Raw genomic sequence first — 144,179 nt, 5'->3', positions numbered from 1 at the left:
CCTGATACAAAAGCCTGGCAGAGACACAACAAAAAAAGAGAATTTTAGACCGATATCCCTGATGAACATCGATGCAAAAATCCTCAATAAAATACTGGCAAACCAAACCAGCAGCACATCAAAAAGCTTATCCACCATGATCAAGTGGGCTTCATCCCTGGGATGCAAGGCTGGTTCAACATATGCAAATCAATAAATGCAATCCAGCATATAAACAGAAGCAATGACAAGAACCACATGATTATCTCAATAGATGCAGAAAACGCCTTTGACAAAATTCAACAACCCTTCATGCTAAAAACTCTCAATATATTAGGTATTGATGGGATGTATCTCAAAATAATAAGAGCTATCTATGACAAACCCACAGCCAATATCATACTGAATGGGCAAAAACTAGAGGCATTCCCTTTGAAAACTGGCACAAGACAGGGATGCCCTCTCTCACCACTCCTATTCAACATAGTCTTGGAGTTCTGGCCCGGGCAATCAGGCAGGAGAAGGAAATAAAGGGTATTCAATTAGGAAAAGAGGAAGTCAAATTGTCCCTGTTTGCAGATGATGTGATTGTATATCTAGAAAACCCCATTGTCTCAGCTCAAAATCTCCTTAAGCTGATAGGCAACTTCAGCAAAGTCTCAAGATAAAAAATCAATGTGCAAAAATCACGAGCATTCTTATACACCAATAACAGACAAACAGAGAGCCAAATCATGAGTGAACTCCCATTCACAATTACTTCAAAGAGAATAAAATACCTAGGAATCCAACTTACAAGGGACGTGAAGGACCTCTTCAAGGAGAACTACAAACCACTGCTCAATGAAATAAAAGAGGATACAAACAAATGGAAGAACATTCCATGCTCATGGGTAGGAAGAATCAATATTGTGAGAATGGCCATACTGCCCAAGGTAATTTATAGATTCAACGCCATCCCCATCAAGCTACCAATGACTTTCTTCACAGAATTGGAAAAAACTACTTTAAAGTTCATATGGAACCAAAAAAGAGCCTGCATTGCCAAGTCAATCCTAAGCCAAAAGAACAAAGCTGGAGGCATCACGCTACCTGACTTCAAACTATACCACAAGGCTACAGTAACCAAAACAGCATGGTACTGGTACCAAAACAGATATAGACCAATGGAACAGAACAGAGTCCTCAAAAATAATGCCACATATTTGCAACTATCTGATCTTTGACAAACCTGACAAAAACAAGAAATGGAGAAAGGATTCCCTATTTAATAAATGGTTCCAGGAAAACTGGCTAGCCACATGGAGAAATCTGAAACTGGATCCCTTCCTTACACCTTATACAAAAGTTAATTCCAGATGGATTAAAGACTTAAATGTTAGACATAAAACCATAAAATCCCTAGAAGAAAACCTAGGCAATACCATTAAGGACATAGGCATGGGCAAGGACTTCATGGCTAAACACCAAAAGCAATGGCAACAAAAGCCAAAATTGACAAATGGGATCTAATTAAACTAAAGAGCTTCTGCACAGCTAAAGAAACCACCATCAGAGTGAACAGGCAACCTACAGAATGGGAGAAAATTTTTGCAATATACTTACCTGACAAAGGGCTAATATCCAGAATCTACAATGAACTCAAACAAATTTACAAGAAAAAAAAACCCCGTCAAAAATGGGTGAAGGATATGAACAGACACTTCTCAAAAGAAGACATTTATGCAGCCAAAAGACACATGAAAAAATGCTCATCATCACTGGCCATCGGAGAAATGCAAATCAAAACCACAATGAGATGCCAACTCACACCAGTTAGAATGGCGATCATTAAAAAATCAGGAAACAACAGGTGCTGGAGAGGATGTGGAGAAATAGGAACACTTTTACACTGTTGGTGGGACTGTAAACTAGTTCAACCATTGTGGAAGTCAGTGTGGCGATTCCTCAGGGATCTAGAACTAGAAATACCATTTGACCCAGCCATCCCATTACTGGGTATATACCCAAAGGATTATAAATCATGCTGCTATAAAGACACACACACATGTATGTTTATTGTGGCACTATTCACAATAGCAAAGACTTGGAACCAACCCAAATGTCCAAAAATGATATACTGGATTAAGAAAATGTGGCACATATACACCATGGAATACTACGCAGCCATAAAAAAGGATGAGTTCATGTCCTTTGTAGGGACATGGATGAAGCTGGAAACCATCATTCTCAGCAAACTATCACAAGGACAAAAAACCAAACACTGCATGTTCTCACTCATAGGTGGGAATTGAACGATGAGGACACATGGACACAGGCAGGGGAATATCACACACCGGGGCCTGTTGTGGGGTGGGGCCGGGGGGAGGGATAGCATTAGGAGATATACCTAATGTTAAATGACGAGTTAATGGGTGCAGCACACCAACATGGCACATGTATACATATGTAACAAACCTGCACGTTGTGCACATGTACCCTAAAACTTAAAGTATAATAGAAAAAAAAACATTAAAAAAAAGAGAACAGCACAGATGTGATGATCAATAACAATGAGTGTGAATGAGACAATAGGAACCCCTGCCGGACTGTCATAGTCAGAAAATATGTGCCCCATCTAAAGGGAACAGCCACTACTCATTGGTTCCATGAGAAAATGCAGGCCCAATGTTGACAGATCCTCCCATTTCTTTTAATGAGATGTCAGTAATGCGGGTGTTTATCTCAAATTTCTTGATTTTCAATATAGGCCAACAATTCTTAAAAAAGAAACCCAAACATGTTTATCACTCTTCACATCAACATTATGCAGGACAAAATGAACATAGGCTGTCCACAAGTTGCAACCTCTAATTTAATCCATTCTTTCTTTCATTCACAAGTACTTTCTGAGCATCTATGGAGTACCAGACACTGTGCTAGAACTAAAGGATACAATTCATAAATGAAGTTCCTACCCTAGAAATATTACAATCAAATGTCAAAATAGAGATGATGTCCAAGTAATTACAGTATTGAACTATGAGTACCTCTGGGGTATGTAAGAGGAAACCCTAACCCAGACTTGAAGAGGATCAGAAATAGCTTTGACAGGTGGGGATTAGAAAGGTAGCTGTTAACTTAGTGCAACTCTGGCTGCATAACAAACCAGCCCAAAATGTAATAGTTTAAAATAACAACAATGTGTTTAGCTCATAATCTTGTGCATTAACAATTTGGGCTGGGCCCAGCTAGATAACTCTGACTTGAGACTTTCTAATCCATCAACCAACAAACAGCTGCTGGGTTGGCTGGGTGTTGTGTGGGGGCTGTGGTTTGAGATGGCCTCAGCTTGGACCGCTTGTCTCTCCTCCACATCATCTCTCATTCTCCAGCAGGCTAGGCCAGGTTTGTTCACATGGCAGCTGGACAAGCTTCCAAGAGAATGAGTGAAAACATGCAAGCCTTTTGATGCTGAGGCTCAGAACTGGCACCATGAACTTCCTCTGCATTCCCTGTTACCAAAATAAGCAAGTCCCAGAACCAGCCCTGATTCAAGGGGAGGGGAAATGGTCTCCACCTAGTGATGGGAAGTCACACCGAAAGGTGTGGTCACAGGGGTGGGTGAAGGACTGTGGCTATTTCAGTAATGTACTTCATCTGATAAGAAGGCATGACGTGTACAAGGCCTGAAGATGATTGAGACAGAACATGGAGTTTGGGACATTCCAAGTTGTTTAGGATGGCAGGAGCAGAGAAGGTAAAGGGGTTTAAGGGAAGGCATGACAAGCGTGGTCAGAAGTCAGATCATACAGGACCTACCATGTATGCAGCCCAGTGAAATAGAGAGTCTTGGGGGGATTTTTTTGTTTGTTTGTTTTATTTTTATTGCTTTCTCATTTAAAAAGACAGATTATTTTGCCTTGTCAATACAAGACAATAATTGCAAAATAAATACAATGTAAGCTTAAACATGGCATCCTAAATAAAATGCTCTGGGGGCTCATAAAGAAGATATATCTTATCTAGTTTGAAAAATTACAGAAGTTGTCATTAAAATGTAGAATTCAAACTGAACTTTGAAGGACAAAAAGGATTTTGCCAGGCAGGGTTATAGAAGTGAGGCAAAAGATGAGCATCCACCAAAGTACAAGAGTGGGAAAACCCAGAATACATGGAATAGCAGGCATTGTGGCTTGGCTAAGCCAAAGGCAGCAGTTCTCAATCTTATTCTACATTAACCTCCTGAAAGATGATATTCATACGTAACTCTCCCACATTCATACCCTGATTATGCCAGAGTTAAGACGGGCTATGGAGTTATGCACAATTGCCAGCTCTTGGACTATAATCCCACCCTCTCTCGCCCGATGGTCCATTGTGAGGCTGAGTCTGAGGTCTACTAATGCAGGCTTTTGTAGGGGAGCCATGAAGATTGCACCTGAAATAAGTTACAGAGCCTGGAGGTGCTTAAATGCCAGGCTAAGGGATTTAATGTTAGTGAAGGCAGTTAAGAGTCCCTGAACATTTTTAAGCAGGACAGTACAAATAGAGCTGCGTTTTGCCAATATTCACCTGGCAGAAGTGGGTAAGTAGAGCAGGGAGAAGCTAAGAGAGAATGCTTCTTTCCTATCCCTGAGCCACGACAGGCATGATGAATCGATCGAGGGACTTATTTCTGAGAAGCCCAAACAGATCCTCCAAATTCTTCTCAGCATAGTGTTCTAATGGCAGAGGAAGGGGTGGAGCTAAAAAGCCAAATGAAACCTAATGGCCATCCTTGGACTGAAGACAGTCAGCTCTTTAAGAGGTGAGACGTCATTTAGGTGGGAAGCAGAGCCAGGGCGGCATTTGGAAGTGGAAGTGGAAATGAAAAGGAAGAATACCTTGAGAAGTGTTGGCAAAGTGTGTCAGTATGACTTGGCACTTGTTTCATGTTGGGGGAGTGAAAGGGAGGGGCAACTAAATATCCTTCCAATTTTTTGAGCTTATGAGAGAATATGGAGCCATTACCTACAATAAGAAATGAGAAAACAAACTGATTAGGAAGGGAAGAAGAATATAGATGGAGTTTGAGTCTTTAGTATAAACTTCAGGCCTCAGATTATTAGAATGAAGGCTGAGGCTAAAGTTTGTAAGAATAAACACATAAACATGAATCTCATGAACACGGGATTTCCCCCAAGATACTCAGCAGCATTGAATGAATGCATAAGGGAGAGAAGTCAATTTCTTATTTCCCCTAAAAATACTACATTATCACTCAAGAGTCCTGGCAGAACCAAAACAACTGGAAAGGTGAAAAAGTAAATGCAAAAGAGTTTTGGGGGTTTTTTTCTGCATAAGAGACGAGTAGGAGAAATGGCTCCTGCATTGAACGCTTGACCATGGCTGCACAAGTGGAAACCACAGCATCCTACCCCATCTTTCAACCTTTGCCCTGTGTCTGGAGTGTTGACATAATAGAACATGTGAAAGACTTGATCAAATTATGAAATGTATTGTTCTGCTACCTCCTGACAGAGATAATTTGTCATGCAACAAAAGTGGGTGCCTATGTTCAGAGGAGGGGAGCTGAATTTTAAGCCTTTTCCCTTTCAAGGAGACAATAAATGATTGTGGTTTCTTGAGTATGGATTCTGGATTAAGATTTATTGAGTTCAAACCCAGCACTACCCTAATTTGAGGAAGTCACTTAATTTCTCTTTGCATCCATTCTTTCATCTGTAAAATGGGCCTAATAATAGTACTCGTCTCTTAAGGTCATTGTGAGAAGTAAACAAGAAATACATGTTAAGGTCACCCAATTATTAAATACAATTGTTCCATAATTACCTTTTTAGTATAGATGCTCTTATCAGGTGCTAATGAATAATTCTTATACATTAATATAATCCATGGAGAGTTCTCACACTTTCTAAAATAAAAATCCCTTTGGTTTAGGTTTAGCATTACTGGATGAGAATCTTTAAGGACCTGTACATGAATGAATGCCTCCTATAAAGAAAGCTCTTAGAGGCTTCCCCAATCTCTGAGAAGACATAAAGTGATCCTAGTCATAGAGTTCATCTGCTATGGGGTGCCAGTCATACCCTGTCTCCATGGATATGAGATTAGGAAGATGGATTTTGAAAAATGACCTTCCACCTTTGGGTTTGGAGAACTTCTTGTTTCTACTTCTATTAACTCAGAAAAGGTAAAGGAGCTGAAAAAATATTCAAGTATTCTTCATTTCAGCTGCAAAGATTTCCTTATAAATTTTTCCTCCTTAGGGAAGACCCCATCTCTAAAATAATAATAATAAATAAAAATAATTTAGCCAAGCATGGTGGTGCATGCCTGTGGTCCCAGCTACTAGGAAGGCTGAAGTGGGAGAATCTCTTTAGCCTGGGAGGTTGAGGCTACAATGAGCCGTGATTGCGCCACTGCACTCCAGCCTGGGCAACAAAGCAAGACTCAATTAAGAAATGTAAATTAAAGAAAAAAACTCCCACTCTTATAGTAACATAAAGATGGAGTTATATGACTGATTAAGCAGGACGAGAAGTTTGAGCACTTAGGAAAGTAGCAGCCTTCCCTGGAAAGGTGACTTACCCAGAATACTCCCCATTTGCAAACTCTTAAAGAGTTGTCTTGCTAACAAAAATTGATCTTGGATCTGTCATGATGTTCTATAACAATACAAAGCCATTTTTTCCTCCTAATTTCTTAAACCAGAACATCATGTCTTTATGAAAGAATTTCTGCAAAAATATTGGCAGTGGTGTGATGCTAAATGTTAACAACTGGCTCTTCAGGAATAAAAGCTCTAGTGTGTAACATTCACCCACCTCTATGGTATGAATACTCCTACCATAACTACTCTCAAACAATCAAGCGACATTGCTGAAAGTGAAGCTGGGAAGGTCTGCACACAATTGGTTCTGATGAGCCAATATGAGCTGTCCCCAACACACTATTGTCCCTGTACAAGCCACCTCTTAGGCCACTAATCAGGCATTTCTCGTCAACTTTCAGATGACAATGCCGCCCTTGGAGCTGGAAAAGCAATGGGGAGCAGGAATTGACACTGGATTCTCCAGGTGGTGTCAAAACCATATCCAGCCAGTGCAGACTGCTTTGTTTTGTATCATGAATAGGTTTTGAGGCTTTTCCTTATGTCGGCTGCTTTTCCCAGACCAGGCCAGTCTAAAGAGCAATCAGGAAATGTGGGTAACAATAAAAACAATATTGAAAACAGTTCCAGGAGATTCTCTGAGACTTTCAGGGGCCTCTTTCCTGGCAGAGTCCCAAAAAGCTCATGTCACACTCTTAAGTGGACATTAAAATTCTCCTTCCCGGTTACCAGTGGCATTATCTGCACTGCCCTCTGGTGGCTTCTGTGGCTGCCATAATCTGGTGAAGACTGAGCCCTGACCACCTTCTCTTCAAATGTCTTATTGTGGCTGAAGCTTTTCTCAGTAAGGTGTGTAGAGAAGCCTCACTGAATCATAGGTACAACTGTTACTGGACTCCACCTTTCTGAAGGAATTTGGGACAAATTCCCTCATACCGAATGGGAAGACAGTTGAGCAACACAACTTAGAATCAAATTGGCTTTGAGTCACATAGTCCTTTGCTGCAGGGAGCTCTGGGGTGTCAGAGTTCCCTTCTTGCTCAGATGATCCCTGACACTCAAATCTAGTGATATGGGGTGATTCCTGTTTTGGAGTCTTGATCCTGGAGGGTAGTAACCGGCCATCTCAAGTCTTCTATTTCCATTATTTCATGGGTGCCCATTTCACTCTGATGCTAGCAAAACTCCTAGTGCTTGCCACAAAGGACAGTTCAGGTTAGCTTGGTTCCTTTCCTCCCTGTCCATGATGTATTTGCACTGGAAATTGGATGTATCCTCCACTTTTCTCACCTACGTTGATTTGATCTTGCCTCTTAGCAGAGAAGCAGGCGCTTCTTTCTCTGAGGAGGACATTAAGAGACTGGCAAAGTGTCACTGCAGAGAGGCTCTGGAAAGGTGCCAATCTGGAAGAAATTCAGAGTCTGCTCCTGGCTGTTTTAACCAATGAGGCAAGATTTCCAGGTACCACCTCACATCGCAGCTCTTTTCCTTTGTCAGCAATGATAAGAATGAGGCTTGCCTTCCTCATCCTCCTACCAAGAATCTACTTCACAGGACTGTGGAGGCAACACAGAGAGGGAATGCGTAATAGTGCTGTGTGAACTACACAGTGCTGAAAAGGTATTATTTATTGGAATGATGATCCCGCAGGCAAAGTTAATTGCAAAACCCGTTTCTTCCTCTTAAGCTTTGTACACTTTCCTATTTTGGTACTCAATATGTAATGAGTGTGTGTGTCTCCATTAGATGATTTGGGGTTAGAGTCCCATCCTATTCCTCTCTGTCCCCAACACCTATGCAGAGGTTGGCATCCAGGATCCCTGGATCAACAAATGGATCAACTGAATCCCAAGAAAGTTCAAAGAGCTAACATGTTGCAGATATAGGATTTGAATTCACATCTCTTGACTCCAACTGCAGCGATCACACCACCCTGACATGTGATAGATGCTCAAAAAAATGCCTAATGAATATATTTGTGAATAAACCTTCCTCTTCTTTAATCCTTGCCTTAGGATATCTGCTCTGGTATTGTACATTGAAAGAGCAATCAGGACTTGTGGGTAATAACAAAAGCAACATTGAAAACAGTTCCAGGAGATCCTATCTTCACATCATTAGACAACTACTAAATACATCAAATAAATTAACCAGCTAGTTGACATATGAAGTGGTGTAGAGGCTGAACAAGGATACTACAGGACCTTCAAGTTGTAGGGAAAAGTAGCTGGATGCAGGACGTACAAAACCAGGAGTAGACCTGATGGCCATCTGAGGGCAGAAGCACTTGCTGTAAGACAAGGGTCATCTCACCTCAAGGATAATGCGCATCAGTGGCTTTTACGAGGTTTCACTTATGAAACCCCTAAAAGAATTTTTTAATATCATCTATGCCCTTGCACATTTTTTGGAAATGACATCTAAAACTCTTATAGGCTTAAATAGAACTTAGTTGCAAGACTTATATTATCTAATTTTCTGTATACTGTACACATATTTTAAATGTAGTTTGGCTAATACTTTGAACAGCAGAATCAACGTATTAAATTTTCAGAAAATATCCACCACAGATGCTAATTAGCCAAACCAACTTCATCATCAAATCAGGCAGTGCAATCAGAATTGCTGTTTAGAAAAAAAAAAAAAAAAGACTGCATTTTTTACTTCCAATAAAGGCATTCATACATATACTCTGTCCCCATGAGAACCTTCTCACTCCTCAACTATAATTCTAAGACAGTCAGAGACAAGGCACAGAGCCTTTGGCATGAGTTTGAAACCAGGACAAAATGAGATACTATCTGCTTCTTTTTGCTTTGCTCTTACTGAACCCTTCCTCTGAATCAGTGTGTACTGAAATCATCCATTTGTGTGACATCAGGAGATCCCTATACTCCTTGGGACTGCCCCACAGTGAGATTCCAAGTGCGTGAGAAGTTCATCTTTATTTTCTGAAGCAAGAAAACTCAGATGAATTCCTGGGCAAAAAAAAAAAAAAAAAAAGTTTGGAAAAGAGTTCAAATGGAAGTTGAGGACCTGGACACTGATTCCCTCCAATGTTGACTATTCCCAGGGGACCCTGAAAGTCTTCAGTCACCTTCACCTCCACGACTCTGCACAATGCTTTCCAGATCCTGCTCTCATGCCCCAGTTCCCCTCTTTGCAGGACTCGGTAGTATCTTCTCTCTGGCTTCATTGACCACCACAGAGGCACCTGCCCAAGTTTTTTTTTTTTTTTTTTTTTTTTTTTTTTTTTTTTGGTTGCCAGCCCCCAGCTTTCAGAGCCCAGGCTCCAAATTCCTGGTTCTTGCCACCTTTCCCTCCCCTTGGCAACGCTCAGGGAGAGCAATTTTAAAGAGGCATTAAACAGATTTGTACAAAAGTATTAATGACTAATAGCCTGCCCAAGTTTTAAGGTACTGTTTGCATCTTTCAAAAGAAACTTGTTTACCTAAAGGAGACTCCCATTGGTTGGAAATTCACGATAATATAAGAGAAGCTGTGGGCACTGGGGAGAAAATATTCTAGATGATTCCAAGACAGTTGAAGACCATCTTGAATGCTGTTCTGGGAAGCAGTCACTTGTTTGTTAGGTAGGATCTAAGCCTGACAAGCAATATTCCATATTTTCAGTCTGCAAGGGATGCTATTTCCTATAACTGGGAAAAAGTCCCCAGTGTCCTATAGTCAGTTGGTGGCTGATACTGCAGTGCTAGGATTGAGATAGAATGGGATCCAGACAAACTTTACTTAAGTCCCTGTATCCTTGGAAATTTTATCAAATCCAAGTCTTTTTGGGTAGTTCTAGTCTACTCTGAGCCTTAGATATTTTTAAATTCATAGAAAAGAGAAAGACATCCAAAGTGATGGGAAAGGCCAGTGATTCAATCTCGAAGACTCATTAAAAGAACTGGGAATCTGAAGGTTATTTCAGGGCACATTGCATACACCTGGGACTAAATTCGTCAGGTTGTAAGAAAGAAAATGACCATATTCAAGATGAAGTTTCTCTCATTCAGACATATGGTAAATTTGGAGAAGTTTGTTCTCTAAGTCTAAGGATTTGATTCTGGCCTTCCAAAATGGGCTAGGAAGATGGATTTATGCCACTTAGCTTCACCAATTCAGTAAATAACTCTTCAAATGAAATCCATATCTCTGAATGTAAATATGAAGATTCACAGAAAGAACAGCAAAAAGATATCGTTTGAATTAGACTGTAACCATGACATTCAAATGACCTGACCACACAGCACTGGAATCCAGATAGAATTAAAGAAAATCTGCCATTGCAATCGGAAACATAAATGAATATGAGGAAACTACCCTTCCACTCCCCTGCTCCCAACTACTTATTTTCATGATAAACAGCAGGTTAATAAACATCTGTTCCTTCTCAGTGTCCAAGAGATCTTGTTTGCAAACATCAACCACCATTGCTTTGTTCTCTCAGGAGAAAAGAAAACACTACCAATCAAAGCAAAGCTACATACCCAGACCTGCTGCAGCAGCTGCTTGTTCAAAACCGCCTGTCATTCCCCTGCAAGCCAGAGCGCCGGGATGCTTTGGTATCCTCTGCCCCTGCTCTTCTGAGCAGTGCTGCAGGTTAACTCTGGGAGGCTGGATGCTCTAACCAGGGAAGCCCAAGCCTCGCCAACTTAACTACTTATGTGCTGACTCATGCGCAGGGCAGGACACACCTCCGCTGAGCCTGCTGATGGACAAACCCCTGCACCATCCTTGGAAGGTCACACCTAGAGTTCCTCATTTTGCACCCTGAACAAACATAACCTAGGAGATGGTCATTCCTTTCTTCAGACTGACCTGCTTGTCCTATTTGGTTTGGAAAATAAATATTTAATTCTTTCTCTACCCTATCAACTACATACCACTGAGAGGAGACTTTACGGGACAAATCAGCACAGAGATGTAAGTTAAGACCACTTTGGATGAATGAGTTAAGCTGTGGAAGAGAAGATGCCCCCATTTTTCTAGAGAAATTACAAATATATGGAGGAAACTGATTGCACATAATCACCTTGGTACTTTGAGGAAGCAAACGAGACCGCGTTTACATTTTCCTGTTGTCCTTTCCAAGCAAAACCAAAACTCAATATTCTGCAGTATTGCCTTCATTTTAATCTACCTGGAAGTTGGTAGGGTTCCCACGGGAAAAGTTCATTCTTCTAACCCTTTGGGCTCAGATTAGCAGGTATCAAAGGTAGGGAAAAGAAAGCAGAAGTTTTTAATGTTTGATTAGATCTTTGAAGTTTGCTTCATTCTACCCATGCCAACATGCAAGAGGCTCAGAAGCCTAGAATTCCTGAAGGAAAATGGTGCTGTTTTTCCAGTTATTGGTGGATCACTTAGAATAGCACTATAGAGGCAAAAAACTTGCCTCCCAGCCTAGAGCAAATATATAGTTTTCTCTAGGCTATGACAGAGTCCACCATGGGACTTGCATGGAAGTGGAAGTTGAGTGCAAGGCAGACAGGAGTGGTACAAGTGTTTAGTTAAAAAAAAAAAAGGAATTGTTGACGGCAAGCATGAAGTAGACATGCAGCCCTGTGGGCTTTGGAGTGAGAGAGTTACTGCACAGGCTCTCGCTTCTTCCCACTGACTGGAACTGCAGTGTTGCCAGCTGAGCTTCATTAGCTACTAATTGGGCTCCAAGGCTCTGGGACTCCTTTACGTAAGGTCAAGAGCTACAGAAAAGTAAGTAAGTGAAATCCACCTGTGCACAGAACACAGCTTGTAAACTGATGTGTAATAATAGTAATAATAATCACAGTGATAACTATAACAGCAGATACAACGTTGAATGCTTATATGCCAACAAATTGGCTGCTTTACTTACATTCTGTAGCAAGGACTGTTACCTCTTCAACAAAATCTGTTTTTCCTTCTCCTTCCCAGCCTGCCCTGCCATCAGGATAGCCATATAACTGAGATCTGGACGACGGAAAGTGAGGAAAATTGAAATGCACTAATTCCATTCTTGGTCTATAAAATCTTCCCCACGTGTGATCCTCCAGGCTCCAGGCACAGACTTGGAGGGAGAGATCCACCATGACCTTGGAGATATGGGAGAAAGGAAACGAAAAGCCTCCATCAAAATGAATAACCACACGGAGGAGAGCCTCTGACCTTTGCAATTACTTTTAACTTATGGGGGGAAATGAATGCCAATCTAAAAATGTGCTTTTCAAAATTATTTTAGGGCCATGTAAGCAAAACAGTTTGGAGACCACTTGTATATAAAGACTAGAATCCTTAACTAGGTGTCTTAGTCCGTTTTCCATTGCTATAAAGGAATACCTGAGGCTGGGTAATTTACAAAGAAAAGAGGTTCATTTGGTTCAAGGTCCTGCAGGCTTTACAGGAAGCAGAGCACTAGGATCCGCTTTTGATGAGGCCTCAGGAAGCTTCCAATCATGGCAGAAGGGGAAGCAGAGCTAATATGTCACATAGTAAGAGAGGGAGCAAGAGACAGAGAGAGAGGGAAAGGATGTCATGTCCTTTTAAACAACCACGTAAATAGAGCGAAAACTCACTCATTACCGTGGAGGGCACGAAGCGATTCATGAGGAATCCGCCCCTTGACTCAGTCACCTCCCACCAGGCCTCACCTCCAACAATGGGGATCAAATTTCAACATGAGATTTGGAGGGGACAAACATCCAAAAGATATCATCAAGTATTCATATTCACTCTAACCCAACCAAACCTTTCGCTTCATATTTGACTCTGACACCTCTCCTGGTCATTCTCTCATTCCAGACACACAGGTCTCTTTATTGTTCTTGTTTTCTTTTTTTCTCCACTGCTGTCTCATCCCAACTGTATGTAGTTCAGTGGCACAATCAGAACTCACTGTAACCTCGAACTCTTGGACTCAAGCCATCCTCCTGCCTCAACCTCCCAAGCTTTATGGTTCTTGAATGTATCCGTACTTTCCTGTCTCTGCTCTAACTTTTATTCTCTCCCTAAACACTTTGCCAACAACCCTCCTCTTAACTGAATCTCATCTTGATGCTGAGGCAGTCTGAAAAACACAGCTGCTAATCCTTTGACCCTCCATCTATCAAGAGATGGGGCTTTGTGTCCTTTCCACTTCAATCTGAACAGGTTTGTGACCGTCAATACAGAATGTGAAAGTGATGTCATGTGACTGTTGAGGCTGGGTCACATATGGCCTTGCAGCTTCCTCCGTTTCCTGGAAAATTTACTCTTAGAACTCTTCACCACTTAAGAACTCTAGAAATTCTGAAGCTCCCACGCTGGAGAGACCACATAGCTTTGGTCACTGTTCCAGCTATGCTCATCCTTCCAGCCATCCTCACCAAGGTACCAGATATGTGAATGAAACAGCCGTGGACCTTTCCAAACTGGTCCGTCCACCAGATGAATACTTTGGAGTGAAGTCATCAATGCTACATCGAACAAAAGTGTCACTCAGCTGAGCTCTGCTCAGATTCCTGACTTACAAAGCCATGAGCTGTAATAAAAGGATTATTGTTTTAAGCCACTGTGTTTGAGGGAGTTTTTTTGTAGTAAGAGGTAACTAGAACACCCCTCCTTTAGGAACCAAGACAAGGGTTCATGTTTTGCAGAAGCATTTTCTGACCACTCTCTGAGTTTTCCCATCCTTTAAATTCTGGTCTTGAATGATTTTTCTTAATATAAGGAGTTGTCCTATTCCACCTGTAGTCAAGCTCCTTTTATTTTGCCATACCTGTTTGTAGCACCTTATATAATAGGCCTTTGATAAACATTTGTTGAGTGATAAGAATGGTATTCATATAACATGAGGCATATCTGTAACTGTAAGATGGAGAGGCAGAGGCTGGAAGAAGGTAGTGCTCACTAGCTGTTTTTTCTCTTTCTGGGCAACAGAATCTTGACTGTGATGGGCAGGTAGCATTTATCCAATCTGGTATTTATTCATGTATTTACTAAGTGCCTACTATTTGCCAGGCACTTTTTTTAGGCCACAGTGATAAGAGTAATGAACAAAACAATGTCCTTTTCTTGGTGCTTCCATTCTAACTGGAGGGGGATAAACAAAAAATAAAACTAAGTATAATCTGGTATGATATAAGTGCTAAGAAGATGAAAGCAAGACAATACGTAGAAAAGTTGTTTTATGTAGCATAACCAGAGAGGTCCCCCTTATAAGGTGATATCTCAATAGACACCTGAAGGAATTGGGAAGAGAGTGTTAAGGCGTGGTTCTGCCTGGGGAAAAAGCATTCCAGGAAAAAGGAGTGGTAAGCATAAAGGTCCCCAGAGAAGACTGATGGATTGAAGGAACAGAAAATGGCTAGGGTGACTTGAGCAGAGGAAAAAAAGAAGCAGCAGTAGGGTACGGGGTCAAAACGTGCAAGGTAGAGGTGCAGGGGTTGAAAGTCTGGAAAGACCTTAGAGAACAATGTGAGGACTAGATTTGCTCCCAATGAGATGGGAAGTCATTAGAGATTTCCAAGTAGGAGAGTAGAATGATCTGGCTTTAGGAAACGTATTCTGTTATATATCATCTAGATTCTGTGCAGATTACACAGTGCAGAGTGTCAAGGTTAGAAGCAATAAGTCTAATTTGGGTTTATTTGCAATATCTAAGCAAGAGACTTAGACTAGAGGGCTAGAAGTGGAGATGCCGTGAAGTGTCACACTATGAATACATTTTGAAAGATTTCCTGTTGGTTTTAAAATGTAAGAGAGAAATAGGGATCAAGAATAATTCCAAAGCTTATTGGATTCTAGTACTGACAGAAGGGCTTGACATTTTCTAACATGGGGAAGAGTGTGACAGAAGTAAGGTTGGACAAAGAGAATCAAGCCTTGGGTATCTGCAAAATGGGATTTTTAACTCAAGACCTTATAAAAATGACATACTACAATTGGTTGACAATAATCTAATATCTGTAAAGACCATAATAGACAAAGGTATTTACCAAAAAAGGTGATAGGTTTTTAGTAGTACAGAGTACACATTTTTTAATAAATTTTAATTATTATTTTTAATAATTTTAATTATTACATATTGATTTCATTGTGAATTAGAAATATACAATATACAGAGTAAGGCTAAAGCAATTTTTAATGAAGTCATTTAAAGAAGAACATTAGTTAAATAATAGTACAAGTGGTAAATAGTTTTTTATGGGGAAAAAATCATATTAGTTGTACACCAATAAATTTTGAGAAATACTGAAATACAATTTAATATCCAATTAATTCAAGTATCTGTAAAGATTAGTCTCTATCACTGAATCTTTTCTGATCCACTACAAATTCTTATTCGTCTTCAGTTGGCCAATCGCTGTCTGTGACCCCCCATCACCACCATATTTTTTTTCACACGAGGACTTCTCAGGGGCAGTGTGTCCTATCCCAAAAGCCAAAAATAGCATGTGTAGATTATTCTCACTCCATGTTTATATATGATTGCTCAAAGTTTGCTGTAATTGGAGTTCTTAGTGATTTGAATGATTTATAGACAAGAATTTGCTTTCCTCCAATAAATGCTGCACAAGGCCAGTTGCTGCCTTAACCTCTCTCTCCTTAGACAGCTAAAGGCTGCAGGCGGCTCTGTCTTCAAACTTTAGCAAGTGGCTCCATTTGGGTCTGCCCCTGTGCTGCCAGTGATTTTCAGTCTTTCAGTCTTTCAATCTTTCAGATGACTGTGTTTGGTAGGAAGAATCACCTCCTGCTTAGAGTGCAAACCAGAAAGAAATTATCTCATGAACCAGAACATGGTCCTTGCTACCTACTGCCCCCATAATACATTTAAGCCTTTTGCACTTAATCCCGAAAGACAACCCTATAAAGTAGCTACTGTTATTCTACTCATTTTATAAATAAAATAATATCTGAGGTTAAATAGCTGAGTGTCCAAAGTCATTTGGCCAGCCCAAGTGACACGACTTATTCTCTGACCCCTTAGTTTTCCAACAGCTTCAGCGGGGACAATAAGCACTTTGCAGGGTTACTTTGTCATAGTGGCCCCTTCTTCCCAACTTTCCTCACCCCAAATCCAGGAAAACTTGAGGAAAATTCAGTGATTACTATTTTAGCTAAGTATAGGGCTTTTCCCTTGCTGAATGAAGTGTGCAGACCTGTATTGACAGCGTGGCTGCATGACAGGTTTGGAGAATGGAGAGAAGCCAGGGGAGAGAAAGAATATTTGAGCAAGAGTGAAGGAGGTCTAATTTCATTTTTGTAGAAAATTGGGTTCATTTCCTCCTTAAATACTTGGTAGAATTCGCTAGTGAACCCGTCCAAGCTTCTAATTTTATTTTCTCATTTCTAATTTTTGTGACATGTGAGCTATAGTCCCACTTCCTCAAGGCCACCCTGGTGCGGGCAACATTGTATTTCTTCACCTGGAGGCCAGCTACTCAGGTATATTCAGTCTGTGAAAATTAATATCTATGTGCTTTTCTGTATATATGTAATACTTTAGTAAAATTTATAAAAACAATTTTACTCTGTAAGATTCAAAAAGAAAAGGATCTCTGATTCAAATTGGCTTAAAAATAAGGAAAATTGTTAACTCAAGAAACAGAAATTCCAAGAAGGACAGCCCCAGAGTTGGTTATTTCAGCATCCAATGATATCATTAAGGATCCAGGTCCTTTCCATGTGTCAGCCATTCTCCAGAGCTACAAAAGTTCTATGTATTACATCTAGACACAACATTGCCCAGAGGAAGTGGGTTTTCATCAGTAGGTATCTTTTCAAGAGAGAGAAAAATTTCTAGAAGCAGGTCTGGTAACTGCTTATAAAATTAAGTGTACATCTACCCTGTGAACTTTCAATCCCTCACCTGGGTATTTATGCATGAAAAATGAAAATGTATATATATATACACACACACATACATGTGTGAGCACACTGATGCACAGACACACACAAAACATATACAAAAATATAAGCTGCTTAATTCATAATATTCAAAACTTATAAACAGCCCAGATATCAATCTATTGAAGAGTAGATAAACAAACTGTGGTACATTCATTCAATGGAATACTGGTCCCTAATAAAAAAAGAATGAATTACTAAAATACAACATCAATGAATCTAAAAAATATTATGCAGCATGTGAAGAAATCCACCCACCCTCCCCTCCACACACACATATACACACAGACACACATATATAAATACATGGTGGGAAAAAATCTATGGTAGAAAACTAGTGTAAATACAGTGAATATTTACCTAAGGGAGTGGAGGAGCAGAGGGCTGGCCAGGATTGAGTGAGAAGAGATATAGGGAACTTTCTCCATATCTTGAGAAGTGTTTGAGTTACTTAGGCACATGCATTTGTCAAAACAGCAACTATACACTCAAGATTTGTGCATTTCATTATTTATAAATTCTATGTCAACAGAAAAATAGACCACGATCAAATTTTGAATTTCAGTTTATAATATGTATGCCAAAGGATTTAGGGAGAAGTGCACATGTATCTTCAGTTTACTTCAAAATGCATCCAAAAAAATACGATTAATTGATAGATGGATAAAGAGATAGACAGTTTGATATGTGGTAAAGTAAGCAGAGTAAAATACTGGGAGAAACAAGGTGTAGTTAGATGGATTATCATTGTGAAATTCTGCTCCAAAGCAGAACAGAAACCAGCAGGCTTTGCTATTGAATTTGGCTGCCTTTCCTGCTCTGACCTCTTTTTAGCAGTAGGAAGATTGCCATCAATGCCTCATCATTTTTGTCAAAAGAGAAGGGCTTGGATTTGGGCCCCCTTCATTTCCAACAAGAAAATAGATTTCCTAAGGCCTGGGTAAATTCATTGTTGTTACTGCTTTTAATTGATGATTCAGCCCTGAACATCTTGAGAATTTAAGCCAGTGTTGATAGCCCAGATCTGCAGGAAGCCAAATTGTCCCAGTTCTTGCAATGTGTTAAAGTGACATTTCAGATAGCTTCCCATCTAATTTGGGGGAATTTTTGTTTGAATTCACATTTAGTGAATGTTAATAGTGTGTGGGGGTTATGTCTGCTGAATACATTGACATTTTTCTCTCCTGGAGGAAGAATCGTTTCTCCCTTTCTTTCCATCCTCAACAACTTTTACTGTGTATTGGATGCAATCGGTACAGAGATTGTGGGACAAGACCTTCTGGCTATTTCCCTATGTTCAATTCCTCTGCCCTCCTGCGGTTGCGTGCCTCTATGCTCAGAAACCAGGAGCCCCAGGGGAAACCTTGTTAGGCAGCCACTTGCCCATAGGGGTTCAGAGTGTCCACTGTAAGCTGCATGGGAAGGAAGAGCAAGTCCTGTCGAACAATCCCTCTGGTGTCAGCTCATGGGCACAGGAATGTGTACCCAGATCCTGCACAGAGACATTTCTAAAGGGGACACGTGCCAGCAGCACTAGTTGGACATAATTCCTTTTCAAGCTGTTTGCTGTACATGTTCATCCCTAGAACCTATGGAGAAATGGAGCTAGCAAACGCCTACAAATTCATCTGCTGGCCTCTGGTATGGAGCCCATGAGGCTCATGGAAGCAGCTGTAATGTTGCCTGCTAATGTTGCCTGCTGTGAAAAGGAAGTTGGTGCCATATCCTCACCTGTTACCCTCTGCTAGGGGAGCCTGTCACAGCCAAACGCCAGCCAGAGGTCAAAAGCCTCCCTTGGCCAATAAGGCGTGTAATGAACACACTTCTCATAGGCCTGACAATGATACGACTTTGGCCAAACTCAGAGCCAGTGATTTTAGAGAAGCCTTCAAAACAAACACTTTAACAACCAAATCATGCCTGTTCCAAAAATGATTTTTGTTTCTTCATTTTAGGTTTTTTCCCCAAAAACACACTTAAATACTGAGAAGAATTTCTACACATCCCCAAAGGGAAGCCGGATATGTGCCTTTTCATGGACACAGTCTCTTCATTAAAAAGAAAATGCATAAGAGGCAGTGTGCTTTGATTGAAACCTCTTCTCATGGCGCTAAATACTACTAGAAGAAAGCAATTCAAACTCCACCAGTTCCTTCATGTCATGACACAGAGCTGGCAAGGGAAGCAGCCTTTAGGTGCCAATAAATCATGGTGGCCACATGTGTTTCTGCTTCATTGCTACCCTGTATGTATACTCACCCTCCAAGATCCCACATCACGCTATTTCAGAGTCCATCAATACTCCAGCAACCATCGTCCGTGTACATCAGGCTTGCAGAATGCTAGAGCAATTATGTTACCAAAGGTTATAAGATGTAAATATGTTTGGACAGAAGTTCAAATAAAGGTTGAGTCTGGGCTTGCCCTGGTTTCCCACCGAGTTGGCCTCGCTCTACCTGGGGCCCATCTTTCCATTAGCTGGGACTTCTTTCTTGGCTCCACAGGGGCCTCCTTTTCATTTCTCTCTTCCCCATTTTTTCTCTCTATAAAAACAGTGGTCATTTACTGAGCATTTAATCTGTACTCACAGGCCATGACTGCCCCACATTATGCTACAAGATAGATCTCTATCGATCTACAAGATAGATAACATTGTCCCAAATTTGTCAAGAAGAAAACTAAGGCTCTGAAAAGAAAATAGTCATTTTCTGTAGGGCACAATGCCTGTAAGTTAGTCATTTTCTGTAGGGCATAATGCCTGTAAACAGCAGAGTTTGGATCTGAACACACAACTGAGTTACCAGTCCATGCCCTCTTGGATACACCACACTTCATCTATCTTCTTCTGTAGTTTCTTTTTTCCCCTGGGTAATTACTCTCATTCTTCATAACACGGTAGAGTATGTATATTCATTGATCCTTTCAACTATCAAACCTTTATTCAGTGCCTCATACACAAGTTAAACAGAAAGAAGGTGCCTAGCTCATTTCCCAAGCAGAAGTATTTTCTTTGAACTTGTTATTGCCTCCCCTTATTCACTCCCCAAAGGCTTTCTGGATCCCCCAGACAAGTGGGTACCTGCACAATCCACTGCGGTCTGCAGAGTACATTTCATTCCCAAACAGCACAACAATAAATGGTAACAACTGATTTTAAGCGTTTCTAGTTGTGATGGTGTAAACTAGAGCAGCTTCTAGGATCAGGAGGCCTCTAGAAGATTAGATAACTCTATTATTGATATGATATGTTCCCTTTCAGAAACTACTCTGAATGATATGTGCCCTTTCAGAAACTACTCTGGGTTTATACAGATGTCCCTCAGATTGTAATGGGGTTATGTCCTGATAAACTCACAGTAAGTTGAAAATATTGCAAGCTGAAAATGCATTTAATATACCTAACCTCCTAAACATAGGTTAACCTAACCTACCTTAAACGTGCTCAGAACACTTACCTTAGCCTGCAGTTGGACAAAATAATCTAACCCAAAGCCCATTTTATAATAAAGTGTTGAATAGCTCATGTAATTGATTGACTACCATACTGAAAGTGAAAAACAGAATGGTTGTATGGGTACTTGAAGTGTGGTTTCTGTTGAACTCATATCACTTTCACGTCATTGTAAAGTTGAAAAGTTGTACGTCAAACTATTGTTAAGTCGGGGACCATTTGTATTTGGAAGTGACTATACCTCTCCAAGCACTACCACATCTTCACTCAAGCCCATGAGAAAAGAGTTGGACAAAGCTCTAAGTGTGAAATAAAGATGCATGCACTATCCTGGTTGAAGTTCTTGCTAGAAATAATGCAAACTAGGATTGTCTACAGGAATAACAATCACTGCTATTTCATACTCACACTGAAAAATGCTTTGGGTAACCCAAGTTATTTTAGAACCTATCTTGGGTCATCCAAGCCAAAAAAAGGCTCGTCAAAAAGAATGAGAGAAAAACAATTAACTAAATAGAGAATATTGTACACCATAACTTGACAAAGAATTATGCACCATAACATAGGCCAAGCATTCTAGACTATAGGCACCTGACATTTTCTCTTGATGTTCTGAGGTTCCTTCTAAGAAATCATATTTGTTACTAACCAATGTCCCTGATGATTCTTTATCAGGTGCTAGTTTGGGATGTATCCATGCTGCTCTCAGATAATTAGAAGAGTCAAGAGAAAGAGAGAGAAAGTATTCAGGAGTAGCTATGCAGTTTGGGCTTTGCTTTAACACTGGGATTTTGTCAAATAAACTATTTTTCTTGCTACAGGCTTATTTCTAATCATGAGGGCCACCTATACCTGGAGTCGAGGACTGCTGGAGATAAATCTCTGACAACTTCATTTTCTCTTTGTCTAAAATTTCCCAATATACTAGAAGTCTTGATAATCATGAAGTTGCCCAAAAGGGAATTTTCCATCAGACTACTGAGATGGCATTTTGGATAGTCTTTGCCCATCCTAGTCAGAATTACCCCACACACCTGGGTTACTGATTTACCTATCAAGAGAAAATGGAACTCCAAGAGGGAGTGCTAGCAGGAAGGAAACTAAAAGATTGGAAAAGTGAACTAATTTATGTAGAAAAATGATAGTGAAGGGAAGCTGAGCTTTAGGTTTATGTCAGGGATCACCTCCATGCCTCCCTTGAGGCCCGTGTTTTTAGATTATGAGATTGCCAGGCCACAGATTTCAGGGCAGAAATTCTTATGTTTATGCTTCTGCCTAAGGCTGAGTTTTAATAGACATTAGACAAACACAGAATGCAACTTCCAGGCCATTAACATGTCTTTTTGGAGAAGGCTTCTCTGCAGTCTAGAGTAGAAATAGGAATTCTATGGATGCTTCTCGAGACTCTCCTAGGAAAAGTCACTCAACAACTTTAAGAACATGCCTTGAGCACTATGCTAGGCACTGCAAAGAAACAATATTGAAGCAGAAAAATCTCATAGTGAAACTAGACACATTGAACCACTAACTCATTAGACTCCTAACTTCTCCCTCTTCATCTGGGCTTAATCTGGAAGTTTCTTTCAGGTCATTTCATAAATTCTCAATTAAAAACTTGGGTTAATGAGACATTCTGAGTAATTGAAATTTCTAATTTAAATAGGGCTTATTCAGCAAACCTTTTTTAAACAGAAAAGTCTTTCTAAAATACCTATTTTACACTTTTGGAAACAGAGCAGAGGGAAGCTTTTAATTATTTCCTTGATGACTAGAAGAGATTCCAATGTCTGAATATTAATGCTCTTCATCCAATGCTAAAGACATATACATAAACATATACAAGGCATCAAAGTTCAAGAGCAAGCCAATGGCATTTCTGAGAGAAACTGTTTTTAAGGAGGAAATAATTTCATCTATCTATTTATATTTCTCATAGTTTCTTTTCTTAAAGTCGAAATAATCTAATTTGGTAGAGTCCTCATTGATTGAGATTTCCTTTACTATCCTTTGAAAATAGCCCAGGCTGTAAGTTTTTATGAAGGCAGGCACCCTTGTCTACTTTGTTTGACACCAGCTCCCAGTGCTAACACAAAAACGTTTGCTGAATGAATGGAGGGAGGTGAAGAGAAGAGGGGATGATTAATGTATAAGCGAACGAATGAAAGATTAGCCTTGAAATTCACAGGGTTCTATGGTCAGCCTCAATCTTGGACATTCCTTATTGTCAGCCCATTTTTATTCCTTTATTACCCAAGAATGCAACTGAAGATAATTTGTGAAATCCCAAGGGCCTGTGAGGCAAACTAATACAAGGATTAGGAAAGCAAAAATCAAAGATTACAACCACTCCACCCTCCAAAAGAAAAACAGTAGAACAATCCATAGCCATAAAAAACCAATGAAGAGGTGTATTTACAAGTGCTCTACAAAATTAGCCACAAGGGGATGCTAAAGGCTACTGGTAAGGTGTCATGCTTGGAGCTGGCCAATACTTAGGGCTCCAGCACGTGATGTCAAAGATTTTTTTTTTAATAAACCCCTAACCAGATTTTAAATTTATCACCTTGAAAGAAAACCCAAAAACCACAAACCACAAAATAATGTTCTACTCTCACTATCAATCAACCTTCCATGAAAAGCCTGGTGTAATTGGGGTGTCACAGAGCCAAGAAGTAGTGCCATGTTCCAATCCATCATCACAATGGAGACCCTTATCACTCATGCAGGGACAATCCACAGAGGCCTAGTGAGAGTGAATATTTGATCCATCAAAATGCTTGACAGCCTCTGAGAAATGAATTATACATCAGTATAGCATTGACCTCAACTTATTTCCACAAAAGTTTTTTATTAAACAAAGACTAATAGAAATTGGGGCAAAAGAGAAAAATAGAAAAAAAAAGATAATACCAAGAGCACAAATACCTACACTAAAATTCGGTATAGTTGTTAAGAATGGACAATAAATTAGACTCAGTTTCCCAAACACCAAAGCAAAAAACACAACACAATCAGTATAAAATTTAATGTCCATGAAAGAGAATCAGTTGCAGAGAAGAAAATTCAGTTCTACTTCACATGAAGGCTAAGAAAAATCTCTGCCTATGTGATGTAATATAGTATGTAGTAAACATATGGACCCTCTTCAATGAGATTTTGTTGGTTTGATTCACTTAAAAGATGGATTATTATTCAATGACTATTAAAAGAGCCACACTTGATGCTCTGGCCTGATTGGGACAGTTGGTGTGGTGATGGTGGCGGTATAGAATATCTTGGAGGAAGTGACTGGAAGCTATCCTTCATAAGATTCCGTATGGGTTATAAGAATTACAACTGAGTGTCTGATAAAAATGCAGCACCTCAGCGTGATGACTTATATTTTGATTCTGTACCAGAGATACTCCATGCCAATTAAAAAGGCAGATCCATTTCTGCCTTTTCACAATTCAGAAGGAAAGATCAAAACTGACACCCAGAGATTCAAGTGCCCACAAAACACTCTGATGTATTCTGAAGTAAAAATAAAAACAACACTGCCATAGGCACCCCCAAATATCTGGCTGTTTGCAGAACTAAGAACCCCACCACAAAGGAAGCTACCTCAGAGGATGGAACTTGCCGTTTTTGACATGTTACTACACTTCAGCATATATTCATTGTTATAAGGTATATTGGGGTTCCATTTTCAACTTGCTCCCTTGAGAGGTACTATTTTTTCCCTGATAAAGTTATTTCAAGAACATGCATTTTCATAGAGCAGTATAGCTGAAACTGCCTTGTGTAAATTAATAGTTGTCCATTAGACACTTAGACTTGCATACAGCTGCATCCTGGGTCCTCTCCAGGAGAGTCACAATGCACATTAGCACATTAATGACTCCGACAAGTCTTACAGCTAAGAAACCTAAAGAATGGCCTCAAAGTTCCCATTGTAATGTTAATTAGAAGATAACTGAATGAAGCGCCTCCATTTTCCACTTCAATGCTAATTTTTTTCATGTTCTTCTGGACATCTTTTGTGTTGAGAGTTGGAAGCCATTAAAGCAGACTGATAACGACTTATAGTTCAACTGTCGTTAGGACATAAATTTGTGTACCTAGTCATTAAGGATACTCTGCCAATAACTGCTTATTATTTCCCAAATTTATTTGACCATGCAAACTGTGTCATCAAGGTCTTCTGGTTTCAGCTTCAACATTTAAAGAGCTTGGGAGTTATCACTATCATCCTTGCCATAGGAAGAAGCTGAACAAACTGCAAAACAAGTTTTTTTGGACCCATCACAGAAATGAGGTCATAGATACAACCACTGTTCCAAAATCTGGAGAGATAGTTGCATTCAGAGTCATGGCCAAGATCTGCTTACATGGAGCGGAAGCCGCTAGAGCCATAAACTAATAAGAACATCTACATGGTAACTGACAAATTACTGGAGGCTGCTCGTTGTACTTTAGCCCTTTCTAGTCTTCCCATGTGACTTAGGGAGAAAAAACCATCAGCAGGCATCAAGGCTTCAAGGAAGCAGACAAAGAATTCTGCAGTCATGGAATTTATGTGGAGTAGAGGATAAGAGGAGTGGGTTTACTACCACACTCGTGAAGGTCAAGCCTGGAGAAACAGACCCACTAAAAGACAGATTCATGACATGGTTTTAAGATGGCTGACCAGAGGCAGCTGGTACTTGCCTCCCCCACAAACAAGAACCAAAATAGTGAGTATGTAATCATACTTTGGACAGGTCACCTACAAGAGAACACTGGAATTCAACAGAGAAGTGACAGGAAACATATAAGGCAAGGGAGGAGAAGAAAGTGAGGCAGCATGCTCAGCTGGGGAACTGAAGAATCTCCCAATTGCGGTGAAAGAGAAAGCGAGTAACTCCCAGCAGTTCACATTCCCACCACAGACTCCTGCAATTCTTTCCACAGGAGAGCCCTTCAACCCACACAGGCCCTGAGACTAACATAGGGAGCTACCTGGAGATTTCTTGATGGAATTGCTCCAGAAAGGAAGCTCACACCAGGTCCCATGCCCACCCCCAGTACTAAGCAGCTATAGCAAAGCACTATTTTGAGAGCACAGTCTCCACCAGAATGCCCTGGGGCCCAGCATCCCCTGCACTTCACATCCCTGGAGCCCCATTGACATCCCACACACACAGCAGGGAGCTGCTGCTTCTGGCACTGCCAGGGCCAAAGTATGAGCCATCATGCATTGAAAAATGCCCTAAGGAAAGCCTACTCTGTTTATATGGCTGCCAACTGTGGCCAAAGAGTGTGCTCCTTAGCTGCCTGTTTATGCTTCTTCTACTGCCACTGAAAGCAACCCTCTCCTCCCCAGGAGCAGAGCCACAGCACAGCTGTTGCCATTCCAACCTAAGCATTCCTCCAAGAGCCTGGTGATTGCCCTGCCCCTGCCTACCATAGCCCATTACCACACACACCACTGGGGGCCCGAGAACAGGTGCGCTTAGCCTGGATCCACCCACCCCCATGCCCAAGCACATCTAGGGGCCTGGGATTCCCCCGCCGCATCAAACATTGTTGGTATCTAAGCATGCCTTCCAGGCTTTTGAGGATAGGCCCACTAAATCTGCTGCTAACACCACAGCTGGTATGCACCACTAAATGCCACCTAAAGGCCTGGAGACTGGCCTACCCAGCCCATTGCAGCCACCAGCACCACCAGTACAGGCTGCTTGGAAGTCAGAGGATTCTCTCACCACTGCTACTGCCATTGCCCATTCCACACCTGCTGCCCAGGCACCTGGCCCACTTCTGCAACTGCTGGCACCTGAGATGGCCACCTGTGGGGGTCCAAGAATCAGTCCCCCTGGACCCATTAACACCAGGGTCAACATATGCTGCCCTGCAAGGATAGGCATGCTTGGCTTACTGCTGCCACCACTGGGGCCTAAGCACAGGCTCAACTGCTGTCCCTGTCTCCAGCAACACTTTACCACAGCCTTCACTAACAGTATTCTAAACCACTGAGTAAATCAGACACTACTGGTGGTGTTTATAGCCAAATAAGTTATACAGAGATTATACTACTGCATATACCCAGAATCAAAGCCAAAGTGCCCTACTCAACCAATACTGTAGATACACCTTCAGGAAAAAGTCATTCCCAACTAAAAGGCAAGTGCAAACAATTTTAAGAAGTGACTGTTACACCAGATGCACAGATACCAATGTAAGGATAGAAGAAGCATAAAAAGGCAATGAAATATGACACCTCCAGAGGAACACAATAATTCTCCAGCAACAGATTCCAATAAAAAAGTATAAAATCCTAGATAAAAAATTCAAAATGATACTAAAGAAGCTCATTAAGATACAAAATAACTCAAAAAGCAAAACAAATCAGAAAAACAATTCAGTATTCAGGATATGAAAGAGAAATTTACAAAAGAGAGAGATATCATAAAAAATAACCAAACAGAAATTCTGGAACTGAGGAATTCAATTAATGAAATACAAAATTTGAAAGCTTCAACAATAGGCTAAATCAAGCAGAAGAAAACATTTCAGAACATAGAGACAGGTCTTTTCAAATAACCCAGTCAGGCAAAAATAAAGAGAAAAATTTAAAAAGAATGAACAAAGCCTATGTGACATATGGGACACCATAAAGCAACCAAAGATTCAAATTTTCAGTGTTCCAGAAGGTGAAGAACAAATGAAAGGGTTAGATAATGTCCTTAATTAAATAATAGCTGAAAACTTTCCAACTCTAGCAAGAGATTTAGACAGCCATATACAGGAAGCTCAGAGATCCCCATATAGATATTATCATTCAAAAAGGTCTTCTCCACAGCACATTATAATAAACTGTCAAAAGTCAAAGAGAGAATTCTAAAAACAGCAAGAGGAAAAGCATTTAGTCACTTATAAGGGAATCCCCATCAGAGTAACAGAGATTTCTCACCAGAAACCTTACAGTCCAGGAGAGATGGAAAATAGTCCAAGTGCTGAAAGAAAAAAATTGCCAACAAAGGATACTATACTTAGCACAGCTATCCTTCATAAATGAAGGAGAAATGAAATTTTCCCCAGACAAACATAGTGGAGGGAATTCACACCACTAGGGTGGTCCTACAAGAAATGCTTAAGTGAGTTCTACATGTGAAAACAAAAAGACAGTATCTACCATCATGAAAACACATAGAAGTATAAGACTCACTGGTAGGGCAAAGACACAAATGAGGAAGAGAAAGAGCTCAAATATTACCACTACAGAAAACCACCAAGCCACAATGATATAGAATAAGAAAGAAACAAACGATATACAAAACTACCAAAATTAATGAATAAAATGACAAGGATAAGCCCTCACACATCAAGAACAACCTCGAATGAAAATGATTAAACTTTGCAGTTAAAAGATATAGACTGGGCCGGGTGTGGTGGCTCATGCCTGTAATCCCAGCACTTTGGGAGGCCAAGATGGGCAGATCACGAGGTCAGGAGATTGAGACCATCCTGGCTAACATGGTGAAACCCTGTCTCTACTAAAAATACAAAAAATTAGCCAGGCGTGGCAGTGGGCACCTGTAGTCCCAGCTACTCGGGAGGCTGAGGCAGGAGAATGGCGTGAACCCAGCAGGCAGAGCTCGCAGTGAGCCAAGATCGCACCACTGCACTCCAGCCTGGGCCACAGAGCGAGACTCCGTCTCAAAAAAAAAAAAAAAAAAAAAAGCTATAGACTGGCTGAATGATTTAAAAAACAAGACACAACTATATGCTGCCTACAAGAAACTCATCTTAATGTAAAGACACATACAGACCAAAAGTAAAGGAATGGAAGAAGATATTCCATGCAAATAGAAACCAAAAGGCCAATCCCTTTATCATTATATAATGACCTTCTTTGTAACTATTTACCATTTTTGACAACTTAGCAAGAGGATATAACAATTCTAAACATAGGCACCCAGGACCAGAATACTTAGATATATGAAGCAAATATTATTAGATCTAAAGGAATGGAATCTAATGCAATAATAGTTGGGGACTTCACTCTCAGCATTAGACAGATCATTTAGATAGAAAATTAGCAAGGAAACTTTGGATTTAAACCACATTAAAATAAATGAACCTAAGATATTTACAGAACACTTCATTTAACAGGTATAGAATACATATTCTTCTCATCTGCATATGGAACACTCCCCAGAACAGGCCATATGTAGGACACAAAACAAGTCTCAACAAATTTTTAAACATTGAAATCCTATCAAGAATCTTTTCAGATCACAATGAAATAAGACTAGAAATTAATAACAAAAGAAACTTTGGAAATTGTACAAATACATAGAAAATAAACAACGTGCTCCTAAATGACCACTGGGTCAAGGAAGAAATTAAGGAGGAAATTTTTAAAAATTCTTGGAACAAATGAGAATTGAGACACAACATATCAAAGCTTATGAGATACAGCAAAAGCAGTGCTAACAGGGAAATGTATAGCAATAAACACCTACAGCAAAATAGCAGAAAGATTTATTTTTTATTTTTAATTTTTATTTTTTTTGAGACGGAGTCTTGCTCTGTGGCCCAGGCTGGAGTGCAGTGGCGCAATCTCGGCTCACCGCAAGCTCCGCCTCCCGGGTTCACGCCATTCTCCTGCCTCAGCCTCTCCGAGTAGCTGGGACTACAGGCGCCTGCCACCACGCCCGGCTAATTTTTTGTATTTTTAGTAGAGACGGGGTTTCACCATGGTCTCAATCTCCTGACCTCGTGATCTGCCTGCCTCGGCCTCCCAAAGTGCTGGGATTACAAGCGTGAGCCACCGCGCCTGGCGCAGAAAGATTTAAAATAAACAATCTAAGGATGCACCTCAAGAAACTACTAAAGCAAGAAGAAACCAAACCCAAGATTAGTAGTATGAAATAGATTATGAAGATCAGAGCAGATCTAAGCAAAATAGAATCCCCCCCAAAAACAAACAAAGGCAAAGATTCAATAAAACAAAAAGTTGGTTTTTTGAAAAAGCAAACAAAATCAAACCATTTGATAAACTAACCAAGAGACAAAGACCCAAATAAACGAAATCAGAAATGGAAAAAGAGACATTACAACTGACACCACAGAAATACAAAAGATCATCAGAGATTATTATGAACCACTATATACTAACAAACTAGAAAACCCAGAAGAAATGGATACATTTCTGAGCACATACAACCTATTGTGACTGAATCATTAAAAAATGAAAAACTTGAACAGATCAAAAAAGAAGTAATGAGACTGAATCAGTAATAAAAAGTCTCCCAACAAAGAAAAGCCCAGAATTGAACAGTTTCATTGTGGAATTCTACCAAATTTACCAAGGAAAATTAACAACAATCCTCTTCAAACTATTCTAAAAAATTGAAGAGGAGGGAATTCTCTCCAACTCATTCTATGAGGCCAGCATTACCTTGATACTAAAACCAGACAAGGATGCAAAAAAAAAGAAAAACTACATGCCAGTATCCTTGATGATCATTGATGCAAAAATCCTCAAAAAAATCAGCAAACTGAATCCAATAGCATATCAAAAAGATAATACACCATGATCAAGTAGAACTTATTCCACGGATGCAAAGATGGTCCAACATAGGCAAATCAATAAACAGGATACATCACAATGAAAAAAGGAAAAACAAAAACCATATGATCATCTCAATAGATGCAGAAACAGTGTTTGATACAATTCGACATCCCTTCATCATACAAAGTCTAAACACCAAGCATAGAATGAACATACCTCAACATAATAAAGGCCATATATGACAAATCCACAGCTAACATCATTCTGAATGGAGAAAAGCTTTTCCTCTAAGAACTGGAACAAGACAAGGATGCCCATTTTCTTCACTCTTATTCAACATGCTACTGGGAGTCCAAGCAATCAGGTAAAAGAAATAAAAGGCATCCAAATTGGAAAAGAGGAAGTCAATTTGTCCCTCTTTGCTGATGATATAATCTTATATCTAGAATAACCTAAAGACAACAAACTCTTAAATCTGAAAAATTCAGTACTTACAGGATACAAAATCAACATACAAAAGTCAGTAACAACTAGTTCATACCAATAATGAACTAGTTGAGAAAGAAATCAAGGAGGCAATTCCGTTTACAATATCTACAAAAAAATAAATGAAATCTCTAGGAATAAATTTATCTAAGGAGGTAAAATATCGCTACAAGAAAAACTACAAATCTCCGATGTAAGAAATTGAACAGGATACAAAAATGTGAAAAGACATCCCATGCTCATGGATCAGAAGAATTAATACCATTAAAATGATATTAACTCAAAGCAATTTGCAGATTCAATGTAATCTCTATCAAAATACCAATGTCATTTTTCACAGTAATAGAAAAAACAATCCTAAAATTCATATGAAACCAAAATAGAGCCTGAATAGTCAAAGCAATTCTGAGCAAAAAGAACAAAGCTGAAGGCATTATATTATCTTATTTCAGTATACATTACATGGATATAGTAACCAAAACAACATGATTTGGATATAATAACAGACACATAGAGTAATGTAATGAAATAGAGAATCTAGAAATAAATCCACATATTTAGAGACAGTTAATTTTCTACAAATGTGTGAAAAACATACACTGGGGAAGGGACGCCTTCAATAAGTGGTCCTGGGAAAATCGGATATCTATATGTAGAAGAATGGAACTGGACCTGTATCTTTAACTGTATACAGAAATAAGATGGATTAAAGACTTAAACATAAGATTTTATAGCTAAGACCACAAAAGCTCAGACAACAAAACCAAAAATAGACAAATGGGACTATATCAAACTAAAAGGCTCTGCATAGCAAAGGAAACAATCAACAGAGTGAAGACACCACCTGCTAAATGGGAGAAAAATATTTGCAAACTATTCATCCAACAAGAGACTAACATCCAGAATACACAAGGAACGCAGACAGCTGAACAGTAAAAAAAAAAAAAAAAAAAAAAAAAAAAAAAAAAAAAAACCATTAAAAAGTGGGCAAAGGGCATGAATTGAGATTTCTCAAAGGAGAAGACATACAATGGCCAACAGGTATATGAAAAAAAGCTCAACATTGCTAATCCTCTTACCACAGTTAGAATGACTATTACTGAAAAAGATAAAAAAAATACCATATGATCCACCAATCCCACTACTGGGTATTTATTTATCCAAAAGAAAAGAAATCAGTATATGAAAAAGATACCTGCACTTATGTGTTTATTGGAGCACTACTCACAATAGCAACAATATAGAGTCAGCCTCAGTATTCATCAATGGACAAATGTATAAAGAAGATGTGGTATATATACGCACTGGAATACTATTTGGCCACAGAAAGGAATGAAATGATGACATTTGCTGCAATGGATGGAACTGGAGATCATTATGTTAAATAAGCCAGACACCAAAATACAAATATTGCATGTTCTCACTCATTAGTGGGAGCTAAAGGAGTTGATCTTTTGAAGATAGAGAGAAAAATGGATACCAGAGGCAGAGAAGGGTAAGTGGGGTGAAGACAGTTTGGTTAATGGGTACAAACATACAGTTAGATAGAAGGAATAAATTCTAATGTTTATAGCGTGATTATGGTTAACAATAATGTATATTTCAAAATAGCTAGAAGAGAGGACTTGAAATGTTCCCAAGACACAGAAACAGTAAATACTTGAAGTGATATCCTAAATACCCTGACTTGATCATTACTCATTCTATGCATGCAGCAATATATCACATGTAGCCCATATTGTGTATCAACAAAAAAAGTCTTGAAAAACTGAGATTCAATCATATGGTTAAACTCTCCCCCATCCAACATCTAACCACCACACCAATAGAGCTCCAACAAGAAAAATAGTGGATTACAGTTAAAAGAGATACACGACACAGACCCTCTCTGAGGAGGACTACTTAGGGAAGCCCAAGTCAAAAGGCAGGGCTACAAATATAGCAGAAGAATTTGGAGCTAAGAACCAAAAGAAACTGCTGGAAATAGTCAACATTGTAACAGAAATGAAGAATGCCTTCGATGGGCTCATCATTAGAACAAACATGGCCAAAGAGAGTAGTATCAGTGAGCTTGAAGATAGGTCAATAGAAACCTATCAAACAGAAAAGAGTGGGAGGCAAACATCCAAGAACTGTGGGACAATTTCAAAATGTGTAACTTATCATAATGGGAGTATCAGAAACAAAAGAAAGGGAAAGCAGAGAAGAAAGAATAATGACTGACAACTTTTCGAAATTAATGACAGACACCAAACCACAGACCCAGGAAGCTCAGAGAACACCAAAAATAAATACCACCCCCACCAAAAAAAATCTACACCTACACATTTCATATTCAATCTGTAGAAAGGCAAAGACAAAGAGAAATTTTTGAAAGAAGTGAGAGAAAAAACGTATTACCTATAGAAGAAAAGAATAAAATTATGGCAGACTTCTTGTAAGAAACTAGGTAAGCCAGAAGAAAGTGGAGTGAAATATTTAAAATGTTGAAAGAAAAAAGCCAGCCAACCTGCCCTGCAAGAAATGGGAAGTTCTTCAGGCAAAATGAAAATGATGTTGGTTAGAAGCTTGAACTACATAAGAAAAGCTCAGAGAATAAATAAGTGAAGATGAACAAAATCTTTAATTGTTCTTAATTGATCTGTAAGGCAATTGCTTGTTCAAAGTAATAAACGTAATAATGTGTTGAGTGATTATGCCATATGGACAAGTGAAATGAATGACAGCAATGTTCTAAGGGCAGAAATGAGAAATTGGGAATGTGTTGTCAGAAAATGCCTACACTACACTTGAAGGTAGGTTTGTATTTGGAAAAAAGTTTATATTGTAAACTCTAGGGCAACCATTTAAAAATTCGTAAAAAGAATAACTGGTATGCTAAGAGATAAAATAGAATCATAAATTGTTCAAAACTAAGGGAAGACAGAAAAAGGAGGGGATGAAGACAGGACAAATGCAACAAACAGAAAAGAGTTACAAACATGATAGATATTCATTCAGTTATATCAACTATCACTTTAAATGTGAAAGGTCATTTAATTTCCTTCTGACTTGTACTGTAAACTAGGAGATGGATAAGTATTTTAAGGTGCTGATAAGCAGAATACCAAGTCAACAGCTTTGATTTGTTCAAATTGTTTCTTGACCACAGGGAGAAAAAAAAAAAAATAAAGGATGTCAATATCTACTGATATCTAGTCAATATCTAGTGATCCAAGCAGCACATTGTTTTCTAATAAATTCAGAAATCTGGTTGACTTTTTGTATATTGGTGGTCAAATTAAGGTTGGCATGCATTTCCATTGTATGAGGTATTTATTATGAGATTTATCAAATTGATCAAAATTTGGCATGTGCTTGGGATACAAATAAAACATATAGCAATTAGGAAATCAAATTTTCCTCTCACATCTTATGGTGTAAATTTCCTGCTCCTCAGTCCATAGTGAGAGTATGCTTTACCACCATAGGCATAGGTTTCTCTCACTGCAGACTCTTACTGAAGAGTTTATGAAAGCTCACAGTATTGGTGGGGGAGGGTGGAAACTTGGGTTCCAATAGGATTTTTACCAGTTACCAGTTCCATGCCCTTGGGCAAGTTATTTAATGTATCTGAGTCACTTTGGTTGGTATATCTGTAAAATGGGAATAATAATTACACTTTGTGGTTGTGTGAGGGTTAACTAATACATGTAAAATGTCTAACTTAAGTGAGCCAAAAAAAATAAATAAATAAGACATTGAGAAAACACATGTCCTTATACAGGCAATCCTTACCAAGTGTACTACGATTCTCTAGAACAAATGAGCTTTCTCCTTGTCCTTCCTGGGATTTGCACACTAGAGACCCAGAAGATCTGTCAATTCATGAATCAGTGTAGTCAGCCATGAAGAACAATCAGCAGTGGATTTCTTGATACATATGTGGCATGTAAACTCATAACAATAAATTTTTATATAATTATTTCTAGGTTTTTAGGGAAAAAAATCCTATTTTTAGCAAGTGCCAATATGTCATTTCCACTTACTCAATTTACTTTCCCTTCAATATGGCAGCAGCCAATAGTCAAAGTTAGTGAAAGGCTATAACAGTTAAATAAAGACCTATCCAAGGGTTTGGCTCTATTTGCCTAAAGAGGCCATCACATTTCCCCTGTCTGATACACAAGTTTAAAGCCCCACACAAGAAAAGGTTTACTGGTTTTAATTTCCTTTTTTTTTTTTTTCTCGGAGATAGAGTTTCACTCTTTTGCTGGGGCTGGAGTGCAGTGGCATGGTCATGGCTCACTGCAGCCTCTGTCTCCTGGCCTCAAGTGATCCTCCCACCTGTCTCCTGAGAGGCTGGGACTACAGGCATGTATCACCGTGCCGGGTTAATTTTTGTAGAAACTGGGTTTCATATTGATCAGGCTGGTCTTAATCTCCTGGGTTCAAGTGATCAGCCCACCTCGGCTTCCCAAAGTGCCGGAATTACAGGCGTGAGCCACCACACCTGGCCTCTGGTTTTTACCTTTCTAGCCTCCTTGACACATCCTTTATCAAAGACACATCTCCACTGTTGACATTTTCCTTTAGTCACCACATCAGAAATAATAATAACCTTTTTTTCTTTTTAAATAGTTATTTTCCATTACCACTGGTTATCGTAGTACTGTTACTCTATTTCTCACTTTGGATTTACTTTTCCTTTCCATCTACACTGGAGAAGCTATATTACTGCCAGGTATAGGAAAAACAACAACTTGGTTGAGAATTAGAGAATTCAAAATGTTAGTAAACATTGTTCTAAAGTTTGAGTTTCACTTACATGTGACTCTTTTTATATATTAAAAAACTGTAGAATTTACTGAAGATTAGAATATATTTTAAGGAATTCCAAGAAAAAAATATCCAGATAATTATTAAAAGTCCCATGTCAAGCAGAAACACTCCATGAAGAAATCCTGAAACTGATTTTCTATCTTGCTTTAATGGCTTCATTTATGACTTCTGTGAAGAACGTGAACACAGTAGAAATAACAGCCATTTAAGTATCAGTTTTTATTAAAAAGTGCATTTTGATTAATTTATGATCTAGGTAAACTGTAAGATACCAGCATACTCTCTGGAATAATAACTTTACAAAGATTTAAAACAAACAAAATTTTAAAAGCCTTTTTATTTCCTTCACCGTTATTGTTTTACAATACAAATATCACCTTGTGAATACACAAAAAAATCCTACGGAAGATAATTCTGCTGCACGTAAAATACAGAATGGATATATATACTTCTTCATTCTTAAAAAACTATTTTGTTCTCCACATTGGCAAGTATAGAATAGAATACTTCCCCAAACATATGTATGTTAGGAGTAAAACTTAGAGTTACATGCAGTTTCTGCACAAATATCTTTTAAAGAAATAGATCTCTTTTTTGTTGTTCACCAACAAAATTGTCATGAGAGTATGGATAACTAATTCATATCTTTCAAGTTTTAGGTAAGTGATCATTTTCAAAACTCTCTTTAAGAAAAGATATTCATGGCTGTTTTAATTGAGTAGTTAAAATCGAACTACCAAATTGACGATAAAATAATTTAAGTGGTACATGTCATTGCTACCTGATCACAATATGTGAACAGGCTCTGACTCTAATTAACAACCTCATTATTTAAGTCATCACAATTTTAAAACCATAAGCAGTCTTCTGATTCAATTTAGCTATAAATGCAAAATTTAGTAGTGTATACATCTATTTATATTTTCATGGAATACTTTATTTTAAATAAAAACATTTAAGATTGCCTACTGACCATACAATCAAGACAAGAAAGGCACTAGAAACATAGACAAATTTCTCTCCCAAGATGCACTTTTAAATTTTAACTCTCTTCTCTCTGACATGTTAAAAATCTTTAAATTTGGTTTTCATAACATCAGTTTGAAAAATAAAGTTAGGAAATACTTAGAAAATCACTTTATAACAGAATCTTTTTTTTTTTGCACTTTTTGAAACACTGTCTTTGCTGATTTTACAAAACCCAAAGTTACCAAACCTTTCTGTGTCTATCATTTTTATTTGAATATCGGTGCAACAGGTAGAAAGATTTTAGAATCAAACCCCATTCAGGTACTTAGAAACCTTCATAGAGACATTTGCTAGAAAATGGCTTACAGCCCAATCTTTGGGGCAAGAGATATGAAAAGTATGTTTTCCCAAGAAAATAATATGCTTTATTTCCAGATGTGACTGGAAAGACCAGAACTTATGATATAAAAGCTTACATTTATGCTGTTGCATCATATACAAAGGAACATGGTGGTTGCGGGTTATGTAAATCCCAAACTTATGAACAGGAAATGTGTACAGTGCGTGATAGGTTAAATTTTTCTTTATTGTTGTCCAACGCAGGTCCTTTGGAGAGAAAAAAAGATCACAGTGCTGACCAGGTAACTCAATAGGTTAAGTCAAGGTAACCATTGAAAGATAATAGGATTAGGGAGGCGTTTATTTTATGGCATCTTCTCTCATGGAGTTCTTAGCACTTCGGACAATTTGTCTTTTCCCCACTTTGTACAGCTGTTATGTGTCATTCACCAGCCGGCTGTATTTAACTTGCCTACTGAGGTGGACTACTGGCCAGGGGAAAGGCCAATGGTAAGATCGAGGTACAATTCCTTGGACATTCTTTTCAAAGTACTGAAATGGCCTGTACCACCACACCCTGGCCAGGAGGTTCATCTGGGAAGCTTCCTTTAGCACCTAGGATGACAAAGAAACATAAACACATTTCTTACAATCTTTCACTTTAAGTTCAAATACTTGTCATGCTAAAATTCCCAAAGGACTCCATACCTGCCCTGCATGTCCACCCACATATCCCAGCTTCTCTCTCTCATCACCATTCTACACTCCACACTCATCTACAAAATGAGCCACATCTCAGTAGAAAAACAACGCCAGTTCTGGGAGGGCAAGGAGAACTTATGGCTCACTCATCTCTTGCCTATAAATAAACACCTCAGTTAGCTTTTTAGGTATTCCTCTTCTATGCTAAAAATGTTAACACTTAATTAAATGTTAAGTATTAAGCTTGTGATGTGCCCAGGGTAGGGAGAAGAGGATAGGAAAGCGAATCAAGCAAGGAGGGACACAAGCTTAGAAAATATTTTTCATTTTCATGGACAATGAAAGTGTGTTCCTTATTCTAGAAGGAAGTAATTCCTTACATCATTATATTAATAAATTTTTTATTCTTAATTCTGAAGAGAATCAGTGTCACAAAAGACAATACAATCTTAGCTGATTACCACTTAAGAAAGAGAAACTTAAGACATCCACGGGTTCTTTGCACCCTGCCCAAGCCAGCAACACCAAATCAGAAACAATAGAAGCTAAAATCAAAAGGGGGGAAACTCACTTGCTGATTGGCCATAGTGTGATACCACCAGAAGAGTCTCGTGGTGATGTAATATGCCACCACCACGTCCACAGTGTAGTGGTCATGCGCTAAGAGAATACAGAAGATTCCAACTATGCTGAGAAGCCAGCAAATCCAGTGATACCACCAGAGTCGCCGAGGGGAATCTGAAAGGTGGAGAGATTTGCAATAGTCCCATTATTCAAATGACATTAAGGGCACCCAATTATGCCTCTACTAATGCTTCTGAATCCAATTACCTTGAGTCTTCCCTTCTGAAAACAGATCTAGTGAATCTAAGGGCTGTCATTTATCTGTAACCAAGGTTAGAACAGAAACAGCTTTTTATGATGTGATTATACTAGTGATAGTAATTCATATTTGGTTCTTACTTGATTCATACAGTCATAAATAGAGTTTAAAAGATGACTCTAATCAAATAAGGACAGGTTAATGCATCATGCTTCGTTTTTAAAAAGTGTCTATTGACATTTAAATTTACCTCTAGCTAATTTGGGGTTGATGCTCTACACAAAAATCAATACCTTTTGGTCCATAGAGCCTAATACAAGGACTAAGCAGTCATAATTGATTTAACTGTACTGCTTTCCAAGTTCTGCAACCATACACTAATCTGAAAGTCTTTGAGATTTTCATTTCTCAAATACAAGCAGCAAAGCATCCAGATGCCTGGGAATTCTAGTTCAAGTGCCTTCTCAAAGGTCAAATGGTGTCAGATAAATACTTGTCTGTATCCCCATTTGGGAAATTACCTGAGAAAAACATCAAAATTTCTATTAGTGCAGGCCTTTCTACCTTGGATTCTCAATTGTGGGATTCAGAGGCTCTGCAGTGTTAGGCAAAATGTTGTTTGAATATGATCTACACTCTCTATACCAGCATGAGAGGTTCAGACTTTTACTGGATTCTCAATGGGTCCAAGAACCAGTCATTCATTCAACCAATATTCATTGAGCCTCTTACATGCCAGGGACAGGCAATGCTCTAGGTACCTGGATCAATGAATAAAAAAGGCAAGGAGCCTGCCTTCATGGGAAGATCCCTTCCTAGTGGGGAAGAGAGATAAGAGACAATACTTATAATAAATAATTTACACATTATGTTAGGTGTTAAAGGCTGTGGAAAAATAATAAAGTTGAGCTGGATAAGGGGGATCAGAAGTATAGGGAGTGAAGGGCAGTTTGCAATTTTCAATGGAGCAGTTAGGGTAGGAATATTCTAGTAATATTTGTATTTGATACCTTGACAATACAAAAACAAGAAACAGCTACCATTCAGTCTCTGTGTGACTCTATTAGTATCCATATATGCCATCTAATTTTAATGTTCATAAACTTTTCCCACCCCATGAAGCAGATGTGAATATCTCATTCTAAACATGAGGAAACTAAGACTTAGGTTAAAGTTTCTTCCCAGGGTCATAGAGCTAGTAAGTGATAGTACCAAGGCCTCTGCCTCTCAATATGACACATTGCCTTATTGTCAAGATGGATAAGCCTTGACCCCATTAAAGAATTTCAGGTATCAGGCAGCAGGAGCCAGGAGTCCCTCCCCCAGGGCTGCTGACATCTGGCCTATGTGATTCCCACTGTCCACATCCAGTTACATTCCAGTCCAAAGGCTAGATTATGCCCTGACAATTCTGAATAGATCTTGCCAGAATTCACTATATCTGCTCACGTACTAAGTACGAGCATTGGAACGTCTATTCTCCCTTTTCTATCTCAGTGCCCTGAAGTGCATCTCTCTTCTCTTCCTGTATTTCCTTATCTTAGTTTTTCAAGAACAAAACTAGGCTTTGGCCCAGTCCACTACCTGTTTTCTCTACCCCATAATCCATCCTGTTATCTGTTGACTCTCTTTATTAATGTCTTGAAGTGTCTGCCACTTCTCTCCATCCCTGATGCCATCAGGCTAGTTTCCTTTGTTACTGCAGCAATCTCCTAACTTTTCTCCCGGTCTCCAGTTTGGTCCCCCATCCAGTCCATCCTGCAAGCTGCTGCAAGAGTGATTTTTCTCTCTTCAAAGACAAATGACACTGTCCCACTAGTTACAACCCTTCAATGGGCACCCGATCTCCATCAGCTGAGAGTTCAGACTCTCTTCTCATGGCTTAAGCACCCCCTGTGATCTGGTTCCCACTTACCTGTCCATTCTTATTATTTCCCCTACTCTGAATTCCAACCACCTAAACTTCCAGAGAGTATCACATGCTCCCAAGACGCCTCCAGAAGGCAAAGCATCTCCCTCCTCTGTGATACCACAGCAGCCTGGTTCTACCCATTGCTCTTCATGGAAACCCCCTGTATAATGCTTATCAGACTGTTTCTAACAATGTGATATTAAGGATAATAAAATTTTCCGTAAGTAGAGAAATGAATAAAAATGTGTGGTTCATTTCTAGCACTGTAATATTAATAGCAATTAAAGTGAATGGACCAAAATCTCATATCTCAAAAACATCATTTGAGGGTAAATAGTGGCAGAAGAATATAAATGGCATTATGCCATTTATGTATATAAATTTTAAAAACCACAAAACAATAATACACAAGTATAAAAAAATGGATGGAAATGATATAGGAAAGGAATGAAAAGGTTTTAATCATATATTAACATTTCATTTCCTTTCTAAAAGGGTTATCTGAATTAAATATGACAAAATACTAATATATATTAAATCTGAGCTATGTATGTGGTATTTATAATATTATTTTGTGATTTCTCAATAAAATATTTTAAGTACATTTCTTAAGGGAAATTTCCCATTTAGTATCTGCCTCCGCCCTGAGCCCATGGCCTTGTTGAGGACAGGGATGAGTCCGGCCCATCACTGTACCCTCAGGCATGTAGCATAGTGCCAAGTGCTGAAAAAATAGTTGCTGCATCAACACATAATCTACCATCACCCAATCGGGCTTGATACTGGATTTCTGTGTCCCTTTGAGATTTCCATCTGGCTCCTTACAGCAGCTGTATAACTGGCTCATAACACACCCTGCAGGCTGTGCTTGGAACTGCCTCCACCCCAGTACTAGAGATGACACTCCAGGACACCTTGCCCTCAGGAAGACCAGTTCTATCCTACCACATATTTCCCTGGGTGCCAGTTGCATGGCGATGAGATGAAGCTGCGACCCTCCTGAAGCCTCCAGTCTTGCTTCAGCAGATTTTCCAGAAAACGAGCTTTACCAGAGGACCAGAGTTCATGAGAAATGGCAGGTGAGGAAATTACAACGGAAGTCTTTTAGACTTACACTCTTTGATAAATAAGTAGGTGAGTGTTAGCATGACCGTGTGGCCACTGTACAGATAATCCCCACACATGTTGTGAGAGCCAGTTATAGACAAGCCACCTCCAGCAATGAGCTTCATTATTCTTCGCAGTTGGGCTTCCCAGTCTCCAAAAAGCTGGCAGAAAAAAAAGAAAAGAAGAAAAAGAAGATTCATTACAAGCCCACATGAAAATGTGCGAAGATTACTATTCATATCCAGAATTAAGCTTATATTAAGACACATAAAATCCCCACCAGGAAGTTTGCCCACTCAGCGTTTACCATTCCAAGAGTAGCCCTTGGGGTGGGGGGGTGGGGTGGTCCTACCGATGAATCATGTGGCTTCAGGACTTTCCAAAGTTAGCCCTTTTTAAAGCACATGTCAGTAGATGTTTACCCAGTTTTTCAAAAATTACAATGACAGAGAAACACTACTTCTATCTGACTGAATAATTGCTTTAGTATAACTATCATTTGGGAAAAATAAAATTTAAATCTATAGTCTAGGAAAAATTTAAAGATGTATTTTTATCATGGTTGGCCTAGAAGACAACTGTCCTACTAACTTGGCTAAAGCAGCTAAAGGTTTGGGTAGTCAAATATATGAATATTTTTGGTATGTGGACTTTCAGGGATCATGGTGAAACAAGGGATGTGCCTTTAATCTTCTCAAATTATGTAGGTAACACTGAATAATTTTCCAGATTATAAATTAATTTACCTGTCTATGATACAAGTCTGGGCTGGACACCAGAGTAATAAATAGCTTGAACAACTCATTCATTGCAACCTTTATTTGCTCGGTCAAGTAAAATGTGTGACTGTCCATATTTTATGCTTGTTAGTACTCTTTTAAATTCTGGTTGTCCAATTTAATTACCATGATCCCTTTTCAATATTTAACTTATAAGAATCTAGCTTTGGGAAACATGTTTTATTATAATTTCCTTTCAAAAAATTACCAAGACTTCTGATTAAGAATGGAAGGATGATACATCAGTAAAGTGTGAGAAATTTAAAAAAAAAAAAAGAATGGCAGACTGAGCACACCACACAGAGGATATAAATTTCCAAATCCAAAGAGATCACTGAATGCTCAACATAATGGAAGAAAACAGATCTACATATCAAGACTCAGCATCATGGGATTTTAGAATCTGGGGACTAAGAAGAGACTCTAAAGCCTCCAGAGATTAAAAACAAGCTTTATATGAAGGATCATTAGAATAAGACTTTTCAAAAGCCACACTGAAAAACGGAAAGCTTTGAGAAAATGTCTTTAGATTTTGTGGGAAAACGATTTCCCACTTAGAATTCCGTACCCAACCATATTACTACTAAGCATAAACTGAAGGATAAACTAAGGACAAATTAAAGCCTTTTTCATATATACACGATTTTAAAATATTTACCACTTATATACTCTTTTCCAGGAATCACAGAGGGTACAGTCTCCAAAACAAGGGAGTAAACATGGAGAAAAGAAGAAACAGGACTCACTACGATGCCAAAAAAGGAGAGATGAAGGACTGCGCAGTAGCTCACAAGTTTGGGCTGGAAAGCAAACAGCCAGAATGCTCTGGAGGGATGTCATCATGGAGATGAGCCCAACAGAATACCCAATGCCTCTGGCTATATCGAGAGGAGTTTCATAACTTGGGGGTGAGTAAGTGCAAAGAAAACTACTAAAGTAAAAAACCAAGGCAATTACTAACTCTACAGGAAACAAAATGTTGTGCAGAGAAGGAAAGTAATTCTAGGAAACGACATGACTTGGCCATGAATAGCATTTACAGAACTGTAATAATGTAAGCACTGCATATTGAGCTAAACGAAGGACAAAGAACTGCACAGCAAAGACAGGATAGGAAGCTTGAACGTGCGTAGTGGAGATGGGGTCGGAGGGTAGGGATCATGAAGGATGAGTCACAGGACACTCACTAAAGCTTTGCCTTCTACAGCAGAAGTCAGTAACAGAGAATGCCTATATTCAAAAATTACAGAGTAACAATATCTCATGTCACATGGAGACACAAAAGTAAACGCATTAAAAAATCTAAAAAAAAGAGTGAACGACATAGAGTTAAATACCACAAGGTTCAGCTAAAAGAGTTGAAGGAAAATAGGAAAAGGCGCTGTTGGGGTCAGGACCAGGAGACTACTGTTTTTTCACATCGAGTTGTGTAGAACCATTTTAGTGTTTAAATTGCATGCCTGCATAAACATTACAATTTTTTTTAAAGCTTCAAATTAAAAGTTTGGTCTAGTTCTGTTATAACAATGGATAAAATGTAGAAGAAAATTATGGCAAAAAAGCTTGGGTATTTCTTCATTTTACATTATTTCATAATGCCCTTCTAAAACTCCCTCTGTGTTTTAAAAATGATAAATCATATTCTCAAGGCAGCATTACCCATACTTTGTCCTCTCATTTGAGCAAGAAAATCTTTGTGGTGAAACAATGTGTTTGGGCAGAAAGGAGAAATTATGAAGTAAACCTGGCACTGAGGAAAAAGGCAAAAATTTAATGTTGTATTTCTTACAGGTACTCTTAAAGCCCCTAAGCTTCCTTTTAAAAATATCTTCCTATGTTTATCAAACTTCTGCAAAGGGAAAACCTCTTTAAGCTTAGTGAGAAATAGAAAAAGAGAAAGAAAAATTTAAATTATGTTTAAAAAAAGCAAACAAAATACAAGACAAATTACAAAACAGTTGCAGCAGAAACAAGTTAATATCTGTATTGTTTACACAGCACAGAGAAATCAAGTAAAATAAGACCAACTTGGGAAACAAAACTTATCAAAGGACAAGGGATGTGACCACATAGAGGCATAAACTCTGTCAAACAAATATAAATAAAAATGAACATAACAGGAGCTATTTTTCCCATGTTGAATTAGCAAAGCTTAAAAGAAAAAAGAGTGAGCTAATGGTGAGGCAAGCACAAGGACAGCGAGGCTTGTTTAAATGGAGGGGATGGGGGGAAGCAGTGGCTGTCTCCAAAGTAGTGCAGGAGAAGAGCAGGCCGCGAAACAGATACCTGCGGGTAAAATCACAGCTCTTCGAATGATTTGCTGTGTGACCTTATACAGCTGAACCATTCTAAGCATCGATTTCCTCATCTACAATTTGGGAAGAATATATTTATTATCATTGGCAAAATCTTCTGAGAAAATAATCATCAACAGTTTACCAGCAATTTAAACAGTCATAACTTCTGACCCAGTTACATTGCTTCTAGGAGTCTATCAAAGAAATAATGCCAAATATGAAGAAAAGTTCTATGTGCAAAAATATCCCACCGTAATACTAATCACAAAAGCAACAGGCTGGGTGTGATGGCTCATTTCTGTAATCTCAGCACTTTGGGAGGGTCGCTTGAAGCCAGGAGTTTGGGACCAGCCTGGGCAACATGGCGAGACTGTCTCTACAAAAAATTTAAAAGTAAGCTGGATGTGGTGGCATGTGCCTGTAGTCCCAGCTACTTGGGAGGCTAAGGTGGGAGGATCCTTTGAGCCTAGGAGTTCAAGGCTACAGTGAGCTACAATCATACCACTGCACTCCAGCCTGGGCAACAGAGTGAGACCCTGTCTCTAAAAAAGAAAGCCACAAACTGGAAACAACCTAAATGGGAACTGTTAAATAACCATTCAAAACCTAGTCTTTCTGGGGACAGTATTGGCAAGATGGGGTGCCTGCTGTAAATGCATTCTCAGGTCCCAAGGTAGACCAGTGAACCAGAATCTAAGGTAATTTAAATGCACATTAAGATTTGAGAAGCCCTGAACCAGGCTACAGCTGCTTACCAAATTATTTAAAAATAAGTTTACAGTGACTGTATAGTAAGTTTAGATTGTAAGCATATTCCTCTATTAAGAGAAAAAAACAGGAAACACAATGTTTGGTATAATTATAACTGTTTTACAAACACTATGCACAGAAGTCTAGAATGTAACATATTAAATGTTAACAGGGTTAGCATAGAAATTGGTAGGATTTCTTCCAGTCTCTGTCCTGGTGTGGCTTCCCTTCCTTTCCTTTGGCCAGAAAGAGAGGGGTTCCCTTGGAGCTCTGTCTGCACCCAGAGTGCAATTCTGGGATGTGCACTGCCTTTGAATCCAGGCAGGAAATGTGAATGGAAAAAACAAAAGAAAAGAACAAAACAAAACAGGAAACTCTGGACTGGGTCTTTCATACCTTGTATTTTGGTTTCCTTCCTCCATCTGCCTGCTATCATTTGCTTTTGATTCCTCAAATAGCTGATCCATATATTCTGCCCAGTGTTTTTGGCTACATTCAGTGTGAAAGAAAGATGGAGTGTGCTTACTCCATTATAACTGGAATTGAAACCTTGCCTATCAGTAGCTTTTGAATGTCTATTTTTGAAAGCAGAGATAATTTAAGGGAGACATAAAAACTTTCAGTGGATACTACAAAGCTGTGACAAGAAAGTCTCATATCTACACCACTATGTGCATTATGGTTTCCCAGGGTCACAGAAAACCAATAACCAGTAAAAACAGGCAATATTCTTCAAATTCTAATGAACTACCAAGAAATTAGGTAAATTGGCCAAATCACTTACACAGTACCAAAGCACAGAAAGAAAGAGCAGAAGGAAGAGGGAAAGGCTTTTGAATGAGACACACTATCAAGTACATTTAGAACCAGTGAGCTTTTGGTTATGAAAGACACAGGTTTCCCAGTATTTTTTCAGTGCTAACATAATGTACTGATGACAGTCAGTTTGCCATCGTTCAGTTTGCAGATGGCATAGAGCATTGGCTTTTTCTAACTACATTTGCAGAGCAGGGGCACTGACTGCACTTCAGCCCCACTAGGAGGAAGGGGGTAACCTAGAACTAAAACCCATCAAATAATGCTGCACAAATTAATGGCTTTCATAGCTTTGACAGCTTTGGTATAGCTTTGTTGAAGATCTGAAAGTGAGTACTAAGGAGCAGAAATGCGATTTAAAATAAGCATTGACAATCGCTAATGCTGCAGCCTAGAGCAGCCCAGGAAAGTCAGCACGGCAGACCCTATCTGCTGGAGGCCTCCAGTGTTGCAGCCGAGACTGGAATCCAAGTCCTCTATTTAAACGTGCTATTTACAAAACTATATACTGCCTTGTGCACAGCTTGGCTCTCACAAGCTTGGATAAACCAGGAACTTGATACATATAAAGGAACTTTCCCTTCAGCAGCCTAGGTACCTTGCAGAAGTAATATCATACTATTCCAACTACCATGAACAGCCAGACATTTTCTCAAAGTCCCTCCCTCCCTCCTATTAAGGTAAATTATTTTGTTCTGTTCCCAAAGAGCAGTCTTCCTCCAGAATAGAAAATTCCTTATCATCCACAAAATGCTAAAAAGGCTGCTGTTAAACACTCAGACCAAAGACCAAATCCAATACAGGAGTCAAGTAACAGGATCAGGAGGAGGATTGGTAGAATCCTCATCAATCTGCATCTTCAGCAGCCTGCAGCTGAGAAACACATTACACACTGTGGTGTCCCTCAACATCAACTTCCCAAGTGGCCCAAAACAGCAAAACTATTGCCACAATTTCAACTGGCATGTAACAGCCCTCCTAACCGTGACACTTAGAACCAGTGAGCCTTTGGCTATGAAAAAAGAGGTTTCCTCAAGTATTTTTCAACGCTAACACCATGTGCTGATGAACAGAAAATTCGTTTCATCCATGAAATGCCAAAAATGCTGCTCTTAAACACTCAAAGACCAGACCTGATAAAGGAATCAAGCAGCAGAATTATCGTTAAGTTATGAAATGTCCTTTAGCCTGACTTTGTAGTCCCCACCGGGAAGGTAATGTGTTTGAAAGTGTGATGAATGCTTTAAACTTCAAAGCAGCAATGAAGAGGCTCAGAGCTGCCTCTTACAATTTCTCCTGCCTTATTTTACTGTTGGTCAGTAAAAACAGGACTTAAGGGTAGTTTTACAAAATAAAATAATATCTTTTGTTTGTACACAGATTCCAACATTTTAGCAGTGTTTTCCCATCAATTATCTCACTGTATCTTCACAAGCTTGTCAGTTGGTGAGTGTAGTTGTTACTATGCCCATTTAAGAGAGTGGCTTACTGACCAGTACACGAGGTCACACAGAGTGACTCAGTTGGGTTCAGAGTCCAAATGTCTTATCTCTGAGCTAAACAATCTTGCCTTTAGGTCCCTGGGAAACACCTGCTATTGTTGCAAACACCTTTCCAAATGACAAGAACAATACCCAAGGCTGGACAATTTCTCCAGGTTTAATTTTGTTGTTCTTGTTGTTGTTCTAATGAAATTTAACCAATTTTAAATGTTATTTATTAATACGCAATTGAATAGCTAAAACAGCATTTATTCACTATTCACTAACTACCTATTTTTTGTAAGTATAGTTTTTATTTAAATCAAGCTCCCCTGTCTCTATAAAAGTTATTTCTTTTTTTTGAGACAGTCTCACTCTCTTGCCCAGGCTGGAGTGCAATGGCACAATCTCGGCTCACTGCAACCTCTGCCTCCCGAGTTCAAGCAATTCTCCTGCCTCAGCCTCCCAAGTAGCTGGGATTATAGGTGCATGCTGCCACACCCAGCTAATTTTTTGTATCTTAGTAGAGACAGGGTTTCACTGTGTTGCCCAGGCTGGTCTCGAACTCCTGAGCTCAGGCAACCCACCACCTTGGCCTCCCAAAGTGCTGGGATTACAGGTGTGAGCCACCTTGCCCGGCCTATAAAAATTATTTCTGTGGAATTATTTCACAAACCAATTGCACATTTTCTGCCTTCTCTCTTCTTAAACAAAGCATTCTCAATTGATTTTAACTTTCCTTGCTTTATATTGTGCTATACTGGTCTCCAAGCGCACTTTTATAGGAACAACAATGAGCATGAATCCAACTTCAAACTGCAGTTTTGGGCTACCATGCAGGTGGCTCTAGACAAACCATTTTACCATCCTAGCCTCAGTTTTCTCACCTGTAAAACGGCAAGAACATTTTCTCATCCTCAACCTCTACCCACCAAAGCAAGACAATGTTTATAAAAGTGATTGCTAAAATATAAAGTGTTATACAAATTTCAGGCAGCATTACTTAACAGTCCAAGTTAGGTCCATCTTTTGGGGGGTTCTTAAGGGAGAACTCAATGCCTAACAGCCAGCAAGTGAAATCTGGATGATTCTCCTTAAATATAGATCCCTGCCAGACGCTCACTGGTGGCCATCTCTTGATCACTCAAGAGACTTTTATGTGTTCTCTATACATATAGTAATCACTCCACTCCTGGAAAGATGTGGTTTTTACCCACAAATATTATGCCCACCACAACTGATCTAAAGTACAAGAGATTTCACTCCTCTTAGAATTCATACATACAACTTTTAAAATAGACTTTTCCCTTCACTCGGCTGTGAAGAATCTGGCTGTCTACATTTTTCCATTCTCAAATGTACTCATCAATGCCTATACTAAGCAGACTTGTTTTGGGGATAGGGGGTGTCTCTAAGCAATTATCAGCAACAAAACACCAATCTCCCACCAGCCCCTCCTTCCCCCAGCAAAAAAACTTTTAAATTTTGTTGTAGTCTCTAACCAGAAGACTTATCAAAGGCTTGATAAAATCTTAAATGAAGGTCAGCTATGGATTTCTATTATCCATATTCTCATTTGTCACATTAAAGAAATCCAGCATTTCAGTCAGGCAAGATTTCCCTTTAACAAAATCACATCTCCTTTAAGTGTTGGAGGATCCTTCAGTCTACCTACCTGGTCAGGAAGTGAGATTTGCCAACAACAAAAAAAAAAATTGCCCTTGGCTTTTCAGTTTGAAAAATTACAAATGTGAAAAAGTAGCAAGCGAACACCTGTACACACTTCATTTCGGCTCATTAATTATCAAGATTGTATCATATTTTCCTCTCCTTTCTCTCACTTTTTTTCCTGGGTCCCTTGAGAAGAAGTTGAATAAATTAAAACACCTCACATCTAAACACAATAACAAGGGCATTCTCTTCTAAAATCACACTTATGAAATTTAACAATTATATAATACTACCATACTTCAAAAACAGTCCATATTCAAACTACTTGATAGTATCAACAATGTCCTTTAGAGCTTCTTTCCCCAGTCTAGGTTCCAATCAGAGAATACACATTACACATTGAGGTTACTTATCATGCCCTGATTTCTTCTTAGTCTACTACAGTTTATCAGTCTTTTTTTCCTCATGACACTGAAGAGTCCAATCCAGTTTCTTTATAGAATATTGCTTGATTTGGTTTTATCTGAATGTTGCCTTCTGTTTAAATCCAGCTTAAACATTGTTGGCAGGAATATTCCCAAGATGATGCTGTATCCCTCTCAGTGCATCACATTCAGAAGCACCTGATGTCATTTGTCCGTCTACTGGTTTGTTCACTTGACTATGCGAGTGTCTACTGTATTTCTCCACTAAATACATACCTATGCCCCTTTATAATTAATAAGCAATCTGTTATTTTTTTAAATTATGTAATTATTATGATCGCCAACCTTTCACACAAGGGCCTTAGCATCCAGTGATGATTCTAAATTATAATTCTTGAATTATTACTGTAGTGGTTGCAAAATAGTAATTTTTTATTTCTAAAATTTCTCTTATTAGTTTTATGATTAGTAGCTCTATATTAGTTATTTAGAGTCACACATGATCAGCTCTGAGACTTTTTAGAATTCCCCAGTGAATGCTTTCTGACTCTGGTTACCTCTTCATACCAGATGGCTTCTGCCATTTGGATCACCTTTCTCACCTTCCCAGTGCCTCCCAAACATGTCTCCCACTCTGCCCTGGTCTAGGCCTTCCTCATCTCTAATTCAGAAATCCATGCAGAAGCATCATCCGTCTCCCTCACGTGAGTACCAAGAACAGAGACTTGGCTAGTCTTCTTGCCTTTGCCACTCAGTACCTATGAGACATTAGGCTGGTCACATAACTCTGAGCCAACTGCAATTTTCTCCCACTCACTGTTATAAGAATTAAATAAAAACACAACATTTAAATTCATATCTGGCACAAAACAGGTGTATATAATTTGATACTACTTAAGTCTACTTCCCTCCTTCCCTCCCAAACACCCTACTATCTCTATCAATGAACAGAGATGTTTCTAAAGACAGATGTGATCAAATAATGCCCCTGCTAAAACTTTTCCTGGCTTCCTATAGCCTATAGATAGAACTGCGACTCCTTAGTTGGGTGTCAAGGCCCTTTAAAATCTGCCCACAAGATTGACTGCCTGTCTGGAGTCATCTCTGGCCACTTGCTCCATAAGATCCTGTGTCCAGATACATCTAACTTCACCTTATTCCCCAATTCCCTTCCATACCCGTTGTTTCCTCCACCTGGAACCCTTCCTCCCTCTATTTCCACTTGGCAAACTCCTATTCCTCCTTTGAGATTGGGCTCAGAGGCACATCCACAGGGCAGCTCATGCTCCCAGCAGAGGTGCCTCTGGTGTCTGTGCATCCATGGTAAATGACTCTGCAAATCTACTACAGGGAGTCAGAGGGGTATCTGGGGGTTACATGTCTGTCTCTTTCACAGCTTCTAGATGCCCAGAGGGAGAAGGCACTTGTCTTATACATTGTGTGTCCTCAAAATTTACCAGTATGCCCACACAGGTCAGGTTCTCTAGAAACGTTTGCTCAGGAAACAAACAAGCTTCTTGACTATCAAATGAAATCACACCAACAATCTGCCTGTCTCACATTCTGGGAAAGTGGTGTCTTCCTTTTAGTAAGAAAGCCTTTAGAAAGGCTAGAGTTTATAAAATAATGTAAAAATTCATACATCAAATGTTAAATATAAGGAGACGTGAATAATAAATGCATAGACAGCACCATCAGAATCATGTAAAAAATGCATATATAAGGAATGAATATACTGAATTGTTAATAGTAGATAGGGTCATGAGTGGTTTTAAAATCTTCCTCTTTTTGTAGTCTTTCAATATGTCTATAAAGAATGTATAGTTTATTTAAAATGAAAACATCTCTTTTTAAGTGACAGAGAGAAGTTATTTAGAACATTGCTATCTATAATCACTGAAAAAGGAAGAGAGTAGCAGCAATGAGAGAAAAGGAAGAGCAAAGAACAGATTTAGGATGGGAAACATTACTGGAAAGTCTATGCAAGAAGTAGAAAAAAAAGAATTGAGAACAAATGAAAAGGAAAATTTTAATGACAATCAGAAACTGGAAGACAAGTAGAAAATTATCCAAAATCAAGCATTGACAATTTAAGTTGCACACCATCCAACAGGATGGCAGGAAGTTATTTTGGTAATGGAAAACAAGCCATATCCTGAAATACTGATAAGGTTAGCAGGAGCTAATCAGAATATCAAACTTTGTCAGTGTAGAGGGCACCTGGAATACTCTAACTGCTACCCAGGAAAGTAAGAAAGAACTGAAGAAGGCCATAACATCCTAAAGAGCAATGAGTCTGTTGCCTTATAAGACTGAACTTGTGCCAGCATAGGGACCCTTTAGGCTGATGGTTGTGACATTACAGCTCGGCAGCAAGTCAAAGGAGGTGGTTTCATCCTTCTAATCTGTGCATTGCAGAAAAGCTGACAGTGGCAGAGAAGAATATGAAGGCTGTTCTGCTGCTGCATTTGTATTATATTGATCCACTGAGCGATCAACCTCAGATGCCACCCAGACATAACCCTGTCCAAAAGTGGGCTGTGTTCACTTATGTCAGAGGCAAAAATTAAAACAAAACAAAACATGTTTTTCAAGTTCAAGAGAATCATTTCACTGAAAACTCCATATTGGATTAATGCACTAGCCAGCTGAGTGTCCCTGTCTTAATGTACTCTCTCTCTTCTCAAAGGTTTTCAAATCTAAGGTCACCATGGAGACCACAAAACATGCCCAAACATGCATCTCCTTTTACTGTTTAGTCACTATTAGATTAACTCATCTGATTATTAAAATGAGAGTCGAAAACAGTGTAAGTTATTTCTTCTCTTCTATTAGCATTAGGCTGCCTGTTTATCTGGGATTTTTTATTTTAAGGAGTTTGTTAAAACAGGAAAAACCTTATTGACAGGAAGCTGAGAACACCAAAGAATTCTCAAATATTCTGCCCCTTTTCTAAAAAAACCAGTATCATAAACAGTTGTAGCAAGATGAGAAGAGGTTGTTTTCAGGATGGAACACACAGTCGTTGGAGCTATGATGAGAGTAACATGGGCTAATCAAGGTATCAAAAACTTGGCAGCCTCCAGTGTAAGCCATGCACATGTATACCACCATGGCATATGCCAGAAATTTGCAATCTAGAAACTGAACACATCCACTTCTCTTTTCACTTCCTTTTCCCAGTGGCTTATTACTGTTGCAGAAACATTTATGGGAAGCCTACTTTTCCTCACAACCTGATCATCTCATAGGATGATTATTTCTCTGAGAGATTACATTTTGTGAAGAGTATACTGCCATCGAGTGAATGAACAATAAGACCAATTTTTATAATCACTACTGTATACTTGTTGGAACATTTTCTTAGGAGCTGCACATTTTGAGTACTGGCATTAAGGGAAGCATTAAGTACACCAATTACGGCATTTTAATGGCATAGTGAAACCAAGTTTAAGTTCACATGACTGTATTAAGCAGGAAGTCATATTCTAAAGCTCAACTCTCCTCCCTTACAGTTTAGTGATGATTGTGTAACTGTCAGAGTATCCACCAAGTGACAGGCCTTAATTGGTGTCTCAAATAATAGAATTATCCAATTCTGGAAGCATTGTGCTTTCTGTATCTTGTCTCTGGGCCTTTTCATCCATATCCACAGCTTTAACCACCATACAGAATATGATGATTCACAAATATTTATTTTCCAGCCCTGATATTTCCCTCAGCTTTAGACTATATTGCTAACTATCTTGGACACCACTACTTAGATATCTCACAGATACTTTAAACTCTGTGTTTAATCCAACTCATTAACTCTGATTTCCTCTATACCATGTCATTATACCAGTGTAAAATCCAGTCCTTGGAATCTTCCCCTATTCTCATTCCTCTCATGAAATCTATTATCAAGTTGTAGCAATTTGGTCTCTTAAATATTGCTCAAGTCTGTTTCTTCCTTTCCATCCATCCTTAGAGCCAGTAGCTTAGCTTGAGGCCCTTATTACAGCATTTTACACATTTATTACATAAGTTACATATTTAAACTAACAGATTTTAAGGTGTTTTCCACAAAGGTAGGAACTATATCTACCTTCCTCATGCCTCATACTCTAGCACCCAAAGCACAGTAGGTCCTTAATGCACGTTTGTTAAATCAGTTCTCACTGGATAAATAAGAGTCTAGGGGTTGAAGCATGATGACAATACTAAGTCCTCTTCTTACTTCTGTATAGCATGTTACACCCACAGAACTCCTAGAAACTGTCTCCTTTCACACCTATAACTCCTTAAGACAGACTTCAAAAAGCATCATTAGCTCTGCTTTGCCATTTAGGGAGGGAACTGAAGCTCTGAAAAGTTAAATGACTTGCCCAACGCTAGTAAGTGGCTGTGTAAGACTGTCTTAACCTTAACTTTAGTGTTCTTTTTACTATTAGGTAAGTTTGCATTTTTACAGGGGCAATAAGTTCCCTCTCTGTACAATGGTTCAGAGAGAGATTGAAGATTCAGTGGCGATGATGTTCAGACATCAAACAGAACTTTGGCCTGAGTGACTTTTAATAAGGTTCCTCTCACTTCTGATTCCCTTAGCCCTAGGTATGATTCTAAAGTAGGCAAAGCTGTCCTCTGAGGCTTCTCTCCAGTGTCACCCTTTTCTGTCTTCAGATACTCGTTCTCAGTGGAGGATTCTAGCCCTTGGCTGACCACTGAATTCTTAAGCTTGATCTGCCATCCAAGAGGCAGCACCAAACCTTCGAAGCCTTTCCCAATTCTTGTGCCTAGCTTCAGAAGTCTTTCTATTCCACCTGGCAAATGTTCTGTTAACAAGCTAAAATTGAATCTAATTAAGTCTGCAGAGCCAACTTTCTATTCAGAGGAAACATAGAGCGACACAAGTCACTTGACACCACAAAGAAACAAATGGATAAATCCAGAAAGTGGGATATTCTGTAGGACTATTAATCTAATGTCTACAGGCTACTGGCAGAGGGGTGAAAGGAAGAAAGGACTGCTCTAGGATTATAGACTTAAAAGAGAGAACAAGTAAATGTAATATAAAGATTTTGGACCCTAATTTATACAAACCAACCGTAAAAAAAGGAAAAGCATTTTAAGACAATCAGGATATGCCATCAACTTGTAATTGCTGATATCACAGAATTACTATTAATTTTGTTGAACACCAATAGCATTATGGTTTTGTACTAAAATGTTTACAGTTTTTAGATGCATACTAAAGTATATGGAGGTGAAATGACGTTACCTGGGAGTTGTTTTAAATACTTCAAAAAGAAAAAAGAAAGGAAACAAATGTTGCAAATCTTGATAATTATTGAATCTGAGTGTTGGGTTTATGGGAGTTCCTTATACCAGTTGGGATACACGTGAAAATTTTCAGAATAAAAAAGTGTATTCTAAATCCTTTCTTCCAAGAGTCTTATTCTACGAAATAAGTAATTAGATTTAATGAGTTTTAACTAGTATTTTTTTCTAAGGTGTGCTAATATTTCACCTCCTACTGTTTAAGATTCTAGTTTCCAGAAGATTCTCATAGAATGATGGCCCTAGTTGGGATTTCTGGCAACGCAATAAATGAGCAACACGTTTGAGTTTGGCTTTTGTGCACAGTTCCTGCTGCTACTTCTGTGTTTACAAAGAAAACCCACAAGCTATTCTTAGGCAAAGAATTTTGGTTAGATATGTTGATGACTCAAGCTGACTCTGTAAGAACCAACAGCTCACCAAGTATGGGCTTGCCAGCAACTGGTGGAGCTACAGTAGTCCTCAAGAAGAAACAAGTTTAGAACCAGAGTAGGGAGAAAAGTCTACATGGTACGGCCCCTCAATACTGGATCCATCTTCAACATGTGCTTGGCCAGAACCTACATCTACCTACCCCTTGGTAGCAAAATTTCCCAATGCACAGACTTTTTTAAGGAGTTGAATTAAACTTAGGTGAATATTCTAAACTATCAGTTTACTGCTGAGAACATGCTGCTTATCAAGCCAGGCTCCCAGCAAGGGTCCATATCCTTGGATTTTCAATGACAACAAGATATTCCCTATAACCCAGGAGCTACAGGTGAGTGCTTGAGAGCTTTCACAGACAATAAAAACGATATGAAGGTGGCTTCTTTGGAAGGGCGAAAGAAACTGCAAGAAGGAGAGTGCAGGGAGGCAGGATGGCTGAGAGAGAAGAGCGGAATGTTGAGAACATTCCTTTTGTATGACAGCTCTTCCAGAGGTAAGGAAATAGTGTGTTGCAAAAAATAAAAAAATTTAAAAAAATAAAAAAATAAAGCAAAAAGTTAAGTAAGAAATGAGCTATCTCTGTAGGCACATACGTAAGTTTAGGAAAGAAAGGAGCCACAGGAGACATACAAATTAAAGAGATCCAAAATTTCATATGATCAAATTAAAAATCCAGAGTGAATTTTTCAGCTCTCTTTCTAAAGGTTCTATCAAAGAGAACATCTCTTCTGGAGGAACAAAAGTACAAAGCAATGAGACTGAAAGTGTTTGGCTGTTTCACCCACACAGGTATAATGCAAAGAAATGATCTCAAATACATCAGAGTACACTATATTTTCTCCCACCAAAAATCAAGGAGAGAAATTAGCCTCTTTTTAAAAATGCACTAAAGAACTTTAATGTACATAAATATTGTAACAATAAAATCTGCTAATTATTTCATAGAGTTCCAACGATCACCCTAGTTAAAAATTCTTCCAAGGTAAAGGTTAGGAGGTGAAGAGTGTCACGTGAATCTGATGGAAAGGTAGAGACAATAAGAGAGGAATAAAGTTTATTTTTAAAAAGACTTATTTGTTACTAGAGAAAATCAATAAGCCAATATATTACCCCAGAGAACAGTGATCTTATTTGGCTTGGTTGAGGACTGCAAGGAGATAGGAATACTTTCTCTTCCTGGCTCTGCTGTAGGGATTAATAGAAAGAAGGAAAATGGAAAAAATATCACTTGAAATTGAGCTCTCCCTCCGAGAGAGAGGAAGCATATAAAAGCTTCTGGATGCGTGTCAAAGAAATGAGTGATATTTTAAAAATTTGGCAGGAAACCAAAGAACTACACAAAGCTTAACTGCTTCCAACACACAAACTAGAACACATATTTCCCCAGTTGGGAGGCACTGGCAGGGCTTAGAGATTCTGGGAAGGGTGGGGCTGCCTGGCCATATCATTTAGTAACATTCTCAGATGGAGGAGGGACTCCACTGTATTCTGAAGAAATGTTTTCCTGCAGCCTCACTCAAAGGACCCCAGGGCAAGACGAGAAACAAACAGAAAGGGAAATTACAGTGAGGAATAGTTTACCTTCGGAGAACAGTTGAAATGCATACCAGGTACTGGGAGTGTAGTTACATACATTGTAATACACCGATACAGGTACAGCGTGCCAACTATGCAGAAAAATCTTCTGCTAATAATAGACCTAGAAAAAGGGAAAAACAGGGCAGATTCTCAGTCAAGAAATTCTGTAGGTTCATTTACTGTAATTTTTCAATGACTCAATAAAAACAAACCCCCAAAACTACTTGAGAACTTGAAACCAGAACATTGCAACTATGGCTAATACCAGATTAAGACAAAGATTTTGAGAATAACGCTGTGTGGTGCTTTTTAAAAAATATATTAACTGGCCAAAAGCGCTTAAACTGGTTTATATTGCTATTAATTAGGCTTCATGAGGCCTTAAACCTGAATTGACGTTCAACTGTTGGACATACAAGTGGAGCCCACTCTGATTGGCCAGAACCCACTCAGTATCTGTGGTTAAACATTTAGAGAGTATTTTTGCTGTCATCAAAGGAAGATCTTCAGAAAATCAGAATGATATTAGAATGAGAATTTAAAACTTTTATGCCATTTAATGAGCCAAAGACATTAAACAATTTTAGTTGTACATCCCAGAAACTGATTCTCTGAGGCAACATGATGCCAAGAAAGAACCTATGAAAAAAGAGCATTCAACCTCATCCCATTCCCTGACTACCACTGCAGCTTGGGATGCACTATTTACTTCTCTGAATCTCAACTTCCTAAGAAGTAAAATAGGGATAACAACATTAGAAATGATGTCTGAAAAATTCCTACCATATAGTAGGCACAAATGGTAGGTATCAAATGTATAGATTAAGTAGATGAATAAAAATATAAGCAAAAATTAGAAATAGTTTTATTATTATTAGGTTCTAACAAAATTATTTGATATATACATGTAGGTATGTATCTATCTATATACATATACATGTATATTGAGTTAGATAACTTCTCCTAATATAAAAATTCCATGTAAGTTTGTACAACTTAACCTCATTAAAGTCTGGTGTATTCTTGAACAAGAACATTCTTTCCCTCTCTACCTCTCTCTGGTAGTGACCATGACTACAGGCCAGAGTCATGTGGGTAACCCTGTGGGTCTCCTCTTCCTTAACCTTGAGGAGTTCAGATTTTCCCAAACAAGGAAAATTTAGAAACAGTGGGCAGGTGTTCCTCTTAGGATCTTGGCCATTCAATCATTATAATCATACAGTGTAGCTCTACTTTTATGCAGGATGGGCATGCCTACTGAGGTGTGCTAGCCAGAGGAAAATTTGTTTCATGTGTATTTTCTGTTTTAAAAAGAGAAACAAAGATATGTCACTTGTGTGATTAAAAATTAATTTAAAAAAACCATACAATTATACTAGCATTTTATCCATATCTGCACAGCCCATGTATGTTACTTAGGTTTTATGAGTAGAATTTGGGTGTTGGTCTCTTCACCTAGATTTGAGAAACTGGGTAAGAATTATTTACGATAGAAGCCATCTTTGCTTATTTTCTCTTAGTCAAGCTGCGTATGCCTCCTCCAAAGACATGAATTTATTCAGCATAAAGCTGTCTTGGCAATCTATATGCCTCTAATTTCAAGTAAAATACAAAGCACAATTAAATAATATAAAGAGGGACAATACTAGAGAAGAATACCAGCCTATAAATGTCTTTGCCAAGAACACCAAAAAAGAAATATCAAAGTAAATTTCACATTGTAAGACATAATGGTCATCTTTCTTTAAAAGAAAACGCCCTCCTTAGCCATCCTGCTCAAGTGAACAGAAATTATTTGCAATTTCACTTGAACTATACAAGAAACACCTAAGTCAGCACACTTTCAAGTCTAGATCTGCTGAACTCTTTAGAGGAAGAAAAGTAAAATTATTGCTTTTGCTAAAGATTACTATCTTAAAATCACTTTACCTGATTATTTTATGGTGCACAAAAGGTATACATACACACACACACACACACACACCACCCCAATAACTATTTCCATATTTCAAACTTGAGTTACATGTGAGTACCAACGGAAGTGATTTCAGAATTATCTAAAAATCTAAGAATGAGGTATCAAAAGATAAGAAAAGACAAATACATAAAATTGTTTTAATTAAAATACTGAAGATTCAGTCACATTTACTATTTGACTTAAAGTGAAAGAGTCAAATAACTTTGAAAACTGAAATTTGACCATTTCCATGTGAAACTGTCAATGTTAACAACAAGGTGACAAGTTAGAAGTGGTTGTTTTTAAGAATTGTCTGCTCTTTGGCATTTAATATTTTTGAAATTAAGCTTAGAATGTCTTTGGTGTATAATGTTAAACAAGAATTTTCTACAACAAACTTTAACAGAGGATAAAAGTGTTTCAAGAAATTGTATGCACTTCTGGGCGTTCACTTCCTTAATCAAATAATTTTATACACTTAGAATTCTTATTTACTTAAAGGTTTAAAAGTTCAAGATGTGCTTTACAAAAACTGACAAAAGAAATGTTAATGAGATACTGCTAGAAATTAAGCAGATGCCAACAAGAAGATGTATGGTACAATTTTCAAAATCACAGCAGTGCTCCCCTCACATGGGATACACCTCTCCTTCCACATTCAAAAGAAGCCAGTTTCGCATCTGCACACACTTGGCAAGGACTATCATTTCAGAGACTTGCGTTTGGTCGAGTTTATCTATTTTTCTCCCAAGTGTTAGAGCACTAGGCTCATTATTACTTTTTCTGAGAGAAAAGGAAAATGTATCTGTTCAATTTGATTATAAGGAAATATGAATAAAAGTGTTAACATTTTATAGATCATTATTAAGACTTACTAGAATAGCATGTTATGTCAAGTACATGCTAGTATTTTATTAAGCTTTTTTATATTCCTAATTTTTTAAAAAATTGCTCAGAACTTGACTAAATACTACCAGCACTAGAGTGTTTTTGGCATTTGGTACAATGATCTAAAATTCTGAAGAAAGATCAGGCATGGTGGCTCATGCCTGTAATCCCAGCACTTTGGGAGGCTGAGGCAGTTGGATCACTTGAGCCCAGGAGTTCAAGATTAGCCTGGACAACATAGCGCAACACTGTCTCTACTAAAACAAAACAAAACAAAAACAAAAACAAAACAAAACAAAACCAACAAAAATAAAACATTAGCTGGACATGGTGGTATGCGCCTGTAGTTCCAGCTACTCTGGAGGCTGCAGTGGGAGGATCACCGGAGCCTGGGAGTTAGAGGCTACAGTGAGTTATGACCATGCCACTGCACTCCAGTCTGGGTGACAGAGTAAGACCTGTCCCTAAATAAATAAATGAAAAGCGGTAAAAAAAAAAAAAAAAAAAAAAAAATTACCATAGTGGAAAGTAAAACTAAAATACTGGAAAAAGTTTGTTTTCCCGTGAGTTGTCTCTTTCAACTAATCCACAGTAGGAAGGCATACACAACTCTTTCAGTGCCCAGACCTGGCCTCCTAGCTCTTTCTGAAAGCTATTAGCTTTTAGAGATAAATAGGACTTGACAATGGTGCAGTGGAACTAAGCAACAATGCAAAACTAAGAGGCAATACACAAGGGAGAGCACATGTAACTAACACAGAATTGGGAGACTCAAATCTCTGGAGCAGTCATGGAAGAGTAGATTCAGGTCTCTGATTAGTGATTCCAGTTGTAAAACATGAATGGACAGACAATGCATCACTGAGCTGTATCTTTACACAGATGCTAGTTTTACCTTTAACAAAAGATCACCTGGTGCCCTTGACCATCTCAATTAATTTCCTTAGAAATTAGCTTCCTCAACAGCAAAAGGAAGAAAAAGACATCACTTTCTTATGAATCACAGAAATGGGTGACAAAAAAACTGGAAAGGCCATGAAATAGCACTAAGAATGGGCATTAGAATAGTCATATTTTTCTTAATATATAAGGTTGAAAAAGGAAATAATTTTGTTTAGAGCCAGCGACCACACTACTAAAAAACAAAGTTTCTATTGAGGTATTTCCCCAGGCATGGTATTACCAACAGCAATTGTTTTGCCAAAGTTCTCTTATATACCAAACTCTGTGTCATTTACTTCTTAAAACCACCTGGCAATGCATGGATATGATCCTTATTTTACAGATGGGAAAAGTGAGGTTCAGAGAGTTTAAGCTGAAATATAAACAAAACAAAAATATTCAGGAAACTGCATCACATTGTGTAAGAAATCTCAATTTTGAGTAGTTACAGCTGAGTCAACATCCTATCCCATTTCAGCCACATTTCAAAATCTACTTAATGACTATATTAGTAAAGAACTGAAAAAAATTCTTCTAGTATCACATAGCTATCTAAAATTACATGTGTCCATTTTTCATTATTTTCTGTAGTCTGTGCCCAGTTAGATTTGCTTATTACCACCTCATATGTTAAATCAGTCATCCTGAAATGTCATCGATTTCTCAACACTCTGTCTCACCTGAACATTCACAATGACCTTCTTTCTACCTGTTGTCCTTAACACCACTCTTGCCTCCTGCTATGGTCTGAATGTTTGTGTCTCCTTCCCCTCTAATTCCTATGTTGAAACCTAATCACCAGTGATTTGATTAGATCACACGGGCAGGGTCCTCAGGTCTGAATTAGTGCCCTTATAAAATAGACTGTAGAGAGGTGGGCTCACCCTTCTGAAATGTGAGGACACACAGAGAAAGCACTACTTATGAACCAGGAAATTGGCCCTCACTAGATACTAATCAGCCTGCACCTTGAGCTTGGACTTCCAGCATCCAGAACGCTATAACTCACCCAGTCTATGATATTTTGTTATTGCAGCCTGAACAGACTAAGGTAGCTTCCTAAAATCCATTCTGTTTAGAACTGCCAGAATCATCTATTTTGAAACAGTTAAAAAGGTATGTCCCTTAAAGCCCTCCAATGGCTGTCAAACTCATTTTAATAAAATCCAAATCCTTTCCCAAGACCCTGAGGCCCTATATCTGGCCACCTCCCTCTAGCCTGCCCTCTGGCCACCCTCCCTATCATTCTCCAGGCTCTATCTCAGCCCAATGCCCTTGGTGCTCTTTGAACACAGTTTGTGAAGTCCCTCCTGCCTTGAGTAGGATCTCTGTGCCAGCCATTCTCTCTGCCTGGATTCTGCCTTCTCCTGGGACACTTGCCTGTCACTGACATTCCATTCAAATGTCATCTCTCAGAGAGGTCCCCTACTCTAAGGAAGCCCTTGCTCCTCTCTATCCTATCCTTCTATTTTAATTTCTTTACAGCCCTCTTGACAACATTCTGCACCCTCACATTCCCATATTCTGTGGAAGCTAACTCCAAAGAAATTCTAAAACCTGTTTCCTTAATTCCTTGCTACAGCACCTGGATTCCCTGGATTGTGACCACTCCCCTCATAGCTTTCTTCAACTCCCTTCAACATGACGTCTCCTTTTATTAAGTCTTTTTTTTTGGCGGGGGGTGGTGAGACAGGATCTTGCTCTGTCATCCAGGCTAGAGTGCAGTCACATGATCACGGCTCACTGCAGCCTCGATCTACCGGGCTCAAGCAATCCTCCTGCCTCAGCCTCCTGAGTATCTGGGACCACAGGTGCAGGCCATTGTGGCTAATTTTTTAAAAATTTTCTGTAGAGACAGGGTCTTGCCAGATTGCCCAGGCTGGTCTTGCATTCCTGGGCTCAAATGATCCTCCTGCCTCCACCTCCTCTGTCTTCTCCTAGGTGTGAATCCCACTACCAGGGGCAAAAAGAGCCACTCATTGTTCCCTAAACACAAATTCAATTTCTTGCTTTTGCCTGTCAATCTCTTTCTCTGGCCTCTCACATCATTATGTCTGCTATAATCCTATGCATCTACCTCACGGCTTCCAGATGTCCCCGACTGGACAGAGCCACTTCATCCTCCCAATTCCTTCAAATTTTGTTTCTACTGTATGGTATTTTTTAATAGTGAGACTGGCATCACCATTACCAACAAAAATGTCTCATCCCCTTTGTGAGAAGACGCTCTTAAGAAGACCTGTGCTTTCTTGTATTTTAGTCCCAGGGAGACTTATGATGGTACCTGTAATATGACTGGCAGTACCAGCAACACTACACAGTTTTGTGCTCTACAGCTTTAATTCTTATTCTCTCTGAAGTCTTTTTCTACTTCTTTCTACAAATATTTGTTGCTTAAACCCTTTTATATATCTGCCAGAATTACTCTGCCCTGATGCTCACTATCCCTTCACTCTGCATCCTTTCTGCATTCATATTTTTATTCAAAACACTTGCTGAGATTGCTCCATTATCCAAACAGGACTGCAAACCCCTGGAGATTGGGGCCTGTGAGTTCTGTATCCTTCTCTCTTCTTTCTAGTCTCATTGTCCTGTAAGGCCTTTCCACCCATCACAGCCTCAGGTATCTCAATGGCTACAGATTCCATTTAGGAAAATCCAGGGCTTAATTCAGTACTTTAGGAGAGAAAATTCTAAGGAAAGGTTAGGAAAACAAATGAAGAGCAAGACTACACACGGTAGAACAGACAAAATAATCAAAATAAATGCTTGCCTGGGAGATTTAGAACTCATTTAATACTTCCTAGGTACCCATACAGGGTAGATGGCACAGTTCATGAATCAGGAAAATGAGACATACCTGTGCACCAGTCCAGAAATGTGTCTGTACATATACTATGCGTTTTTACTTTTTAAAATCCAACTCAAAGAAATTTCACACCTTTGTTACTAATTATTTTAACAACATTCCTGTTTAGCATATACCATTATCCCATTTTACAGAAGGGGAAATTAACGTATGAGGAATTTAAGTACTAGCCTGGGACCAGAGTGTAAGTCAATGAGAGAGTCACAACAAAACCCAGGTCTTTCTAGACTTTGAATCAGCTGCTCTTTTTGCTAATGAAATTAAAATGTTACTTCCTGAGTTATATACAGGTTGTAACAGGAAGTAAAGGAAAAATGCTACCCTATAAGACATGAACAAAAACATCAATACTGTCTACTTGAGATAGTTATGTAGAATTAAAATCAAGTATCCTCCAGAAACTGCTAAATAAAACTGTAAAGAAAAGGCGTTATATTTCTGTGTTGGTATTTTAGCTTATCAACAAAAATAATGTATGTATATTTGTGTACACGTATGTGTGTATACATTAGTGTATATATACATAGAATACAAATATGTATATGCATACATGTGTGTTTGTGTGTGTGTGTATACACACCCAGATCTCCTCATTTCTTCCCATCATCAAAACTTAACCACCCGGAGTCACATTGTTAGGGGCTTGCTTAGTCACAGCCAGCAGAACTGAACAATTAATGTTTACTCTTGGGCTAAGGGATTATCCTTAAAAGTAACACTGTTATTTTAACAGGGGGTTTCTGAAAACATAACAGACACATCACCAGCAGTCACTAACATTTATTGAATTCTAGGCACAGTAACTAGCATGTGCAATACTTAATAAATTTTAGTGTCTATTAAAATTCACATAACGAACATACAAGTGCTATTCTAAACATGGGGAATACAGCAGTGAACAGAATGGACAAACAGCCTGGCTTGTGGTGCCTGTGTTCTAGTGAAAGAGGCAGACAATACACAGGTAAAAAAATAAGTAAAATATAGAGCATGTTAGATAAGTGCTAAAGGGTAAAACCAAGTGAGAGTCTCACTGGGGGAAGGGAGGTTAGAACTGGGGGCTAAGTTGGTCAGAGAAGGTCTACCTCTGTATGATGGGTCAACCAGGAGGTTATCTGTGGGAGAAAATTCCAGAGGCTTGTGTGTGTCGGTGTTTGTTGATCATCAAGGGAGTACAGGGCATGAGGTCTGGGAGGACCTCTTAGGTCACCATATGAGGACACTGGCTTTAATGCCATATGAGGTAGAAGAAGGGAAATGTACTAAAAGCCCACTAAAACGAAGCAAGACCAGGTAATAACCTAGGTAAGAGATGAAGGTGGTTAGACCTATGGCAGCAATAGAAGTGGTGAGGAAGGTCAGAGGATCACTTGAGTCCAGGAGTTCCACACTATAGTGAGCTGTGAGCTATGATCATGCCACTGCACTCCACCCTGGAGGATGAAGTGAGATCTCATCTCAAAAACAAAACAAAACACAACACATCTGGGCTGAGCACTGGGAGGAATGGAAATGCCACTGGTAGGCTTGGGAACCAGGAGGATGCCAAGTGCTCTGTCAAGTGCTTTATGCATATCATCTCGTTCAATCCTCAAAACAGCATTATAGAAACTATAATTCTCATTCTGTAGGTAAGGAAACAACGCTACTACAATAGTCAAGTAACTTGGCCAAAGTCACTCAGTCAGCAGGTAGCTGTAGGGATCTAAATCAAGAATGATCTTCCAGTGTAAGACTGAGTATAACCACGTGCTTCACCACCATAGTCATGGCACTGACAGGTTGGTGGGACACAGATGTGGTGACTTCTAAATCAGATCATGAGTAATTAGACATCCATGATGGTTTGTTGAGAGGACGGAAATAGACAATCCCTGGGCATGCTGTAAAAGAGAAGGCCAAAATGATACCACTTAGAAATATACATGTACACAGATTACTCATTTATGAGCACATGCAGAAAAATATCAAAAGTTATATGAACCCAAATATGAGCGTCATTTATCTCTGGTGAGATGATAATTTGGTTTGTCTTTTTGTTTATCCTTATCTTCTAAACTGCCTACAAGTCATACTGCTGGGATTACTAAATTTAGAGAAAAATCTACAATTTCCCTATAATTCCTATGGCTCAGTCCAGTATTTAGGTCATGAGACCTAAAATTGTAAATTAGAAAAGGTAGAAGCAAAGAAGACCACCAGTTCACTAACATGAGAATGAAAGGCGAGGCACAATCTGGGACCGAATCCATCTTCTAGCCTTTACAGTGTCCTTCCCCACTCCAAAAAAATGCCCTTGGTAAACAAAAAGAAGACAGAGGAGGCACAGCGAGGCCTGCAAGAGGCTAGGAGATCCAGATGATCTGGGAAGAGAAGGCGTCAGAGAAGGTCCCCAGGAAAGGAAAGAAAACGGGATCTCAGCTCAGGCTCTGAACCTAGATAGATAATAGGTCAGAATCAAGGGAGGAGAGAAAATGTACTAGAAACAGAAAGAAAAAGAATGAGGTTGGGCATGCCTAGTCAGTGGTCTTAAGTGCAGAAACGTGACTGAAGTTGGTAGCAAATGAAGCTTTATCAGATTAGTAGTGAGTAGGGCCCATTCCACACTTAGGTGGTTCCAGAGCTAGGACAGAGCTAAGGGCATTTTCTAGAGTCTATGGGGAACTGAAAAAATGGATGGCTATCAGAGTTGGCAGATCCATCCTGAAACACATGCACGTCTCCCAGATGGAACCCAACACATAAAATTTATAATTAAAAAACCGAAGTCATTTGTTTTTATTCTGTCCTATGCACGTGGCATCTACGACACTAAATCTGTTAAAAAAAATTACATCTCCAGAGGACAGGTGCCTATAATACCAGGAAATTTATAGACTGGATGTATATTGAAGAGCCTTCAGTGCCCAAAATATGCCACTGTAGGATGCTGGGCAAGTCAATAGCTTCTCCAAGTCTCAGTTTTCTTCACTGAGAGAGGAGAATAACACTACTTGTTTTAAGGGTTGATTGTATCAAATGATACAATACACATTAATGCTTATTACTCTAAAATCAGTTGATTTGGAACTTGCCTCTTGAATAGATAATAATTTTTGACAACATGGATTAAAAGGAACAGAACAAAACAGATTTTGAGTAAGCACATAATTGATGCAGCTACATGTGTGGAGGAAATAGAAAGGAGGGAAAGAGGTAATCCCTGAGCACTTACCTTGCTTTATTGCTGGACAGAAATATTACAGCTTACCAGAGAATTAAATAACGGGTAAGTATCCAAAAAAGTACCAGTAATATGAGGGAATTTTGTCCTCATGAGTTTCATACATGGATGGAGTTTAGACAACACATTTTCAAACACTGAGATGTCACTCTGAGAACAAACATTTCCCAGAATACAATACCCATTCAACTGTCTTGCTCGCTGCCATATCCATAGCACACAGTCTCCAATAACTTTGGTAAATAACTAAACATAAAAATGTTCTGAAGTTCCATTAAAGACTACCATTATGATCTACAGTATAGGGCTAATATATAGTAAAGTGAAATAACCTTAAGAAAAGGTTCCTCTGGAACTCAGAAAATAAATTCTATTGAATAGAAACCCCCCACTCTCCCGGACTTCATATCAAATGCTCTCTATATCGAATGCTTTTAAGAACTTTAATCACAACCATCAAAGACATAAAAACAAGGGAAAAATTGTTGACAGTATCTGCGGGTTATAAAGTACCTTTGGGAACAGAAGAGAAGTTAAGTACTTTGATTCAATCAACTTAATGTGAAAAGAAACACTGATGGAATTAAAATAGGGTAAAATGAAAGATAAATGTTAGTGGAGAATCTAGTCTATTGAATAAAACACAAACCAAAAACAATCAGATTAGCATCTGACAAAAGCAACTGCCAATCAGTACAAAGATTATGCCTGGAAATTAGATTCCATTCACAGAAGAGAGGAAAATGCTATAGAAAAAATCTCTTATGTTGGCTGATACCTACTTAACAAATAAGGCCCCCAAAAGGTTTATCAAAGGTTAAAATACAAAAAAAAAAAAAGTCTTTCCCAAAGTGACCTCCAAACATGAAATACAGAATGCTAGTAAACTTCTAAAAATCCATCCCAGTTCTCTCAGCATATAATCCCAGAAAAGCCATACTGGAAAGTTGTATCTGTTCCATTCTGCAGGATTAACAAAGCCCCTAGAAACAGTTCTAAAACTTGATGTCATGGCAGGTCCCAAGCAGGATCTGTGGTCATCATTTTTCTTCTTTACTTCCTTCCCTTTTGGCATGGGATCAATTTTCAGAGAAAATTGTCACCCACTAAGTGACCATTTCCATTTCACTAGCCTCTCTACAAATCAATGCAACTGTTTATGCCAGAATGTTTTACCACTAAGCTCTCTCTACCGCCGACCCCAACCCATAACCCAACTGTCCAATGGTTTCTTTTCTTTCGTCAAATCTTTTCACCACTAACTGACTAATATACTCTGTGACATTTAATTTCTCCTTATACAACTGTCTTATGCTATTCCTTTTAGGCAAATGTCTGACCCAAAAGAAGCTATGGTAGAAAACACATATCAAGATATATACCTGACTTCATTTCGCTCTGAAATAAAATATATTCAAACAAAGTTGGAGATTTCCCCAAATTAGTAAATGCTATTTCCCCAACAAATTCCATATACAAATCAGGGATTCACAGAGACCCCCAAAAACCTCATATGAGAAAGATACTGCAACAGAAGTCAGCCCTGTCATTATAAAAGATTAGAAGCTGTAAGTGTCATGGCTTCTAGAAAGAGTTCAGCCCTTCTCATTACCCTTCCACAAAATTTATTTACTAAACAAATGTTAACTGAGTCTAAGTCATGATCATCTTCTACCTGGACTGCTGCAATGGCTTTTTTTTTTTTTTTTTTGAGAGTTTCACTCTTGTTGCCCAGGTTGGAGTGCAATGCTGCTATCTCAGCTCACTGCAACCTCCGCCTCCCGGGTTAAAGCGATTCTCCTGCCTCAGCCTCCCGAGTAGCTGGGATTAACAGACATGTGCCATCACGCCCAGCTAATTTTGTATTTTTAGTAGAGATGGGGTTTCTCCATGTTGGTGAGGCTGGTCTTGAACTCTCGACCTCAGGTGATCCGCTTGCCTCAGCCTCCCAAAGTGCTGGGATTAGAGGCATGAGCCACCATGCCCGGCCTGCAGTGGCATCTCAACCAGGCCTCCTGCTTCAACTCTTGCTTCCCTAGTCTCTGTAATGCAGCCACATTCTTTTAAACACCAGTTTCATTCTTTTAAAACACCAGGTTTTTCGTGTCCTTCTCCCCTAATGGCTTACTGCCACACTTGAAATAAAATCCCAACTCCTTATCCATCCATGGCCCACAAGGCTAACACCTCACTGACCTCCTTCATCAGGGTTCTCTCCCAGCTAACTCAGCCACATGGGCCCTTGACCGTTCCTCAGGTAAGTGCCAGAACTCTGCACTTTCTGTGTCTCTTGCATCAACTACTCTTCCCCAAACACATGCATGGTACTCACTCTCATTTGATTCAGATGTCTGTTTAACCATCATCTAATCAGAGGAGTCTGCTTTCCGATCATTCAGTCTAAAATATCAGCCTCTCCCCACTCTCTCCAACACTTGCTAGCCCTTTGCACTGCTTTATTTTTCTCCATCACACTAGCCAATATCATATATTCATTTACTGCCTCCCTTACACTGGCCAGAATATAAGCTTCACGAAAGCATCAGGATCCTTTGCTCAGTGTAGCATCCCCAGGGTCTATCGGTGCCTGAAATATGGTATACTGCTTAATAAATACTAGTTGAATGAATGAATGAATTTTAGGTAAGCCCTTTCTATGTGCCAGGCACTGGGATAGAAAGGTGAATGATGAATAGGATCTAGTTCTTCTTCTTGAGGAACTTACAATTTAGCAATGAAAGAGACATACATACAACTAATAGAATGAAATGTGATATGGGCTTAACGTGTTTGAGGAAAACTGTGGAGTGGAGTAGCTAGAGATAAGGCAGGAGAGATAGGGACCAGATGCTGAGGGCCCTTGAGCTTCAGGCTAAGGAGCTGGTTCTCCATCTGAGCAACCACTATGGAGTTCTAAATAGAAATGGAAAGAAGAAATGGATCTAAAATTAGAACTGAAAGAACTTAGTGACTATCTGGATAAAAGGAACTGAGGAGTTCTAGGTTTCTAGGAAATGCCACTGGCCAGATAGGAGGAAGAAAAAGTTGGAAGAAAAATATAGTAAATCTGGTTTTACACAAGTTGAGTTTGAGGAACCTATGACCACCACGCTAAGTCATAACTTCTCTGGTGACTTGGAAACTCTATAGTCCTGCTCCTTGGCTTTCTTCTTCAGGTGTTCACCATGTCCCAGTAGAGCTGAGCCACATGTATCACACGTAGGTGCCACTGTGTTAGCCATGATTTAGCCATGCATGAAAAATCCTTATATCTTCAGCCTTCATCAAATCTCTAAGTTTAATATGTTCTTTATCATGCTTTCTTAAAACAAGGGATACCTGTTTTGCAGTGAAGTCTGACACAAATGCAGAGATTTCCCAGGAATTTTTCCTAGTCAGTGGCTTGAAAGTCCAATTCTAAATGGGGAGACAACATTATTTACAATTTTAAAAACCGAAAAAGTTCTCAAGGACAGGCATTATTGTTGCTTTCCATTTTGAGAGGTCATGGAAATCCCATGTGGATTTACGTATATATAAACATATATACATACAGATATGCAGGGGAGACATTAAGAACGAAAGGAGGGAAAAATTTAAGTACAAAAAAAATCAAAACCTATGTTTAATAGTAAAGGACAATTGTATACAACATAAAAATAGAATCAAATATCACAGTGTCACAAATTCAAGATTAAGATTTTCCAGCACCTCAAATTTGGTTAAAGGGTTTGTTGCTGGGAGTTTTTGGCCAAATTCCAGTGATCTCATTTCTTAAGTAAGTGATGCTCTATAGTTTCACCCCATGATTCTTCCCTAAAAAGTAGAAGAAACTGAAATAAGAAGGATAGACTGATTTTTTAAGGGATCCAGGACTTCTAAAATCAAAGTAAAAATAGCCTGTTGGGAATTACTGGCCAAATACGCTTAATTTGGAGAAGTCGTATAAAACAGGCTCCTAAGTGGCACACCTCCTAGTGGAGATTGGGGACGGGGTCAGCACTCAGAAGAGTCAAACACAAAAAGAGGGAGAAGTTAACTCTCTGCTAAGAATATCCCATAACCAAAAGGATCAATTTCTCCAAAATGCCAGATAAATAAAACTACTATATTGCAATAACCAAATAACTAGAAACAAAGGGTCCCTCTGACACTATAAAAGATTTTAACCTTCTCTATTAGAGCCAGGAAAAGGTAGTTTATCCATCTTCACTGCTTGATGTGTCATCTGTATCTTTCTTCCTACCTCCTACCTCCTACCTGTCTGGTGGGCCAAATACACTGAAGAGAGGTCACAGGGAGAGAGACAGGAAACCAGCAATGGACCCCAGTAGAAGGACAGGGTGGACGATGCTTAGGATGATCATGATGACTCTGCTTTCATTTCCCACATCCCTATCCCACCAGAGGTGAAAATCAGAGAGGACTTAGTTGGATGCATTCTGGACAAAAACGCTCTGAAGCTAATAAAATTCAATATAATTGGCCCATCCGATTATGTTAGAATCATATAAAACGTAGTTGTATATGTATATGACAACAGAAATCGTCTAGACTGAGATGCCATTATTCTGTTTGTGAGAAAAACAAGGCTCCTGAGATGTAAGGATCCACCCAAACCACTCAGCAAGTTGGACACACCTGAGGCCAGATCCCAGGCTGCCTGCATTCCAGCACTGAGTTACTTTTGTCAAATCAACTGGTTTCTTGCTTTGAGCAACTTAAATATATAAATGATTACAGTAATGGCAATAAGTACCAGGAAAACACAAAATAATAAAGCTTAAAGAGAAATAGATTTGAGGAAAATTTCCTGTTGGGAAAATTGTAATTATTAATATACTTTAAGAAAATTAGTTTTATGGTTAAGAGGATACTTTATAAGAATAAAATTACTTAAAAGTCACAGTTCTGTGAAAGATTGGGATTTGTAACTGTTAAGACTTACTCAAAGTTATATTGTGGGGTAGTAAATTATTTGCTTGAATTTAAAAATTTTGATGAAAAACCGGAAAAGGAGCAAACATACAAAAACAAAACAACAAATATCAGGGAAAACCCAGGAAGCATAATCTGAGTTGACCTTGCCTTTGTACAGTACTGGTATTTTGCTCCAATGGGATTTTAGGAAAAAAAGTTTAAAAGTCAAAAAGGCAAAAGCAGAACTAAAGTTTGGCAGCAAAAATAATGCATTTAATAAACTCCAAGTGTCTTGTATTTCTAAAGCCTACTACTATTTATTAGCCTCTTAAAACTAAAGGAACAGAAAAAAAAAAGGTCTTCCACCAAATTAAATGCAGCCCAGACCAACAATTCTATTTCAGATTCAGCTTAAACTCTAGGACTGTCAAACCATCTGTAAATAAACACTGATCAGTTAAATGGCTTTCTTTATACCAGTTAAGACCGTCCATCCCTGGGAAAGTGTCAGGAACTGCTTTTATTTCAATTTGCAGATATATAATTTATCAGGTTAAAAAAAAAGAGTCATTATAAAACATACTAGTAAAAACCTTATCATTTCTGTTAAAGAACGTTCAGCATGAACTCTCAGTGTGCATTTTGTTTTCTTGCTGTAAGATGAATTCCTTAATATTTAACCACATGGTGGATCATGAAACACACTCCACCGGAGAGAAACTCAGCTCTTTAATAAACCAATTTCCAACCCTCATTCATGGAAACCATAAGGTGTTCCTTTAACTAAGGAGAAAATCAAACATCAGTGAAGGGGCAATGTAGGCAACCCGAGTAAACAGCCTGTCTGAGGGGGTCAATGCTGAGTTTAGAGCTTCGGATGCGAAAGCCACCTCGGATACACCTGAAACTAAGTGGGAGTTGCCTACTTAAAACTCTGAGAAATTTGAATGGAACAGTCACATGTTGCTTTAAGTAGTAGTAGTAGAAGGTGGGAATCCATTCAGGTCCATCCACTTCCCACCTACCCAAAGTCATACCCTGAAGGTATTGTTTTCCCAACAACCCAAGCCACTCTGAAACAGGTGTTCTGAATTCTGTGTGAAACATCTTTAAATATATATTGCTAAGGCTCCAGATGTCTGACTCTGCGTGGGAAAAGCTATGCAGCCAATTTATAGTGCTTAGGCCAACTGTTGATTTACTTAATGGGTTAGTAACACCAACCAAGACTAGGTGGTTGATCTGTTGTTCAATAGCCTGTACTGTCTGAAGATGTCTGAGAGTTTTCTTTCTCATTAAGTGAAAACAGAGCATCATCTCTAACAGTCTTATTCATCATCCTGTATGAATCTTGCATAAAACAGGCAACAAACAACATTTTCTTTTAAAGCTTCCAGACAGTAAGTTAGTCCAACAGGGTATGTGTTTAAAAAAGAAAAAAAAAATAGTATGTTTTGATCCCAACAAGTTGATAAATTTCATTTATAAATAATAATCAGATGTTTGGAGTGCAAATCCCATAATCATTGAATCTTAGAGCTTTTACTTGACTTACTTGTATTTTAAGAGCAGCCACTGAATTAACCAGAGTCCTACAAGGATCATGCCATTAATTTCACAAATAGAAAAGGCCCACTGCACCCGGTTAAAATGGTCAAAAAATGTATCCGGTAGCGGAGGCTGCACCTCCTTAGGAGGTACTCGTTCATGGACGACCGAGATCATCACTGTGGTGAGAACAAAACAGGAAAGTGCATAAAGAAAAGCCAGAAAAGTCTTGCCCCACTCCATGGGGTACTGAGAGCGCTCCAGTTCTGGCATGGGGATCTTTATCATCTCTTTCCTATACCCATTTGGCATCCCGTTGGGTTTAATCTTGATGCTGAAGCTGCCGTCGGGGGTGGGGATGTCTACACCAATGTTGAGGTGCCCGTTGGCATGGCCGTTCTTGTGTGCCTCCAAATGGTGCTCCATTTTCAGGGTTTCTATCATGTCCAGGAGCCGCTGCCCGTTGTCAGAAGATACTCGGCACAAGGGGGGTTTTTTGAAATCCTCTTGGGTTAGGTTGATCAAGTCCTGGCCTGTGAAATGCTCCAGAGGCTCACAGTATTCTGGCATAGCATTCTCCAGCAGCCAGTCTGCCACCTTCTTGGGTGACCAATAAACCACTTCCTTCATTGTACTGGCAGACAGCAGGCAGTCCCCAGCTCACTCTTGGCAGGTCAGCAGTCACTGTTCCGACAGGGCAGGACACTGTCCTGCCTCAGCTCGTTCATCCTGTGGGGCCTCATGAGCAGAGATTTGTTTGGCAAGATGGTCAGGGCAGTTTTTAAACACCTCATGTAGCTGTCCAGGGTTCCTGAGCGCCCAAGCATTAATTCACCTCATTTTTGAGCAGGATTCTTCCTTCTGTGAAAGCAAGAGAAAATATCAAGATACTGTACTTCCAAATTACCCTCTCAAAATGCAAAGCCTTATATACATAAGGAAAGTAGAAAACCAGTTATTGGTAAACTTAATAGTTTTCAAACATGTATTCGTTTCAGAGACTACTGATTTCCTGGTTATTAGTCTTTTGCAACACACATTGAATTGGATCTGAAAATGGATGTTGTCAAAGGAGACATATTTTATAGAATTTCCAATGGTTGGCCAGGCGCGGTGGCTCACGCCTGTAATCCCAGCACTTTGGGAGAACGAGGCGAGCGGATCACGAGGTCAGGAGATAGAGACCATTCTGGCTAACACGGTGAAACCCTGTCTCTACTAAAAATACAAAAAATTAGCTGGGCATGGTGGCAGGCGCCTGTAGTCCCAGTTACTTGGGAGGCTGAGGCAGGAGAATGGTGTGAACCCAGGAGGCAGAGCTTGCAGTGAGCCAAGATCAGGCCGCTGTACTCCAGCCTGGGCGACAGAGTGAGATTCTGTCTCAAAAAATAATAATAATAATCTCCAATGGTCTATTTTCTAAGAAGCAACTTGACAGTGCTGTGGACACTTTTCAACCTGGTCAAGAGACCAGGTATTCTCTTTGTCCTTATATACTTCCTGAGATAATGTAAAAGAATAAAATATATTTGCTTACTCTACCTCGTGAAGAATGTTTAAAAATCTACACAACAGCAACTCATAGAATTGCTGAGCTTCAAAATCAACTGGTTTAATATTTTTATATTCTTTTTTCAAAAAAAAAAAAATCAGTGAATCCCCTTTTCCATATGTGCTTAGGTCCCAAATGTATAAAAGATCTACAAATGCCGCTGCTTGGGTTGAAGCACAGGTGAAGGGCCAAGGTCCTGACTGCTCTGTTGATCTTTCTTAATCTCAGCCCCTCTCAGGTTCTGTGGGATCTCACAGTTTAAAAATTAAGGATCTGATCCAACTCCTTCATTTATAAATGAAGAATCTGAGTTCTAGAAATGTCAAGAAACTTGCCCATGGCCAAGTGGCAGTCTGCATAAAAGAGTCACAAGTTAAGTTTCTGAGTTCTAGTTCAGTAGATTTACTTATTAAAATATTTTACTAACTATGTGAAAATAACCAAATGCATATCTGTAGGGAAGATTCTAAAGTAGGATTCAAAATTTTATAAATTTATGCATAACTAGAAACATACATGTATAATGTGTATATATAATACATATAACTGTAACTATGGCTAACTATGGTACACAGGTTGAGAATCCCTAATGCTAAAACATGATTGTATATTTAGAAAACCCTATCATCTCAGCCCAGAAAGTCCTTAGGCTGATAAGCAACTTCAGCAAAGTCTCAGGAGACAAAATCAATGTGCAAAAATTACAAGCATTCCTATACACCTATAATAGACAAGCAGAAAGCCAAATCATGAGTGAACTCCCATTCACAATTGCTACAAAGAAAATAAAATACCTAGGAATCCAACTTACAAGGGATGTGAAGAACCTCTTCAAGGAGAACTGCAAACCGCTGCTCAAGGAAATAAGAGAGGACACAAACAAATTGGAAAACATCCCATGCTCATGGATAGGAAGAATCAATATCATGAAAATGGCCATTCTGCCCAAAGTAATTTATAGATTCAATGCTATTCCCATCAAGATACCACTGACTTTCTTCACAGAACTAGAGAAACCTACTTCAAATTTCATATGGAACCAAAAAAGAGCCCATAAAGCCAAGACAATCCTAAGCAAAAAGAACAAAGCTGGAGGCATCACGCTACCTGACTTCGAACTATACTACAAGGCTACAGTAACCAAAACAGCATGGTACTGGTACTAAAACAAGTATATAGACAATCAACTTTAAAATAGGAAAAAATCAAATGCTAGGAGCCAATTTCATAATGGTCCATCAAGTATCCATCTGGCATTACAAGCATGGCAAGCACACATCTAACAAAGGAACTTGAATCTTGCAAAGGTGAGCCCTATCAGGGCCTCTTTGAGACAGTGAGACAAATTAATGGCTTCTATTAACAAACTGGGATGACAAAATTATTCCTTCCTTAAAATAAGCCCTGTGCTTCCCCATAACTTGGAATTCTCTATGTATTCATCAAAAAGTTTAGATTCTTCCTTTAGTCTTTAAGGTCCTTCTCTGCAAAGCCTTAGCTGTCTACTCCACTTCATAATCCTTTTCTCCTCCCTGAATTCCTAAACCATGAATGCCCATGGTACACAATACAATTTAACAGTCTTATGTGTGTGCTATGGTAGAAAGAGTATTAGCCAAGTGAGCCAGGGAGCCTGCATTCGAGAGTCTATCCAGCTACTTCCGTTCTTGGCAAAGTCCTTTAGCCTTGCCAAGCCTGTTTCCTCTGGGAAACAGGATTAACAACTACCTTACCTACTGATATAGTTTGGCTGTGTCCCCACCCAAATCTCATTCTGAATTGTATTCCCATAATTCCCATTCTCTTCATGTGTTGTGGGAGAGACCCAACAGGAGATAATTTGAATCATGGGGGCGGTTCCCCCATACTGCTCTTGTGGTAGTGAATCAGCCTCATGAGATCTGATGGGTTTATCAGAGGTTTCCACTTTTGCTTCCTCCTCATTTTCTCTTACCACCACCATGTAAGAAGTGCCTGTCACCTCCTGCCATGATTCTGAGGCCTCTGCAGCCATGTGGAGCTATAATCCAATTAAACCTCTTTTTCTTCTCAGTCTTGGGTATGTCTTTATCAGCAGCATGAAAACAAACTAATACAATAAATTGGTAGAGTAGAGTGTTGCTGAAAATATATCTGAAAATGTGGAAGCGACTTTGGAACTGTGTAACAAGCAGAGGCTGGAACAGTTTGGAGGGCTCAGAAGAAGACAGAAAAATGTGGGAAAGTTTAGAACTTCCTAGAGAATTGTTGAATGGCTTTTCCCAAAATGCTGATAGCAATATGAACAATAGGGTCCAGGCTGAGGTGGTCTCAGATGGAGATGAAGAACTTGTTGGGAACTGGAGCAAAGGTACTCTTGTTATGTTTTAGCAAAGCGACCGGAAGCAGTTTGCCCCTGCCCTAGAGATTTGTGGAACTTTGAACTTGAGAGAGATGTTTTAGGGTATCTGGTGGAAGAAATTTCTAAGCAGTAAAGCATTTAAGATGTAACCTGGGTTCTGTTAAAGGCATTCAGTTTGATATGGGAAGCAAAGCATTCAGTTTGATAAGGGAAAATTTGCAGCTTGACTATGTGATAGAAAAGAAAAACACATTTTCCTGGGAGAAATTCAAGCTAGCTGCAGAAATTTTCATAAGTAGCAAGGAGCTTAATGCTAATCCCCAAGACAACAGGGAAAATGTCTCCAGGGCATGTCAGAAGTTCTTCACAGCAGCCCCTCCCATTAAAGGCCAAGGAGGAAAAGGTTGTTTCATGGGCCGGGTCCAGGGTCCCCGTGTTGTGTGCAGACTAGGGACTTGGTGCCCTGTGTCCCAGGCACTCTAGCAGTGGCTGAAAGGGGCCAACATACAGCCCGGGCTGTGGCTTCAGAGGGTGGAAGCCCCAAGCCTTGGCAGCTTCCCCATTGTGTTGAGCCTGCGGGTGTACAGAAGTCAAGAATTGAGGTTTGGGAACTTCCGCCGAGATTTCAGAAGATGTATTGAAATGCCTGGATGCCCAGGAAAAAGTTTGCTGCAGGGACCCGGCCCTCATGGAGAACCTCTGCTAGGGCAGTGCAGAAGGGAGATGTGGGTTCAGAGCCCCCAGGTAGAGTCCCTACTGGGATACTGCCTAGCGGAGCTGTGAGAAGAGGGCCACCATCCTCCAGACCCCAGAATGGTAGATCCACTGACAGTGTGCACCATGCACCTGGAAAAGCCACACTCAATGCCAGCCCATGAAATCAGCTGGGAGGGAGGCTGTACCCTGCAAAGCCAAAGGGGTGGGGCTGCCCAAGACCATGGGAACACACCTTTTGCATCAGTGTGACCTAGATGTGAGACCTGGAGTCAAAGGAGATCATTTTGGAGCTTTAATATTTGACTGCCCCACTAGAGTCTGGACTTACATGGGTCCTGTAATCCCTTTGTTTTGGCCAATTTCCCCCATTTGGAAATGCTATATTTACCCAATACCTGTACCCCCACTGCATCTAGGAAGTAACTAGCTTGCTTTTGATTTTACAGACTCATAGGCAGAAGGGACTTGTTTCAGATCAGACTTTGGACTGTGGACTTTTGGGTTAATGCTGAAATGAGTTAAGACTGGGGGACTGTTGGGAAGGCATGATTGGTTTTGAAATGTGAGGATGTGAGATTTTGCAGGGACAGGGGCAGAATGATATGGTTTGGCTGTGTGCTCACCCAAATCTCATTTTGAATTGTGTTCCTATAATTCCCATGTATTGTGAGAGGGATCCTGCAGGAGATAATTTAAATCATGGGTGGTTTCCTCCATACTGTTGTCATGGTAGTGAGTAAGTCTCATGAGATCTGATGGGTTTATCAGGGGTTTCCATTTTTGCTTGCTCCTCATTTTTTCTCTTGCCGCCACCATGTAAGAAGTGCCTTTTGCCTCCTGCCATGATTCTGAGGCCTCCCTAGCCATGTGGAACTGTAAGTCCAATTAAATATCTTTTTCTTCCCAGGCTCAGGGTGTCTTTATTAGTAGTGTGGAAACGAACTAATACACCTACCTTCACACAGGCTGCTACTGCTGGGAGGATTCAATCATGTAAAAGGAATAAAAGCTACTAATTACTCTAGGAAGTATATCTTGGTCTTCTTGTAACAACCTACACTTCTTTTCTATTGCCCAACTGGGTCCACAGTGACACTTCATAAATATATACTGAAGCTGCCACTTATAAATGACATATTTAAAGCCCAATCATTCTGACACACGAGTAAAGACAGCCTTGGAAATTTCAAGAGCAAATAAACTTTTATTTTTTCATGCAAGCTTTGAAACTTGAAATAAAGGTATACATGCTGTTTTCCTGCAACTGATGCTGAAATTGTGCAAAAGAGGGAAAAGCTCATTGCTATGGAAGTAAACCTTGGCATTACCATTCAGGACATAGGAATGGGCAAGGACTTCACGTCTAAAACACCAAAAGCAATGGCAACAAAAGCCAAAATTGACAAGTGGGATCTAATCAAACTAAAGAGCTTCTGCACAGCAAAAGAAACTACCATCAGAGTGAACAGGCAACCTACAGAATGGGAGAAAATTTTTGCAATCTACTCATCTGACAAAGGGCTAATATCCAGAATCTACAATGAACTCCAACAAATTTACAAGAAAAAAACAACCCCCTCAAAAAGTGAGTGAAGGATATGAACACACACTTCTCAAAAGAAGACATTTATGCAGCCAAAAGACACATGAAAAAATGCTCATCATCACTGGCCATCAGAGAAATGCAAATCAAAACCACAATGAGATACCATCTCACACCAGTTAGAATGGTGATCATTAGAAAGTCAGGAAACAACAGGTGCTGGAGAGGATGTGGAGAAATAGGAACACTTTTACACTGTTGGTGGGACTGTAAACTAGTTCAACCATTGGGAAGTCAGTGTGGCGATTCCTCAGGGATCTAGAACTAGAAATACCATTTGACCCAGCCATCCCATTACTGGGTATATCCCAAAGGATTATAAATCATGCTGCTATAAAGACACATGCACACGTAATGTTTATTGCGGCACTATTCACAACAGCAAAGACTTGGAACCAACCCAAATGTCCAACAATGATAGACTGGATTAAGAAAATGTGGCACATATACACCATGGAATACTATGCAGCCATAAAAAAGGATGAGTTCATGTCCTTTGTAGGGACATGGATGAAGCTGGAACCATCATTCTCACAAACTATCACAAGGACAAAAAACCAAACACCGCATGTTCTCACTTATAGGAGGGAACTGAACAATGAGAACACATGGACACAGGAAGGGGAACATCACACACGGGGTACTGTTGTGGGGTGGGGGGAGGGGGAAGGGATAGCATTAGGAGATATACCTAATGCTAAATGACAAGTTAATGGGTACAGCACACCAACATGGCACATGTATACATATGTAACAAACCTGCACGTTGTACACATGTACCCTAAAACGTAAAGTATAATTAAATAAAAAAAAAGCAGAGAAAAACAGCACATGTTCATTATAGATTCTAAGCTTACCAGGATTTTATATTTAGCCTCAATTTAGTAAAAAAGAAATCTGCTAAATTCAATTTGGCTCCAATTCTTACAATACATATTTTAGACTTTAATATTATAAAAACCATCAGACAATATGCCAGACATGGTAAAAACTATGTATAGTTAATTATCAAAGCCAAGCAGGTCTTTAAACAGAAAAGTAAAAGTAATTATTCTGGTAATGAAAAAAAAATTTACTAACCAAAATTAGTAAATAAATCATTTATAAATTTTTTTATCCTTATTCACAAATAATCTATTATACTACCTTGTCATCAGGCACTTGCTAGAAACAAGACAGGGTTAACAATTTACCATGCAAATTTCACATTGAACATAAGTTTTCAAGAATCAGAATACCACAGAATACCACAATGCAACAAGACCTGGGGCAATTGCTCAGAAAATCTGAATTCTAACACTTGTTCTAACACTAACCTGTACTCCAACCCCAGTGCCTCAGTTTCCTGGTATGGAATAATTTATTCCATCCACTTATTCTATTAGTTAAGGGAATTTGCATGTACCTGACAGTGCTTTGGAAAACATAATACATAAAATGTAAGAAATTATTATACTGAATATAATTTATTCTTTCCTTGATGATTCGATGGACTTTTAAAATGAATGCCATGAAATTAATAATTTAATTTTTATGATTTTTTAAGGCATGAAGGACTCAAGATTGAACAAACAAGCTGGCATGTCAGTGAAGAAAGTACTGAGAAACTACAGGAGTCTAGATGTTTCTAAATGCTGATAATGATAAAAGAATGATGAAAGTTGTACATGTATAGTCTCATAGACTTATAGTGAACCAAACTTTTGGCTTCACGTATCAAATCTCTAAAAACAAAAGCAGCTGGGCATGGTGGTCCATGCCTGTAATTGCAAAACTTTGGGAGGCCAAGGTGGGAGAATCTCCTGAGGCCAGGAGTTCATGACCAGTCTAGGCAACACAGTGAGACAACATCTCAATTTTTTTAAAATGTAACAAAAAATAAATACATTTAATAATAAAAACAAAAGCAAAAGTAACATGGAGTATATACATGACTTTACACTGATAGCTTATAGTTGACTTAAAGCAAGATCAAAATCTTGCGGACATGTAGCATTTAGCTCAAACTTCATAACACAAAACTACCTGTGGGGTACCTTGTTAAAGGGCATACAAATCAAGAATTGATATTATTTTATTATGAAACAGACTAAGTGCCTCTTTGTAAAAGCTTCAGGTTCAGATAAAAGTTTTTATATCTTCTAGAACTTTCCATAAAATAATAACCAGAACAGGTACAGCGGCTCACACATTTTGGGAGGCTGAGGCAGGCAGATAACTTAAGGCCAGGAGTTTGAGACCAGCCTGGGCAAAAACTGTGTCTACTAAAAATACAAAACTTAACTGGGTGTGGTAGTTCACATCTGTAATCCCAGATACTCAGGAAGCTGAGGCATGAGAATTGCCTGAACCTGGGTGGCAGAGGCTGCAGTGAGCCGAGATCCTGTCACTGCACTCCAGCCTCCAGCCTGAGCAACAGAGCAAGACTTTGTCTCAAAAAAAGTAAATAATAACCTAACAGATCTTTTAAGGCAATGTAGCCTACTGAAATACTCATGAGATAGGTGTTCAATTATTCTCTAATTCAATTTGGATAGCTTTACTCCAAACAAATCTATTAAGGTATAGATTTGTTATTTAGCATTTGAAGAGTTAAATAGGAAGAGTTCATAAAATGGTATAGATTTGAAGAACAAAAATGGTTAAAGTAACAGCCACATAGTTTCAGCTGAAGGACCTACACATGTATTTCAGTCTACCGTTGAGAAAATTTTAGAAGATTACTTTTGATGCCTTAACCTTTAAATTGTTCCTTATTTTAAATTGCTACTACATGCTGTGCTCACAATTCCACAGTCCAACTCTGGTTAGCAAATAAAATCATCCCCTATGAAATGGCCCCTTGAACTGTGTGCTGACCTACTTTGCTAAGATATAAGAAGAAGGGCTTGCTGGAGTGTACGTATTTTGCCTTTTTGTCCACTTTGGCTGGTAGACTTTAGGCTGTTAGAAGAGCCTTACTTTATGACATCTTTTGGTCTCCTCCACACTGTGTTTATTCAATAATGTTTAATACTTAGATTTCACACCATCTGAAATATATTTCTCTCAGTAGCTGCCCTATAACTTATGCAATTGATAGTTCCCCCCCTTTTCCCCACCTCTCCCAAAATGACCCATTCCATCGTAGTAGCCTCAGTGTTGTAGAAGGAAAGAGATAATTTGGGGAGACAAAACAGATATGATACAATGACAATAAATCAGCCAGGTCCACTGTATACCATAAATCATGGTTTTATAGTTGTTCATTGAGGATATGAAATATAATACTGTTTTATACATTTCATGGAGAATCCTGGCACCAGCAACATCAGCTAATTCTGCCTCCCCTTCCCCAAGCCTCCATTTGAGTCATTTTGTGACAGAATATATGTAAATATTTAGTGATCAGGAAATCTAAACAATCATTCATTATGGCAAAAAAACTAGAAAAAGAATCTAAAAGCTCTAGACTAGAAATTGATTAAATACATTGCACAACAGAATACCAAGCCTCTGCCACAGACTGTACTGTATTTCCATATCTATAGTAATACATATTTATAGCTTTGTCACATAAACAGGTTACAAACAAAATGTATTACTTTTGTAAACACATATTACAAATATCCACAGGGAAAAAAGTCTAGAAGGTATATATATTAACTTCTTAACCCATACCTCTGGGTAATAGAATTATGAAATAAATTTCTGTTTTACTTTTTTTCAGTATTTTCTAATTTCTCTGATAAACATATATTACTTGCATTTAGAAGGGGAAAGAATTTTTCCCCCAAACATAATCTATGTTTTTGAACATGTAGGCTGCTTTGTAAATTTAAAAATACGTTGTTTCCTTCATTAGCTTTCTTAAAAAATATAAAATGAGCTTGCAGATTTCTCTAAATGACTGGAATCTTGGATTTCTGTGTATAATTATGTTCCCAAATTCTTCATATTCCCAAGACATAATGGTCCAGGCGTACAAGCCAAACCACCAAAAAAGATGAAGCTGAAATCTGAATCCAAGTGCATAAAGCAACTCCAGTCTCAGATATTTCCCATCATTCCAGAGGGAAAACAATAAGCTATTAGCTTTACAATTGTTCTATCATCTAGATTTCCTTCACTATCTATCCATCCAGGCTGCTGCAAAATAGCAAGGTCTATAAAAAAAACTCTACCAGTTGTCATTACAATAAAAACTAATATAATAGCTCTACTGATAACTAATCACTATTGTTTTTCCCATGGGATTTCATTCTTAGTACTAATTACCAAAAACTCGGGAGATAATCTACTCCCACTCAACTGATTAACTGCCCCTCTGAGTCTGATCCAGCAGGACTATTTTAATATTTGCCTAGTTAACCTGTAGAACTTGGACACGGATTCACTCCAGCAGTACTCAAGAATGTAGGACCTAATCAATGTTTCCAAATTCCATTAGCTCTCACATGAGCTGATGCACAGTACTGATCTCATCTGCCCTGAGAAGCCTGGGAAAGTCTAACACAGGCTATTTCTATCACACAACACTCAGTTCCTTTCCCTTCTTCCTATCTTTTTCAAAATGAGAGCTAAAATTCTTCTAATTTGCTCCTCATTTAGCTGGAATAAAAATATTGCATGTGCCCTGGAATCCATCATAAAAGTAAGTTAAAACTGTAAAAAGCCAGATGGCTTAGGAAAAGGGTGAGGCCATGCTTTACTATCCTCTGCTTTTTAAGAATCTTTGATGCCATATTCTAAAGCATATCCACAGTGCCCAGCTTACTAAAACTACCTCTATCTACTCACCTATAAAGTAAAAGCAATCCTGCATTCTTTTGGGCAGTAAGAAAGATCAGAAATCTGACATGGAATTTAGTAGGGGCATGGCAGCAGGGGATTTTCAAAGCATCTATGGGAGAAAAAGTTCTGATCCTTCTTTTCCTCCCTTTCCTACAGAAAATCCAACAGTGATCAGTCAAGAGCTGGCGATGGGGGCAGGGGTGGCAACTGGAGGTTGGGGAGGTGGCAGAGCCAGTGTCAGAACAGAGGAACGAGGTCACCCTGCCCCACCATTCCTTGATCCCTCCTCATCCCTGTCTCTCCTCACACCCCCAGGATTAAGCAAGCATAAACTAAAAAGGCTGCCCAAGGAAGTCATTCCATCAGGCTCACAAGTTCACATACCCGTCAGAACCCAGGCACATTAAATCAACCTGGATCACAGAGAATATGCAATCATCAGGACTGTGGCAAACAGGATAGGGCAAGCCATACCTAGTGCAGTTAAAGTTCAATTTTTTAAGGGGCAAAAATAAACAAAAAACATGCAAGCTGAATCTGGCCCACGGGATTGCCCCTTGCAACTTCACTTGCTCTCTCATTCATTATATCTAATCATGAATTCCTGGAGATCCTATCTTGAAGGCTCTCTCAAACTATTCCCTTTTCCCTATTTCCCATTTGCTTCTGCTTTAGTTTCTGCCTCCAGCCTGGCTCAACTGCAACCCTCTGCCACACTGCCATGAGATCTAGTACATAATCTGATCTCTTCACTTGAGGCTTAAGCTCCCCACAGCTCTCAAGATGACATTCAGACGCCTTGACTTAGCTCCAAGGCCTTCCATGACACAGCCTATTTACTTACCTGTACTTTTCAGCCTTGCCCTACAAGCTCTGGGCCTGTATCATACCCATACTCAAGTGTTCCAGTAGATTCCCACACAAACTAGTCATTTCATACCTTGAAAGTTGTTCCTTCTGCCTGGAATATTCTTCCTACTTTATACCTTCCTTTGTCCTCTCATTTGCTTTGGAATCTCTAGAGCCAAATGCATAGTACACACTTAATTGATGTTTCCTGAATACCTAATTAAATGAGAATGCAAAGGAGATGACTTACGGTTCCAGAACACGGACCCAGTGATGCGCATCTCCTTTATACATCAAGCACATAAAAATCTACATAAAATATAACTGCTGACATTTTAATACCATAATCAGTTTCAAAATGAAGTAAAAGAATTTCTCATGTGTCAAAAGAAGAAAAATCTCAAATTCAGAGTAGAAAAGATACAAGTTAACACTTATATCCCACAGGGATATCAGACTTGGACTCTAGCTGCTAGGAGTTGGGGACTTAAGCTCCCAGCCAGGGCAGAGGACTGAAACTTAGACCTTGAATAAAGCAAGAATTTCTCTAAGACCAGAAAAACTGGACCCATGAAACTGGCACACAATGTTACAGAGTCCAGATTTACACTATCTGCATAGTGTGAAATTTCCAAGCCAAGAAATTAAGGTAAATATAAAAGAAAAACAAATATAAATAGCTCCTTAAGGCACTTCAAAAAGCAATGGTTCATAGGACTCCCATGGAAAAAGTAATCTTTGCGGAGGATGAGCAAATAATTGAAAATTATGAATCACACAAGGAAATGATCCACCATGAGGGGGATTTGGCAGGTGTGACAAACAGGAAGTTTACCAAACCATGAATTTGATCATATAAAACAGGTTTGAAGAGGCTATGAAATAAAGAATTGAAATCACAATGTAAAAACAAGACATGATTTTTTTTCTTAAAGATAGATGTGTTTAAAGAAGGTACAGAGAAACCCTAGGTTCTCTCCTCTGGCCTGTGACCCACTGATACTTCAGGAGGAAAGAAGAGAGAGCAACATGTTAAAAGCAGATCGAAAGAGGAAGTGAAATCAGCAAAAATATAAAGTATATAAATATAAAGATAATTGACAAATTTTGTCAAGCCTCAAGGATCTCAACAATCTAGCACCCACATCCTTTTTTGGGGGGTGAAAAGGTAAATAGAAAACTGAATCCAGTTAATTGAAAGATGAATCAGATTTCCAAAAAGGTATTTCACTGAACATATACGTTCTATCCCACTGTCTCCAAAAACTCCTCTGAAATGGTAGTAAAAGGATTTTTTTTTTTTTTAAAGGGACAAGAAATCAAAACAGTCAGAGAACAGAAGAGGAGAAAACAGGGACACAATTTTCGGAAGTTAGGAAGCACATGAATCAGTGGTGACAGATCTGGCGGGCCCAAAACAAGGAGCCCTAAGCCAGCAAAGGGGAAAGAAGCACTCTGATTTACATAACACTAAATATTTCCTATAGCCTTAAAAGTATGAGGAATTGGTGGCATCAAGTACCTTGGAAATAGTGTGAAAGTGGAGTTAAAAGACCACTTAATAAGTTCCTCTAGATTCTCACTTTGTACAGCTGAGCAACTGCCTCTTCCCCACACCATAGAATACTGAAGTTGATCCTCTGGAAAAGAGAAATGGAGAGTTTCTAGAGTAGGGGACATCAAACACAGTTGAAAGCAGTGGAATCTTACTAAAAACAAGGGACAAAGTGAAAGTTGCAAAAAGATTAAGTAGGATCTGCCCTTGCCTTTTACCTCCTTAGGCACCCAGAATAACTTGCAGGTGAATGATCAGATGAATTTTTTTTCTAGAAACACCCAAGATTTTAAGAAAAAAAACTTAAGGATACTGATCATCTTACACTGAAACCATATAAACAAGCTCACCTCATGCAAAGAGTTTCCAAGCAGTTTTATTTGTGCCTACTTTAAAATATGAATGGACAACTAAAAAAAAAAAATCACCAGGTATCTGAAGAAACTCTCTAATAAATATAAAAGCCAGAGATGAAGATAAAAAACAAACAAAAAGAACTTGGAAAACAGACTATGAAAAACTATTACTAACATTTTCAAAGACATAAGGTATCAAAAAAGAACAAGATGGTACCACAAAAAGGAGAGAGAATTTTAAAAAGAGAGCTCCTGTAAATTCCTAGTCAATATGAACAATTCAATAGGAACAATAGAAAAAGTTGAAAAAAAAAAATTCAGATGTGAAACAAAACAAAAGATAGAAAATTGAGAGAAGAGAATAATAAAAAAGCAATCTAGAGGCCCAAGATCTGAATAGCAGGAGTTCAAGAGAATGCAAGAAAAAAACAAACAAAGATTTAGAAATATTTTAAATCTAAAAAGAGAAAATTTAAAAAAATTATCAGAACTAAAGGAGACATGAGTTGCCAGCCTGAAAGTTCATCAAATGTCCAAAAACAATGGCTGAAAGTACACTTTCTGTTATTATCATTCCGCACTAATTAATTTTTTTAAAAAGAATAAGAAGATCTTGAAGAATGCTCCAGCCCCATCCTGCTTTTCACTTTCTGGTTGTACTTCCCTCCATCTCACCCCAACCAGAAGGGCTAGTCTCCATCCTTGACCTTCCTTATTAGGACTTTTGTCCCTAACCAGAAGAGCTACTGAGGACCTAAAGCACAATGACAATGTTCCTGATATCCAAAAGTAGAATTTTGATTGCACTTTCAATCACAACCTTGTAATGGGCAATAGTGCCTCCTTAATACTATAGAAGTGATGAGAACAATAATACCATAAACTTTACATACATGTTATGTAAAATAATCATTTCCTCCAGCTTTTCTAAGGCAATTCAGATTTCAAATATATTTTTGAATTCTCATACACCATCAACATGTCCTAGAAGATGCAATATTTCAGTTTCTAAATTACTTCTCTCTTAGCATGTTTCTGCTACCCAGTAGTAGTTAGAAATTCTTGATCAGATATGTGCTGACAATTTTTACTCAGAAGCATGGCCACTTTAAATAACCTGAGGACTTTGGAAGGCTGATTGGGGCACCCAGTCACCACACCTAACAAAGATAATCAAAAGCAACTAGGCCGAGCATGGTGGCTCATACCTGTAATCCCAGCACTTTAGGAGGCCGAGGCAGGCAGATCACCTGAGGTCAGGAGTTCGAGACCAGCCTGGCCAACATGGTGAAACCCCATTTCTACTAAAAATACAAAAATTAGCCAGGCATGGTGGAGCATGTAGTCCCAGCTACTCAGGACACTGAGAATCGCTTGAACCCGGGAGGTGGAGATTGCAGTGAGCCGAGGTCGTGCTACTGCACTCCAGCCTGGGCAACAGATTGAGACTCCATCTCAAAAAAAAAACAAACGCAACTACTTTAAAGTATGTTTTTGGTTTTTAAATTGGAGACTTTCTAGTGTTGGTAACAGATTGATAGGCTGAAAGAAAAGAACACAACTTCTTGATTAATATAACATATTCTAAAAACTAACTACACTGAAGTTTTTTTTAAATTTTATTTTACTTTAAGTTACAAGATACATGTGCAGGGCATGCAGGTTTGTTACGTAAGTATACATGTGCCATGGTGGTTTGTGGTACCTATTAACCCGTCATCTAGGTTTTAAGTACCACGTGCATTAGTTATTTGTCCTAATGCTCTCTCTCCTCTTGCCCCCGAACCCCCGACAGGCCCTGGTGTGTGTTGTTCCCCTCCCTGTGTCCATGTGTTCTCCTTGTTCAACTCCCACTTGTGAGTGAGAACATGAGGTATTTGGTTTTCTGTTCCTGTGTTAGTTTGCTGAGGACAGTGACTTCCAGCTTCATCCATGTCCCTGCAAAGGACATGATCTAATTCCTTATTATGGCTGCATAGTATTCCATGGTATATATGTACCACATTTTCTTTATCCAGTCTATCATTGATAGGCATTTGGGTTGGTTCCATGTCTTTGCTATTGTAAATGGTACTGCAATAAACACGTGTGTATGTGTCTTTATACTAGAATGATTTATATTCCTTTGGGTATATACCCCGTAATACACTGGGTCAAATGGTAAAATATGCTGGGTCAAATGGTGTAATATGTTGGGTCAAATGGTGTATATGTTGGGTCAAATGGTGAAAAGCAACTGCAACAAAAGCCAAAATTGATGAATGGAATCTGATTAAACTAAAGAGTTTCTGCACAGCAAAAGAAACTATCATCAGAGTGAACAGGCAATCTACAGAATGGGAGAAAATTTTTGCAATCTACCCATCTGACAAAGGTCTAATATCCAGAATCTACAAGGAACTTAAACAAATTTATAAGAAAAAAAAAATCCCATCAAAAAGTGGGCAAAGCAGTTAGAATGGCGATCATTAAAAAGTCAGAAAACAACAGATGCTGGAGAGGTTGTGGAAAAATATAAATGCTTTTACACTGTTGGTGGGAGTGTAAATTAGTTCAACCATTGTGGAACACAGTGTGGTGATTCTTCAAGGCTCTAGAACTAGAAATAACATTTGACCCAGCAATCCCATTACTGGGCATATACCCAAAGGATTATAAATCATTCTACGATAAAGACACATGCACATGTATGTTTATTGTGGCACTATTCACAATAGCAAAGACTTGGAACCAACCCAAATGTCCAACAACGATAGACTGCATTAAGAAAATGTGGCACATATACACCATGGAAAACTATGCAGCCATAAAAAAGGATGAGTTCATGTCCTTTGCAGGGACATGGATAAAGCTGGAAACCATCATTCTCAGCAAACTATCACAAGATCAGAAAACTAAACACCACATGTTCTCACTCATAAGTGAGAGTTGAACAGTGAGAACACATAGACACAGGGAGGGGAATATCACACACCGCAGCCTGTTGGGGGGTGGGGGGCTAGGGGAGGGATAACATTAGGAGAAATATCTAATGTAGGTGATGGGTTGATGGGTGCAGCAAACCACCATGACATGTGTATACCTATGTAACAAAACTGCACATTCTGCACATGTAACCCAGATCTTAAAGTATAATTTTAAAAAAAGTGGGCAAAGGATACGAACAGATACTTCTCAAAAGAAGATATCTATGCAGCCAATAAACATATGAAAAAAATCTCAACATCACTGATCATTAGAGAAATGCAAATCAAAACCATAATGAGATACCATCTCATGCCAGTCAGAATGAAGTTCAGTTTCACAGTCCACTGAGGATTATAAATTCTCATTAGCTGGGTAACCAATGGTTTTCCATTTCACTGAGAAAAAGTCTACCAAAGTATGCTTATAAAAATAAATTGGAGTGACTGAGGTAAAAAGTCTAATTTAAGGAATACAACCCTAGGGACTAACATCAAGTTTCAAAATTAGCAACAACTCACAGGCCCAGATAGGAGAAATCAAGTTCAAGTCTACCTCCCAAAATAAATTTCTAATACTTATTTAGATAGCGATGAAAGATCAAACTATTTTCAGACTAGAGAACATGCAAAGGGATAAATTCTAAATTCATGGCACTTAAATGTATATCCTTTGAGCATTCCTTGCCAAGATGGTACCGCTCGCATGCCCACCATGTTCTTTGCTCCCATATATGGTTCTCCCTGTCTCCTTCTCCTGGTCTCCTGGAGGTAAAAAATGAATCAAAGATTTTAAGAAAAGCACATGTAGATCTCTACCTAGATCTCCACACCAGTCCCTACCCTCAATGCATTAAGGTTTTCTTTTCCTGACAGCAATTACGTTAATTCTTTGAAAACAAATATCCATCAATCAATTCATTACATTCTTTCCACTCACCACTGACTGTGACTTCTTCCTTCTAACTAAGATGTGCTAATTTCCCAAACTTCCAGGTCCCACTTTCACTGAGCTTCTCTATTAACTAACTGCTGGTTAAAAGCACCAAAGTTTGGCTCTCTAGAGGATAATCCTTATCCATGAAGTAGGTCACCACTGGATCACAGGATCAGGTTGTAAAGTGACCACAGCTCTAGTTTTGGACTAAGGTAGAATACCACCAGGGGGCAGCACAAAGTCTGTGAAATTGCACACTCATCCCAGTGCCCTTCTCAAGTTATAAAGCATCTTAGAGATAGCTTCCAATAGATGTCCTGGGACCAAGTGACACAACTATGTAATGGAATTGCAAGAACTAGAACTCCTGTTTTCTGAGCCATCAACTGATGTGCTCTCCTCTATACCCATGTGATTTTAATGTGCATTTAGTGACTCTACAATTAGTTGTTTCCATAGTTTTTCATGCAAACATACTGCATATCTAAGCTGTCTTGCAGTCATACAAGACCATATCTAGGACACTTCAAAGAAATATAAAAGCCTAAAAATTAAAGAGCATGTTGTTTTCTAGAAGGACTAATCTCAAGACCATCACTACAAATATTTATTCTTGCTTTATACTAATTTTTTATTTTTTTATTTTTTGGGCCGGAGTCTCGATCTGTCACCCAGGCTGGAGTGCAGTGGTGCGATCTTGGCTTACTGCAACCTCTGCCTCTCGGGTTCAATCGATTCTCCTGACTCAGCCTCCCGAGTAGCTGGGATTACTGGCACCTGCCATCATGCCTAGCTAATTTTTGTATTTTTGTAGAGACGGGGTTTCACCATGCTGGCCAGGCTGGTCTTGAACTCCTGACCTCAGGTGATCTGCCCTCCTTGGCCTCCCAAAGTGTTGGGATTACAGGCGTGAGCCACTGCACCTGGCCAATACTAAATTTTAATTAGCTTTATTCTCTCACTTTCATAACTATAATTCAATATAACAAAACTAGAGCCTTGCAACTGATCAATGACCACTGAACTGTAAAGAAATTATATAAATTATGTAAGTTTTCAAATTAGTTTACCAAAGGCATTATAAAACAATTTTTAAAATAGATAAAAAATTTGAACAAACACGGCCAAGGCTATTTTGCATTAGGTCAAATAATTACTTTACTCTTAGAAAGCCTTGATTATATATTACTGTGGAATGTTACACTTAAAGAACCAAGGTTCAAAATAAGTTATACATAAAAGTGTTCACAAGTTCACAAGCATTTATGAAGTCTCCAACATTAACGTATATATAACATCAAGCATATGAACCATAGCTTTCAATAAATTATGATTAAAACCCTGTAGACAAAATACTCCATAAACAAGCCTAAAAGATAAATGACAACAGGGGACAGAATTTTTTTTTTTTTTTTTTTGAGACGGAGTCTCGCTCTGTCGCCCAGGCTGGAGTGCAGTGGCGCAATCTCGGCTCACTGCAAGCTCTGCCTCCCGGGTTCACGCCATTCTCTTGCCTCAGCCTCCCGAGTAGCTGGGACTATAGGGTCAGGATCATCAGTATCACTGTTTTCCACCTTCCACACCTTGTCCCACTGCAAGGTCTTCGGGGCAACAACATGCATGGAGCTGTCATCTCCTGTGATAATGATGCCTTCTTCTGGAATTCCTCCTGAAGGACTTGCTTTATAGTTAACTTTTTAAAATACATAAGTAGAAGGAGCACATTCTAAAATAATGATAAAAGGTACACCATAGCAAATACATAAACCATTAACAGAGCCAAATATTATCATTATCAAGTGTTATGTAAGGTACATAATTATATATGCTATGCTTTTATACAGATGGCAGTGCAGTAGGTTTGTTTACACCAGCATCACCACAAATGTGAGCAATGTGTTGCACTAGGATGTTAGGACAGCTATCACACCAGTAGGCTATATAGATTTTTCATCTGTGTTATAATCATATGGGACCACTGTTGTACAATTTGTCATTGACCAAAATGTCGTTATGCCACGCATGACTCTCCTTTCCATTGTAACCACCGTGGTTCAGGTGGCATTACATTTCATTAGAATTACTCAAAGCTTCCTCAATACTGCTCCTGTACACACCCCAGCCCATCCAAACCCCAACTGCACAAGGCAGCAAGAGAACTTTTAAAACTGTGTAATTCTCATCTTTGAATTATTGCAGTAACTTCCCACTGTTCTTAAAATAAAACCCACACTTCATTATTTCACATTGTACAAGACCATTCCTGCCTTTGTATGGTGGAGTTCTACAACTGCACACCATACTTCAATTACTTTGGCCTACTTGTAGTTCCTATCTAACAGCCTTTGAACATGCTATTGTCTCCATCTAGAACACCTCCACCCTATGTTTCACATGATGGGCTTCCAGTCAATATTCAGGCCTCCACTCCCATGTAGTGTCTTCAAATAAGCCTTCTCTGAGCGTCCTCTTTGACTTAGTACATTCTGTGCTGCTGTAACAGAATTGAAGGCTAGAAGTTCAATCTCAAGGGGCTGGCATCTAGTGAGGGCCTTCTTGCTACGTCATCCCATGGTGGAAGGCAAAAGGGCAAAGAGAGGGTGAGCTCATCCTTTTATATAAGGGAATCATTCCTGTGATAATGGCATTAATCCGTTCATGAAGGAAGAGCCCTCCTGTCTGAACCACTTCTTAAAGGTCACACCTCAGAACACATTGCATTCAGGATTAAGTTTCCAACACGTGAACTCTGTGGAACACATTCAAACCACTGCATTCTTATCTATATAATCTTACTTGCTGAATGTCTTTCTGCCTTACCAGAATCAAAGCTCCATAAGGGAAGGTCCCTTGGTTGTATTTTTCATTATTGTATTCCCAGGAGCTAGCACACGGCCCGGCACATAGTAGGCACTCAATATAAATATGTTTCATGAACAACAAAAAGTGAATACTAGAGACAGAAGGTGGCCAACTACATTTGATCGTAACATACTTATTAAATCTAGATTCTTCGCAGTATGAGACCTACTATATTAACTTCTTTAAAACTTACTTTTCCCCAAATATAAAAAAGAACAAACCTATAAACTGGAGATTTCATCAAAAGAAAATTAATTTTTAAAAATAAGTAATCTCTTAAAAAACACAGCTAATAAGCTGGGCACAGTGGCTCACGCCTGTAATCCCAGCACTTTGGGAGGCTGAGGAGGGTGGATCATGAGGTCAGGAGATTGAGACCATCCTGGCTAACACGGTGAAACCCCATCTCTACTAAAAATACAAAAAATTAGCCGGGTGTGGTGGCACACGCCTGTAGTCCCAGCTACTCGGAGGCTGAGGCAGGAGAAAGGCATGAACCTGGGAGGTGGAGCTTGCAGTGAGCCGAGATCACGCCACTGCACTCCAGCCCGGGTGACAGAGCAAGACTGTCTCAAAAAAAAAAAAAAAAAAAAAAAAAAAAAAAAAAAAAAAAAAAACACCGCTAAGATTTTTACATGGGAAAGTATATACCTCCTTTAATCATACCATTTCTTCTTGAGATTTGCTCAAGGAGGAGAAAAAACCAGTGAGCCCTACTGGCCTTAGTAAAAAATTTCTTAAATATATAAAGGGAATCAGTCAACCTTAAGAGAAGGTCCAGAGAGGTTCCTAATTTTTTTATTCTTTGCTATAAGAAAAGGAAACTTAAATCCAAAGTCAATGCTATAATATAAAAACAAAAATACTCAAAACATTATTTCATGTTTGTACAATGATAAAATAGTTGACTTTTTTCTTCAAATTGTATATACAGCCACCTTCCACATAAAATTTAGCCCTCATTCTTTTCAAAGCTATCAAAATCCTCCTCAGCAGTACATTTAATCAGATTTCTAAGGGTATCATCATAGGAAATACAGCCTAAACATAGGTCCTTACAGATTTTTTCCAAAAGCTTTTGAAGGTATGATAATTTCCACATCCTTTATAGATGTGTTGTTCATTAATTTGTGCTAGCAACTGAGACACTGGTAGGAATAATAAGATAATACAGGCACATCTGAGAAACACAGTATCAGGATGGCATGTCCTTAATTATTCCTTCCCAAACAGGTCCTACGCACTAAAATAGAACTGCAGGCATCACTGTCCTAAGCTGTGTTTTTAATGCCCAGATCACGGACTGTTCAATTTTTCAAAATTCTTATGCATTAATACCCAAACCATTTGATGAAAAGTCAGTCTCATATACAATGAAAGCATTATGTGATCATAACCTGAGATCGTGGCATGGCTCATTAAAAGCATTTCAAGATCTTGTCAAATGATCTAAAGATGTAAACTGTAAGATCAAACAATTTAACTTTCAAATGTCACAGGTTACTTCAGTATAAAAGACAAATAAGGAACAAGGAAAAATACGAATTTAATTTGTAAAAGAACAAAACGTCAGTCATAAAGATAAAAACTGGAAAATGACTAAGAGCGGCAATTATGTATTAATACTATATTGGGAGAAAAAGAATCTCTCAGTACAAGAGGTAAAAATCTAGTACCTAGAAATACCCTACAATGGCTTTTAAAATTATTTCTGGAAACTACTTTCTTACCATAAAATAACCGTAGCAGTCCCATAGGTATCTATTCCACATCTTGACCATGTGCTACTCCTATGGTAGAGGAGTCAAACTACCCACATAATATTAAGAAGCTAAGTACACATTATATAGACATCCTGTTCATTATAAGAATTTGATCAGCATTCAGAGAACAGATTATGAAAGCACTCTGGCAAAGGCATAGCCACGTCAATTGCACTAAAGACACAGCTGAAATTTATCTTCTATTTATAAACCTAATAAGCTTTTCTCTTTGGCACAAAGCAGGCCAGCACTAAACAGCTAATGACTGATTATATTAATATATATTTACAAAAGCCAAATCACTGAATCAAAATAAAATCAAACATTTACTAAGCACCTACTATGCACAAAGCATTGTCCTGGGCATTCAGTGAGCCACAAAGAAACATACATCATGGTTGCTGCCTAACTAAGTTAAAACGTCCAAAACCAAATTCCTGCTGTTCTCCTCCGAGCCAACTCCTCCTGCATGCCTTCTTCAGCTTAGTAAATTGCAATTCCATTCTGTCATTTGCTCTGGCAAAGACTCCCAGCTGGTGAATACATATGAGAGTGCACTCTCTCCAATCCGTGCTCCCCCCACCCCCACCCTCACCATCTAATCTATTAGAGCAATCCTATCAGGCTTTATCTTCCAAATATATCCAGAAACCCATCACCTCTAACACTGTATGGTCTGTTTCTACCCTTGCCTCTTTAAAATCAATTCTATGCTCAAAACCCTTTGTGCTGGATCTCACTCCAAGTAAAAAAACCAAACCTCTTTCTTACTAGGTTCCATAAGGTCCCAAGTGATCTGGTTCCTGCTACTTCCCTGACCTCATCCTCTTCCCTCCTCTTAAGAATCCTCACTCATCCGGCCTCTCCCCACTTGCCCATTCTCACTTCAACCACTCTGGCCACTGTTTCTCTAATGTGCCTACCATGCTCCACCTGAGTCTTTGCACTTGAGGGCCCTTCTTCCGGAATATTCTTCCCCAGATGTCCTCGTAGCTCACTCCTTTGCCTCCTTCAAGCCTCTGTTCAAATTTCCTTAATATCAACTGAATGTCCCTTGACCACAACCTTTCATACTCTGTATTTTACTTGTTTAATGCCTTCGCAGCCTGAGGCGGGTGAAAAGTAAGCTAATCTAGGATTGAGGATGGGAATAACAGAATTTGCAGAACTGAAGACAGAGGGAACAATAAATTCTAGGGCTGTGGTCAAGACTGTTAAAAAACTGTGACCACAGGTTAGGTTAGGAAGCCTGGGCAACCAAGCAGAAAGAAGTAAGGAAGTGGGATTAGGTAATTTCCTGGAGCTTGAAAGGAGAACAGGTTTGGTGGCTGTCTTGAGGGACTGGTGGTGATTACAACATAAGATGTGGGAAGGCAGACAAGGCAGAGATTTCTGGACTAGAACAACCTAAGAGACAAAAAGATTTAAGGGTGTGACTGGTGCTTGTCAGTCTAGTCACAGAACATTAAGCACATGGATTTGTAAAATGGGTCATGGTTGAGAATACAGAAGGCATCAAACTTGATATAGAGAGGAGGAATTTTTAAGAGTCAGGTATTACCTTGTAGCAGGCATGGCTCATGTTAGCTATCAAAGAGAGTAGATTCAAATGAAGACAGGGGGTGAGAGCTCTGTAATTTATTAGTTGGCCAAGGTACAAATCTTGAGAAGGAGGGTTCGGTCACCATGGGAGAAATGATCAGGGGACAAGCTGTTTTGCAGAGTGGTACACATTTCTCTCAAGACAGAATGGAAGAGAGAGGAGTCAGGTGGTATCAGATTGAGAAGGGCTTGTCCTTGTAGCCTCACAGCCTGGCTGAAGTTCCACACAGAAGTGAGAGATGGGAAGTAGTATAGATGGCAGAAGGCAAACACTAGTGTGCCCAGATTAAATTATTTGATCACATGTAGAGGTGTACATACCTCCAAACAGCAAAGCACACAAGGTGTATGTAAAGACTTAGAATGATATGAAAATAAAAATAACCCTTTTTTCCCTAACTAGTTTTCCTCACATTTTTTTAAGAGATGGGATCTCACTATGATGTCCAGGCTAGACTCAAACTCCTGGGCTCAAGCAATTCTCCTGCCTCAGCCTCTGGAGTAGCTAAGACTACAAGTGAGTACTACTGCAGCCAGCATTTGTTTATTTTTAATTTTTTACTCTTATAAGTCAAAGGTTTGGTCTCATGCTTTTATTTCTCCTAATTAAAAGGTAAATTTGCTGGGCGAAATCCAAGAAATGCAAAACAAATTTGTTTCTAAGAGGTGAAAGCACTTTCACATGGCAATTAACAATGTACCACAAGCCATGTCTTCAGAGGGGGTATGTTCGCTGTGGTGTGGGGATAGAGGATATACACTAAAATGCACATAAGACTACAAACAGAAATACAGGATTTTTGTTTTGAAGTGAATTACCTGTCACCAGTCCCTAAAGATGTGCCTTACTCTTGCTGGTTTCACCTTAACAGACATCTTCTTACAATTAAGAACCAGAGAGTCCCTCGACCTCCCGGCTGAATTAGATAGGGCAACTGATTCTCTAAAGAGATTCCCCCAGATTCTATCAATGGGCATTTTTTTTTAATTATACTTTAAGTTCTAGGGTACATGTGCACAACGTGCAGGTTTGTTACATATGTATACATGTGCCATGTTGCACCCATTAACTCATCACTTACATTAGGTATATCTCCTAATGCTCTCCCTCCCCTCTCCCCCCACCCCATGATAGGCCCCAGTGTCTGATGTTCCCTTTCCTGTGTTCAAGTGTTCTCATTGTTCAATTTCCACCTATGAGTGAGAACATGCGGTGTTTGGTTTTTTGTCCTTGCAATAGTTTGCTGGGAATGATGGTTTCCAGCTTCATCCATGTCCCTATAAAGGACATGAACTCATCCTTCTTTATGGCTGCATAGTTTTCCATGGTGTATATGTGCCACATTTTCTTAATCCAGTCTATCATTGCTGGACATTTGGGTTGGTTCCAAGTCTTTGCTATTGTGAATAGTGTCAATGGGCATTTTTTAAGATGGGCAGCTCTACAGAAACAATTTCCATGATAAAAGGTTACTCATATCCACAGTGAGCACAACATTAGACTATGAAAGGCAGTAAGGAATTATCAGTTGAAGAACTTCTTGCAACAGTCTCCCTGGAAATGTTCTGATACATTCTACTTGCTTATTGTCTTAGCCTGTTTTCTGTTGCTAGAACAGAATATCTGAGACTAGGCAGTTAACAAAGAAAAAAAGTTTATTTTGGTTCATGATTCTGGAAACTGGGAAGTCCAAGCTCAGGCAGCTACATCTGGTTGGTTTCTGGTGAGGGCCTCATGCTGCATCAAAACATGTCAGAAGGCATCTCAGGGTGAGATGACTCATTAGAGCCAAACTGGCTTTTATAACAGATCCACTTTCATGATAACTAACCTACTCCCATGATAACCCATTCATCCATTAACCCATTAATCTATTAATTCATGAGTGGGTTACTCCATTCATAAGGGCAGAGTCCTCATAATTCAATCACTTCTTAGAGGGCCCATCTCTCAATACTGTTACATTGGGAATTATCTTTCAACAAGAATTTTGGAGGGGACAAACATTCAAACTATAGCACTGATGGAAGATGTTTTCATCATGTCTTCTAATCTTTAGATGTATGCCTTTTATTACAGTAGTCACTTCTTTTCTGGTACCCCATACTTCTCAGCTAATGAGATTTTGGACTCTATGTTGAACTGCAATGGGTTGAGATTTGGGGGACCTCAGAATGATACATTAGTTTCCTGCAGCTGCTGTAACAAATAACCACAAACTGGGTGGCTTTAAACAGAAATGCATTATCAGTCTGGAGGCCAGAAGTCTGAAATCAAAGTATTAGCAGGGACGTACTCCCTCTGGAGGCCCTGGGAAAGATTTGTTCCTTGTTTCTCAATCATCTGGTGGCTACTGGCATTCCGTGGCATTCTTCGATTTGTGGCCACATCACGCCTATCTCTGCCTTCACCTTCACATTGCCTTCTCTTCATGTCAAATCTCCCTCTGCCCCTGTCTTATAAGGATACATATGATTGCATTTAGGGCTTACCTGGATAATGCAGGATAGGCTCCTCTTCTCAAGAGCCTTAATCACATGTTTTGCTTCAAAATGTTTACTCCTAATAACCAAGATAACAAAATGCCAGCTCTTGAAATATTTTCAGTGATTTTGCTTCTACTTTGGATTTTTTAGGGGCCATAATTCAAGAGCAGTGTATCTTCTTTTAAAACCTTAGATCTGTATTTATATATTTCACTTGCAGCTTTTACACTAGCCTGTTTCCTGGAAAAGTCTTTCACACTTGATTAATGGAGCCATCTCCTTCTTTTTACTGATTCCTCTTCACATTCCTTCTTTACAGCAGAACAACCCAAACAAACCAACTCTTTTTAAACTAAGGGCATACCAGAGAGAGATGGGAAGACAGAAATAAACAGACTACAATTCATTCATGTTTTGCTTAAGTTTTAGAACCTATGGCTAAAAATTTTAACTGTGGTTGCATTCTATAAAGCATCTAACCTGAAAAATGTAGATTCTTCAGCAAAAACATGCAGATCATAAACAGAGACTGAGACAAATGAATCCTAAAGTCTGTCCTAGGCAAAGTTTCTTCATTCACAGCCAACTACAGCAGTAAAATTTAAAATGTTTTCAGAACCACTCAAAGGCATTATTCATACACTAATTTGTAACTTCTATTCAAGTACCTCAAACTCATATATATAGTAAGATATAAAACCTTCAGTGGATTAGTATAGCACTTAGCACAGAATAGGCTCTGAAAAAATATTTGCTGAATGAATAAGTGGATTTTTTAAGTGGGATTAATCACTACTAGTGTCTAGCGAATAGGGGTACTTTCTCTTAATTGATATCTTAGTTCCTACCTGATGGTTACTATCCATTTTTAAGGAATATCAAAACAGTGTCCACAAAAATGACAGGACAATGCACTAAGCTTGGGGTTATTACATTATTCCCAAATGAGTAGGGAGGTTTTTTCTTTCTAAAACCCATGTTGTATTGAACATCTACTATTAAAGCACTATGTATTCCTGATAGTGTAGGGAAAAAAGGAGCACATGCTAAGGCAGAATATATGGAATAAAATATGCCAAAAGTATGAAATAGTAGACAAGTACAAATAACATATGCTCAGATTAAATAAGAGCAAAAATTAGTTAAGACTGTTATAACCTTTATGACAGTCATAGGGCAATGTGACATTATTTACCAAAATGTATAATATACTTTAAGCCCCAGGAATTCCAACTGTTACTTACAGATATATTAAAAATGAGTCAAGATGTGTGTTCAAAAGTGCAGCCCTACTTATGTAACACAATTTCCAAAAGCACCTAAATATCCTTCACTGTGGTTTGGATAAATAAATTTGATGCCTTCTCACAACAGAATACCATGTGGTCATTTCAAATAATGTGGTATATCTGCACATACCAACATATCTGTGATGTAGAAATATATATTAATTGAAAAATATATTTATCATTCACATATATGTGGGCATATACATTTATATATCTATATATATATGTGCACGTGTATGTAAGCATAAACCATCTAGAACATATACATACAGAGGCTACGGGGGGACAGGGATAGAGAACTGGAGAGAGTCAGGGAATTTCAATTGTTTATACATGATTTATAAATAATAAATTACATATCATTCTATGCTTTCAAAAAACTGAAGATTACAGAGAGAGTAGGAGGAAAGAAGAAAAAGAGAAAAGAAGAGTTTCCTAAGAATTCTCAAGTCCAGGACTTACATATGCATTTTAAAATATATGCAGAAATTGTGACATAGCCACCAAGGCCAGGCAGTCATGGAATTCACCTTTTCTTGCAGTCATATTTTCTAGAGATTTCTACTCCCATCCCTCTTTGGGAACCCATGTTGCTTGGGACCTGCCCCAAACTTCCTGGCAATGGCAGTTCTGGCAAGAGCAACAGGAAAGAAAAACAGAAGAGAACAGAGCTTTTTTGCCCATCTCTAGGCCTGAAGCTTGAGTAAGTGACAAAATTACCAGCAGACTGAGCATTATTCAAAAGACTCACCCAACCAGGACCTATATCTCGGTCACCAAAATAAAACTTCCTTTTTCTATCCAAGATCTAAATCAAAAAAAGGGACAGGCTGAAATACAGACTTAAAAATCCTCCCTTGGCCGGGCGCAGTGGCTCATACCTGTAATCCCAGCACTTTGGGAGGCCGAGGTGGGCGGATCACCTGAGGTCAGATGTTTGAGACCAGCCTGGCCAACATAGTAAAACCCTGTCTCTAATAGAAATACAAAAATTAGCCAGACATGGTGGTATGTGCCTGTAGTCCCAGGTACTTGGGAGGCTGAGGCAGGAGAATCGCTTGAGCCCAGGATGCGGAGGTTGCAGTGAACCAAGAGTACCACTGCACTCCAGCCTGGGCAACACAGTAAGACTCTGTATAAAAAAAAAAAAAATCCTCTCTCCTTTTTAATGTTGCAAGCTGTAAAAATAACACCAGCAGAAGAATACAATCATAGGGATGGTGCTACCCAGGTCTGGAGTATGTTCCTAGAAATCTAGACCAGAAAGAGATATGGGCTTTCTCAGTTCCCCCAGGTCCTCAAATTCCTCCTCAGCTCATTAGCAGAATCAGTACAGAAACGTCCATGCCACTGCCTACCTGGCTTCATCCTGCTGCCAGCAGAGTGCCAAAGCTATGGAATGAGGTGTGGGCTACTGAAAGACCATTCAGAACCTGTTCCCCAAATATTACTTGTACACCAATTTGCTACCTCTTCATACTACCTATAATAATATTATTTACTTAATACTGTTCTTTAAACTGGCTCACACTCTCTTTTTTTAAACTAAGTCTTGTTCTAAGCAACAATATCTGTGAAAACAGGTATTTGATGGCATTTTTCTTTTTGAGACAGAATCTTACTATGTTGACCAGGCTGGGGTGCAGTGGTGCAATCACAGCTCACTGCAGCAGTGACCTTTTGGGGCCCAAATGATCCTCCCATCTCAGCCTCCTGAGTAGCTGGGACCACAAGCATGTGCCACCACACCTGGCTTTTTTTTTTTTTTTTCCCAGAGACGGGATCTCACTGTTACCCAGGCTACTCTTGAACTCCTGCACTCAAGTGATCCTCATGTCTCAGCCTCCCAAATTGCTGAGATTACAAGTGTGAGCCACTGTGCCTAGCCTTGATGGCTATTAAAGAAAAAAAAAAAAAACAAAACACCACTAATGAACATTAAAACAAATACACAATCAAGAATTTAAAAAGTGTTTGCCTGAGTCCCATGGTATATGAAAAAGTGATTGTGAACAGTGTTCTAAAAAAAAAAAAGAAGAAGAAGAAAAATCCATAACATTCTGGAAAAATGATCTGAGGTGCAAGCAAAAGCACTGTAAATAAACTTTGGGAGCACTGCCTACACAAAAGCATGGTTCTGCCACCCATGACTACAGCATCTTTTGTCTTTAGCTAAAAAAGCAGTTGGAGTAAATAAATGGAGAAAGGAGATGAGAAAAAAAATCCTTTCGTGAATTTTCTCTATCACTATTATTCAGTTTTCTTTAGATCCAATTGCTTTTGGCCTTAGGGATGTCTTTTTGTTCTGAGTCCAAGTATTTAAAAGACAACTTCAGTTTGAGATGATGAAAATGATGATTCTACAACAATATGAAAAATGATTAAAATGGTAAGGTTTGTGTATTTTGCCAGATTTAAAAAATTAACAATAATAAAAGCCAACTATACCCAGCAAACGAGCTAAGGAGAATCTAGAGAAGTTGCCCACAGTGGGCTTCGGCAGGCTCAAAGGGTGGCCTGGCACAGCCTATGTACCAGGTCAGGCTTTATCGCTTGACCTTCTCTATCTGTTACCACTCAGGGGGTTTAACTGTGGTGTGGAAGGAAAAATAGGGTGGTTCAAGAAAGAATGAAATCGTAACCAGTTGGCTGGCTAAACGTCAGTATGTTTTTGCTGCCAAGTTTGAAAAAGGAGAAAGTGGCACTCTGGGTCTCTTTCTAGCTGTAAAACGCAGGGTGGAAGGTGAGTTGTCTTTTTCTTTCCTTTCAATACATTTTTCTGAGACTACTGAGGTTGAAACTATTAGATAAAACTAGATGGTTAGATTATATCTTGATATACACATTTATCTCTTTTATATTAGGTAAGTTTTACATGGTAGTAACCTTAGGAATTAAGAATTGGGATTACATTTAATTGACAGCTGACCTGTGAGTTTCAGTTGGTATCAGCCAATCTAAGGGGGAAAAGAAGAATTCCCATATACAATAGGAAATTAAACAAATCAGTGCCCTTAGAAGCAATTCCATACAATTGTAAAGTATTTTCTTGAAAAATGTTCAAGGATATAGAAAATGCATGATCATGATTTTGTGACATCTATATCACAGATATATATGCATAGAAAATAAGAATTTAGGTCTACATACAAAACTGATACAAGTTACCCCTGGTGACTTAACAATTCTGCATACTTTCTCATAGGCAAATATTTCTTATAATGAATAGCTACTATTTTTATAATCAATAAAAAGCTATAAAGACTTTTCAAAGGCAGAGACCCTTCCAGAAAACACACACACAAACACACACATACACACACACACACACACACACACACACACACACTTCCCCACTCCATTCTGATCAAAAAAACATACACACAAACATTCATCCTCTATTATAAACAGCAACTGAGAGGAGGGACCCAGTGAACTGACAGACTAAATTTAGCAGACAGATCTAAGTTACAGCTCCCCTCAAAAACCATCCCTGAAATAGTCCTGGTCTTATGAAACTGAATTTCATAGGACTGTCACTTTGGGCTTCATTTAATGAGCTTCTAGTTTTATCAAATGGCCACAGGAATTACTTATTATTAAAAATAGCACCACACTATGCTAGCTGATCCAATGTCTTGGCAAACAGCAACTTGTTTTTTGCATTTTCATGAAATGCCTCACACATGTAAATCAAAATAAGAAAGGTCAAAGTTTTTAAAGTCTTTAGAAGGAAGTTATTAACTTCAGGAGTCATAAACTCCACAATAGAGTCTTAAGAAGAAGAAAAAAGTTTTTTTTAAAGGAAGAAACGTATACTGAAGTCTTTTAATTGAAAAGACTTTATAAGATTATCGAATTACCTCGGCAAAAATTTTGGGTTAGTGTATTGTACCTATTTTACAGATGAAGACGTGGAGGCTCAGAAAGTAAGTGATTTTAAATTAGATCTTTGTACTACATTTCTAATCATATCACATAGAAGAACTATGCAGAATTTATCATTAAATTGTTTACAGATGAATAGAGCCAAAAAATCCGTTTCTTCAAGTTTAAAAAGATTTCCTTTGTAATTATATCTTATCAGTATTTAAAAATACTGCAGGATTTTCTTTTAAACGTGTATTCTTCTTTTAGGTTTAAAGTCTCAAAACAATCTACATATCTTTTCAAACTATCAAAAACAAAAAGATGGCTTTCTTCTTTTATCTTTTGAATTAAACAGTATAAGCATTGCTTGTACAATTGTGCCAATCATATTAATACAGGAAAGTTTGGAAAAGGTGGGCAGCAGAAAAAGAGATAAACATGACCTTTATAATCTGGAGACCCAGGATGTAGAAATATTTTTTTAATTACAACACTTAATAATGACTAGTTTCATTTTCCTTGATTAAAAAAAACTTTGATTTGTATACTTTCTCATGCGTTGTTTTAAACTGCCTTAATTCTATATAAATATTGCTCTATTTACACACACACATACAATCTATATATCCTATATTATTAAGATATATCCATTGCTTTTCTTCAATAGGCACAAAGATGCCATTTTTCAGTATAAAATAAAGACTATGTAATAGAAAGGGGCTTTGGCTCAGGGCTAGGGCTATGTTTAATAATATTTAAAACGAGGTAGCTATAAAGCATAGCAGTTAATGTGGTGCTATACACTGAATATAGACCTTTTGGGGATAATTAGATCATGATAGTAGAGCCATCACGAATGGGATCAGAGCCCTCATAAAGGAGACCCTAGAGGACTTCCTCAACCCTTCTGCCACATGAGAGTACAGTGAGAAGACAGCTGTCCAGGAGAAGGAGGGAATCAGCTAGCACCTTGATCATGGACTTCCTAGCCTCCAGAACTCTGAGAAATAAATTTCAGTCGTTTATACGCCACCCAGTCTATGGTGTTTTGTTATAGAAGACGGAATGAACTAAGACACATGGGCCTTGGAATCTCCAAGACTATTAAGATTTTTTCTTCCTTCACTCACTAATGATTACCATTTGTATGATCTTGAGTAAGTCATCTAACATTTGAGCCTTTTGTTTCCTTATCCTAAAATGAAAATAAATAATATCAACCTCAGATAGATTTTTAAACTTTTTTTAGCTTACTTTCTCTCTCTCTCCTTTTTCTCTTTCTCTCTCTCTTTCCTTCCTTCTTTCTCCTTTCCCTCTTCCTCCCTCCTTCCTCTCTTTCTCTCCTTCCTTCCTTCCCTCCCTCCCTCCATCCCTGCTTGCCTTCCTTTCTTTTCTTTTCTCTGAAATGCAGTGGTGCAATCACAGCTCAGCAGTCTCCCACCTCAGCCTCTGGAGTGTTGGGGACTACAAGTGTGTGCCACCATGCCAGGCTATTTTTATTTTTATTTTTGTAGAGAAGAGTTCTCACTCTGTTGCCCAGGCTGGTCTCGAACTTCTAGGCTCAAACAATCCTCTTGCCTCAGCCTCCCAAAGTGCTGTTATTACTGTCATAAGCCACTGTGCCCGGCCTATTTTCTATTTTGAAATAATTTTAGGTTTAAAGAGAAGCTGCAATAGTACGAAAAACTGAGGCATACCCTTCACCCAGACTCCTTTATATTATCAACTTAGATGAGGATAGTACAATTATCAAAACCAAGGAATTAACATGGTTAGAATTCTGTTAACTAAATGACATATCTTCTTTTAATTTCACAAATTTCCCCTCTAATAGCCTTTTCTCTGTTCCCACAATTATTTAGTGTCCCCTTAGTCTCTGCTAATATGTGGCAGTTCCTCAATCTTTCTTCACCTTTCATGTCCCTGACAGTTGAAGGGTGCTAGTTTTTGTTTTTACCGAATATCTCCAATTTGGGTTTCTCTGATATTTTCTCTTGATTAAATTGAGGTTATGTATTTTTGGCAAGAATGCCCCAGAAGTAATGTTGTGTTCCACTCTGATCATATCAAAGAACAGAAGCTATCCATCTGCCCCATTACTGGTAACACTAACTTTGATCCATTGTTTAAGTTGGTAACCTCAGAGCGTTGTTTTTGTACAGGTTCTAGAAAACAGTAGGTCTTCAATAAATGGCAGCTATTATTATGGTAAAGTTCAGACTAAGAACAAGTTTTGAATCAGGTAGACTTGGGTTCCAGTTCTCAGTCTCCCAGTTTCTGCCATGTGATCATGGGAAAGTTTTTTAACTTCCCTAGTCCTCTTTGCTTCAGTGTACCATAAAAACAAAGCTACCTGAAAAGTTATAAAGTTTTAATCAAGTTACTATAAAGGTTAAATGAAATAACATATGTAAAAGTACTCAGTACCTATGTTTTATAAGTGGTCCATGAAATCAATCACTGTTCTTTTAAGCGAGTTGTCATGTTCTGCAAAATAATCACTATGAACTAAGATAAAGGAAACTGAGATCTGATTTAAAAAAAAAGGTGACTTGGGCATGCTGGGAGTAGGAGAGAAAGATGTCAGATGAGCTAGGAAGGCATGAGAGAACCTTTGCCGTGTGACAGCCAACGGCATGTCTCTCTTGTTTCATTTTATCTTTTCCTTGGATAAACAAGTTTTGCAATTAGAGCTTGAGAACACAAAAGGCATTCATGCTTGATTTCTAGCACATTAACCAGATGATGCAAGAGCTGAGCCCCTGCTATGTGCTGTGAAGGGCTCTGTCTCACTTGTTCTCTCCTGTAGAACTACTATCCTCTGCTTGCTAGACCCTCTTGCGGGGATTTTTTGGCTATGACATAGGATATCAAAAATTTTTCTTCTGCAGCTGTCTTTGCTGTTATACTTGAGTTTAGATTATCAGATGGCAATTCTGGGATGCCTAACACATGGTAGTTATAATATGTTATGAAATAATCCCGCCTTTCAAAATAGAAATCTAACACTGAAGAAACTGGAAAATAAATGTGAAACTAACCCTAGAGGGGTCTTTAGAGGCAAGTCAAAATTGTAAAGACTTCTCCATCAGTCTGCATGAAGAATTATAAAACTAATTATTGTGTCGCAGCCTTTCTGGATTTAACCTCAACTTTGGAAACACATGCCACTACTTATAAGAGTATAGTAATATTTACTGCACTGCAGGATGGAATGCATTACTTCATATAGCTTAGACAGTAATTTACAAAAGCATTACAGCATCCTTATGGGTTGAAGTAATTAGAAACTCAGTATGTGATGCCATAGCTTTTTCTATAGGATACTGTCATTACTAGCTAAGCTCTTCAGCGTCCACACCTTAAAGACTAGGAAGTTAAACAGCTTCCTATGTCCTCTCAATGCCTAAGTGGGAACCTGTATGCTGCTAAAATAAAACGCATGTGTAGTTCTCTGAACAAACCAATGTGACAGATGGAGCTTCATGCTCTGGCTCCTAGGCTGAGAAGGGGACCACAGGCCCAGGTGACGTCTTAAGTTGCTATGAGGATTACTGAATTTTCAGAGGCCCAAATTGCCTAGGAGGTTAAGCAGAGAACTGAACAGGGGCCAAGAGTCCCAAGTTCTCTTCTCAGCACACCCCTGCCCCACCTGTGAGATGGAGGGGAGGAACCATCAATTCCCCACTGTCCTGCTCTGCCTAGCAAGGAGGGTGATGATAATAGCTAACACGTACTGAAAGCCTACTATGACCCGAGCTTTTTAAAACTATAAGCTCACTAAATTCAAAGCAATTCTACAAAAAGGGATAAATGAATATCTATTGACAGGTGAGGAACCTAGGTACTCAAGGTTCCTGGTACTCAAGGTCAAATGGTACCAAGCAACCTGGTACTCAAGGTCAAGTGCCCTACAAAGGGTCACATGTTGAGCGGAGGAGTCCCAACAATAGGCTCCAAAGCCTGTGCACTCCCCAACTGAGTAGTGCACCTCCAACTGGGGATACCATCGATGATACTGATAGAAGATTCTGGAATGTGTTTTCAGTTCCTTAAAATGAGTTACGACACCTGCAGACAAATGCTGCCTAAAGGGGGAAATCCATGTAGTTTCACTTTCCTTAACCATTAAGGCAAAGTTATAAAAGCATTCCTTGGGGGTTCTTTCAGAGACTTCCCCTGCTCACTCCCTATCCCAGGTCAGAAAGCCCTCCACAAACACATACACCCACTTCCTCCAAAACTTCCACCATGGAGGGAGCTATTAGAAGGATCAAAGATCCGATTTATATGTATTTGTGTGGATTTAATTACCTTATGCTATCTCTTTTTTCAAAAAGGACTTTCCCTCGTTATCAAAAAGGCAATATTCTCCCTGTAAAAACATTCAAGCAATACAGAAATACAGAAAGTTAAATACATAGACAGACAGATAAACAGACACCGCAAGCCAAGCCTCCTCCATCTTATCTTTCAGAGATAACTAGTGCTAACAGGTATATAGCCTTCAGGACAAATCTAATTGTCAAATGAAAAAAGCAAAGCGGCAGATTCATAGGTATTGTATATGCCAAAAGAAAATCTTTAGCTAAATTAAATTTAACAGAGGTTAACTGAGCAAAGAACGATTCATGAATCGAGCAGCCTCCCAAGCCATAGTAGGCTCAGAGAGACTCCAGCACAGCCACATGGTGGAAGAAGATTTATAGAGAGAAAAAGGAAAGTGATGTACAGAAAATGGAAGTGAGGTACAGAAACAGCTGGAGTGGTTACAGCTTGGTGTTTGCTTTATTTGAATACGGTTTGAACAATTGGCCCCCTTTGATTGGCCAAAAATGGGTGATTGGCACAAGAGTAGGTTACAGTCTGTTCACACCTTCATTTAGGTACAGTTCACTATATACAGAGAAAGCTTTACACTGAATTTAAAACATTTAAGGAGGCAGCTTTAGACTAAACTTGATTTAACATATGCTACCATTTGTGTAAGAGAGGGAAGGAAGGAGATATATACATATTTGGTAATAAAAACATACAATATCACTTGAAGGCTTTGAAAGCAACATCCACTATCTCCAGGAAGTAGACCTGGGTGGCAAGGGTGGGAGGTACACTTGACATTATGCATCTTTTCATGCCATTTGAATTTTGAACCATGTGAATTTGTTACGTACTCAAAATGTTAACAATTTAATTAAATATTTAAACAAAGCAAATGTACTCCTTAAAAGCCCAAAAGAGGCTGGGTATGATGGCTCATGCCTGTAATTCCAGCACTTTGGGAAGTCGAAGATCACTTGAGGCCAGAAGTTCAAGACCAGCCTGGTCAATATTGCAAAACCCTGTCTCTACTAAAAAAAAAATTAGCCAGGCATGATGGTGGGTGCCTATAATCTCAGGTACTCAGGAGGCAGAGGCTGCAGCGAGCTAAGTTCACGCCACTGCACTCCAGCCTGGGCGACAGAGCGAGAGTGTCTCAAAAAGAAATAAAACAAAAAACAAAAACAAAGTCCAAACGAGTGCCTAACATATAGCAGGCACTTGATACGTACTGTAGAATAAATGGAAAAAATGGGCCTATATATTTTAACATAATTGGAATTACACTACTTAGATGGCACATGCTGTTTTAAATAACCTACTACATAAAAAAACAATAAAACAAAACACCTGATTACTAAGATGAACAGGCATCCATGATCAGTTCTTAGATAGGAATGATATAAACTAAGAGTGAAATAAGATTTTGGATGTCATCTAGCAACCGGCAAACAAGTCTAGAGTGCTGATGTACAATATGAGGACAATAGGTAATAAAATCATACTGTATATGGGATTCATACTAAATAAGTAAATTTTTAGCTCCTTTTGCCACAAAAACAAAAATTGAGTAACATATGAAATGATGGATATACAGTTTCACTATAGTAATTGTTTTACTATCTATATGTACCCTATAACATCATGTCATATACCTTAAATATACACAATGAAATTTATTTTAAAATATATCAACTGTATTTCTGACTATTTTCTCCCAAGAATACTATGGGTAGAGGTCAAAAACAGCCACCTGAATGTCTAGATGCATCATCCCAAGGGGCTCTAATAAAAGGTGCAATTTTTTATGTTTACAGTTTACCTTAAAACTACATGTAAATTTTGTGCTTTGCTCTAATAATATAGTCATGGCTATACTAATATAAAAACCAATCTTTGCCTAAATCTTTAAAAAATATGTGCTGTATTTAGCAAGTTACCTCATACCTCTTGGCTTACCACCTTGTATCTGGGGGGAGGTCAAGCACCCAATGTGAAAGTCGCAGGTTCTAGTTAAAGCCTCAAATTGTACACAGACTGGGACCATCAAATCAAAGCGCTTTACTTAAGATCACAAGGCACACACCGGCAAAGCTGAGACCAGGCTATGAGAGCAACTTCCCAGTGAAAGAAAAAGATTCCACTTTGCTATTTTCTCCTCTTCCTGGCCATCCCCACATGCACACAGCCACTAAAATAAAGGCCTCTGATGTCTCATCAGGCTCTACCAATTTCCATTTATGAAAAGGTTCTTTGGTAGCCCCCTGACCATAACTGGCTAATTCAGCCTAGCTATGCCCACAGAACATAAAATCTCCAACAAGCCCCAAATCTCATTAGACTTTTTATGAAGCTTTTTGTTTGTACAAAAAAAAAAAAAAACCTGTTCCTAAGCAATTTAGGAATCATTTTGCCTGTATTATTTATAAACATTTAATGTACTAATTGAAGATTTGTTTCACTTGTTAAAACCAGAACTTTGGTTTCACAACATTTAGTTAACCAATGACTTTGAATACTTTATGTGTTTGAAAATAGCACTGCCTATTGTTGAAAATATTCCATAATACCCATTACTCCTGATTTTAGCTGGTGTTCCTTTACTTTTTCCAAAGTAACTTCATATTTGAAATTATATTAACCTATTTTATAGAAATAATTCACTGAATAATAACCGATGGTTAAAATATCTGCAATGAAATTATGTTCAATTCTTACTCAAACTATTCAGTACTATAAATACATGTAACGCCACTAAATCAAATGCATAAATCATGTTTTATGAAATACACCTGCAGCAGGCAAGACATTTGAGCAGGAAATCAATTTTAACTGATGTTTCTCTTTGGGAGAAACAAAGTACACAAATGTTTAGATTGCTGGTATAGTAATTTATTTTCTTTTATGCTTTACTGAATAAAGCTGAACTTTGCTAGAACTTTGGTTTTGAATAAAGCATAAACCCTGAAGCATTACTCTATTCCCCAGAGGAATTTAAGTCAATAGAATGTTCATGTCAGCTGGGCGGGGTAGCACACACCTGTAGTCTGTAGTCCTAGCTCTGTGGAAGGCTGGAACAGGAGGATGGCTTGAACCCAGGAGTTAGAAGCTGCAGTTAGCTGTGATCGTGCCACTGCACTCCTGCCTGGGTAACAGAACAAGACTCAGTCTCTTAAGAAAAAAAAAAATTAATATCTAACAATTAGAATGTTCATGTCTAGATACTTTAAAAATCTTTTTTGGAATTACTCCCTTTGAAAGAAATTGGGCAATTAAGTGCTTGAACCAAAATTTCTACAAGGATAGAGGAATCTGAGAACAATTTCTTTACTGTATCAAGTATCTTGAGTCTCCAGGAAAAATTCCAGACACTTTAGGCTCAAATAAATTCCACTCTGTCACAAAAGTCACCAGCATACCCAAATAAAAATCCCTGGCAATGGTCACAGCCTGGGTCTGGGGTAGTAGTGGAGAGGTAGAAACCAAAGTCATAGGGGAGAGAGGGTAATGTCAGGAATAAAACAGCTCCAAGAGGGGCTATGCATGCTGCCCTGGCCTTGTCCTGGAATAGGATGCCGAGAAGCGTGTAGTTTACCCGAGCATCTCCAAGACGTGGTCAGAGGTATTGAGAATTTTCCAAACAAAAGACAAAACTTAGAAGAAACAAGTATAAAGAACAAGGCACATTTCCATTTCAAAACCATTCCAAAGCAACTCAAAACACATTTAAAAGAGAAAGGACTTCTAGTCTAGGAGACCACAGACCTAAAATCAAGTCATTAACTAATCCCCTCTCATCTTCCACTTTTCTCTGACTTAACTGGGAAGAATTTTAATACTTTTCCTTACTCGCAGTGCTGTTGTGGGACTTGAGCATGATGACTTACAGGGAAACCTTTAAAAACTGAAATTTTTTTTAAAAGAAGACACACATGCAGCCAATAAGCATAGGGAAAAATGCTCAGCATTACCAATCATTAGAGAAATGCACATCAAAGCCACAATGATACCATCTCACACTAGTCAGAATGGCTATTATTAAAAAGCCAAAAGTAACAGATACTGGCAAGATTGTGGAGAAAAGGGAACACTCATACACCGCTGGTGTGAATGTAAATTAGTTCAACTATTGTGGAAAGCGGTTTGGTGATTTCTCAAAGAAAGTAAAACAGAATTACCATTAGACCTAGTAATCCCATTATTGGGTATTTACCTAAAGGAATATAAATTGTTCTATCATAAAGAATGTGCACGTGTATGTTCATCATAGCACTATTCACAATGCAAAGATGTGGAATCCATCTAAATATCCATCAATGATAGATGGGATAAGGAAAATGTGGTGTGTATATATATGCCATGGAACATTATGCAATCATTAAAAAAAAAAAAAAAGAATGAGATCAGGTCCTTTGCAGCAACATGGATGGAGCTGGAGGCCATTATCCTAAGTGAAGTAACGCAGGAGCAGAAAACCAAATAGTGCATGCTCACTTATAAGTGGAAGCTAAACACCGAGTACACATGGACAGAAAGAAGGGAATAACAGACACCAGGGCCTACTTGAGGGTGGAGGGTGGGAGGAAGGTCAGGCTTGAAAAACTACCTATCGAGTACTATACTTATTACCTGGTTGATGAAATGGTCTGTACGCCAAATCCCCATGACACGCAATTGACCTATATAACAAACCTGCACATGTACTCTGAACCTAAAGTAAAAGTTAAAAAAAAAAACTGAAATGTTGCACAAATAAATTATTACTGTACTCAAAAGATGGCAAACTTATAAATGACTAATTTGTAATGTCAAAAGTTTTCTGTCTAGGTAATTAGAAAAACAAAATAGAATCTAGCCGTATCCATTTAGAGAGTCTTAATCAAAGCCATGGTTTCTTCATGGGTTTAATAAATAATAAACATCATCATGACTTAGATTTGAGTCCATTTCTTCTAAACATAGCATACAACTGCACAGTCTTTCACCTAACTGTACAAGGTCAGGAGGTAGCAGTGATACCTCTGGGTTCTACTGGTGACTAGGTTCTACTGAGACGTGAACTGCATACAAGCAGAGCTGTCTTCCTCAGGATCCATGAAGACCAGCCCAGCAAGCGCCATGCAAAGGACAACACTACCAAAAAGCATACCTTCATAACATCACCAGGGCACAGTCCAAGTGTTATTTCAGAAACAAGAGAAAGAAAAGTCAACAGACAAAAGGTAAATAATTGAAAAACGAACATGACAACAAAGTATGGGAGTGAAATGGTATGATGTCTGGGATTTGTCTTAAAATACTGCCCCTCTTTCCCCAGAACTAAGTAGGGGAAAGGGAGAGAGAGAACAAGAATCCAGAAAGTTGATTGTTAATGCTGGGAGATACGGATATGGAGTTCATTCTACTATTCACTTTACATTCTGTGTTTGTTTAAACTGCCATAATAAATTATCTTTAACTTGAAATTTAATCTGGTATGATCCCAATTTGGTTAAAAAATAATACAAACATAAAGCACCCAGAAAGTTTTTTTTTTTTTTTTTTTATGAACCAAAAAATTTATGTTGGGTGGTGGGATGAAATTAAAGAATAAGTCAACTGGCTTCACACAACTGCTGAGCAGAGGAGCCACTATTTACAGCAAGCAGTTCTTCCCACCAAGTCTCACACATACACCAACATTTACTGGGGCCACCACCTTATTAATAATCTACCCATGCATACAGCATTCCTTGAACAAAGTGGGACCTAACCCTGAAAGGGCACCCAAATATTACCCACACTACACTCTCTATGGGAGGGCTTTTATCCACTAGCCCTTTCCTCAAAGAAAGAAAAACATGTCCAATTTCTCAGACTAAAGAAACCAGGTCAAGTCAACAGGAGAAGAGAAATGAACGGCAAAAAGATCCAACCCTGATGCACAAGAATGGCTCACATTGGACCGATGATAAAAACCAAAGAAGCACAAATCACTGCCTGTCACTTAATGGGAAGATACCTGCTAAAGCTTTACTCTGTATTTTCTCAACCTCTCCTTATTTCCTTACTAGCTCCAAAGGCATACAAGACAGGCGGGAAATATGTAAGGAACTCCATTATGGCAGATAAGGAGGCACGTCAGGCAATGACACACCGTTCCTAGTAACTCCATTTCATAAAGGCACTGATCTGTCACCCACTGATCCCCAGGGCTGATTAAAGGCACTGAGTTCTGCGACCAATTACTGGAGGTATCTACAGAGACTGTGGACCATTTCTGAAACCTGTGCCACAAAAAGACAAAAGATTTTCTTGGCAAAATATTTCTATATTATTAATAGTAAAAACAACCAAGATTCAGGTGACAGCAGCTTTGGCTGATCAGGACAGCTTAAAAGATTTTGCAGATGAGCTGGCAAAGGTCCAAGCCCCAACCAAGGGGATTCTTTGATCGTCCAAGTCCTAGGGACACGGTGCTCAGCTTATCTTCCTAGGACAAGGTACTCATTACCCAAATGTTCAGACTCCTGACCTTTGCCAAGTGAGTCATATATCCTATCTCTATACAGATACCACAAAAGGAGCGGAAAACCTGCCATACAAGCCAATTCCCTAGGCTGAAGGGAGAAATTACTTAAATCCCATTCTGACATCTTTCTGCTTTGAGTTTTAAGAGAAGTTTTCTTTAAAACAAGTAGTCTGTTTCTATCTTACAGATAATGTGACTCTTGTGATGTTTCATTTGGCCACCAGGAATCCCTGAGCCAAATGTTACAGGCCAAATCTAGCAACTGGATTGAACTTAAAGATTCAGTGATGATATCTGAAGAGTCTTAGCATTTGTGTCATGTTTCCTAAAACAAAGACTCCATCACAAGCCATGTGAATTCCTACTTCAGGACAGACAAGAGTCAGAAGTGGTAATACAGGGAATGGCATAAATGATTTTCCTTTGACACTATAGATGCATTCTGAACCATATTTTATGACACCTGACAAAGCAGAATTCGTCAAGCCTTGTTCAAGAGTCCCAGTTGGAGCACCCAGTTGGAAACCCCATTTGCCATTCAATTACTCATAACTGTCAATAGTGTTTTGATTTTACAATGTGTGGTTTTGAAATAGGTCTGCACAAATTCTGGTGCCAGGCACCAAGAAATGGAAATCAAAATAAATCTGAGGTTATATGAAATAAATATGCAATAGCAAAAACAAGTTGTTTAAATAAATGCCTTTGCCTTTTGTTTTAATTCATCTAACTTAATTGCAGGGGCAGAAAAACAAGTCAAGTTTAACAATGACTTTCAGGCTGTTAGACCCTAATACTCTAAGTTGTTTTTTTTCCAGGATTTTGCTTTTCATTCAGCAACAAATTGTTTAGCAACTAATAACTGGTCTGAACTCTGCCTATCAAAAAGTAAAAATATGGAAGTTGATGACTATGATTGAGCTTTTTAAAGTAATGAACCAGATTAACAAATCACTATACCATCACGAACTAATCATCATATACAGAATAACTTCATAATCTGCCCACTCCTTTTTGCTTTTACATAACAGGAAGAGCTTGGCAGGAGATCTCTGGCAATACTTGGTGTGAGCTCACATCTTACAAGCTTGTCCTTTTAACAAGAGCAACATCAAGCCCTCGAGGGTGATAAATCAATTTCCTGCCCTCTCTGATCATACTGATTTTGTGTGTGTGTAATTAGACCCCTCCCCAAGAAAAAAAAAAACACCTTCATGGTCTGCTGTTATGATTAGTATATGGAACGTTTACAATTCCAGGTGTAACCCATAGTAAAAATCAAATCACACGAGTTGTTGGGATCCCGGTAATAAACAGATCCTTCAAGCTATTAAGGAGCAGGTGTAGCATTTGACTACAGTTAAAGTGCTCTTAAACAATTCTACTTGACTCTCACACTGGATTAGTTACCCCTCACTCAGACATACTGATGCATGTGGATGATTAAGCAACTGCTCGTTGTCATTAGTATTAGCCAATCTAAGCTTGGCAACTCTGCTCCCATTAGTCAATGTGCGATGCTTACGAAGACTCACTGTATTTGTCTCCAAACCTGCTTGTTTCCATTATTATATAATTTAAATAAATATTGAGTAATCAGTGAAACTGGAGTCTGGAAAGAAAGTAAGCTATTATTTCCACAAAACTAAATTGAATGCTTTAGAAAGACTTGATAAAGGTAAACAGTTTTACCAAAAGATTGCTGCTAAATTAGACGTGGTTGAGACAACTTTAATATTCTTATGAGGAAAATGTAACTTACAATGTGGAAGGATTCAGTATTGGGCTGCTTTGAAGTTTTGATGTTCTGGCATCACTTTAAAGAAATAAAGACGACATGGATGAAGCATTATGGGTGTGGTTTGTGCAGGAAAGACAAGAAATGGCACAAATCAGAGGACCCATATTCAAAAGAAAATTCCTTGACACTACATAAAACATTGACAAATCCTAAACATTTCTGTTTCTAAAGTTAATAAAATGTTTATGGTGGGTATGTATACTGCTGAAAAAGTTATTTCCACCCTTAACTGATTCATCATTCAACTGAGGATCCCAATTCTACTGAAAGAGGAACTAAACCAAGGTCTGAACCCTCCAGTGCATTTCCTCCCTTTCCATGATGAAATTGTTAACAAAACCAGAAGGGAAAAAGTTAGCCTTTGGTGAAATCTTGCCCTCCTTTTAGTGGCTGTCTCCTCAGGAGTCTTTGCTTCTCTGAGCCCTCAGGGTGGGGCTCCCAGTCCCACCCCTCTAGAGGCCCAAGCTTAAAGACTACCTCTTCTCTCTTTACTTCCCACATGCAGCCCCCGTTATCTTAAGTTCAGGTATTCTCAGCTAGGAGTTGAGCAAAGCAAGGCAAAAGTCAACCCACACAGTAAGGTACGTTTCTCTTCCCAAGGATGTTTTGCATTTCAGAAGGTCTATGTTCCACAACTGTAAATGCCTCCAATTCAAGAGTATACAAAAGAGAAGTGAAAAAATTCAGGACCGTGGAAGGGGAGATATTTTGGAACTAGAGAGAGGAAGGAACAGGTTAGTCTTAAGATGAATTAGTTACAAATAGAAAGAATTAGACTAACTCCATCTGTGTTTGTTTGTTTGTTTGAGGAAGTATTGACCTTTCCAAGCCAGTTTCCCTTTCTATAAAAATATGGATACCATCACCTGACTCACAGGATTAAATGAGATAATGAGCTGCAGAGTACCTAGTAGAGTCTAGGCACACAGCAGGTGCTCACCAATGATGGCTGCTTTTAGCAGTCTATCTTCTCACATCCATCCCCACCCCACCCACAAGTGGCATTATTTTTCACATCTTCCTTCCCCCAATTTCTATACCCAAAGATTCTTTTAAAAGTAGCTATGTCCCCTCCCCTCAATGCATCCCAACAGCGGCAGCCTCCAGTGTTCTGTTAGAAAGAAAGCCGTGTGGTGAATAGGCGGTATTACTTGAAGATAAGCACTCCATCCTTCTGCACACTCTCAGGAGCTCAAGTATGGGACACTCAAAATGTGAATATCCGTTGGTTGATTTGCACTATCAAATTTACTCAAAATTAATGTGCAGTAAGATCAAAAGCAAAAAAGAAATGCTTCTTCTCTTTGCATGAATACTCCCAACCCATTCTCTTCAAATGAATCATCGTCTAAGATCTCTGATGTAGTTGCTAGATTTAGAGATCGAATCTGTACATTCTTTGCAAATGGCAGATAATCGCCCTTGAGGAGATGGTTAGCAGCACTCTTAGACAGAGGACTCACTCAGTGTAGGGCACTCTGCAGGACCAGGTAGGATAGATATGTGGTCTCTGTGGGTGTCTGTTTAAGTTGCCACTCCCCAGTTCAAGGATCTAGAACTTCAAATCATACACATGCACAATCAAGCAAGATGAAGATGTTAAAGAGCACAGAAGAGACCAAGCATCGTTAGCTGGTCTTAGAAAGGAGACAGGCATGACACCAAAGCAGAGGCGAAGGGGTGCAAGGCAGATAAAGTCAGTTTGCTTTAGCAACATCCTGGCTACACAAACAACTGATCACAGCTCACTCTCTCCCCATGAGAGAAAATGCCTATGTTTAAAAGTTCTGAAGAACAAAGTGTCTGGGTTTATTTAGATGTCCACATCTGTCTGCCACTGTGCATATGAGTTATCTTTTCTGGATAAGCATCAGTTGCTATATATTGCTTTGGTTTTTCCTTTAGAAGACAAACACAAGTTGGGGAAGCTGCCTTTCCCATTTGCCAACGATGATAAAATGCAACAGCTGTTACTTAAGCAACCATTTAGGTTTCAAAGGTATTGAAGATAAATCTGTTATTTCCTCTAAAGAAAAGCTTTTTCCTCTTCAGGTGTTAATTACTGATTTTAGATAAGTCACTAAAATCAAGTAAGTTGTGGGACCTACAAAGGCCTGATGGTTACAGAATCTGCCTGAAATAGGTAGAGTGGCACCTAGGAACTCTGCCTCTGAGCCATTTCTCCTCTCTTCGGCATGTGACTTGGGAATGCCTTCTACTTATTGATACATTTCAAAAGGCTACACACAGAAACTTTTCCATCCCTGACTTTGTACTCTGGTGTGCTAAGATTTCAGTATATAGTTAATATCATTCTGCAAATTTTTTCTCTCAGTAATAAAGTGAGGCAGACAAGTTTGGTGGTTATTTTTCCACTCTCTCGGAGCTTCTTAAAAAGTAGAGGTCGGCCGGGCGCAGTGGCTCACGCTTGTAATCCCAGCACTTTGGGAGGCCGAGGCGGGCGAATCACGAGGTCAGGAGATGGAGACCACGGTGAAACCCCGTCTCTACTAAAAATACAAAAAATTAGCCGGGCGTGGTGGCGGGCGCCTGTAGTCCCAGCTACTCGGAGAGGCTGAGGCAGGAGAATGGTGTGAACCCGGGAGGCGGAGCTTGCAGTGAGCCAAGATTGAGCCACTGCACTCCAGCCTGGGTGACAGAGCGAGACTCCGTCTCAAAAAAAAAAAAAAAAGTAGAGGTCTTCAGAAAACAGTAATTATTCACGTGAAATGACAAAAAATAAATAAGCACACCATATAAAAACAATCAGGCTCTAAACAGATGTATAAATGCAGGGAGTAGACATCTAAAATACTTTCAGGAACTATCAGATGACTTCAAAATATGATCATATCATCAGATTTTGAAATATCAAGTAATGAAATGAAATTATCCTAAACTTTAAAAAATATTAGCTTTTAATCCAAACTGGTTTATAAAGGCAATAAAATAATATTTTAAAAATTATTTTAATAGTACAGAGTTACTTAATCCAAAAGAATTGCAGAACTTTTGTAAGCAATTTGAAGCTTACAATACCAATGTCGTAAGTTGGGATGTGATGTTGTAAGTGAGAACTTTTCAGTGTTACTTCTCATGGGGGGAGGTTCTGGTAAGTTTTTGCTATATTTTGGTAGCAAGTCTTCTGAGAAATCAATGCATATTCAGTTCTCAATCAAACCAAGCCAAGAATCACAATTACCATCAAGCCACCACATGAAGAAATTAACCAAACAAGCTTAACAGTTCTCTTGTAATATGGCAAGTATTACCAAAGAAGCCTTATAAACAGAGAAGCAGTTTGTCTCTGTGGAATGGAAAAAATATATATATTATTATTATTAAAGACAGTACCCTAATATAATGGACAGTTCTAGCTAGCAGTTGTATATAGGCCAAATTATTCAAAAGAATAAGAAAAGAAATACTACTTATGGTTATCAAATTCTTAAAAGTGACAGGTTATATGAAATGTCCAGGACAGGAAACTCTTTAGAGACAGGAAGTAGATTAGTAGTTGCCTAGGGCTGGGTGTGGAAGTAGAGATTAAATGTAAAAAGATAAGACAGGAATCTTATCTTTTAAGAACTGACAGAAATGTTCTAAAACTGGTTTATGGTGCTGCTTGTAGAACTCAGTAAATTTACTAAAAATCAATGAATTATATAGAAAATATACCGCAGTAAAGTTGTTTTTTTAAATGACAAGGTGATCATTTGGACTTAGCATTTTAATTGAGACTGGGAGGTAACTAACGAAGGATGTGCTCAAATTTCAAGTTTTGAGAATATTCATCCCTGTACCTTCTAATAATCTGAATTTCAAAACAGGAGATTATAGTACTTTCATACAATAAAAGGTATGCAACTATTGAAAACAATATAGAATATGCAACTATTGAAAATAATATAGAAAAAATGTGACAACAATCTAAATGTCCATCAATGAAAGTGGTGCACTGACATTATAGTCCAGCCATCCTACAAAAGTGGTGCAGTCCATATAAGCAGTCAGTTTAAGAATGTGTTAAATTATATACAATGACACATACAGAAATATTTCCAGGACACACTGAGTGAGAAAGAGTGCCTAGCAGAACAATGCACACAGGAGGATCTATGAGAATGTGTATGAATTACCTATATACATACAATGCGAATAACTGCATGTATATTTGGGAAGATATATACCAGATTGTTCATTATGCTTAGCTCTTGGAAGTAGAAAAGGGTCAGGGGGAGAGAACTTCCCATCAAAGTTCAAGGAAGGAGGCCCGGCACGGTGGCTCACGCCTGTAATCCCAGCACTTTGGGAGACCGAGGCAGGTGGATCACGAGGTCAGGAGATCAAGACCATCCTGGCTAACACGGTGAAACCCCGTCTCTAATAAAAACATAAAAAATCAGCCGGGCATGGTGGCGGGCGCCTGTAGTCCCAGCTACTCAGGAGGCTGAGGCAGGAGAATGGCGTGAACCCAGGAGGCAGAGCTTGCAGCGAGCCGGGATTGCGCCACAGCACTCCAGCCGGGGCGACAGAGTGAGACTCCTTCTCAAAAAAAAAAAAAAAAAAAAAAAAGTTCAAGGAAGGAATCTGTATGTGCATGAAGTGCTAGGAATGGTTGTCACTGGTTAGATGGGTTTTACATGGTTGTTTATGTTCTTTTCATATATATTCAGTATAACTGTCTATACTTTCTAATGGAGAGGAAGGTTAGTATAGTTGTCAAAAGATTCTGGAGCCAGACGGCCTAGATTTAAAACCTAGCTCTTCTGTTTACTTGCTGTGAGACCTTGAATAAATTACTCACCCACTCTGTGATGCAGTTTTTTGCCTTTGCAAATTGAGGATAACAATAGCACCTACACCATAGCTTGTGAAGATCAACAAAATATAAACACAAGACCTTTAGTACACAGCCTGGCATATATACATATACATATTTTTTTAAGAGACAAGGTTCTCGCTCTGTCACCCAGGCTGCAGTGCAGTGGTATAATCACTGCTCACTTCAGCCTCAAACTCCTGGACTCAAGCAATCCTCCCACCTTAGCCTCCTGAGTAGCTGAGACTACAGCTATATGCCACCTTGCCCAGCCAATTAAAAAAAAATTTTTTTACAGACAGGGTCCTGCTATGTTGCCCAGGTTGCTCACTATCTTATTAGTAAGAAGAAAATATGAAAGCAGCTTTATTTTTGTGAGGCAAAAGGTAAGAAGTACAAAACCACAAGTGCTGACTGTTCCTTTACTACCTGTTCAATATCAGTATGTGACCAGAACGTATCAGGCAATAATGAAAGTCTGGACAGTTGTCAGATCCTGTCTTATGGCCAATACTGATGTAACCAATCTCCCAATAGACCACATCAAGGCCAGAGGGTTCCTGGGCAGGAAGCTCCCAAGTGCCTCCACTCACCCAGGCAACTGCAATGCCTCAAGATGATGATAATTAGTGTGTGTGACCAGACCAATGGCAGAGACACAAACTGTTTGATATAAACACTTATGCCTAGTAATTGACCTCAATGGGACTTGTGGCCTCATCTTGAGACATACGACACAAACCAGGGTCAATTATCTGACACTTGAGCCAGCCATGGGAAAAATCATTAATTGTCACATTCTAAAAATACACAGCAAATTTCTGCCTTGCTGAAAAACAGCAAGTTCTAAACTAGCCCCAATTTCCACACCTTATACTGTAAGTATTTTATTAACCTTTGGTAGTCCTGAAAATATTTTTTCAGTGGCCACCCTCTTAATTTGAACAATACTACAAACTCTTTCTTTAAAAATAACACATTTGTTGAGTGATTACTATGTGCCAAATTTATCTACTCTTCAAAAACTCTTTGATGGAGACATTTTAATCTCCACTTGTGCAAATTAAGAATACTGAGGCTCGGAGAGAGTTTGTTCCTTACTGGGATCCCCCAGTGAGTGGCAACACTGGGAACCAAACACAGAAGCATTCATTTCCAAAGCCTCTGCTTTTCCACCCACAGGAGAAATCCCTCTAGTTTGATTCTCAGGTGGTTCACACTCTATTCCAACTACCAAGTACTCCTTCAAAAGGTCTATATGCCACCAAAACTTTATACCAACCAACCAGAAATAACCCCACCAAAAGGTCCTGAAATTTTCATAAGGGATACATGTTTTACATTTGTCACAATCAACATTAGACTTCTATTTTTCATTTGCCTTCCTCAGTGCCAACTGGTTTTCAACAAAGCACCAAGGTCTCACCCACAGATCTGTCCTCACTGAGGCTAAAAAAATCCAAGAAACACCTACTTTCAAACACTCATTTTTCAAAGTAGATTCCCTTGTCGTATTCATTTATGCTCCTGCACAAAATGTCAAAGACAAATTCACAAATGAATTTCTGTCACCTTACTTAGTCACCTTGATTTTTTAAGATGAAGCTAAAGATGCAAAAGATGGACCAAAGTGGTACAAAACTGTTGTACCCAAGAAATTATTTGTGAGCTTTCTGTTGACATTGTAAACATCTTCATTTTGTTAAAAAAAAAAAAATCTCCATTTACCTTTCATTTCAATTCTGCTTAAAAGATTACCAAACTGCAATAAATTTGTCTGGTCAAAAGCCTAATTAATGGCATCATTCATCAATTACTGCATCAGTCGGCATTGAAATGGATGCGTAATAAGCATCAAGATCACTCAAAACAACAATGACTATTTCTCTAATGTTCTGAGGTTCAATTATTTTTGCATTGAATGTCACTGAACAGTAACAGAAGTCAAAGCTTAGCATTAGCTTTTTCAAAAATTAATCTATCTTCCTATTGTTGGCTTTTATTTCAGTAAATTCAAATTAATGGAGTCAATTGCCTCCATAAAACTATGAAGAATAAACAAAACCATTAGACACCTCAGGTCAAATGGCAAGAAAAAGGGGCCACGATCCTACTGGAAATTAAGATTTATTGACATTTTCAGGGTATAACATTATATGCCAAGCCAAGAAAATACTGTACAATATTGCCCTTTATAGGATATCATTAAAAGACTTTCCATATGTATGAATAAGTATATAAATATAGATTATCTGAATTGTGAGGAAATCTTTAAAAACCTTCTCTGGAGATGTTTAATTAAACAAAGAACTAGTCAACTATTTTTCTGGGATTTAGGTTGAGTCATAGTTTACATAGTATGTAAAAAGCCATTTGTATACTCAATTTTGTTAACCAGAACCATTTTTTTTTTGAATTTCAATAGCTTTAGAGGTAGAAGTGGTTTTTGGTTAGATGGACGAATTGTATAGGGAAGTCTGGGATATTAGCGTACCTGTCACCAGAGTAGTGTATGCTGTACCCCATAGGTAGTTTTATATCCATTACCCTCCTCCCTTCTGAGTCCAATGTCCATTATACCACTCTGTATGTCCCTGTGTACCTACAACTTAGCTCCCACTTATATGTGAGAACATGCAGTATTTGGCTTTCCGTTCCTGAGTTACTCCACTTAGAATAATGGCCCCCAGTTCCACCCAAGTTGCTGCAAAGGACATTATGTTTTAACCAGAACCACTTTAAATGTTCAAAGAAGTTTGTTCTTTGAAGAAATTTAGACAGAAATTCATTTTTGATCTATTATTTTAAAATCCGATAAACATAGTTTTAATAACACTACTCACAAAAGAACAGACATGATTATTACTCACTGGCCAGTCTAGACAGAAAATTACGTAAATACAAAGAAAGAAGAGTTTCAACTAAATAACAGTTGGCACAAGTACACTGTTTGCATGTTCAATGTTCCATAAAGTTTATGAGGTAAATAATATACTATTATCTTAAACCCATCCCAGCTGTCAAGAGCCTGAGTAGAGGTTATGAAGATAAGAAATGAAAGTATTCTAGACTCTAGGGGTACATTTGTCAGGCATGCATATATCTAATTGACTAACATGTTCCAAAGTGAATCTTCATTCGAGTTCTCTATTTCTGCTCATCCTCTGTTCTTGCTCTTCTTTGTCTTCATTCATTCATTCAATACATGGTGTTTCAAAAGCCAGATGCTACCCTAGGTGCTCAGGATACAGAAGTGAGTGTTATCTACAACTCCTGGCTACCAGGAATGATCTCATCATGTGGCTAAATTCTGATGTTTCCAGACAAGATTATTCATAAGCTCACCTGCTCTTAAGAGGCTCAATAAACTGATGAAGGTTTAGGCAAATACAGAGGGGAAGGACACCAACATCTAGTAGGTCTTAAGAATAATTTTGCTGTAAGATGGTACAGGGTCTCCACAGGTATGGGATATGGTAGTGTCAGGTGGGATAACCTTTAGCCCCAAACTACAACTACTCAGGCCACAAAAACAGCAGAAAGTATGGCCAGATTTCCTCAACCCCTACCCTTCTTTTATTTCCTTTGTAAAAGAACATGCTTAATATTCCTTACACCAAAATAAAAATGTTTTTAATGGAAGTCAAAAGATAGACGATAACATGGGGGAAACAGGTATAATACATATGAAATAGGATGAATTTTCCTAATTTAAAATGAGCTCACACAAGTCAATATGATAAAGACAAGAAGACACAAGGGCAAAAGGAAGGAAAAAGAGGGAGAAAGAGGAAGAAGAAAGCATGAGTGAGCAGTTTACAGAAAGAAACTCACAATAGACCTATGAAAAGATCCTAAACCTCACCCAGAGGGAAAGTAAATTTTTAACTTACCAGATTGGCAAAAATGTTAAAACTTGGTGAATGAAAAATGTTGATGGAAGCCTGGGAAAGATATAATCTTGTTTTGTTTTGTTTTGTTTTGTTTTGTTTTGTTTAAAAAAAAAAAAAAAAGGCTCACAGCTGTAAGCCCAGTGCTTTGAGAGTCTGATGTGGGAGAACTGCCTGAGGCCAAGAGTATGTGACCAGCTTGAGAAACATAGTGAGACTCCCATCTCTACGGAAAATACAAAAAAACTAGGTGGGCATCGCGGTGCATGCCTGTGGTCCTAGCTACTTGTGAAGAGGGAGCATCACTTGAGCCCACGAGTTTGAGGTTGCAATGAGCTATGATTGTGTCACTGCACTGCAGTCTGGGTGAAGAGTGAGACCCTGTTTCAAAAACAATCAGTGACCTTTCTGGAGAAGAATTTGGTGATGTTCATCAAAATTCGAAATGCATTTTCCCACTGATGTAGCAATCCCACTCACAGGAATTTAACCTACAGGTATGCCAGCAAGATATTTATACAAAAATATTTACAGAAAGGCAGACTGCAATAAATCCAATGGCTAAACACCATCCCCCCAGTGGCAACTACTAAAACATCCAGAAATAAGGCAAAAATAAAATCTATTATTATACACCCATAAAATAAAATATTGTACCATCATTAAAGTGAATGAAGAAGATCTGTATGTGTTGACAGGAATATATCTCAAAAATAGGTAAAGTACAAAGTAAAAGCTAAGGAACAGTATGTATATTAACCCCTTTATTAAAAACTGTAGAAAGCCAAAAGCAAGATAGATGCAGATATGTGCCAAAATATGTATTTTTTTTTCCTGGAACAAATCACAAGAAATGTAATAACAGTTACAGTGAGGGGAGCCTTTTACATCTCTTTCTAAACCATTTAATATCATTCGTATACTAACCATGTACATGAACCATTTTTACTTATTTTCATATTTTAACCATATCTTCTCTCTTACACTCTGTTCCTCAACAAAACCTAATTTAAAAAAATAAAACCAGAAAATTTAAAGCATTTATAATAAACCTCAACATCTGAAACTCCCAAAATATATTTACCAAATCAAAGGCTTTTCAGGAGAGTTCTGAGGAAGAAAAAATACAACAAAATAAGAGACGAAGTAGAGAAAAAGGGGGCAATGCAGATGGAGATAGATCGAGTATCAACTCGGGTTCAAGGACAAGGCTGAGTATTTCTCCCTTTCTAATGTTTTAAACAAACTGATAAATTATGCACTGCATGGTGTATACAGCAAGAAGACACACAAAAAATTAGCAGTTTAAAGTTGTAGAATGTGGAAAACAACTGAGAAGAAAAATCTTTGAAAAGCTCTTCTGGAAGAACTATCCCAATTCATGAAAAGCAGAAAAGAAACGCCCTCACAAACAAAAGAAAAATCCTACCATGTACAAATAAAATATACTAGAATGTATTATGAAATCTTTTGGCAAATATTTATAATTCTTGAGATAAAATCCCAAATTGAATTATTTCACATGCAACTGTAATTCTAGGTTAAGCTACATATCTTCATAGGCATTAAACAAAAGCCTGGAATGTCGTTTAGCTGAATGTCATTTCAAAAATGTGGCTCCAACTCATTAATATTCATGTATTTATCCAAGGTTTAAGAGACAAACAGTAAAAGAAAACTAAAATACTTAATCCTCAAAAGTCCCCTAGTGACGTCACTATGAATAGCACAGGTAATAAAACCACAAAATGTGAGCATTCCAAGGAAAATGATGAAGTACTACTGGAAAGAAAACCCCACCCAAATATATATATACATATACATATATATATATGTATATATATATACATATACATACATACATGTGCAATTACCTAGTTGACAAAAATAATAATAAAGGCTCTGAGAATAAGGGTGGTCTTGTTTTTCTCCGTGTGTCAGTTATCAATTTACTGCCTCTCAGCTACAAACTCACCATTTACAGCCTGATTTGCAAAAAATACTTAAAAGCCCTTTAAGTATTTTTCATTTGCTAGCTGACATGATGTTTATTAATTTTTGTCTGTAGAAAATGCTAGAGAGACATTGTAGGAAGGAGTTTTGCTTCCTGGTCTGATCAGGAGTCACATCAGACTCCTGTCGGATGTGCAGCTTCTCCAAAGCCTGTCTCGGTTTTTAGTGGAGTGCCTCCAGTAGATAATTCCCCATGAATAGCTTTCCCTGGCACAATAAAGGATGGATTTTCAGCAAGTTCTGGAAGGCAGATTTTTAGTAAGTTTTGCTGGTGTGGCACTACAGCAACTGCTCTGCCATGCAGTGAGTCAAGGACGTGTCCTCTCCACCAAGGTCTGGATCTCAGCTCTGAGAGGGGGTAGGAAGTTGGTCTCTTCCTTGGGTCCTCTATCTCAGCCATTGGAGTAGTGGATGTTCCCTATATCTGCTATTTCTATAGAGTTCTGTTTACTTCTTATTAACCAATCTTATCATTGCTCCAACCCTTTGTTATAGCTATAATTCTTTTTTTTTTTTTTTCTTTTTCTTAAGAGATAGGGTCTTCCTCTATCACCCAGGCTGGAGTGCAGTGGCGTGATCCTAGCTCATTGAAGCCTCGCCTCCTTGGGCTCAAGCGACACTCCCACCTCAGCCTCCCAGGCAGCTAGGGCTACAGGCATGCATCACCACACCTAGGTATTTTTTTTTTTTTTTTTTTTTTGTAGAGACAGTGTCTTGCTATGTTGCCTAGGCAGGTCCTGAGCTCCTGGCCTCAAGTAATCTCCCTGCCTTGGCCTCCCAAAGCAGTGCTGGGATTACAGGTATGAACTACCTCACCTGGCCCTAATAAGTCTTAATCTTAAACTTTCCTTGTTTAAACTACTATGCAGTTTCTGCTCCCAAACTGAACTGATGATATACTCCCTTTACTAGTAGCATTCCTGCAGTAGGCCCAGTGGCAACGTGCCCAAGTAAAAGAGCAAGAATTAGCATTTTTCCAGTTCTGTCCCTATCATGGCTTAAACTGTTTAACCTCTCCGTATTTGCTAAGTGATGTATCATAGAATGTGCCGATAAAAATCTAGGTGAAGAAGTGGTTAATTCTGTCTGCCTAACCCGAGAAAGGGAGAAGCCACCAGGAGCACTTCTCACCTTATTTTCTGTTGATATCTTTGATATCCTTTCTGGTCTCAGCTCCTATCCACCCCTGACCTCCAAACGGCCTCCTCCAATTGTCCCTTCAACCTGGGGTTGGTAATGACTTCCTGCCATTGCATCACCTGTGGAAGTAACTTTACTGCATTCCCCTGCTGTAAATAACAGTGGCTTTTTTTTTCCCCTGCTAAGCTCTGACTAACCAGTTATAATAGAATGGGTGCCTATAGACATGCTGAAGATTCACTGTGTCTACTCTTGAAAGCCATCATGCACTGCTAGGATTCAAAGTTTAAGCCTGAGGAAATCTAAAATAATATACCTTTGTTTGGCCTAGAAGAGCCAGAGTTAAACCCTTGAAATATTTTGATTTATATAGGACTTGCTTGAAAATGGACCCAGCGCCTTAATATCTATTTTTTTTTTAAGGCTGAACTTTTGGCTGAATCATTTTCCCTAAATTTGTATCTAAATATCAAAAAATTCATTAAAAAAAACTTCCTTTAGACAGTGTATAGCACAGTGCTGTCCAGTAGAGCTTTCTGAGATGATGGAAGTGTTCTGTCTCTGTTCTACATAATATGATAGCCACTAACCACATATGTAGCTATTGAGCACTTGAAATATGTTAGGTCCAACTAAGATTATTAATTTAAATATTTGCATGTGGCTAGTGCCTACTGTATTGGACATCAAAGGTCTGGCATATGGTCCTCTGTAATCCGAGGAAGGCCTTCTGCTGCTGGTGGTGTTCTTGTATGCTTTGGCAGGGAACAAATAGGTATAGAGAAAAGCAACATAGAAATACTAGCCCTTTTATTCATTCTAGTCACAGTTTAAAAACATTATAACTGGCAGGTGCAGTGGCTCATGCCTGTAATCCCAATACTCTGGGAGGCAAAGGTAGAAGGAACAATTGAGCCCAGAGACCAGCCTGGGCAATATAGTGATACCTCATCTCCACAAAAAAAAGACAAAACTTTTTTTTAATTAGCAAGGCTCCTGGCTAACACAGTGAAACCCCGTCTCTACTAAAAATACAAAAAATTAGCTGGGTGTGGTGGCACGCACCTGTAGTCCCAGCTACTCGGGAGGCTGAGGCAGGAGAATCGCTTGAACCTGGGAGGCAGAGGTTGCAGTGAGCTGAGATCACACCACTGCACTCCAGCCTGGGTGACAGAGTGAGACTCCATTTCAAAAAAAAAAAATACCAGGGCATGGTGGTGCATGCCTGTAGTCCCAGCTACTGGGGTGCAATCTCAAGTATCCCAGCTACTGGGTTGGGGGGCAGTTGGGGCAGGAGAATCATTTGAGCTTGGGTCATGCTGCAGTAAGCCATGATTGTACCACTGCACTCCAGCATGGCTGACAGAGTGAGACTCTATCTCAAAACAAAACAAAACAAAAAAAGATTATAACAACCCCTAGCCTGCCTGAACTCCCTCCTGCTACTGGCTACAAACATGGACATATAACTTACTCAGATAACTTAGTTAACAAATTCTTAGGGAATAAAATCCATTCATTTTATTCATATAGATTAGAGTCCAGACCCAGTAATGAGAGACACTCACTTTGGAAAGAGGTAATGTTAGAATTCTTGCTTTGTTTTTCCTTTACTTTTTATTTTATTGATACATAATATTTGCACATATTTATGGGGTACATGTGATAGTTTTTGCATGCATAGACTGTAATCATCAACTCAAAGTATCTGAGATATCCACGACCTCCAGTATTTATTATTTCCATGTGCTGGGAACATTTCAAGTCCTCTCACCTAGCTACATCAAAATATCCAATATATTGTTGTTAACTATGGTCACCCTACTCTGCTATCCAACACAAAAACTTATTCTAACTGGATGTTTCTGTTTTTCCTATTCTTCAACCTCGCTGGATATAATCCCATTTATTCCCTGAACTGTTCCAGCCCATTCCATATTCTTTTTCCAAGAGGATTCTTCTACAGTCTTCCCAAGACCATATGGCTTTCATACAACATATCTCTATGTACCCTGGCACTACTGAAACTGTGACAGACATTCCCTTTGAAGTAGACTGGTGATGACTAGTTTCTCAGTTACAAACATTTAATTTCATATCTCTAACCTTTACTTGGACATAATCAAAATAAATGGCAATAGGTTTCTCAATTCTCCTGAGAATTTTGCTCCTAAAAGTAAATGCTAAATATTAGCAATAGATAACTTCAGGAAACTCTTTCGATATATCAACAGGAATATAAGAATATAAAAAGGACAATTATATAGGAAAGTACCACAGGCTCTGGAACCCAAATGTCTAAGAAACTATATACAGCCTATTATCCTGAGAACCAAATGAAAGTATATTTCATAAGTCTACAAGAATTTTAACAACATAAAATCACACTGAAAAATTCTGTGAAATTTTGGCTATGAACTGCTTTGGGTGAAAATTTCTGTAGTTGTTTAGTAATTTGTGCAATTTAAATGAGAATTGTAGGACACACTAACTAGCAAAGTAGGAATTAGTTTACCTTGTAATTTTAACTATAACAATGTACTCTAGTTTCTTTTACTCTTGTTTACATGAGTCACTCACAGAACAGAACATCACATTTCCCACATGAATAAGCACTCAATGACATTCATTTTTCTTCTCAACATTTTCTAAATTGCAATAAAAAAGATAATAATATTACGATGGTCATGACACTCTTGTGTTGCAAGTCAGATAGGAAAGGGCATTCTAGGTGAAGACAAGCAAACCTGGGGAAGCCAGCTGGTCCTTAGAGTGCAGTGTCATCTGGGGGGACTCACATAGTCCAAGGCTGTCCTTTAGTCTTGCAAATTTATAAATACAATGATCAGAAAAGCATTCATACTGACCACATTTGTGGTGACATTAAAGTAAAAACTCCAGCTGAATACCTTATTGTGAGAATGTAAACCATCATGTGGGTTGTTTGCTGGCATGTCTGATGGCAGATCTCTGAAAAGCATAGTTATGTGAAGTGGCCAAATTACCATGAAAAGGATGAATAGTGGGCATGGAACAAAAATACGTTCTGTGGCTTCCTGTGTGGCCTGACACTGTGCACTGTGAGGTTAAGGAGGACTCAGCGGTATTCACCAATGAGGGCAAGACCAATCTCTAATTCAGATTTGGAACTTAGGCAGATTTCAAAAGCCCTCAGACAGCCCCACCATAGGGGAAGACCCATATGGAGACCTGGTAATGCCACCCTAGGGGTAAGGCATCTTCTCTGTAGCTAGGCCAAGTTGGCCTCTCAAATTCAGTCTCCCATCCCAGTCTTCAAGTTCTACTTCTTTAAATTCCTCTTCAGACAATTTCCCTCTCAGAATAACATGTTAGTTCCTTTAATCAAGTTATAGTTCTGTAACCAAGTTATAGTCTCTTGTTGTATGTTTGCTGTGATACATTCATTATAGGTTAGTTTAATAATTTCTTTTGGAGTCAGGTCTTTCTTTCCAAATTGAGAAGAGGGAAAGGTACATATAGTACATATACTATTATCTGAGGGCCCTCATGTATGGCATATACACCATACTCGTGGTAGAAGCCAATAATTCCAGTGAAATGAAAGCTGTGGAATTTCAAGGAAGAAGGTGGGACCTCTTGAAAAAACAAATGAATAAACCTATAACCACACTCTGTATTTAAAGAATTCATTGAATGCCAAGCTTAAACTCTTTAAAAAATACAAGCTAATAGACCTATGGCGTGGGTAATAAGGCATATTGTTCCACTCCACCTTGACTTAAATCTGTTTGTTCCTTTATGTCTAGGACGTGTTTGAGCCTTTTGGTGAGACCCTTGCTTCAAAGGGGGGGAAAAAAATAACTCTATTTTTACATCTGTTAACTCAGCACAAGTCTAGAACTTGGGATTCTGGTACCAATTACTGCAAAATTACAAGTTGATGCCCAGGAACCTTGTAAATACACGATCAGCTTTCAAACATTTTCAGCAACACTTCCTGCAGTGCGTGGTAGTTTCTAGTCTCATCCATATCTGAGAAATCAAAGTGACAGAATGCACCTAAAGTGGAGAAATTGTTTTATGGGGTCTCAAGAATTGTGGTCACTGGTTCCATCTGAAATTTTAAACTGCCTAGTCTTTCTTTTAGTTTATTATCAGCTTGACTTTCAGTTTGGTTTGAGTATCAAACTCTCAGCTTCTGTCCCCATAGAACTATGCAATTTTGTATCACCGGTTCAGGATTCTCTGTTAGGATCACCAGGTTTCTTTGCCAATACTGCTTACCCAGCAACTCAGCGGCGGCTTGAGGCTTGAGGCTGTCAGAGTCTGGAACACCACCTTCTACTTCTGTAAGATCAGGAAAGTTAAGTAAACTTGAAAGTTAGCTTAATGAAGGCCTCTAAGCACTAGCAGGGCTTAGTCTATGTTAGTAATTTCTGAGAAGTATGTTTTCATCTGTGTACCAGTCACATTTCACATGCCCCTTATGCTGGAACTGCTGTGCTCCCCTTGGGCAGCCACCACCCGAGAGGGATGAGCTGGCTGTGAATTCTCCCAGTGATGCGAGGGGACAGATTTCCTTCCAGATACCCAGAGAGAGGCAAGCTGCTGGGGGCAGAGGGTACTAACACTCACTCCACTAGAGGATTCAAGTCACATGTTTATGTAAGGTTTACACGATTCAATGCAATAGGGACACTGAGAAAGAAAATCAAGACCACTTTTCAAAAAAATTGCTAACTTCAATTCTCCAACCTGAAAAAGCACCTTTTCCTAAGCCATGGAACTTTTCATTGCTGGACCTCTTATTGCCATCTCCCTGGAAAATTAACAGAAATGCAAAACAGTCTGCCTTTATAAGGTAGACAACAGACGGATTGTGAATACTCTGAAATCTTCCCATTCAACCCCTATCACCTACAAAAATTCACACCATTAAGTCAAATACATAAAATGCCAATTGCTCTTACAGATAAGCTACACACTGCTATAGCTTGCTTGATACACAAGTGGAAGTGACAGAAAGAGTGATCACATGAAAGCTTTATCTTTTCAGGCAAGGCTGAGAGGGTATAAGAAATCACTAAGAAGGCCGGGCGCGGTGGCTCACGCTTGTAATCCCACCACTTTGGGAGGCCGAGGCGGGCAGATCACGAGGTCAGGAGATCGAGACCACGGTGAAACCCCATCTCTACTAAAAATACAAAAAAATTAGCCGGGCGTGGTGGCGGGCGCCTGTAGTCCCAGCTACTCAGGAGGCTGAGGCAGGAGAATGGCGTGAACCCGGGAGGCGGAGCTTGTAGTGAGCTGAGATTGCACCACTGCACTCCAGCCTGGGCGACAGAGCGAGACTCCATCTCAAAAAAAAAAAAAAAAGAAATCACTAAGATGACAAAATTGACACATTTGCACATATATTTGCTAGGTGTGCTGCTTACACCTTAAGGCATGCAAAAACATATTTAAGAGACATAATATCAAGACTAAGATTAAAAAATAGAATTACACTGCTTAAGAACAAACATTACATGTTTTTATAGTGGAACAATTCACAAATGCAGAAGTTATATTATTGGCTAATTCCAGACTGATAAGAAATAGATGACTCTTGTTTTCCATGCAACTTACGTCTCCCTGTAATAAGTGCTTCTCGCTTTAGTGCATATTCTTCATTCCCTACAAGGCCAAAGTGATATCTGTAAGGACATTTACTTCTCCTAAGATTTATTACCTTTGGAAAACAGGAGCCCTTTTATTTTTTATATTTTAACTATTAAAAAATCTAATTTCCTTATATATCCTCCTTCCAAATCTTACATTTTAAAAAGCACCACTCAATTCTATTAACCTGGAAAATGTAAATTAAAAAAAAAAAAGTTATCTCTTGCGACTGTGCCTAAGGACTGTGCTACATAATTTACATGTATATCTTGTTTATTCCTGTAAGCCCTATGAAATAGAGATTTGGTTTTCACAGATAAAGAAACCGGCCCCAAATCACACAGCAAGTTAAACTGGCAGGGCTGAGATTCCAGGAAAGGTTTATCTGACTCTCAAACCACTATAATATATTCCTCCAGGAAACAAAGCAAATATTTCACTGTGCTGCTGATGATAAAATGTATACACTGTATACACTTGCAGATTTCAGCATACATTAACTCTCAAAGGCCTTTTATAAACATATTGTTAAAGCTACTTGGTGATTTCGTTAAAGCAAAGATTGGCATTCAAATGTCACAAACAGAAACACATACATTGAACTTGTAAGCCAGGATTTCTCGACCATAACACTACTGACATTTTGGATAGGATAACTCTTTGCTGTGGGGCCTCTGTCCTGTGCACTGTAGGATGTTTAGCAGTATCCATGGCAGTATCCACTAAGTGCCACTAGCACACCTCCCCAACCCCAGCTGTGACAATCAAAAACGTGTCCAAATATACCAAATTTTCCCTGGGGGGTTAAAATTGCACCCTGCAGAGAACCATTGAGTTAAGCTAATTGCCCAAGATCATAACAACTGGTTAAAGAGCGCACTGATCTGATTCGGACTGGAGATAAGAAAGAGCTCTCCTAAAACCTAGTTTAGTGAAGATTTCTCATACACCAAGCTGCAGCTCCTTAACAGAAAGCACTTATTAAACTGGACAAAATGTACAGACTTCAAAATGTGACCATCTCTCTTTTACCACATTGGTAATAGTAAATATAAAGTACCATTTCTCAGCTTAAAAGTTCTTAATTTTTTAATTTTTTTTTCTGTGGACCTCATCTGACTGAAAGTCTTTCAGCTTTTACACTAAGGTGAAGATGCCTATTGTTTTTGGACCACTATTCAAATAACAGTTACTAGACACTCTCCAAAACCAGCTAGGCATAGTGGTTCACACCTGTCATCCCAGCACTTTGAGAGGCTGAGGTAGAAGCATTGCTTGAGTCCAGAAGTTTGAGTTCGAGACCAACCTAGGCAACATAGTGAGACCTTGTCTCTGCAAAATATTAAAAAATTAGTCAGGCATGGTGGCACACCTGTAGTCTCAGCTACTCAGCAGGCTGAGGTGGGAAGACCACTTGAGGTTGCAGTGAGTCGAGATCACGATGCTGCACTCCAGCCTGGGCAACAGAGCAAGACTCTGTCTGAAAAAACGACGAATAACCTATTTACCACATTCTGGATATGTGTTTAAACACAAACCCAGAAATGTGCATAATATTGCCTGAAGTAGTAGTAGTGACAGTAGTTAACAGCAGCAACAACAAAAGACTAGCAGCTAATATATACAATTTACTATCCGATTCTGCTTTAAGCACTTTACATGGATTATATCATTTAATCCTTCAACATCTTCAACAGCCCTCTAAGGTAGGTATTATTACTATTATTTGTATTTTATGAATGAAGAAATAGAGACATAAAGAACTCAATAACTTGCCCAGGGTCTGTTTTTGGAGTCTCTATTCGTAACCACTATCTACAGTGCTTCAAAGAATAATGCAATTATCATCTCCTTGGTTCCAAATACTCTATCTCTTGTACTGTGTGAAGTTTTTCCCACAAGCTGTACCATATGCCTTTGTCAAGGGACACTATTGACACCTTGCTCAAGTCTGACATTACGCCACTGATCATCCCTCTTTGGGTAAAAGACCTAAACTCATTCATCGATACCGCTATCCAATTCATATTTTTCCATCTTGAGTAAAGAACACACGTAGCACGTTATTAAATGCTCTGATGTGGGCGCCTGTAGTCCCAGCTATTCAGGAGGCTGAGGCAGGAGAATGGCGTGAACCCGGGAGGCGGAGCTTGCAGTGAGCCGAGATCGCGCCACTGCACTCCAGCCTGGGCGACAGAGCAAGACTCCGTCTCAAAACAAACAAAAAAATGTTCTGATGAAGCAGACATTGCATATCTATGGCAATGCCCTGATATACTTGTCCAGTAACATTATTAAAAAACAAATGAGGTTAATTGGACATGAATAATTCTCAGCAAACACAGGCTACATACTAATCATCACTTTTATTTTTGTAAGTGATCCTGACCAATCTTTTAAAAAATGTGATCTACAATTCTGCTGGACACCAACATACGCTATGAATCTAAAGTTTTCAGAATTTACCATTTCCCCATTTTTGAAGATGGACTCTGTGGCATGCTTCCCCCCTCTCCATGACTTTTCCAAGATTACTCCCAAGTGGTTTTATCATCACACTGGCATGTTCTTTCAACATGCTCAAGAATTCAGATCACTTAAAGCACTTAGGATTTAGAGTGGCTTAAGGAAGTGGGTAGGTGTTCTGTGTCAACTAGATGGTGCAGGTGATGAGGTGGGGCTGTGAGCAATGCCTAGTCCTGGAATATTTCATGGTATTTCATGGTCTTCGATGAAGGTGGCATTATTCTCTTGTATGATGACATGCCAACAGACACTCCGACAGATGGACTCTCTCAGAATTGGATGCTCTGATCAGACACGCTGAGACTTTCTCATCTCCACATAACTAGTTTTAGCTCTCACAGAGTGTGCCTTTCATGAACTCACCATTCTTAAAACAGGTTCAACACTAACCTAGGTGCTAACATAAATTTAAAAATATTTCACTTAGCATATAAAATACCGCAGGTATGCACTCACACACAGGGGATTCAACTAGAAAAAGCTTGAGTTGCACTTGTGAGATGCAGGAGGAAAATGCATACCCTGAACTAAAAGGTCTTCAGAAAAAAAGCAGAAGAAAGTTACCAGAGTTCAGCAACACTAAGGTGGCCACGTGCATTAATGACCTCATCAAGAGTAGGGCTTTCTCAGTTAATATTTGAAAGCCGTAGCCTTCTAGAGTAAATGCATAATTCCTTGAACTTTGATAATTTGGCGCTGGGACAATGAGGTGCTTTTAAATCACTTAAAAATCTGCTTTGAACCAAGAACCTCCTCTGCATCATTTCAAACAGAAAAATCAACACCATTTTAGGAGCAATTGGAGCCACATAGGAAAAATAACCAACCTTAAATGCTAACTTCCAACATAAACTAAACTAACTAGCTGTGAAATTCGGAGCAGGTAATATAACCTTACTGAGCCTGTTCTTCAACTATAAAACACGGACAATAATACCTCCACCTCTTAGGACTATTGTGAAAACTAAATGAAGTAATGTATACAAAGCATCTCAGTGCCTGATAAAGGAGATCCTTAAATATTCAGCTTTTATACAACTATTAGGTGAAACTAATAAAATTCCAAATTTAATTATCTCTTTGGATTTTAGGCCTCTTAAAGATATAATAAAATATTATCCCATTCTCACCACCTGAGGGAGCGTTTTCAACTGCCTCAGTGACTTGAGAACAGTGGACTTAGGCCATTTCTCCCAAGATTACAGGCTATTTCTCAAAGAGGATTCTACACTGTTACCTTCTACACAGAGCCATTGATCAGTTCAACTCGGAGCAAAAGGGCTTAACAATTAGCCTATGAACTTGAAAACAGTGTTACTAGGAGCTCATAGGGTAACTTAAAGTTTCTAACAAATTATTTTAATTATTCCATTTAGAAGTGGTTTCTTTCTAGGGAAGTTTCCTTTATAGACCTAAAAAAAAAAAAAAAAGCCAGCTGCGAAGAATTTTCTTTCTCTCACTAAAAAAAGCCAGCTGCAAAGAATTTTCTTCCTCTCTCCATGACAGTCTATCTTTTAACTGCATCACAGTCTGTATCTTCATAAATGCAGGAGTGTAATGATGCTATTCATGACTTGGTCATTCATATTCATAACTTCATAATTCAGTTTACAAGTCTTCCCACCATCCTTTATGTTACTGGGACGTCTTTAACCTGTCTTTCCTGTACACAATCAGTGCTTCTGATCATGATAACTTCCCTGTTGCATTGTGTATATCCTCAGTCGTCACAGGATTCCGCTTTCCCTGTCCCCCACCTCCTCAAACTCTTGCAAGAAAATAAGTTACTTGGCATCATACAACCGTACTAATTTCTTATGTAGAAAAGTGGATTTTTTAAGTGGCTCACTGGACTTACTTCTATATAAATTTAAAAGCGGTAACTCAATTGGATAAAAATGTTATCATAAATATTTGTAGCATTTAGGGTAACAGAATTTAGGTCTCCAGATTTCGTATTTTGGTACAACTACACAAAGCAACACAAATAGAAAAAATAAAACAAATGTCATGCATTCTTCTCCATGTATTTATTGACAAATTCCACAAGAGCGATTACCTGGCCACACTAAATAGAAAGCACAGTTATGGAGTAAACACGCTCAGTCCAAAACACAGGGGCACGTGCATCCTTGTGGCACTTAATACCAAGCTCATTCACAAGCCAGCTTCCAACCAACCAAAGGAGTTGGCAAAAGGACGGTTTCGTACAGGGACTGGAGTTTGAGAGAGTACTTCCCCAAAACTTAATAACCCATCTGTAGACACAATCCCATTCTCTCAAAAACTGCCATTAGAAAAACTTGATAACCCCAAGCAGAAACCATCCCCTATCCTTGGTTCTCATGCCACAGCAGTTAGCATCACACAATATAAAGAGCATTTGTTTACTGAGCCTACCCATATCCCGACCCACTGCTTCAGCAACTGCACTGAACCTTCTCAGATGTAAATAGCTAGTGCCTATTTGATCATTAAAGCGGGATGCAGGAAAAATAAAGATTTCCCTTTACTTCGCCGTAGTAGAAGAATTGGCACTGATTGCGGTATTTGAATCGGTTCCCACCGTCTGTTAGTGTATTTTAATGAACCACAGCATCTCGAGAGCAACACTTACGGTCTCTCCTCCCCGGAAGCAGTGTCTCCTGGAAAGTTCCTGGGGCACCAAGTTTGCGCGCGGCTCCTCGCGCTCAGGGTGCGCGCAGCCAGCCTTGGCGCGGGCGGAAAGGCGAGCGCGCTGAGCGGCGCGCAGACCCCGGGCGCGGCTCTTGCTGGGCGCCCGCGCCTGGATCGGTCCCGGCGGTCCCGTTCCCCCGCTTGCCGGGCCCTGGTGCTAGGACAGCGGCGCTGCGGAGCCCGGCGTCTGGAGCTGGCGGGCGGGTGGATGCGCCGATCCTCTCCCGGGGTCAACTGCGAGCTAGACGCCCAGCCCGACCTCAGAGGCTCCAAGAGCGGGGTTGGCGGGTGTGGCCCGGCAGCAGAGGGTTTTTGGAATGCAGGGTGTGGCCCTCTACCACGGCAAAAAAGAAATGAGTCAGCCCGTTCAATCCTAACCAATAAGCATGTTCAGTGTCGGTTAAGGCGGAACTTTCCTTTCTTGATTTATACCAAGCTTAGAAGCCTTTCACAGCCTTTTCTTTACGCCTTTGACAACTTCGACACAACTTCTAGAAAACGGTAGGTTGCCTTTGAAAACGCTTAGGAAACAAGGATTAATCTTACGAAAGATACTTCAGTGGATGTACGTTAGTTTCGATTAGTAAAAGTTTTTGAGTTAGGCAGAGATATTGGGTGCAAAGAGGTGGGACCTGGTATCGAAGCAGATTTGGGTCAGACCTCTGACACTGTGTGGCCTTGAGTAAGTTAATTATCATCAGTGAAGGGGCTAAAATGCCCACCTAACAGTTTACAGATTACAACATTCCCCCCATATGCAGTTTCGCTTTCTGCTGTATCCGTTACCCTGCCCCTTCAATTGCAGTCTGAAAATATTAAATGGAAATTTCTAGAAATAAGCAATGCATAAATTTTAAATTTCATGTCATTCTGAGATTGTTAAAATTGTTATATTTTATTATTAGTTACTGTTAATCTCTTACTGTGCCTAATTTATAAGTTAAACTTCACCATAGGTATGTATAGGAAAAACCATAGTATATATAGGGTTCAGGACCATCGAGATTTCAGGCATCCACTGGGGGCTTTGGAACATACATACCATCTGAAGATAAGAGGGGAACTACTGATTATGTAACAATGCATGCAAAGCATTTACCACAGTGCTGGACAAAGAGTAGGCACTCAAAAAATGCTGTCTTGTCCCTCTGAGTCCTGAATCTGAATCTCCAAAATTGTAAACAAACTGGCTCGTAATTTTCCAAAATTCTTTCCTATGTTAAATATCTAAAGAATTTTAGAGCTGGTATCTAAATATCTAAAGAATTTTAGTTCTCTGGTATTCCCTGGTCTGAGTCCCTTATTTAAGTGGTGAGAAACTTAAGAAGCTTTAGGTTTAGGATTCTTGAATTTGGTATTCTTACTATACAATAGAAAGTTTATTGGTAGCAAATAAGGCTTAAAATTGGAATGATTTCATTTAGGTCACAGGTAAACCTACTTTTAAAAAAGAGTGATTTTTGGAAATATTCTATCTGGGTCACTGTGCCCTAAACATTATTTTGTAATAAAAATACTTACAAGAAACTTTATTTGGGAATTGGCAAATTACATGGGGCTACAGAAGTGCTAATTCCCGAGGGCCCATTAAGAAATGAGTTGATTGCTATTGCCAAAAGAGAATTTCTAGATGGGAAGAAAAAAATGTTAAGTTACAAATTAAACGTTCTTGGCTTTGGAGATCTCCTGAGCACAGATCTCTTTGGAGATCTTTCTCATACGTGTTTAGAGTCATTCCACAGGCCAAGGTTTCTTGAAAATACTCATTAGCCAAAGATAAGATCTAAAGTGAGATCAACAAAATGCTGTTCTTTTCTCCAAAACAGCACAGGAGAGTGGAAAGAACACTGCACAAAAAGCCAAGAGCTCCCTTCCTAGTCTCAGCTCTGCCAATAAGTGACAGGGTGAACTGACTGCTTCATCTCTCGCTGAGGCTCTCTAAGAGTGTTTCCAGTTGGAAACCAAACTATGGTCAAAAGAGCAGAAGCAAGATCAGCCTATGGCCTCACATTTATCCTTAGCAACAGGTACTTAAGTTGGGCCTGTCTCCTAGATGATGAAGCTGTCAAAACTCTCTTGACTCTCATATTCCTCATAAAGGTATCTTACTCTCCTAGACACTTTAAGTTAAATTCTGGAATCATCTGAGCTCCCTATTTTCTCTCTTAACAGTTCACTACCAATAGGCTAACATGAAGGCTTCTTTCATATCTGGACCATTTTTTCCGTTCCTGGTTCAGGCATTCATCCCCTCTGCCTGAGTCACTGAGGTTGAGTGTCTTCTAGCTGCTGTTCCAGCAGGCAGGCCCCTCCCTCTATGCCTCTCAACACATCATCATCATCATCACATGACAAATGTCAAAGTCGAGCATGCCATCATGTCATAAACCTTTTCCTCTCAGTCAATTAAATAATTTTATAGTGGAGATCAAAAGGAACACAATTTGCTTTATGGGCAGCTTTCCTCAAACATTCATGTAAATTAATGTGTATTTTTAAGAGCACTGATATTTTATGTTTATGTAATTGTTACAATGAGCTATACTGGCTGAACTGATAATATGTTGGCTTTATATCAAGGACAGCAGCTCTTTTACATGAGAAGACTACACTTAAGCTTTATAGCTTAAGTGTATATGAACAACTCAATAAACTTCTTAACACTGCAGTCTAAAAAATACAATTGTGTTTGTGTGTGTGTGGACATAGATACTTTGAGATCTATGATGGAGGAAGGGAAAGGCAGCACAGACAGGAAAGAGAGATGATCTAGTTTGTTTGTATTGTTTAGGATCCAGCCAAGCTTAACATTCAGAGTAGGTGTTCTCTCCAGGAAGAAGGAAGGCTTCATAAATATATTTGGCTGCAATCATAACTCAAAGCACTTGAAAGATGTTTCCAATAATCCTTATGCTTCAGAAATAAGAACAACACAATGATCAATGTGGTTAGAACATTCCCACAAGAGAACAGGATAACTGGTTCTAGGATGCCTTTGTTGTCTAAAATTAAAATTCAAAGTACACGGATTCTCAATATATAGTTATCAAAAAAAAAAAAAAAGTGACGGTGAACCTACGGGTCCAGTGCCATGACGTTTATAGGCACGCAAAGCCTTGCCTGTACTTCTACAACCCCGATCTTAAAAACCCTCTGCCAAGTAACTCACTGGTCCACTCCTTGTTCCCCTAAAGCAGAGGGCACCTTACTACCACCATACCTAGGGATAGTGAGCGCTTACCATTTTATGTTGCCTTGGCATCCGCTTTAAATGTAGGTTTAACTTTCTCAGAATCAGGGCTCAGTCACCCTTGGCAGTTTCAAATTCCATTCCCCACCTGAATGGCTCCCACGGGTGGCAGCAGATAAAACTTAAGAGACCCAAGTCCTGCCTAGCAGGCTGGGCTCCTCACTTTCCCACCACTTCCTTAAACAGACCGTTCAGACATTTGCTTGCAAATTTAAACTGACCACCTCTCAGTCCACAACATGATCTCCTGGAACTAGCACCTGCATGCTTTAAACTTTACCAATTAAAGCTCCCCTTAGGAAACATATTTGGATAACACACTGGACCCCAGTGTGATGGTGGCCCATGTGTCTCTTTATCTCTGCCTGTGCTCCCTGGCCTATGTAGTGGAGACAGTGGTGGCCTCTGAGTGTGCCATGTACACTCGAGGGTCTAAAAATTCTTAAACTTGCACATTGTATTTGGGAGCTGTGCTCATCATCCCTGGTGGAGAGGCTGCCCCAGAGGGACCCATGCAGGTGGCTCCCATGTTGGTGCTTTTTAGTCCAGGCCTCTCAGCTGCTGGGTGGTTACCAGCTAAGGTGA

At 38.9% G+C, this 144,179-nt stretch overlaps 1 protein-coding gene across 1 annotated transcript; it reads right to left on the bottom strand.

Moving 5' to 3' along the window:
• Nucleotides 1-36,058: 36,058 nt before the first annotated feature.
• On the bottom strand, nt 36,059-140,965 carry SGMS1 (sphingomyelin synthase 1). The gene is made up of 6 exons (XM_055274325.2): nt 140,286-140,965; nt 73,491-74,344; nt 57,140-57,257; nt 41,599-41,752; nt 38,321-38,487; nt 36,059-37,662 (listed from the first exon to the last, which is right to left on the bottom strand). The coding sequence occupies exons 2-6, from the start codon at nt 74,111-74,113 to the stop codon at nt 37,483-37,485; spliced, it is 1,242 nt and encodes a 413-aa protein (XP_055130300.1). The 5' UTR covers nt 74,114-74,344; nt 140,286-140,965; the 3' UTR covers nt 36,059-37,482.
• Between the last annotated feature and the right edge of the window lie 3,214 nt (nt 140,966-144,179).

This window comes from Symphalangus syndactylus, chromosome 4, assembly GCF_028878055.3.
Source record: "Symphalangus syndactylus isolate Jambi chromosome 4, NHGRI_mSymSyn1-v2.1_pri, whole genome shotgun sequence".
NCBI lineage: Eukaryota > Metazoa > Chordata > Mammalia > Primates > Hylobatidae > Symphalangus > Symphalangus syndactylus.
Note: the sequence above shows the minus strand (reverse complement) of the source record. Positions and strands in the feature narration are given on the sequence as shown.

What these genes read in the sequence shown, in the direction of transcription:
- SGMS1 (XM_055274325.2), bottom strand. Translation starts at nt 74,113, where the DNA reads ATGAAGGAAGTGGTTTATTGGTCACCCAAGAAGGTGGCAGACTGGCTG. An exon ending in TGGCTGCTCTTAAAATACAA is followed by an intron (nt 57,258 to 73,490) that starts GTAAGTCAAGTA and finishes CCCTTTTTCTAG; the next exon opens with GTCTATTATTAGCAGAAGAT. An exon ending in ACACTATGGCCAATCAGCAA is followed by an intron (nt 37,663 to 38,320) that starts GTGAGTTTCCCC and finishes TTGTCATCCTAG; the next exon opens with GTGCTAAAGGAAGCTTCCCA.